This window comes from Accipiter gentilis, chromosome 32 (genome assembly GCF_929443795.1).
Source record: "Accipiter gentilis chromosome 32, bAccGen1.1, whole genome shotgun sequence".
Classification (NCBI taxonomy): domain Eukaryota; kingdom Metazoa; phylum Chordata; class Aves; order Accipitriformes; family Accipitridae; genus Astur; species Astur gentilis.
Window position 1 is genome coordinate 20228084 of NC_064911.1, and position 144179 is coordinate 20372262.

At 40.6% G+C, this 144179-nt stretch overlaps 2 protein-coding genes across 3 annotated transcripts; one reads left to right on the forward strand and one right to left on the reverse strand.

Moving 5' to 3' along the window:
• The first annotated feature begins 1205 nt into the window (after window positions 1-1205).
• Window positions 1206-92059, forward strand: MAP3K15 (mitogen-activated protein kinase kinase kinase 15). The gene is made up of 29 exons (XM_049834834.1): window positions 1206-1509; window positions 24345-24484; window positions 27912-27935; window positions 36243-36436; window positions 38932-39100; window positions 40422-40528; window positions 53707-53877; window positions 54978-55090; window positions 56123-56282; window positions 56907-57057; window positions 57461-57568; window positions 58901-58950; window positions 61974-62069; window positions 63677-63764; window positions 67538-67671; window positions 68281-68408; window positions 70120-70250; window positions 70537-70642; window positions 73967-74124; window positions 77830-78013; window positions 80486-80663; window positions 81416-81590; window positions 85980-86165; window positions 86500-86605; window positions 89284-89494; window positions 90364-90476; window positions 90641-90738; window positions 90859-90935; window positions 91449-92059. The coding sequence occupies exons 1-29, from the start codon at window positions 1206-1208 to the stop codon at window positions 91564-91566; spliced, it is 3978 nt and encodes a 1325-aa protein (XP_049690791.1). The 3' UTR covers window positions 91567-92059.
• Window positions 92060-92103: 44 nt separating this feature from the next.
• Window positions 92104-106523, reverse strand: PDHA1 (pyruvate dehydrogenase E1 subunit alpha 1). Of its 2 annotated transcripts, XM_049834887.1 has the most exons (12): window positions 106314-106523; window positions 105170-105184; window positions 103695-103763; window positions 101954-102127; window positions 101063-101189; window positions 98604-98695; window positions 98135-98227; window positions 96566-96721; window positions 96260-96331; window positions 94842-94909; window positions 93278-93386; window positions 92104-92547 (listed from the first exon to the last, which is right to left on the reverse strand). In XM_049834887.1, exons 1-12 carry the CDS (start codon window positions 106392-106394, stop codon window positions 92383-92385), a joined length of 1221 nt encoding a protein of 406 aa, XP_049690844.1. In that variant the 5' UTR covers window positions 106395-106523; the 3' UTR covers window positions 92104-92382. The 2 variants fall into 2 exon arrangements, with proteins under 2 accessions (XP_049690844.1, XP_049690845.1); XM_049834888.1 differs by lacking the exon at window positions 105170-105184.
• Between the last annotated feature and the right edge of the window lie 37656 nt (window positions 106524-144179).

The window sequence follows — 144179 nt, forward strand, 5'->3', positions numbered from 1 at the left end:
GTGAAAAACGAGATGAAAAACATTTCCAGACAGGTTTACTACTTCACACACAAATTTGCTTGAGGATGGCAGTTTTCCACCGTTCCTTCGCTTGCCCGTAGGCCGCGACTTCTGTGGGGTGCATCGGGGTCCTTTTGACGGCCGGGGTACGAGGCCGAGAGAGAGCGTTATCCAGATGCGGCCTGCCTTTCGCCTTCTCTCGCTGCATAAATCAGCAGCAGCTCACCCAAAAGCGGTGCCAACGCTGGGGCTGCCGCCGTTGGTTCAGCTGATCGGAAAAAGGCGCTGGGTAACGGGATGCTCAGGATTAGTTCTGTTCTTACAAAGAAGCCAGGAGTTGCCACCGAGCTTCTAGAGGCTGATTTTGCCACGACTGCGGGAGATTTTAAAGACGAGAGAAGGGACTAGAGGATGAACCGTTGTCCGAACTTCTGACACGGCTTGTCTGGGGTCGAAGTTGTCTGAACGATAAGGGAAAGAAGAATCGGGGACGGGGGGACGGACAGCTATGATAGAGCAAGCTGAGGGAAGAAAAAGCGGCAGGCACCGCAAGAAACAGAGCGGCTCCATGTCCCCGCCGGCTCCCCCGGGGAAGGGAAGGAGAAGGAAGGGAGCCGGAGCCGAGCCGGCCGCCCTCGGCTGAACGGACGGCGGCGGGGCAGGGGCAGGACCCCGACCCCCCCCCCCCCCCCGGCAGCCCCGTGGTGGGCGAGGGCCGGCCCGCTCGCCTCACGCCAACGGCTTGTAAGCCCGGCGGGATCCGAGCGGGAAAGCCGTGAGGGCAGCGACCCCCGCGGGAGAGCAGCCTGCAAGGGCGGGCAGGGTGAAGCGATCCCCGAGGCGCCATCGCGCCGGCGGGACCGCGGAGGGAAACGGCCGGCTCGTCCCGGGCGGCACAGCTGTGCCGCCGCTGAGGGGAGCCGAGCTCCGCCCCGTCCCGTCCCGTCCGGGGAGGGCGGTACCGACCTCCGCTCCGGCCGCCTTCACTTCGCTTCGCTTCGCCTCGCCTCACCTCACCTCGCGTCGTCGCCGTGCTCGCCCGCGGAGGCGAGACGGGGAGCGGAAGGGCTGCGCGGAGGGACCCGCCTCGCCTCAGGTCGCCTCGCCTCTCCTCACCTCAGCTCGCCCGAGGGTTCGCCATGGGGCGCGGCTCCGCTTGAGCACCTGCCGGCAGCCACCGCCTCCCCTCAGCCCTCGACGCCGCTATGGAGAGCCCCGCGGGCGGCAGCGCGGCGGCGGAGCCGGCGTACCCCTGCGCGGAGCCGGAGCCGCCGGCGGAGGCGGGCGGCGGGGAGGCGGCGGCGGCCGCCCCGCGGCCGCGCTGCCTGCGGGCCGTGTACGTGCTGAACGACCCGCCCAAGGCGGGAGTCGGGGCGCGGAGCCCCGAGGCCGGGGCGCGGCAGTGCCTGCTGCGGGCTTGCGAGGCCGAGGGGGCCCAGCTCGGCACGGTCAACTTCGGGGAGCTGGACTTCGGCGAGACGGCGGTGCTGGACGCCTTCTACGACGCGGGTGAGCAGGGCGGGCCGGGGCGGGGGGCTGGGGCTCGTCCCTGCCCGGTGCCGGCCACCTTCGCGGGTGGGGAGGGGAAGGCCCCGTGAAGGTGTCGCCAGAGGCCGGAGGAGAGGGGGAACGGGGCAGAGGTGAGCAGGAGGTGGGTGCCGGGGGGGGCGAGAGAAGGAGATGGCTGCTAGGGGACCCTCGCGCAATGGGGGCAAGAGCCCGGTCTTCAGGAGCGTCCTGCCCACGGAGGAGGAGGGAGAAAGATTCAGGCCCTTACACTGGCTCTTTCAGTCACCGTGGCGTGCTGCCCCAGCAGGACTGTGGATCCTGCGGTAGCAACTGAGCCCTAAGGAGCAGCAAAACTCCTGCCGGGGTGTTTTGGTGAGAAGCCCCTTCCAGCTCCCAGCCTGGCTGGGAGCTTAGGGCAAGATATAGCATGAAGACAGAGCAGCCAGAAGCCTGGCTTGGCCAGGGGCTTCACGTTCACAGCTCTAACTCCAGATCTGGATGGTGCGAATCGGCTTGCGTGCAGCCAGGAGCAGAGCAATCCAGCATTGCTCCAAACGAGGGTGCGTAGAAAGCACGCCCTGAGGAAGAAGACTTGTCAGTATTGCCCACCCTGTCCAGGCTCCAGCTGGCAACTGGTGTCTGATGCTTCAAAAGAAAGCTGCTGTTCCTTCTCCACTCAAAAAACACCTGGCTGGTTGGGAACTGTGGCAGAGAATTGTGAGCTTTTTGAGTGAGCAGAGGAAGGCCCTGGGTCAATAGGTATTATTAAAACTAATCAAGGTGAGTATGCGGACACGCTGTAGACACACAGACATACTTTTTCTCATACCTGTGTGAGCAGGCGTTAGGAAGCTGGGGGATTCACAGCCTCCAAAGAGGGAAAGTACTGGTACGTCCGTGTTGATGTCTGCCTTTCACAAGAACAACTTTAGTTTGCTCACAAGATGTGTTAAAGAATACTTCTTTAAATTTTAGTCTTATTTTAAATTCTCATATGACGATGAGTCCACTTCATCCCCTGATAAGTCACCCAAATACTGAGGAACCTCACATGCTTTGTAGTTGTTTAACTTCCTAGTCCAGGGATTTTTGTGTATCTCTGCTAGCAAAGTTGACAAGTGTGTAATAAATAATTCTTTGTGTGTCTTAGTACACAACCATGAAGTAGAAGACACGCAACCATGAAGTAGCAATTTCTTTGCATATCTCCAGTATTTTTGTAGCCATTCTGAAGGTAAGCATAAAAGTGTACTCATCAATGCAAAATTTTTTCTCTGTTTCTACTAATAGCCCTATTAATGTATTATGCACACACCTGCTCTGCATTGTGCTGAGAGCTTGAGACAGTCATTTAAAATGTTTTCTTAAGTTGCTGCATTCTGACATGTGTGCCTCTTGTCTGGGAACATGGCCTATCTTCACAGACTTTTGCATTCAAGTCATCTTGTAGGACCAAGATCATTTTCTCAGTGATTAATATCATGTTGTGATAGTAAAGTGCCTTGTTACTGGATACTCCTGCAACACACTTCCATCCAGGTTTAGTCAGCAAATACGTTCTATCATTTTTAGTGTCTATTAAAAACTAATTGAATAGTCCTGAACCAGGAACTGTTCCAAAGGAGACTGTTCAAAATAGTCTTTGTGTGGATTTCTTTCCAGTAGCAACATTTTGAGATCAGGCAGGGGAACAACTTTTTAATCTGTGTAATGTATGCCTTTATTTGGCAAACTTTTTGGTCAAAGCATCCTTTAATGATAAGTTACCTGTATTAAGAGAAACTCAAGTGTGTTAGCATGACTCACCTTTATCAACCAGACCTGCAAGCTGTCAAAAAGCAGAGAGATTTATTTGTCTGTATATATTTTTTTGAAAACGAGGCTGAATGTGTTAGTAGTGTTTTAACAATAATTCATTGTCATGGCATCCCAAATTAACTGCCATTAACTGCAATGTTACCCTGAAAATGCAAGCATCCTTAATTAAAAAAAAAAGTTAAGTATAAACAATCATTTTAACAGGGTATTTATTTTGCTCTTTGTTGTTTTAATATTTTAATAAGTAGCTCTTCTAGCATCAACATTTTTAAGAGTTTTTTTGTTCTTGCATTACTGCAGTTACTGTCTCTTTTTTTTAACTGAACATCTCTGTAGTTCCCTTTTTATCTTTTTTTTTTTAAATAGTCAGGCTGTACTGATATTTGCCCCATCCTTTGGAGTTTTCCCAATTCCTATGGTACGTCTAAAATTTAAACTTACAAAGTTGTGCTGACACATTGAGATGAAGTGTCTTTAACTTAGTACTTGCTGCTTCATTTCCTCCTGCTACGTGCTAGAGATGGGGAAATTTTTGGTTCATTTAACAGTGTCTTAGGGAATATTTGCATCTTGCTTCATTCTGCAAAGGAACAAAAAGTATCCATTGCACTTTTCACTTTATTGTTTCTCTTTTTTTGGGGGGTGGGGGGCTGGGGAGGTAGTATTTTATTTTTTTTCTTTTATCTTTCTGGTATTGGCTAGCAGTGGACATAAATTTCATATTGGGTTTTCACTGCCATGGATTTTTAAAGTGCTGCCTCTTTTTTTTCAGTTCTTATTTTATATACAATGATTGTCATTGTTTCCTGAGAACTTTTGTTACAACCTTCTTGTTTTCTTGCTCTGTGTTGTTTATTGGTGGGTTCTCCCTGCCTCATGTTTTTGAATACATATCAAGCTATTATCTAAAAATGCTGAATCTGAGTGAATTAAGCTAATGTACAGCATGGTAACTAGTGTAGCTGAGCTGGAGGCACATGGTTGTCTTGCTGACTCTGCCACAGGGATTGTAATCTCTGACAGGAGGGCGAGAACGACAGCTGGGGGCAATAACTTCTTAAATCAACTTCGACAAACCTTCCTGCTGCAATTTATCTTTGCCCCTGGGTGTGACAGTGAACAATGGGGAAGGGGTTAGTGCTCTGATGCTTACCTCAGCAGGCAGGGTTTGCTGTTTTTCTGAGAAATACTTAATATTTTTTCTTTCTTTTCCCCTGCAACTAGCTCAATGGCTAGGGGTGTGTTTTCTTTAAATCTCAGAAGATGTATATACCACAGAATACAGAAATGTGAAGAGAAGCAAACCAACCAATTTCAGAATGGGGAGGTGGTGGCTGAGAAGCTTGGTCTGACTAGATTGGATATTGTGCTGCTTTAATACAACAGCAGAGCTGTTGGGACTTGATCTTTTATCTCTGCATGGTACTGGACATCTAGAGTGACTACAGGTGTCTCCTGGTTTAACCCCAGCCAGCAACTAAGCAGCACGCAGCTGCTTGCTCACTTCCCCCCCACCCAGTGGGATGAGGGAGACAATCAGGGTGGCGGGGGGGGGGGGGAGTAAAACTTGTGGGTTGAGATAAGAACAGCTTAATAGGGCAGAAAGGAAGAAACTAATAATGATAATGACAATAATAAAATGTCAATAATAAGAAGAATTGGAATATACAAAACAAGTGATCCACAATGCAATTGCTCACTGCTTGCTGACCAATGCCCAGCCAGTTCCCAAGTAGCAATTATCCCCCTAGGCCAGCTTCCCCCCAGTTTATATACTGGGCATGGCATCAAGTGGTATGGAATACCCCTTTGGCCAGTTTGGGTCAGCTGTCCTGGCTGTGTCCTCTCCCAACTTCTTGTGCCCCTCCAGCCTTCTTGCTGGCTGGGCATGAGAAGCTGAAAAATCCTTGACCTAAGTCTAAACACGCCTTAGCAACAACTGAAAACATCAGTGTGTTATCAACATTCTTCTTATACTGAACCCAAACCACAACACTAGAGCAGCTACTAGAAAGAAAATTAATGCTATCCCAGCTGAAACCAGGACAAGGTATCTGCAGCAAAGTTCTGCATTGTGCCTTGCAACTAAATATTCTGGTAAGAAAACCCTGTAATATACCAGTATTGTAATCCTTTTATATTCAAGTGTGTGAGATGAGTTTTAAATGACAGTAACAAGCCTGATGCAATCCATCAAGTCTATATGTCACTATGTTACGATACAACTCAGGTGCTGTGACACGTGTTACACTGAAGAGGTGTATTTTGCTTTAATGATACTAGTTGGGGTGAATTTCCAACATGAAGTCCTCTTGCAGAAATGATTATTTGCATTCAGAGATTTGCATGCTTTCGCTCAACGGTGAAGAACGTTATTTTCTGTCTGTGACCTGTGAAAAATCTGTATCAACTCTGTTGCTTTTTCTGTGTGTAACCTGAAAGGCTTCACTTCGGTTCAACTTGCATGTATTCTATGAAATAGCTTCTTTAATGTCAGTTGAACAAGCTTAGAAGCATGCAAATAAATAACCATAAGTAGGTTATGTGGAATTCATTAACTTTCCTTTGGCATGTTTCCATGGGCCGAATGCAAGATCAGAGCTGTATTCAGAGAATGATGAAGATGTTAAAAAAAAAGAAATATACCTTGGTTCTCTAATGAAGAGAGATTCTGTTTTATTACTTACCCTTTTGGAACTAAAATCTCTTCTTAGTTGTAATGGGTCATATGGAAAGAAATACTGACAATTCAAAACCAGTATGAGTTCTACCTTTTAATGAAGCTTTGAATGAAGTTGTTTGCATCTCTAAAAATCTGGTACTAACCATGCAAATTTGGACTTCTTCCATTGTTCTAAGGTGAGAATATATACATGTGCATGCACTGCCTGTCTGATGTGACTCACTTCTGTGCCATGACTTTTGGATAAACAACAACAAAAAAAATTAGGAATACACTATCTCTCTTGCCCCGCCCCCCCTTTCTTTCCTCTGCATGAAACTTACTTGCATGAAAACCAATAATGAAACCAAAAAACAACCCAACTTACAACTTTCCATTTTCTCTGGTTGCCTTTTACTCCTCCTGAGCTTAAACATTAAATCTGAGACAGTTTCCCAAGATCTGACTGTGAACCCTCTATCACTGGGTTTTATAGCTGGGAACACTACAGGTGTTTCTAGGTGTTGAATCAGCTGAGAAGGAATCTTTTCCCTAAGCATAATACAAATTGTGTGTGTTTCTGTTTTGTTTTAATTTACTCTGCAAGTTATATTTTTCACTGTATGATTAAAAGTTTTATTGATTCTCACTAAATAGACTTAGATAGAAGCTTTTATGCCCATTACAGCCCTTACAAATGATGTAGAAATCTGAACATTTAGGGTTATTCTGAAGAGATGAATGACTGCATCTATCTTGAGCTACCTTTGATCTGAAGACCAACTGTCACACTTGCAGCCCTTGAAAACACTGCAGTTAGGGCATCTTAATGTTTTGTTTTGTTTTTTAAATATTGCTTAAATGTTTTTTGGGAAAGAAAACATTTCTGGAATTCTTCATATAAGTAATTGTTGTTCTGATTATTGATAGGAGAAGAACAAAGTGGTGACTGTGCATACCAGTCAGTGAATTCTAAAGGTTGCCTCTTGTTGTTGTTGTTGTTTGTTTTGTTTAAGAATGATACACCCGTACAAACATATTTTTCAGTATAGTTCCTAAGTTACTGTGAAGGAATCTGCTGTGCCATTTGACCATGAGGTGTTGGCAAGTAGATTCTGGTTCTACCTTGTTGCATTTCAAGTTGACCCTTAGTGATATCAGGGAGCTCCTGAAAAGAACCTGTATGTGGGGCTGACAGGCTTGAGTTGACCGGGGTGGGCACATGAGGCTGCTTAGGTGGGAGCCTGGTTCTTGGCCACTCATCTCCTTTGTAGTGATTGCATGCTTGTTCAGTCTTGTTATGCTCTGTGTAGCATATTTTTCATAGGTTTAAGAATTGTTTCTGTAAGACCTGAGGTCACAAAATTAAGTTTAAAAAAAAAAAAAGGAAATATTTGCTTATGTGGGTTAATTACATTGCTTTCATTTCCATCTTCATAAAATAGACAAATTATCATAGATTTGTGGTAGCTTATTTTATGTTCTGCAGTCACTTCCTGCTTTTATCAGCATAATCATACGTCGCTTTTTTAATTGTCAAATTACACATGCACATTAACGAATGTTGATGTACTCCCTAGTTAAAAAGTAACTGATGTTCCTGGTGTGCGGACATAGAAGCTTGAGGTAGAGCTCTTCTGACGTGTAAGGAGTTGGTTTAGAACTTGGGTGAGGATTCCAGACTTCTTGTCTTCCTCTGTATTCTGCTTATAAGATGGCCTCAGGTTCAGACTCGCTGGCTCTCTGCCCTGGCTGCAAACCTGCATTCGGTCAATGCTCCGGGCGTTCTGCTGCTTCGACGCCCGTGGTGGAGCATCCCCAGCAGCGGTTGCTTGGCCTAGCTGCTGCCTCGTTTCACGTAGCGGTGATGTTACATGGCTGAAATGAGGCAGTCAAGGTAGATGTAGCGTCGGTCTTAGGGGAACGTCGATGCGATTTGCTACTTGCAGGCAAAATCCCTGAGTGTGGTAGGCGCTGCCTCGCACTTCAGCAGGGATGTGAATTGCTTTAGACTCGGGCTACCTTTGAACAGCAGTGTGGGTGCCTGAGGCTGAGCCAAGAGAGGGAGCACAGCTGCTGCTCGATCCTGCTCCCTGGCACAGGCTTGCTATAAACATCGGTGTGATTCAGCTGGCAGCTGATGGGCCAAATGTTTCCACCAGTATGGCTTCACCTAGCCTGTTGTCTTTCTCTCGGGGGTGCTGCTACTACCTTCCCCTTTTGCTGGGAGGTTGGGGTGGCTACCCAGCCACGCTGGGAGCAAAGGCTGCATCGCTGTAGGCTGCAGGCAGGGACCCAAAGCTGGGGCATGAATTCTGATGCTTAAAAGTGTTGGATCACTGTGTTGTGATAAACTGTGCTTGCTTTTTTTATCCTTTGTAATATGCAGCCTGACAAGGTAAATGATTCTGCTGTGGTGTTCAAGGTGGTAGAACTGAAACTTTTCAGATATTCTCTGGTAAAGCTTCTGAGCTTTTAAACTTCCGTCTAAGTCAGTAGTTCAACAACAGTTATGCCTTGGAGCTCAAAACCAAATGGGATTCACAACTTCAAAAATGTACCCCAGCTTTTTTTACATTGAAAGTACATGATCCCAGCCTTGGTAAGCATGATCCTTCATTGACTGAAACGGGTGGGCTCTGATGACAGGCACAAATCCAAAACAGTAATGACACTGTTAAGACCACGTCCCTAGATTTCTGCTGATCTGGGATGGTATAGCTAAATCCATTATTAAGGGAAGTGCTCTAGTTTATCATAGCTGAACTTGTGCACGTATAGTTGTCTACTGTAGTACATACTGCTTAACTATGTTTAAAAATTCTTCAAAATCTCTTTGAAGTAAGAGACAAAGGGTAATTCTAAATAGAGTCATCCTGAAGTGCTTTTTAACTCTGTTTCACTCGGTATAATCTTTTTTGTTTCATTTTGTATCAAGTTATGGAAGGAAATGTCTAGACTCTCTGCAATTTCTTTTTTCTTCTCCCATTTAAGAAAACATGCCTTCATGCAGAGAACTGTAGCTCAGCCACTGATGGTCATTGGCCTCTCAACAATTTGAGAAGTGTTGTTCACGTAATATCTAAAACTTTTGAAGGCTAAGCCCCAAATGCATTAGTTCTGGAGAACAAACAAACAAACTCCCATGTAAATCAGCATGATAATGAGCTTTCCCTAAAATTCCTCAGGTTCCTACCACTGTCAGCAGTGCTTTCCATGAATTGTGGTACTCCATTGCCTCCAGGCCTGTCAAAAATGGACTTGTAAATTCATGAAACTGACTGTGGGAAAATAACAGGGGAGTTACTTTGTTTACACTTGGGATAGTGACTTATTTGCCACTTGATTGGTATTCCCTCTCCTCCACCCCCTTTAAATTTGTTACAGATATTTAGTAGCTAGCGCAGCCAGAAGAAATTGTATTGCATCAAGTGTCTTTGCCCTAGTGATCACTGAAAGGCTGCGGGTTGGTTTTGTCTAATGCAGAAAAATATCTGTCCATAATAGTTCCATTCAGGTGAGACTAGCTGCATTAACTCTCCTGTTGCTGGCTTTCACTCACAGCAGTTGAAGAAAAAGATTATTTTTTTTTAATTAAATTCTGCTCATTTGTGTGTGTGTTGAGGGGAGAGAATTCTTGTTAGTTTTGCCTTTGCTCTGAGAGTGACAATGTGAAACTGGAGTTGGGAATTGGTAAATGAAAACAGTACAAGGCTGTATTCTGCGTGTTGCTTTCCAACAGTGATAGACCAGTAATCTCTGCTGCTCTGACCTTTGTCGATAATAAAAATTTGCAGGAGAAAAGCTAATGTTTACAATGGCGTTACTGTTTGGCACTAGGCTTTCCTTACTTAACGGAGCTTCTGTGTGCGCAATCCTGTTTAAAAGAGTAACCGTCTGCTTTTATCACCATCGTCTGTCTTTTGTGGAACTGAGTTAAGTGTTTCAGATATTTTCTTTGTAAACAGATCCTTGACATGCTTCTGTCTTTTTAAACCCAGTTTGAGAAAAGAACATGATTACCAAGCTCAAAGCCAGACATTGTGCCTGTTCCTACTACTTGTTCGTGGTCCTTACGATAACTGACAAATTATGGGTTGTCACCAGGTCAAGAAAATATCTGAATTAGAATGAAAGGATGTCTGAACATGGTTGAGGTGGATTTTTTGTTTTCATAGTAATTAAGTTTCAGAGTTGATAAACTTACCTTTTTGTTTATTATAATAACCACAGAACAAAACTAGGTAAGTCTTCATATTGTTTTTGGAAAACCAGAAACTGCCTTGACTTTCTGGCTTGCAATTAAGGCACAAAAAAATGCTTGATTATTTTTTTTAATTATTATATTTTTTTTTACCCTTTAACGCCTCTTCAGGTTCCTTGTTTTGCAGTTATGATTGCCTCTGAGAAGATATAATACAAATTCAGAGAACAATAGCAAGTTAATTTCCTTAACTTTTGGTATTTTGGACAATTTTAAAGATGGATATTCAGAATTTAGGATCTTAAATCTAAACTTTCTTGCATACTCTCACCACGACACATTCATTAGGTACAGATTAGCAATGTATGGTTGATCCTTTTCCTTCAGTATGACTTCAAATGTGAGTTTCCACCTTACAGTCCCTGAAAGTGGTGGCAGTTGCTGTCTATTCTGTCGATTTAATAAATCTGTGGGGTCTCAGATCTAACTATGGTAGTTGCTCAACCTTAACTTTGACTTCTGTTTCATCAAAGCTGATAAAGCTTTAAGGATTCATGAAAAATGAATACTGCAATGTGTTGAATAGATCCCTTCCTCCCTCTGGAGCATATGCTGCTATTCATGAAAATACTCACTGTTGTCATACTTCCTGAACGCTTTTAACAAATCCTTTGAAAAATATGCTGATTTAGTTTTGCCTTGCAAACCTAACACTTAATTCCAGCTAGTGAACAGCAGCCAAACTCTAGTTCCAAAGGCAAAAGCAGTAAATGCCCACGGTCAACAGCACTTGACATCATCTGATAGCCTGGGTGTCTCATAGTCATACTGCAGTCCAGAAGACAGTAAAAAGGATGGTTCTGACAGTGTGAGGGCAGCCTTGTGGCTGGCCTGGCCACTAATAAGAGCTGTGCTGTAAAAGGACAGACCCAGTTTTCTGGCTTGGTCCATAACTACATGACAGTCTGTCAGAATGCTGACTCTGGGTATTCTCCAGCAGAATTCAGTGAATGCGACTAATAATATTCTTTCTTTGGAAGCAGCATAGCGCAGGGAACTGTGTTCTGTGGTCTTTTGTATTTTTGAGGTTGGTCATAGGATAATCATGAGATTTGCTCAGTTACCAAACAGCATCCCAGTGATACTGATTTTTTACATACAGTCTGTCATAGTTAATACCATTGCTGTGATTATAAGAACTTAATCTTTGAATGAAGGCTAGTTTAGTCAAATGAAATCAGACAATATCAGAACTGATGGGAAGATTCTGCTGATTTATGCTGAAGGTACGCAGCCCATGTGCATCAGAACATCTCAGGACTCTGTACAGTGTTTGGATGACCTGATAACACAAACTTCCGAAACATTTTCTTAGAAACTGCTTGCCATCTGAAAACTTCACTGCAATAATTCATGTATTTCTTTTTTCCCTCATTGCATCTGAAACCGTGCTTGTAAAGCCAGCACACAGACTCTAGTGATACAGAAGTCAGTGTTCTTCCTGCTCCATGGCTCAAGCTTTACTTACAGGCATAGGCCTGTACGTTCTTCCAGTTGTTTGCAATTGGCTTTTTCTGCCAGTTTAAAGTTGTAAACTAATTTTCAGAGTGACTGATATGACGAGCATTAGGGGTTTTTTCACTGCTGAATTCTGATCTGTGAATTATAATACACAACACTGTGCTCACAGAGGCAATGCAGAGAAGTGGTCCTAGGGTGAATATGCATGAACTTGGGGTAAAGCAGTCTGTCTTAGTATTATGGCTTGGCACCCATCCTCTCTGCAGAAGGCGCAATACACAAAATTCAGAAATCTTCAAAAGGGAGAAACTTGCACATTAATAAAGATGCTCACTGCTTCTGCAACTTTTTTTTTTAAGTTTTGTTTTTATTGTTCCTTGCTCATCATCCCCAAATCTGACTATGGTCTTTCCCCAAAGTAAGAAGAAAAAGATGCTCCATCAAGAAGTGCCAGAAGCTTCATGAAGTCTGTTTGGGACTTTGGACAATGAAAGTACTTGCAGACTACTGATTTGAACAGCAGTGTAAAAACTTCAGCTATGGATTCATCTGTGTGATAAATAGAACATTACAAGAAATCAGCCTCAAAACAATACTTGTAAAGTTAAATTTACAAGGAAAAACTAATCTATCTTGGGATTTATTAAAACCAGAAAAAAATACACCATCAGATACTTAAACTGAGATATTGTCAGCATCCATGCAGGGATTCATCTTGTGACAACTTTGTATGTATATTTTGAGGTGAACCATCTTACACTACATTCAGTAAATGCTGGAGACCATGTTTAGAGGCTTGTTGTAAAACCACAATTTGATGTGATTCGTTGTGCCTGATGAATCACAGTTTGGACGTACTTATATTCCTCTGACTCTACAGGGATCCTATGATGATTAACTTTGGGTATCGTTCAGTTATAATCTTAGTTGAAGTAGGGAAATCTAGGATGGATCTGCTGTGACAACAAACAAGCTGTGTTCATGCTTAATATTGCCTATCTACATGCTGGAATTAATAATGTGTACTGTATTTATAGGATAGTTAAAGATTAAGTAGATAATGGTTGTGACTTGCTTTGGAAAGGCCAGCTTCTACTGAAATTCTAGATTTTATTGATACTACTTAGTGCCTTGAATTAGATTTTTCTCATTTTTTAATGAATGTTGCCCATTTTTGAAATTACAGTGTTCAGTGGTACATAAGGATTTTTTTCAGTAGTGTGTGCAGTCTTTTAGGCTGGCACATAAAGCTTGTACTCTTTACAGGAAAGGTAAAAATAGCAGATTGAACCCATATCTGCCCAGCATCCAGAATATTAAGTCAAGAACTCTGTATCTATGTGTGAGTGTAAGTCTCTTGGCTCACAGAGGATGCTGTGGCTTTATATAAACTTTATTTTCATTTGCACTTTAATAATACTGCCTTTCCTCGATTAACATTTTCTCTGCATAATTTACTGTGTTTTTACATGGGTCCTAAATGACAGTCTGGGAGTCTGTCAACATAAAGGGGAAATCTGTAATCTAGTTATGAGGTGGGATACCTCAGTTTGGTACGCACAAGTTCCTAGTGCTAATGATAGAGATGTCTCTTGATGTTTGTTTTTAAAAAAATATTTGGGAAAAAGAAGAGATTTATGAGTAGGGAAGTGTCCCTTATTTTTGTATGCTATATTCTTAATTCTTAAAGAGAAGAATAAAAGTCTTGGCTTAACCCAGACTTACAAACTTTAGTGTACTGAAATCTTCTTTCTTTCCATTGTACTGCCTTTTATTTTATTACTTTTATTATCTTTTACATTTCTTTGATCAGAAGATAAAGCTCATCATGATTTTATTTTTTCAAATGTTTTTGATATATGTTGTTGGCCAATGTGTGACCTGTTGGAGATTTGCAGATTTGGCAGTTCCTTTCTGCTTCCCAGCCAAGGTATTCAACATTAAATGATGGGTGACTCTCAAGTGGTTTAGTTTGGATAAATGTCTAAAAGTTTGGAGCTTATCTAAACCTCCTTGGCCTAGAAATTGATTTGCCTGTGGTTGGGGAGGAAGGGACAGCCTTTCTTGTTGAATTCTGTACTCTTCTTAATTTCACTTAGGCCAGATTATCAAAAAAAGTAATCCTTTTTTTGATACTTCATTCCCTTTTATGACCCAGTGTAGGAAGTGCAGAGCTGTAGGAAAAGTTAAATAAAGTTCACCTTTCTCATTCCCCCCCCCGCCCCCCCCCCCGACCTACAGGCAAGGTTCAAATTAGGTTCAGGGTTGGGGTGTTTCTTCTGCATGCTCTCTCAACTGGCTGCCTCAGCTCTTGTAAACGTTGCAGTGGAAATAGCCTCATGTGATGCTTGGCACACTGCTAGTGTGGCAGGCAAGTGTGAAGTGCCTGTTTTTAATTTACTCCGCTGTTTCTTTTCTTCTCTGCTGTTAAATAGGGCAGAGAAATGACAGATTCTGTAGAATTAGTAGGCTCTTTGGCTTGCAGAGAGATTTTAGGAAATAATCTTATCCTTAATGACCTGGCATAGTGAAAAGTATGTATGATGTGAGACATCTACTCATTATGGCTGTTTACTAAGAGAATATAAACAGAGAAAATTATTGAACAGGTATCTTTCTGGGATCATCTGTGATGGGTGGGTATTTTTCTAGTGTCCTGGACATGTAGATTAGGAAGCCTTTTTCAATCAGTGATAATGAATTTGGGAAAAAGTGAGAAGTGGGTGACTTCTAGAATCTTCATTTGCCTAATATCTGTGAATAACAAAAATGGAAACAATTGTCGATTATTTAAATACTCTTTGAGAAGTTTTGAATGCTGCTTCATTAGTATTCATTTGGGTATAAAGATTGAATGAGCACATGGGAAGTGCAAATATCTGTCTTTTCTGAGGTAGTATTCAGGCATATTGATTGCTCTGTCTTAGATGCTTAGCCATTTTGCAGATAAAAGACTGTAGATGCTAAATCAGAGGCTATTTGAGTTGTAACTTATGCCAAGGTACAATTGGATGATAGAAGGGAATAGCTGAGGTAAAATATTAGGAATTTTCTTCTCTCTAAAGAGAGAAGAGGTTTGTTACAAACTACCTTTAAAATGAGGGCTCTGTTTTTCAAAGCCACTTTTCGTGTTCCAGTGGGATATTTTGATATTTTTTTTTTCCCCTCTGAAAATCAGAATCTTAATAACTCTATGGTCACCAAGTCCATCTCTGAAATCTCCGTTTATGTGAGCAGCAGCTGTGGAGTAGAAAGAAGCAGGGGTGGAATTCAGTTTTGCAGGCAAGCATTCAGCTGCTTAAGCCACGATACAGCCCTTTCTCTTCCTGCAATCTTGTCAGCCCCTGTCGTGGTGTGACTGCTCATCTTCTGCAGCCACTGAGGCGGGTGGGCACTGCTTTGTTCACCACATAGCCCACAGTCACTTGTCTGCTATAAGCTATGCTTTTTAAAAAAAGTTTCTTAGAATGTTAAGATTCTTCAGCATATTTTAACAATAATTAGGTAGTGAGTATAGAGTATTTCACACTATATATTGTCTTTTTAAAGGAAGGATTGTTTTTCCTGAAAGTTGCAGTGATTAATAGTTGCTTTTTACATTATACATGGTCAAATGATGGATATCAACCTGTGATAGCAAATTGCTTTAATTTGGGGGTGGTTTTTGTTTTGGTTGTTTTTGTTGTTGTTGTGTTTTACTTCTCTTGGGTGCATGCTTACAAGGTTTAAACAATAGCCACTGTAAATTTAAGTACTCAAGAAATATGATTATAAAACAGTGTGGATGACCATATCTAAGAGGTGTTTGTGTGTGTACTATATCAGGCCAGAGTCTTTTCTACTACTTACAGAATTGGATTTTTTTACTTACAGATGCAAATGTGGTTTATTATATGATATGTAAAAAATGTATTTTCATAAAATTAAGTTTTCAACCTTTATTTCTTTCAATTGTTGTAAAATATAACAGTTTCTTAAAGTACTTTTCCAGGAGGCTAGTGGGAAGCTGGTAGCTGATACCACTCACAGGACTGATTAGCTGCAGTGACAGATCTTCTATCTGCTACTGTGTTAGCACTAAGTTAGGCAAAAATTATCGAGTTAAATATAGGTTGAGGGATAAGGGGAGAATAGAATGGGAAGAGAGAGAATCAGAGACCGTGGGTCACGGGAAGGAGGTAGGAATTGCGGGCAGGCATGAGTATCCATCTACCTGAGCCATGAAACTGCTCAAATGGCTAAGATCCAAGTGATGAGAGATCTCTCAATTTCTAAGCTGAGAGCTTGAAGGCTGTAATTTTACAAAGAAATGCTATAAATATTGATCTCTTGTGCATCTCACAACTTTCAGAATTCATTTATTAGCAGTGTGCAGACCTTGGCAGGACCCATCTGATACAGTTGTGGTTGGTAACTAAAGATCTGTGACTTTGATTGTGGTCCCAGAGTGGGTAAATTTTTTTATAATCCTTCTCATGGAAGAGTGGCTGTGCAAAGGGGTGTGTACTGGGTGAGTTGGTGAGTTTTCAGTGATGGTGTGTGCGGACGTTCTTTTTTTGACTGTGATCTCACACCACTGTGAGGTAGTGCCCTTGGACTTGAGGCTATGTTGTTCTCAGGACCTCACAAGCTATGGTATGAAAGGGAGAAAAAAAAAAAAAAAAAAAAGATAAAGGTCTGTTACTAGCTTTAGTACGAATGTCATTGCCTTACAGGGAAATGTAATGCTTGTATTTGTCTTGAAGGTAATTTTACTGAGAATTTAACTTGCATATAAACTTCATCCATAGGCCAGGAGGTTATAGTCAATGCTTCAATGTAACTCAACGATCAGATTACATGGGTAGCAGAAAAGACTCTGGGCTGAGATAGTACATGCAAACACACCTCTAGGAGAACAGTCATCTGCACAGTTGTATAATCATATTTCAGTGCCAAAGCAAAGAGTGTCATAAGCTGGGATTCACAAATGAGCTCCCAATTTATGGAAAAATCAAGCAAGTAGGTGTTTCAGAGACTCCTTTGGAAATCTTAGCTGAGGGTTTGAATTGTGACAATCCTTCCTTTTCTTTCTCACAGACAGAGAGACTGCAGGTATAGTACTGATGAGAAAGAGCTGTAGTCCTTCTCTGTTGGCCACCAGTTCATTGGTCAGCTGGTGGGAACATCTGCAGGGAAATATCTGCTGAGGTAGTACCGTTCTTCACTGAAATGCCTTGATGGTTAATGAAATTCTTCAAAGCAGAGCTGCGAGGCTCTGTGGAGGGGGTTCATAGCACACTTCGGTGTGGGTGTCTGCAGTTGGCTTTGACTCACTTCATAGTGGAGAGAAATGGGCACGTCTGGGCTGCAGTTCATCTCATCCTAAAGTAGACTTCTGACAGATCAGATGAATGGTGATCTAAAGTGCTTTTCCTCTCTCTGCACTGACAATGGAGGGAGTGAGGACTGGTTCATCTGAGACCAAACATCTCCCTTGTGACTCTGACCAACTGACTGCTGAAATCTTAGCTTTGGAACGAGCAGCGTTTCATGAGGCTAACGAGTACTTCCAGACAGCCTGACTCGTCTGACAAATTTCTGTTTTGGTGCTTGGAAGCACTAAGCCTTCTTAATTTGGCATGAGAGGATGTTTAACATTGGCTAGAAAAATAAGTTCTCCAACACAAATGACTGGGTTGTTTTTAATTAAGTCTTTTATAAAAAAAAAAACCCAACCTGAAGCAAAGACTGGCAAAGTTAAAAAGGACTGAAAGCAAAGTTTTGTCATGGAAAACATTAAGCAACTTCTAAGCTTAGGCATACACAGTTTACAGTGAATTATATATTTCCTAACTTCTGCAATTCATATTGTAAGAAAAGTTCTTTGAGGATTAGTTCTTTGTTTCCTTCTTTCCCTAAACTGCCAACTATACAAAAAATGTTTTCTGCTCTGCTGAATGACAGGTTATTTTCAGGTGTTTCAGTATTCCACTCATACTGTATTTTTCTCCTTCATACTTGTGCAGAAGAATTAAAAATGCATTCTAAGTTTGGATGCCCTATGTATTACATTAACTGCATTACTTTTCTTCCCACACCAGTCCTTGTGGGTGCTGGTTGTGGTTCTGTTTTGACAGAGTCTGAGAGACTATCTTTAAAGATCAGTTAAAGAAGTAATGAGCACAGGCATGCCCTTGACACAATTTTTGCTTTTCTGTATCGGTAGAAATGCTTTCTTACTGTAGTGCCTTGCCTTGTTTGAAACTTACTGTGAATTTAATAAAGCTTTTGCTTTTGGTGTCCAACATTTTTGGAAGGATCCTCGCTTCCATTTAACAAAAAAGTTCCTAATATGCAGTTGCAGGGGAAAGAATTGAAGGCTTCAGTCGGTGTATTTAATGAATAAGGAAACCCCTAAACATAAAAATAAATGAGAACTCAGGTTACAGATCAACTCCTAGAACTGGCAGTGTTGTTCACCTGCTGTAATTTGTTCTGTTCCTTTTAACTAAAGTGCAATTTCTTGGGTGATTTAATTTTTGGAACAGATGGTTATTTTGATATTAAGGAATATGTATCAATTATAAATATGGCACAAATACTTTGTAGTTTAGAAAAATTAATAGTTTTAGATACTAGTTTCTCCTGAGTTGCAATAAATGCCACTGGAGCATGAAAAATATGTTCTAGTGCTATTTTTAATGTGTGTTTGTGTACCAGAGGACAGATGAAAGATGCAGTATCTGAGTACAACTGTAAAGTAACACCACCGTGCTAACATGATGAGTGGCTGTAATGTTTGGGTCTGAATATAACCCTGTTGTGGAGTTCATTGCATGAAATGGGTACTTACACAGAATTATGAAAGTCAGAGATGAGCACTGGCCCCTCAGTCTTGTCCATGCTGTTGTTTTGGATGGTTGTCTGATTTTCAGTTTATCCTGAGGGTTGATTTTGCTGGATGAGAATTGCCAGTGAATGTTATAATGTCGTATGTTACTGAGATAGCCTAACACTAAAACTTTCAAATGTTGTTGCCAAAGGCTGTATTTGAAATCGAAAAGACAGAAGGTTACAGGTGAGAACTATCTCATGAACAAGAAGTTTCTGGTATATGTTTGAAATAAATATGGTTTTTGTATGCCTTACCTATATTAAAAAGCTTTCAGGCTCTGTGTACATGTTGCTGTGCTGGTTGCATTCATTACTGGTTTCACTCCAGCTATGTGTGCCTCTTTCTTCCACACTGGATTATTTTTCTGGCTGCTTCTTTGGACTTCATGTTTCGCCACGTGCAGGTTGGCTATCCAAAAAGTGCTCATTCTGTGCCATTTCAGGCTGCTGGGGGTTCTCCCAGTGGTTTCAATGGAAGCTGTATGAGGCACTTTTGTGATCTATACATGGAAAAATAAGTCTACCAGCTTCCTTATCTCCACTTTCAGAGTGTAATCCAGGCTACAGCTTTGCTTGATAAGTTCTAACCATTCTGGTAGTTTAAAAACTGCTGTCTTTCAGCTTCTTGCCTTGGGAGCCGAGAGGCTTGAGTTTGAGTGCTCCAAACTTTTTAGATGCATAGGAAGGAGGAGATGCCTTGCTGGGCCGCATGAAGAAGACTCTAGCATGCACCCAAATGCTGTAGTGAGAAACAGACTTGGATGTCAACTCTTCCTCCTCCTCCACGTGGGTGTGCCTGCTTTCCAAACAAAGGCAGTGGGTCAGCTGGATCCAGCCTGTGAAGTGCCAGTTGGACCACTTTGCTTAACACAGCTGTTCCCAGATTTGTCTCTGGAGGTGGGACACTGCCGGTTTTAATGTGTTTGTGTGTTAAAGGGAGCAAAGCACTAATTGTTGCAGTTAGTAATGCTGCTGTATAGTGGTAAGGCTTATCTGACAATTAAAGTTTTTCAGTTTCTTTCGTAGCAACGGCAGGGCTCTGCATTTGCCTGGTCATTTCAGGAAAGTTATTTAACAGCCAATTTTCCTTAGCCAAGAATGCTGCTTCTGGTCAGCTAATGCACAGTTGAATTTACCTCTTCAGCACTCACAGTATTCACATTCACAGAGCAGAATGACTTCATGGGGAAGGATGTGAAACCGCTTGCCAGAGCAACATTTGGCACACAAGAAGGAAGAAATGCAAAAGAAAGGTCTGACTTTGCCCCTTGTGTTTGCTGTTCTGATAACGCTGGCTTTTATAAGGGCCCCAATTGTTAGGCTTTTTGCCCTTGCCTTCCATTTTGCTAGGTGAGAGGAGCAGAACTGATACATTTTGGTGTGTGGTGCACCTTTCTCACTAATAGATCATTTTGTAACATAAAACCTGTGGCAGATGAAGGTAAGATTAAAGCCACACCTGAGTAAAAGGCAAATGACAAGCTCAGTCTGAGAACACAAGTTAGAGGTGTGGCCCTGGTTTTGATAAAACAACATGTGCCTGAAATGGCCACTTTACAACAGTCTTTTTGTTTTCCTGAGCAAACAGACAAACGGTGGCCGAGCACATTTCAGAATTTTTGCCATTTGATGCCCAGGTTTTCAGAATTCTGAAAGCACTTAACAAATCCATTAGAGGTGTCAAAAGTGAGATATATCTAAGTTTAGATTTTGCTTCATTTTATAATCAGAGTGGGTGTGGATGGATAATACACCAGAATCAGAATCTAATTTTCTCTGTTGTCTTCCCAAGATAATCATCCTTTAAAAACAGTGAATTAAAAATTATTTGGCCAATATTAAACTTGTCTTCTTTCTCCAATTTGTGATTGGTGTCATTAATAAAATCCCCAAATCCCACTGTTTTTTCTTCAGCACTTACTATAAGTGAACAGAAAGAAATCATCTTTTTTCCCAAATTAATATGAGGATTCATACCTAATTTAATTCTTAAATTTCCTGTCCTTTGAGTTCTCAATTCCTTTGGCCTGTGAACTAAACACTCATTCCAAAGGAGGTGCCCTCACTGTATCAAAAAGTTTCAGGCCTCCAGTGTGCATGCTTGTGTTTCCTTTTCTGAAATAGGAAGTAGGCTGAAGCTTGTAGTCTGACTCCAGCCACAACTGAATTCTTGTGCAAAAGTTGATTGCAGCTTATAAGAACAATCTTCCTTCTTAAAGGTGCTTCATAAGCAATTTCTAAATTGTTACAGTTAATTTTAATTTACTATTTATACAAAAGTGCAGGACTTGGTTTTAGTCTAATGAAAGTTAAGCTTAGTCTGAAATATATGAAATGGTTTTAAAAATGCTATTTAGGGTATATTAAAGTTGAAAGCGTTGTGCTTTTTGTTTAAAATGCAGGGTATGTTAAAGTTGAAAGTATTGTGCCTTTTGTTTTACCTTAAGTGAAAGCTGCAAAGGATTCCTGGTTTTCAAATACACTTCAAATTTTACCATAATTGTTACCCTATAAACACTCTGGCATTCTCTCCTTCAAAGGACCATGCAGTCATGCAGTGCAGAAAAAAAATTGAATGTGCATCCTGAAGTTATGGGTTCTTGAAGATAGTTATGATGATTGATTTTATTTTTTTTTCTTCCTCGTTAGGAGCATTGGTGGTGTTCTGAAGAATAATTTTGAGTTTTCTCCAGTGGATTTCAAGGATAACACATTTGTTTATTTACTAGCTGTGAAGGACACTAATGCAAATTGTCAATAATCTGAAGGAATAGTAATCTGAAAGTTTGTATTTTACCAGGATGCTAGTGAATAAGAAGGGGCAGAATTCTGCATTTTCCTCCAATAAGGTTTCTATTATCATGTTAAATTTGGTATTATTTTTTAATCTATTATGTATAGATAGGTTCCAAATGCTGAAAAATAATGAATACATAATAATGGACTAAGGTTCTTGTTCTCCACGTGGATAAGGCTGGATAGAGGTGAGTCTTAGATTAGGAGTTGATAGCAGTACAGACTTTTTCTGACATTTTCTTCTGTTAGGCCTTCTAGATTCCATTTAACTTTGAGCATTTTTCAGGCTATTTCTTCATTTTGTCTTGTTTACTACTTTTAACTTCTAAATCCCCAAACCCGGTACCAAAATTTTCCTTTTGTTGTTGCTAGCAGTGCCATAAATGATACAACAGTCACATGAAGACTTGTGATTTGCATAGATCATTAAATTAAATGATTCCTTCAGGTGCATTCCAGATGGACATGTAAGTTCTCTGGTTTTAACCCATGTAATAATGTTTTTCCTGTTTAATTATTTATTAGTTTCACAGTCTCCTGTTTTACCACAAGTAATGAGCTCTAATCTCATTTCAGTTGTCATAGTTATTTATCTCTTCCCCTGTCTGGTCTCTTAAGACATGCTAGTGTTAAGATATGTAAACTGTAGTATAAGAAATTATTTATGTGCCATCTGTTGCAACAATGCAGACACCTAATCAAGATTGTACTAGTAATACTGATGAATTACCTTAATGCACTAAAAAATACACACATAGCATAATTGTTTTACAATGGAAACAAAAGCTTAGACGAACTGCAATCAGATACTTAATAAAGTGAGATCAGTTTGGGGGTTTGTGACAAAAGAGAACTATCTTCAGCATGAAAATAGTTTCATACACAACCACGAGAAAACTAAAAGAGTTTAAAAGATCTTTTATGCCTAAGAAGAAATGAGGAAGAACACATTTTTATGGGCATGTTCTTTTAAATGTGAGTTGCTGCTGCAGAAACAAAGCAATGAGTTTAAATGTTCTGTTCCAGAACCATCCAAAGCTGGTCATGTGCAACATTAAGCACATCTCTACCCTCCACATCCTCCAGTGCATGCATTGTAAAGATCGCTGTACTTTACTTGGAAGCCTTCTGTCTTTACAGAGGGGCTGTACCTTCCCCTGCTCTTTCATTCTGAACATAGGAAACCATATCCGTTGGTCTTTTAGACCTATGTGCAATGTTTCGTTACTGCATAAAATTCCTCATTCATGAAAAGATTTGATCAAAGTACATTAGCTCTTGCTTCATGCTTGTCTATAATGGAGGAGGTTGTACCTAAGTTTGGGACCTTACAGTGTGCAGTATACTAAGAAGTTTGCCCATGCTGTAGAGAGCTGGCTAAACACGAACTAGAAAGATTATCAGTAGGTTGTGCAGGATTTGAGGTTCTACAGAAATAAAGGGATTTTCTCATGTTGCAATGATTTTGTGTTGGGGTTTTCTTTTTTGGGGGGAGGGAGGAGGTATGTTTGGATTTTTGCGTTGTTTGTTTGTTTTGTTGGGTTTGGGTTGTTTGTTTTTCTCTTGAATGGTGATGTTTTGGTCTTAAGACAGGTCATTGTCTTTGGATTCCAAAATGTTCCTTTTGCTTTAACAGGGAGTGTGTCAGTAACCAGAGGGACTGGCTGACACCAGTGTGGTGTGCTAGCATAGCCTGATGGAATTGTACAGGAGTGTATATTCATTGCAGGCTTTTCCAAGAGCTTGCATACTAAGTATGGGATATTGATTCTTGTGATGGGTAACCTCAGTGAAGCCCAGGTAAACTGGCTGCTGTGTTTGGATCTTATACATCAGACCCGCTTTTAGATGTCTTGTTTACTAGTAGCTCACCCTTCTCTGTCATTCCCCTTAGGTACAGACACTGTCCGTTACACCTTTGGAAATGTAAGATTTACTGCCCAGCTGCGCTGAGTCTCTGGAATCTGTTTTGAACCTCAGACTCCCCTGTGGTTTCAACGCCAAGGCTCTAGGCTTATGAATACTTTGGATTTAAGTTCATCCATCTATCCCATAGTGGTGAAAGCAGACAGATATATAGATACAGACCTTTAAAAAGCTTTAAAGCCAGATTTTCTTAGGTAGCACAGAGTATATAAGAATCAAGCTAAAAAACTCAGCATTAAATGTCGACTTCTCCAGTGACCTCTTCTCTCTGTACTGGCCTTTAGGATTATATGAGAACCAAATGGTGAACTGAGAATCTTTTGCCTGTATCTCAGCTGTTCTGCATAATATGGGGTATTTCTCTTTAGCTCTCTGTATAGGTAATCTTCCACTGACTTCAATTTTTTTACTTCCATTTCTGACTGGAATACTACCTAAGAGCAGTGAAAGTCTTGCTCTGGCCACTTGTGGTTGAATCCCCTCATTCCTGCACCCCCCATCTTGAATATCTTGCCTGTAGCTTTTGAAGTCAACTTTCACAGTCATTTCTTTTTCTACTGTTTAGGAATTTCCTGTTCTCCAAAGCTCAGACTCTTAAGACAAACTTGGTCTTGCAGTTTTCCCTAATTTTCTGCTACTTTATTGTTCTTGGAGGTTCCACCTGAAGGTTTGGAGCCTTCTATCCTCTTGGGCGTTCAGGCTGTCAGGACTAGTTCAGAGAGAAAATACAGAACTGCTGCTTTACCTGAGGCATTCCTGATGCAGTGATTTCAAAACCTCAAGCAGAATTCATAAACTCTGCCTCCCCGTTATTCTAACACTGTGACAATTTCCCAAGTAGGTTGTTATCTTTTATATGAATGGTAAAATTTACTCGTAGCGTAAAAAAATGATCCTTATTTGAATATATTGATTTTGTCTGTCCAAATATATGTTTAATTTCAGGATTTATTTTAAATCCTGTGTAAGAATAAAATTGGTTTTAAGATGATTATTTTTTTAGCACTTTACACCCTCCCTCTCTCATTTCAGATGTTGCAGTTGTGGACATGAGCGATATTTCCAAGCAGCCATCACTGTTCTACCACCTTGGTGTGCGTGAAAGCTTTGACATGGCCAATAATGTTATACTCTACCATGACACTGATGCTGACACTGCTCAATCTCTCAAAGTAAGGTTCTCGCTTCAAAATCTGCTTCATTTCAGAAGTATCTTTAAATACCTGATCCTGCAAATGCTTGTGTTTTTCTGAAACTTGCATTGCATGTGATTTCCTGATAGCTACATAAAAAAATCATGCTAAGAAAAACAGCTGCTAACAAAAATAGTAATGATTAGAATAGTATAAAAGCTTGTTTATAAGAAAAGATCCATAGTATGGTACTGATTTTGCTTCAGATAGAGTTGGAAGTGAGAGTGCAGGTCTGACTTTTTTCCTTCCTTTCCCTCTTTTAATTAGAGTACATGCAGGAAAATGTTATGGCCTGTATAATAACGATGCTTGAACAAGGGCTGTATTGCAACCTACTCCTGCTATTGAAGTACTTCTGTCAGATGAGGTTTGTATCTCCTAGGTGTGGAGTAGCTAAGACTACAGGAATGTCCTTTTTATTGCTGTTAGAAGATAAAAAAAGAGATCCTCACCAAATCTTTTTATAGGCCTGTTACTCATTTTTATAGTAGGATAATACATGCTATACGCTTAAGTCCTGAAATTGCTGTTCTGGATGCAAGTCATACATTGGGGATGCAAGTCACATATTGTGGATGTTTCTGTCTTTCTCAGTGCTGGTTCTCTTTGGTTTAGATCACATTTGGATTTATCCTCTGTATCATCACCTACTGCTGCTTTTAATATCATCCATTTTCTTGCTACCTTCACTGGGAGCAGTGTTGTTCATACTTTGTGGTTTTGCTCCTTATTTTGAGTTATTGCCCCCTACTACTTTATATTTTTCACACCAACAGTGTCCAAAAATCCTTTTGGAATTCTCCAACCTCTCTTGATCATATAAGAATATTAAGTTTAATCCTAATTTTCTGAGTCTCCTTCTCTTTTCCCAGAAAAGCTCTGTTCTGTCACAGCTTCTTGGTCCTCTTTTCTGATCTCAATGTCACTGATTTTACTGTGATGTGTCTAGTATCCCATACTTCCTTTCTTCAGGTGGTGGTCCACGTACACATTCACATTCTGTGTGACCTAGAGTCACAAGAACTTGGAGCTGGAGCCTCTCACACTTTGCTCAAAGAGATTATCCATATGGATCTGCTCTAAGGCTTACTTGTATGTCCTCCATTCCTCTAGCAAATCTGGGCGGGCAGGGATACAACTTTTCATCCTGCATTGGTAATATACCTGACTGCAAAGAGATCTTTCATTTTTATTTTTCATTAACATATTTTTATCTTTCTTTTATGCTGTCACTCAGATGTTCTGATCAACTTAGTTCTCCCAAGGATGTGCCAAAGTTTGGGAACACAGGCTAGTCATCTTCTATTTGTCTCTGCCTAGTGAGGACCACTGTGGATGGCTTTGATTTGTGTACTTTGTGCTAAGCCCATACACAAGCACCTGCTCCATAACGGGAGTGCTGAATGACCTCCAGGGTTACATCCATCCATCGGCTGGATCTTCAGACTGATTGTTGCCGGAACTTGCAAGTCTTTGCACTGTCAGTTCTGGGACTTTTCTTCTAAGGATGTAAAGCTCAAGGACAAATCTGGGGACCTGGGAACACTGGAGCCTGACTGGGTCACTTCAGGCTAGAAAAGCTATTATCTGCCTTCATCTGTCTTCTCGTAGGAACTCTGTCAGTGTCGCTGATCTCTTCCTCATCTCCCAGTTGTTTGCATAACCTCCTTGCCTATGTAGGCCCCTGCATATCTTACTATGGGATCAGAAGGCTTGATTTCTGTTGCTGGAACCAAGTGGAAGAGATCTTCTGGATCAAGCAGGGCACTGGGATGTAGGTCAGTCCTACCCTGGTGTCCTTTATACCTCTTCTGCAATTAAGCCCCAGTTCAGTGTTGGATACCATTCAAATATGCTAATACACCTTTCTTAGGAATAGTTCAGAAGGTAGATAGGAATTGTTCTTGGTGTCTTTCAGTGAAGAATAGTTCATCACAAATTTCAGGGCATAGGTGCTGGGTAGTTTTCAGAAGAGTTCATTTCTCCCTGCTGAGAAAGATCTTTATCTGCAGTAGATAAAGCTCTACCAGAGATACTCGCTTAGTTAGGTAGACATACTAATTTTCAGATATATGATATTTCAGATGTCTTAGCCTTCCATCACTTTTGTTATGAGGTATTTTATTGGGCTTAAGGAGTTTAAGTTAATTAGTAATTCTGTTGAGGTTTTGGTACCTTAATATGTGCTTCTGACAATCTGCGGGGGTTTTTTTTATTCTTAGGTTTATGGCTAATTTGGTCAGGTTTTTTTTCCCTTCCTTTCAGGAATTTATTACTTTACTTGGACCTAGGTTGCTGTGCATGCATTTTAAGAGTGGCTAGCCTAAGTGTTATAAAGGCAGTATTCATGGCTGCTATTACTGCTACTGGGAAGATCTGTGAAGTTCAGCAGCCTGAGTTTATATAGTTTATTTCTTAAGGCCTGTCCTGAAATTCTCCCAAGAGTTGTCTCTTCAGTTTCACCAGTGTACATTCCGAAGCAACCTAGTTCCAAGCATATCAAAGAATATATAATCCAGATTTCAATATATAATCCAGATTTCAAGAGGGCCATATTTGCAAAACTAAACTCCTTAGATGGCCCCTAATATTTTGTCTGTTGTTGAGGAAAAGAGTGAATGGGCATGATAAGTTCTGTACAGTGGTTGTTCAAGTGGATTTCAGGCTGTCAGATGTGAAGTTGCTTAAGCAGAATCATCTTAGGTTGTCAGAGCACATACAATTAAATTACATCAATAGCTTTGCTTAGAAAAAAGTCTATATCTAACATTTGTAGTGTGATTTACCTGGAGATCTCTTTATTTTCACCAAGCAGTGTTCACTGAACAGGTAAACCATCACTAGAAGGAGGAAGAGGTTACTTACCAGAAACTGGTTTACATGCCCATTAGTTTATCATCTGCCTCATAGTTTCAATGTCTCTCTTTAGATTTTGAGGGGAGAAGAATTAGGGTGTAGGAGGAATGTGTCGGTCTGTGCCCATCCAGGTAGGAAAGCGACCTAGGTATGTTAAGGATACTCTTTCAGAGAAAAAAGATCTCCAGCTTTGAATGATTTTGTCTCACAAATGCCTGGATATGACTGGGTATGGAGAGTGCCCAGCCTGAGAAACTCCAGTTACTGGCAAGTACAACTTTCTTCATCTTATAGGCTCTTCTTTAAATAGGTTTCTTCTTTGAATCATTAATCTTTTCCTAACCTCAACTGCTAAGACTTTTCATGATGTTGTTCTGTCTCTCTACTTGGAATTTTCTGTGGCAGGAAATATGGATTATGCTGTGAAAAACACATCTGTATGTGTGTATATTTATATGTATACCAGTTATTTTTATTGGAAGTAATAATTACCAGTAAAAATGGATAAACATTTTTATTCTCTCTTTTCTTCCTCCCCCTCCCCCCACAGGATATGGTATCTCAGAAAAACACAGTAAGTATTAAATGCATATTCATTTTAAAACACAAAATGAAGATATAACATTTGAAGTGACTCTAATAAGAAAGCTGCCAAGCATATATACGCTCTATATGATTGAAGGAAGTATGTTTTACCTATATACAATTGAAACTAGTGGAAATCTTGTTGACTACCTTTCCAAAGTAAAGCTAGATTTAAAAATTACTTTTCTTTAGAAGTTTCTTTCTAAGTTCTAGAAAAGTGCCAGTAGATATATGTTATATATCTAGGTTGATTCTCAAAATGTAAACTCAGAAATTCCAAGTCTTTCTCTCTACCACTTTCACCCACTTGTGCAAATATATATGTGTGTGTGATGTCTTAATAGGGCTTACTCTTGTATCTCAAACAGCTTTGGCTACTGTATACCCATCCTCTTGCTCACAAATTCACAGATTTTACTTAGGAATGCAAAAGCTTATTTCCCAAGGTAAAAATATTCTTACCCTTAATGCAAGTAAAGCCAAATTGTAAGCAAGCCTGAACCAAGATAAAATTTAGTGGTTATTTTAGGCTTATTGCAATATGCCATGATATCAGACAGTTACATGTTTTGTCATACTTCACATTGTATCAGTGGTTATTTCCATTAAACACTCTACACTGTTATTTTAAGGACTACTGAATTTATAAAAATCTTAAACTTCTATTTATTCCTTTCTGTTTGCTCACATTCACTATATACTTTTATTTTCTTCTGAAGAATATAGAGCAGGACTAAAATAATGAAATGTTCTTAGAGTTTGCTAATAATTTAAAATAGAACTAGAAGAGATAATGCACTAGTCACAGCAGTTTATTTTGAGCTGCTGTTTATACTTGGCCACAGCACTGCATGTAGGCTAAAGATAGATCAGGTTTGAGTGTGTGAGTAAATCCAGGTCATTTTCCTGTCTTGGTGATCTTTGAACTAGTTTCACTTGTGAGATGTGAGCTGCATTTACTGGTCTGTAGCTCAGTGAAGGGGGCCTCGGAATGAGGCAGATTTGCTTGTGAATGCTACTATCCATCACCTGGTAGATGATCAAAATGTCACAGGCATGCATGTGTTTTCCCCTCCAGAGCAAGAGAGGGAATTGTGACTGAGCCATTTTGGTCGTAATTCCAGAAATGCAGTAAGGGCAAAGAGGATGGTGGCAAGTTCAGCCTAGTACAATCAGATTAGCAGCCTTCAATCTTTCCCTTTGGCAGATTCTTTCTCCCACAGAGGTAGGTATTTCCCTTCACGTGGAAGAGAGGATGGATCTGGTGATGTGGTTTCTACAGCAGGGCCTAGTATTAGACCTGTAAACACTATGTGGCTAACGAAAGGTGCAGGGAGGCATCCTGAAACTAGGATCTTCATTCCTCCTTTAAAAAGCACGATTGCCTAACCCACTTTCTTCGAGTGCTTAAATTAAGAAAACAATTGTGAGTAAAATACAGTGAGGAAAAAATAAATTACTTTAAATACCAAGTATGGATTCTTGACCCTTTTGTGTTATTTGAAGTTGTTCATATTCTCTTTTATTACATAAAGGTACTCCCATATTGCAGTCTTTTATCAGTTTTGAAATCAGAAATTACAACAAACTAATTAGCAAGCTGAATAGTTAATAGGTGAAAACTTTATGTTTTTCTAAGTTAGACTTCAAATAGGCAATTGCTTTCCCCTGCTTTCTGATCCAATGAGTTGTTATGAGAGGCATGCAGTTTGCAGGTGCCACTGCTTCACTGCTTGGTTAAATATTTTACAGCTGTATGGGCAATGTCTTGTTTGAAGTTAAATGCTAATGAGGGTTGCTGTGCTAGTTAAGTAGGATCAAAAGTGATGTGAATTTACTGTGTCTAATGAAGTACATAGCTACATAACCATTTCAATTTAAATGCTGAATATTAGATACAATAGTTAATATCCCTGTACTAGGGTTTTATATTTTCCTTTCACTTTTCCTGATTGAAAAGTGGGTATGCCTCTGCCATAGCTGTGGAACAGCAAAAAGAGCTTAAATAGACTCTTCACTAGGGCCTGGAGACATGCTGGAAATAGGATAGATAATTGATCTGCTAAGCCTTCTTCCAACCCAGAAGTAGCTACAGGAATACTATTGCTGGTTTCATGAAGAGAAGTTCCCTCTGCATCGTACAAGCTCTGTGTCCACACATCTGCACTGTGTACAAGGGAAGGGGAACAACTGAGATTGCTACCAGGCACGGCACACCATTTTTCCAGCAGCACAAGTGAAACGCCCTGCGCAGGCTACTGCAGCTGGGAGCTTTCTCTGAGGTTTCCCTGCCCACACCTTTTCTATGTATCCTGCAAATCTCACGTCGTGTACAAAGGTGCAAAAAAAATCAGCATAGAATAGGTGTGGAACCATGTTAAAGATACAGAGAAGATGAATGTCTAGTGCATCCTTTGTGGTGATTTTCTTTTGTGTATTACAAGTAAGCCTTGAAGAAAATCGATATTTTCCCTGTAGGGAAACTGTTGTGCTAATTCAGCATCAAGGAGGAGCCAAGAGTGAGGAAACTGGACATATGGCTGAAAACAATGCATAGAAAAAAGGTCAGCAATTCATTTGGGCTTTGGCCTGAGTACAGCTGATCTAACAGTGAAAATTATACAGCAGCATGCTGTGGTGGTGTGAGTCTCAGAGATTTAATAGCTTACCATCTGAAAAAAGAGCATAAGAGTAGGAGAACTTCCTTCCTTCCTTCCTTCTAGCATCCAGGAATGAAGTTTTCAGGGATAAGATAAGATGGGGAATGTAATTCAGTTCTACTTGACTCCCCCAAACAAGCAATTAAAATTCTATATTGATAACTTATTGCATACTTGGATACAAAAGGAAGGAATTATTGGCTGTGGAAGTTCAGTTCCCAAGAAAGAATTGCCCTGACATGAAATTCAAGGTCAAGATTCTGTGTCCGATCAGTTAGGTTTCCTTCTGTAGAGCTCCTCTGAGCTTTGAGGACTATCTTCTCCTAATTTACCTAGGGTATATGCACAGCTTCGTAGTTTCTGTCAAAATTATCATTGATAAAATAAATTGCAAACATGCAGTCTTCCAGAACAGTTTGTTTCCTCTGTCATTCTGGAAAAATCAATGTTTGAGAGCACAGTGGATGCTACTGGACTGTAGGGTAGAGGAAAATAGATTTATGTGTGGAAAATGGGCTTGTGCTTTGGAGTTTCTTTAGATGTCAGATAAACATTGCTTTACTGGAGAAATGAAATTTCAAGGATTTTTGAAAGCAAAAAATGCTGAAAAAAAAAATCTTCCCCCAAACCAATGTAATAGACAAAATCCATAGGAAAGTTGTTCTGTTTTGATGCAACATTTTGTTGCTATCCTTGATTTTATTTATTTTTTTTATTTATTGGGGAAAATTTCTCTCCCTTTCCTCTCCCTCTACAGAATTCTAAGCAGTGGTGCATAAAAAAAGTCCCAGATTTGGTGAAGCAAAGAGTGCACAAGGGGCTTTTTAAAAAGTGCTGGAGTCAGGAAGCAAAATGTGCAGTCCTTCTGGCAATAGTTCTAGCATTAGTTGCACATAGTTTGAGATACATGCTTTGATCCATTCAGTTTGTTTGAATGTGGCACTGAGAATACAAACTAGAACTTCACACTCTGGAAGAATAATTATGGCGAGTATCGAATATAAGGAGGCAGACTTAATAGTTATTTTTCTTTAGTTGATGGTATGCCTGAAGAAATTTGAATAACCCTGTTAATTGCTTTCGGGGAAAGTATTTAAAGAAAAGTCAGCTGGCTATTAAACCAAAAGGTTTATTATAGTATACTTAGGCCTCTGGGCCTGATGAAGTATTTTCAGACATTTAAATGTTTTTTGTTTTGTTTTGTTTTTTCATTAAATCCTGTAGCAGCTCAGAGTAAGCAGAGAATAATGTCTGGGCCATGGAGGAGTCATTAGCAAAAATTCTCCTCAATCTAAAGGGAGCAGGATTGCAATTTATTCTTGCCACAAGGAATTTTTATGTTGAAAAAACACTTTTTATTGTAATTGGCAGAAAGCCTCTTCAGAGTTTCAGTAGCTGTATAAATTAGACTGTATCTACTGTTTCAGGGCAATGAACATTTAAGAAAACTAAATGGAAAGACTTTGGCACTTGGACTCATATTCTCCATTTTAGTAGCCCCAATGGATTGAATTGAGAGCCAAGACTCTAAAGTATGATTACATTATATGAATTTAATAATCTGAAGAAGTAGTATGCAGTGTAGCTTTCTATTTTTTCTTTTCTGATTATTTTTACAATATATAAAAGTTTATATGATACGGTCATTTAATGATATATTTCTAAAAAAGCCTGAGGCAGCAGAAGTATTAAAAGAGTTTGCAAAAGGGCACAGAAAGAAAGAGGAGTAGGAACATCTTAAATACAGACAATAATTCTTCCTTTTGAGGGGAGAATAGTACAAAGGCAATGGATAACCCAATAAATATTACTTTTAATGTTTTCAATCATGAAATATGCCACCATTAGTATTGATATAATGAAAAATAGGACTTTTAAAATTTATTTATGGAAGTTAGTTTTTATGGAAATGTTACTAACTCAAGAGATGCATATTTGCAGTGGTTGAATTACAGTTAACTAAGCAGGTAATGAATTTGTTAGGTTCATAAAAATAAGACTTGAAAGCATTTTAATGATGACAGATGTATAGACAAATAAATAACGTAAATAGCGAAATCTTACATTCTGGGTGGCAAAGTATTGCACTGGCTTCTTGGCCTTGTAAATATGGGCTTGCTATAAATATCTATATTCATTTTCTGTTGTTTCTTTCTTTAATAATTTCTCTATTCATGTGTCATGTCTGTCTTTTTGATTCATATGCTGTTTTGTGGTGGTGTTTTCCTCTTTGTTGTTTTATTTCAATTTGGAGTAGGTTGACAACCACAAAGCTTTTCTTCGGGTTCAAGTACCTCCTGAATATCACAGTGGTAATCTGATAGGCAAAGTATGTATCTCTTTAAATCTGCTTTCTATTGGATGGATACGCCATCTTATTACTATGTTTCTAGGCATTTAAAGATGTATAAGGATACTTTAAGAATAGTGTTTGTCAGGGTCTTCCCTTCAAAGTGATTGTAATCTTGGAGTACTCATTCCTTGCAAGCTAGATCCTGAGCATTTAGAATGCTTGTCTTGTGATAATCTCTCTTCAGTCTGTACATAAAAATACTGCATATATTCAACTTTAGAAGAGGAAGTATTTTTTTAGAGTTCGTAGTATCCTAGTCACCTGTAGCGCAAGATGGATAGGAATGTGATATCACAGAAAAATACCGTGAAAACCTTAATTCTTAAGACAACAGTGGATTTAACTCCCTGAACAGTCAAAAGTTAGTGAATTCTTTGAGTGAATGCAGTTCATTTTATGTTATCCTATGTGTTTTCCTTCTAACTGCTTTGTAAGGTAGGGTAAGCACTCCTAATACTCTTGGTGCTCGAGTAAGTGGCAAAATGAACTGCATGGCTTGAATGAAATAATTAGGCTATTAGCTGTGCAGGCATAATTCCCTCTCTAAAAATGCAGAGATTTTACTCAACACTATTTATTTGGAAAAAAAAAAAAAAAAGCTCTTTAATTCTAGTGTAACATCTCTGTCACAAAGTGACAGTTGCACTGGAATAACTAGCAATACAGGCTTTTTTAATAAGCCTGTTTACATTATTAAGGTCAAGAGTTTACTCTTAATGGCATTAGCAAAATGTTTAGAGGAGTATTTTAAGCCAAAAAGCACTCAACATTTGGCTTGTCTTGCCTAGAGCCTAAAAATGGCCTATGTAGGCCTAACTATTTCAAGCCTTCAGCAAAGGCATGGCTCTGTGCTTAATTCCTTTAACCATTTTCCTCTGAAGAACAGGTCCCTCTCTCAACTTACTTGCAGTTATTTCCTTTTTTTTATGTTCCTAAACTTTTGGCTCTTTTTGTGGTAGATTTTAAAGTGTTGTGATTGAATACAAAAGTTACATTGATAGCATATTGGGCATACATTAGTTGCTGGAAGATTAGCTATTGAGAGCTGCTTTTTTTTTTTTCCATCTGCTCAGTTTTTTGTATTTTTTAACTTAAAAATATCTCAAAATAAGACAATAAAAATGGCTTAACTACTAATCCTGAAATAAACCAACTCAGCATACAGTCTTTATAAACTATGAAGTTATAATTCTATTACAATTAAATGAGTCATGATTTTTAGATTATATATATTTGCAACTAGAATTGCTATATATGTTACTTCGTACATACCTGTGCCATTTATTCATTATCTTAAAATGCAGTAGTTGGTGTATGACAGGACAGTAATTTTCATAATTATTAGCTTTTGGTGTCAGAGACCAGCATCCTGAGTAGACAATCTGAAGAAGCAAGGATGGTATTTTTAGGCATTTTTAGCCCTTGATAGTGTAAGAAAAGTAGATGGACAGAACTGGGTTTTGATGTAACAAAGATATGACAGACTCGCTTAGAAAGGCCACACACTCTGCAGGAAGGGGCTTTATAATTTATTGCATGTAAATATTGGACAGAAGAATATGTGTGACTTCTGCACACAAAAATGTGTCTGTCATGGCTAAAAATGTAGTTTTAATTGCATGGATTTCACTATCCAAAAAGAGGCAAGAAATCGAAGTCAAATAGATGAGAAGTCAGCTGAATAAATATAGTGTTTCATATGTGTCATTTAATATTTTTCTGAAAATTGCTTTGCTTTTTTAGTAGATAACTGCAGGTCTCTTTGCGTCACAAGATACATCATACTTGCAAATTGGATTTTTTTTTTTTTCCATTGCAGGAAGAGCTAATTCACTTTTACAGTATTAAGAATAGAGTTTATACACAAGAAGCTTTTGCATTGCACTGAACTCAGTGTTTATTTCAATGAACCTGAGACTAAGTTGTTTTAATGTACTGGTAGTTTGGGTTGCAAGTTTTCTGATTTTTTTAGTAGGAAGTAAACATAAATTTGCAACAGATAATGATATTTTTACAACATAGATACTGTACTGTAGGTGTTATGAGGAAGGAATGTGGCTTGATCTTTATCTGTTAGAAATCATTTAAAATTCTAAATCCTTACAGACTTAGATCAGCAACAGGATGTCACTGATACAGGTTCTTTTTCCATCTGTATTTTTAGTAACTGCATGCCCTGTGTTACTTCCTGTGAACAGTTTATTTCTCTTGTCTAGTTTATTAATGCATATAAAAATCTGCCATCTTCATATCCATTCTTTCCATCATCTTAGCACTCTCCCATTGTTCAAGGTGACTTTAAGTGGCTTTACTGCAGGCTTAGATGATATGAAAAAATTAAAGGTATGATTTTGCTCTACGTGTTTGATGCCTTGATATCCCCAATGTGGTGGGTGCAGGGTATTTAGTGGTAGTTGATTGTGTTAGATCTATCATGCTGACCCATGCTTTAGTGCTTCTACCTAGTTATTCTGAAATGCAAAGTTTACTTTTCTTTTAAGCAGCAGAGAATTGTCATAGCTCAAAATGAGATACCGGTGCTTCTAGTAGCTGTGGAAAACTTTGCATTTGTTTTTTTGGGGTCTTGCTCAGGAGTTGAAGACTCTGAACTTGCTGGTCTTGGGCTCTGAAGGGCATGTCCTGTTTCCTCTCCCCTTTCAGCACCTTGATCATGTTTAAACACACACTATGTGGCATAATAAGGATTTTTGGTTTATACTTATAGAATTTTATGTTAAAAATCTTACATATATTACAAAACATTTCAAAGGTTGGTTGGTTGGCTGGGTTGGTGTTTGATGGCTGCATGCAGCAGATGTTTTGTAGGCTCCTATGGATTAATATCTCCATAAAGACCTTCCAGTGCCTGTGTTTCTGTATTTATCTCTCTGTTTGTGGGGAGCTCTGCATCATATCCTTCCTAGCACAGAGTGATCCTAGAGAATGCAAGTATGTCTCTGACCCCCCAAAATTTGGGAGCAGAAGGTTAGCTCGTAACTGTCAGAGCCTATTAGGGTTTGTGCATCACATTAAAAAATTTAACAGTTTCATTGTATTGCTGCTTAACAGATCTGGACCCTTATTCATCACCCTTGTTAATATTTATAACTCTTCTACAGAAAATTCCTTGAATTTAATGCTTGCAAATCTTGTGTTAAACAGTGCACTAAAGCTTCATAGTGCACCAGCCCTAATCTATCTGTTTTTTCTGACAGATTCTGTGTATACGCCAGCATATTTCCACTTTCTTTTGTTTTCTAAACTGTGCTTGTTTTTCTTTTAGGCCTCCAGTGGCAATTATTATTTTATTCCATACATCATCACACCTTCTGCTGACTACTTTTGTTGTGAAAGTGATGCCCAACGAAGAGCTTCTGAGTATATGCAACCCAGCTGGGACAGTATCCTGGGGCCACTTTGTGTCCCACTGGTGGACAAGTTTATCAGCCTTCTCAAGGATGTTCATGTTACATCATGGTAATTTTACAACACATATACCTCCAGAACCTTTGATATTCTCTTTTTAATGTTATGAAAAAAGATGCAGAATCTCTAGTAGCATTGATTTTTTTATTTTTTATTTTTCACTGCACTTAATATAGCGTTAAAAGAAGCTACTAACTTTACTGCTTTCTGTATTGATGTCCTGCAGCTGTTGCAGTTAACTAACCACGTTATGCTAGAAATTGATTTATGGTTACTTTCTGAAATATCAGTAAGCAAAGGCAGTCCATGGGTAAGATGAAGTGCTTAAGTATGAATTACAGTGCATAAGGTTGTAATAGGAGATGAGATCACAGCCTCTTCATAGAGCTCCAAGCCAAAGACTGTCCTTTTCTGTCACCAAATAAGCATATATATATACGGCAGCAATGGGCAATCAAATATAACTTCTGTGGTTTGGTTGTTGTTGTTTGTTTTGTTTAATATTAGCCTTCTGAGATTACCAAATAAACATGATGCTGTTCAGCCACTTCTACAAGGGACTGTTGGAATTTTGAGGACTGGGGCTGGAGGTGGAAGTCTCTCTTTCCCAGTTGCTCACCCTGTACTCTGCAGCTAGTTTGGTTTTGTTTGTATTTCTGGAAAACACTGGGAGAGATATGCTTCTAGGTTTTCTTTTTCCTGGTGTCTGAAGCATGAGGTAGCGCCGAAGGCCCTCGGATTTCTTTCTCTTTCCCCACTGCCATCCCACCCAAGTGAAAGGCTCACCTGAAAAACTCCTTTTCTCACGTGGTCCCATCCTTACGATCCCATAGATGACCCTGCTGACACAGACCTTGTCTCTTACACCTCCCTGCATGGCAGGTCTGCTCTTCTTTGGCACCTTGCTGGGCAGCAGCTGGAATATTGCTGGCCTGAAGAAGCACAGGCTGCCTCTGGCCTCTCCAAAACAGTGCTAGAGGGGAGGCTACATGCAGGCAACACAGGCAAGCTTTGAGGAAAGGGACAATAGGAGCAGCAGAAGCTCCGTGAAGCTGGTCGGCATACGGGAGAGATGTGGTCAGTGGTGTGGACTCGTGAAACTGGTAGCACAGTTGGTCGTGGTAGTAGTAAATTTTTGTACTGCTTAGCATTTGTGTCATTGTGAAAAGGTGCTCTGGGCGCCAGCTGTCCAAAGCTACCCGTACACTGTGTCTCTGACATTTATGACCAGGGTTGTGGGTGATTTTGGTTTGGTAATTGTGTTGTGAAGTCCTGCAGTAAAGCTTCATTTCTCTCACCCATTTTCAGGCTGAAGTGCCTGAAAGAGGCTTTTGTACAGCTGCAGAATTGGGCACTATTGTGGTAGATTCCTGTGAAGAGGAAGATGTAGCTAGATGATCCCTCATTCCTGCCAAAAGCTTGAATAAGTTTGAAGGGGTTAAGTGCTGGGTCATTCTTGGAAGCGACACTCCCATTCCTAAATCATTTGGATACTTTTGAAATACATTACCTAGTATCCCCCTGTGGTTTGGTTAGCACAGGAAGGACTAATTATCATTAGCCTGGTTGAAGCCAATGCTGGATAGAAACCTGAGATTGGAAATCCATGGTGAATTAGGCCTAACCTCCACTGACATCAGAACAGCTATTATAAGCTTTCCAATAGCGCTTACTGTGACCTTGCTGCTTTGCATTATAAACATCTTACACATTATTTGTAAGATATAACATGTATTAGACAGAGAACTTAGGGGGTTTTGCTATGTGTAGGGCTTATGCTAAGCAAAGTTGAATACTTTGCAATACCAATTTGTAAACAAAAAAAGCATTGTAGGCACTTGAGGATCTGTCAGGTGACATCTGCTAACTTCCAAACTATAGACTCCACAAGCTGCTCCACATAGTTATCTCTACGTAGCCTGTCCAGGTCATTTATAACTGTCGTACTGATAATGTGTATGTGATTTTGTATTCTACAAAAGCTCTGGTGTTGTGTTGTGCACTGATTTTAGTGTAAATAAGATGCTCTTTCTGGGGGCTTTTATATAGATCCTGCCCACATTATGTATTATGTTCACCAAACAGAAAGCAACAGCTTTTGGTGGCTTGTGTTTGGTTTAGTTTCTTTTTTTTGAAAGCCTCTTTCCTCCTTTTGTGATAAAATCATGTACTTCCTCTTTACATCACAGTGGTCTTTCCTCTCTGTGTTGCTGTTATCCAGGTTGCTGCTTTCTTTAGGATACAAATTACCACATCTGTCTTGGTCAGTAATGCGGCAAAGAAATGCCTCAGTTTTACTGCGTTGAGAAAGTTATCTCACAATCCTGGTTATAAACGTATCGATACATAGCCCCACAGTCTGAGGTGGGGCAAGGTATAATATTTATAATGAGTTAATGAAAAATGTGGAACCATTTGATGTGCACCTCACTCTGAGGAAATGATACTTTTTATTAGAAATTAAGCTTTTTATTAGAAATATAACCATGCTTCATAAGAAATATCTAACAGTCTTCTTCCCATATGTCTATCTTCTACTACTTTAGTGCCTATTACAAAGAAACACTGCTAAATGATATTAGAAAAGCTAGAGAGAAGTATCAAGGAGATGAACTGGCTAAGGAGCTGGCCAGGATTAAGCTTCGTATGGATAATACTGAAGTGCTGACTTCTGACATTGTCATAAACCTGCTTCTTTCTTACAGAGATATTCAGGTATGTTCCTAAAGACTAAGGAAGATTATTTTACCATGATATTTTGGCTCTTGTTTGTTCTTCTATACTTCATTGTTTGTTAAACAGTGATTCAAAGCTGACACCAAGTTGTTACATTGGTTAATAGTTTGACTTGTCTGTTGGGTCACGTAAGGGGCTTTAGGCTCTTATTTATTTTGCCTCTGAACAAGAGACACTGATTAGGTGGCTATCTGAGGTCTCTTCCTTTGTTTTTAGTCATCTTTAACCTCCTTAAAAAAAAAAAAAAAAAAGAAAAAATTTCCTACTGAAGCAAGATGTTTGCTTTTCCCTTCCTTCCCTCCCTTTCCTCCCTCACCCCCAAAGTCAGATATATTTAGAAATGAAGAAAATGCAATTGTTGTGACCATTGTATTGGCCAGAGGTCCCCAAGTTAAGAACTATCATTCAAAAAAAATCAATTTGTTTTTTAAAATATAACTGCACCTTTTTCGTTTGATTTTATTTTTTAAATGAGTTCTGCTTTTGCTAAAACACAGCCTGCTTACTGTATTTCCAACCTGACAGTCTGTGTGCTTGACATCCCTTTTAAAATATATTTTCAACAATTCTATGGAAATTTTTTTCCATCAGGAGCTAAGTTGGTTATTTCATAAGTATAAATGGGTTGTGAGAGCAGTGGGTGACCACATCATCCTGCAGTACCCAACTTTCTATTCTGAGATGTGTATTTTCCTGCACCACTTTATCCAACTTGATTTTGATTGGCTCTGGTGATCATTTGCATTCTTCTGAAAGGTCTTCTCGCTTGAGAAATGTAATCATCTCAAAACATGTTTTGAACAAACCAATTAAGTAATGTGAGGCCATTTGTGGTGTCAGTAAACCAACCTCTTCAGCAATGTATATGTGGGTTACCCCTGAGAAACCAAAATGAATGCACAACCAGCTGATATACTGCAGAATGAACTGTGCTCAAGTCTGCAATGACCTGATGAAGTGTCATTCATCAGAGGTCCTTAATGAGGCCTGAAAGAACCAGACTCATCAACTCTTCTTCCTGGTGCTGGGAGTGTGATCTATCAAACTGGCCAGAGGGGTTCAGTAATTTGGGCAGTTGCATTGATGTGAGGAAGAGGCAAGTACTGACATGGATAGACAAAATCCCCGTTTAATTCCTTATGTGGAGTTTGTGGCTTTTTCACTGATTCTTCTAGGAACAGTCACCTGAGATACTCTCTAGCAGTCATGATACATTTTAGTTTAGTGATGCTTTCCTCTGCTTTCAGTTTCTTTATTTTCTTTCTCTTTTCTTTTTTTTTTTTTAAAAAAATCTTACTAGGACTATGATGCTATGGTGAAGCTGGTAGAAACACTAGAAATGCTTCCTACCTGTGATCTGGCTGATCAACACAACATTAAATTTCATTATGCTTTTGCATTGAATCGGTAAGAATGATTGATTAAGGTCGTCCTATTTTATTGCTGTTCCATACGGGCTTATATATGAATTTATGGTGCAGATAATGTCAGATTCTTTTCCCTTTCTGCATGCACTGATATTCACCACAGTCATCTTTCCTTAATCCCATACTTCCTGTGCATGGGGGCAGCTTGTAACTTTTGAAATGGTTGTTTTCCAACAACCATCATTTTGTCAACGACCTGATGAGGGTGGATCTGTTCCAAAGGCCATCCGAGTAATTGCAAAAGAGTCCAATAATACCAATGGGTTCTTGGTCCAGCTGAGATTGTTTATGCTGAGTCACTGATTATTCTGAATGTCTTAAGGTTTAGCATAATAGAGTTATGGGTGAGTTATTAAAGTAACAGGTAACAAGCACTGCTTGATCCATGAATACACATTCGTGATACAGCTTCTTTGAAAGGCTGAAAGGTGATCTGGACCTACAGGCACATTACTAGTTTAGTAAGCACAGAAATTTTATTGAACTCTTCTAGTTTGCTACAGATTTCTGTAGTGCCTATGTATAATAGTAACTTCGTTTCTAAATAATTTATATTAAGATTGTATTGTAGAAAATAGATCTTATGCAAATGAAATCACATGTAATAATAAATGTAACTGGTTAGATGCAATCACGTGCTATTAAAAATTGCCACCTGCAATCTAACTAAAAACTAGCACAGGGCAGCGTCAGGATGGCATACATCAAAGGGATTAAGAACTTAATAATAGATCTAGAAAAACAGTTCCTTTGGCATTTTATGGAAAGTGGTAATAAGTTTGGTGCCATTTGACAGTTTCATCAGACTTAGGAGTAAATGCAAAATCATTGCTCAGAAAAATGTTGGATATCACTGTGTCAGTTCTGTGTCAAAGAACAGTCTTCTCACAGCATTTTAGACTGTGATCAATACAGAAAAAAAAATTCTCATGCAACCATGTACAAGTTCATAAATATAGGAACAAAGAATGCAGTATACACCAACAGGAAAGTTCTTAGAAAACAGTGATTTTTGAAAAGGATCTGGTGTTTTGTTAATAGGCTGAGTGATCATCTGAGTAATGCAGTGGCAAGTAGCATGAAGTGATCTTTGAAAGAATGTAGTAGTGAGTAATATAGAGTATACAGTATAAGTGTGACTGATACCATGCATAATTCTAATGTCCATGCTTTTATGAACAGCTAGCTATAGTGATGTTTTTGGAAGGCTGGATTTAAACCTATTTAAAATGCCTCGGAGTTCTGAGAAGTGAATTGATTACAATGAGAATTACTTCTGTGGGAAAAAATGTACCAGGTGCCCAAATGTCTCACAGAAAAAGATAACTAGAGCCATATTTAGAATCTTAACCCAAATTTAGATCATGACAAAGCCTTTTCAATAATAATAAGGATAAATTATTAATATTTAGATCTTGATACCAAATATATGAATATGGTTCCTACATATAATTCAGCTTATGTAGGGTTTTTGTTTTTAAGATTGGAAGTGAAGAGTGGGTATCTTGATTCTCCACTCCTGATGTCACAGACCATTAAATCTTAGCTGATTAACCATCTACTGAGTCTGTTGTTTCACTGAAGTGTATCTTTCAAAAGACCAAAATTTTGATCTGAATATATGAAGACAGAGAGAATCCATTTACATAACTTTCAGTTTGCTCTGGTATTTATCACACCCAGGGAAAGACAATTTTCTCATTAGGCTGCTTAAAAATAAAAGGAAAAAATGCACTTTCAGTATAAATTTTTTAATGTACCACACAAGGCAATATTTTAAAGTAGAAGCCAGAGTTTTGACATTTCTTTAATTAAATTATGTAAATTCTAAACCATGTTCTTGGCTCCATAATTATTATTGTTATTATTGAATATTATTGTTACTATTGAATGATACATTTTTCCACCTTTTTTCCCCAAACCCCTAAAAATTGCAGGCTTGATCTTATAAAGCTTCTGAAATTCAAGTGTCCTTAAGATATCATACTGAGAAGTGGTTTCAACAAAAAGGATTTGGCCCTATTTTTCAGAATTTTGTCCAACTTTTTATTATTTCAGGAATTTAACTCAAGATGGCTAGATTTGCCAGTAAGAATAATACTAGGGTCATGCCCTGTCCTTAGGAAAATACCCTTCTACGATGAGTTTTTAAAACTTTTTCATTTAGATGTGCATAATAAAATTGGCAAGCTCATTTACTCTTTCTGTCTTCAAATTCTTTGTATGTTGAGTAGCAGGTGAACCTCATGCCGTTAAATCTTCTGTTTCGGCAATGCCAATAGTGCCCTGGTAAGACAAGACAAAATGAATGGCTCATGAACTTTCTTTCCCCATTAACAGGCTTCGTTAAATTGATCAGCAGTATGACTATCCTTGTGTTATTGTGGGAACAATTTAAACATTCTTATGGAAAATTTTTTTCAGAAATAAATGACCGCTTTTCCATCAGTAAGAATGCAGATTTTAGCTTCTACAGGTGTTTTTTCCTTCAAGAAACAAAATGATGAAAAGAAAGTCAAAAGCTAAGACTTGAACATTTTCAGAACAAGTCCACTTAGTTTAAAATGACCACTAAAGTGTTGCTGTTAGCATCCTACTTCCATGGGATTTTTTAATCACTTATTTTTTTCTATTTTAAAAACAAATTCTTTTTAGCAAGTTTTATCAGAATCTGTTTATAAAAAATTATTTTCACTTAATATGCTATTAATTTCAGCATACCGAACAGTATTAACGTTGCTCAGTACAACTGATAGAGCCTACCAGGAAGAAAATACATCATAAGCAAAACAGAATTAGCAGCTGTAAGAATATCTGACCCTGCAGAAGTTAATGTTTGCTTAATCACGTTACGAAAGTGTACCAGAACTGTAATCGTAATCAACAGAAAAAGTTTTTCACTTATTTCCTCTTGGACTCTGTAACTGGGTTCTGCTGTCAATTAATTTCCCGTAGCATTTTCAGGTTGGTGTTATTGGAGTGCTGCACAGAGCTAGCGACGTGGCAGGCGAGTGGCAGAGGATGGCTTCTGGGGGCTTTGCTGGTGCGTCAGGTGGACACAAACCCAGTCTGAACTGCAGTTGTGTGCGGTTCTGCGTCCAAGTTAACCAGCTGTGCTAAGGAAAGGGATGGCGATGTTTTACTTCGGACTCGGCTCTGTTCCAGCCTAGCTGCATGTCTTCTGGGTCAGAGCCAGCTGGGGTCTGACCTCACTTGGATCATGAGCAAAGCAAGCCCGGGCCTGCCTGCGGAGTACTGTGCAGAAGTGTGCTAAAACAATTCCTATTATCGTACACAGGGGAGGCAGGCATTTTCATGCTGATTTCTGGTACCCTGATTCACATAGCAGGTTTTTAAGCACAGCCCCTCTCCAAGATCCTGTTTTCCTCCCTGGTTTCCATTTCAGAGCAGACCATTGAGAGAATCTTAGATCTGTCATGTCTTACGTCTAATAACGGAGGCTAATAATGGATGTTTGCAGGCTTGTGCTTATCTCCAGGCCTGGGCTATCTCAATAGGTCACCCTCCTGGCTGCTTGTTTAGAAGTCTTGGGGAGCAAAAGGCCATTCCTCTACCAGTGTCTTAAGCTAATTAATTTTGACTCCACACACAAGCAGAGCAGAGAGTGCTCTCTTCTATACAGATGCGGGTGGTAAGAAGTTGTTCCTTGTTGCCTCCCAGCTGAGATTTAGGTCTAATTGTATCTTAATTTAGGCATAGAATGGACCACATTTTTAGGTATAAGTTCAGCCCAAATGTGCAACATGAATGTTTGCAATATTTGTATTTATGGGTTTGGTTTGAAGTAAGATGCTGTGTAATTGAGGGCTGGGTGTTGGAGATGTGGATGGCTGTTTGCTTCAGTTCGTGGGTATACCTAGCCTGGGAGGCAAGCACTGTCTAAGGAGAAGATGAGGTATAGGAGCTGCCATGAAAGGATGTTCTTAAAGTTCCAGATTCTTGAAAGCTAAGAAATTTCTCAATTAAGATTGCCATTTTATTTCCTCTGTTTTAAATGCGTGTCTAACTGAAGGCTGTCTGATTTTTTCCTCGAGAGTTTTGCCTGGTGCGGTGCACTGGTATAGCTGGAGGTCTCAATATTTTGTGTTGATCTGCTTGTTAAAGACATAATAGTTCCATCTGATAAATAAATACACATTTATTATATGGCACAGCCCTCCACCCCACACATGAAGTATCATTAGTTCCTTATGGGTTCTTTCATGTTTATTGTTGCAATACCCGAGTAATATATCACCATATCATGGAGAAATAGAACAATGGTGCTTACTTACATTTACAGGTGTGGAACTAACACACAGATACATGAAGTCCACTAATTAAAGGTTCTTAGCTTGAGGTGTCTACAGTGTGGTTTTTTTCTTTTGAAGTGTAAAGCATAATGAAATGTATTTAAAAATCCCATTGTCTTCAGCAATAAATGGAAATGCACCTTTATTAATTAGCCTTCGGGCTCTCAAGCTAGCGCTCCTATGAAATGAGGACTGCATGTTTCCATGGCAAGTCTTTGGGTTGAAGGGACCTGCGTAAAGCTAGAAGACAGTCATGCAGGATGGCCTCCAGCTGTCTCAGGTGTATGGTTGTCCCTTCTTCTGTAACTCCCAGCCTTGACTCTTCCGGCATCCCAGCTCCCCAGGCAAGGGCCTCAACACCAACGGCGAATGCCAGTCCATGGCAGAACATCACACTAAAACCAGCTCTTGTACGAGATGACCAGTAGCTGTCTTTCCTTTAAACAAAAAAACCAACCAAACCAAACAAAAAACACTTAACACCCTCCCCCCACCCTTGATCACACAGTTTAATTTTACATTGGCAAGTACACGAGGCCTGAATTTCTGTTAAATTTTGAGGGTTTTGCAGTTTTAAAGAGTGTTCCTGTGTGTTGTGCCATGTTTTGCATGTCACTATGTTTGTTACTTTTGTCCACTCTGCTTTCCTGTGTGAGTTATGGCTATAGTTCATGGGACTGACTTAGGTTAATGCTGCTGGCCTTAGGACCTGGCTCTTGCCAGGTGAGCTCTTTCACGTGATGCTCTTATAGCTGAGGTCTGCCAAGTGTTTTTATTGATGAATTTCTAGATTCACACACAGAGGAGCTGGTCAATGATCCTTTTTTTGTGGAAGCTTTCACCCTGGGATTTGATGTTTTACAGAATCTGAATGTATGAACACATCCAGCTACGCCTCCAACAAGTAATTTTCCTGAATATCTAGTGCAGTGGCTGTCTTCGTTAATGAAACAAAGGTAGAAATCCTACCTGCATATATGGCATGGTGTTAAAACTGGTTCTCTAGTATTACAGCTTTTTTTCTTCCCCTCCCCGCCCCCCTTTTTTTTTTAATTTAAGACCCCCAAGATTCTTCTTAAGTGAGATGGACGAATAAAGTGATTTAATATGCTTTATTAATGTATTACATATGCATATATTCATACCTTTTGTGTTTGGAATCGCAGTATTTCGATGTTTTAAAGTACATGTGGATTAATTATAAGCAACAGTTAAATTTTTGATCCATCTGGAAAAAAAGCCAAACCGAACAAACAGTAAAAGAAGATCCTAAGGGTTTTTTTTTTTTTAAAACCTACTATTGTTTTCAACCAAGTCTTTTGCAGAAAACAATAACTGTCATATTGCATTTTTTAAAAAGGTTTCTAGGATGTCTTCTCTTATTTAATAATTTTAGAATAGAATGAACTGTTTCCTATTCTGTGTTTTGTATTGCCTCAAATAATCTAAAAGTATTGAGCAAGTCACGTGAGCAATATAAGTCAAGATCAAAGCCAATGGGACAGGAAAGTTTTGCAATCCATTTCTTTGATTTTTACTTGCTTGTAATCAGGTTAAGAGAGTAATAAAAAGGGATGTTGGTTTATTCTTTATTGCTTTGTTTCCTGTTGCTGTAGTATATATATAGTAGATAACTATAAATACCTGTACTTTATCTAATTCAATTGCTGAGTGTGCTTGTCAGCTGGCTGTTTGCTTAGGACCTACTTCACTAATTTAGGGCTGCATAGCAAAGTTTTTGATGATGTGCAGTATGCTTATGTTTGAGTATTTTCCAATTGGCCTTATTTACTAGGGCTGGAGACACCAAGTTCTGGAAGCTTGCAGATGCCAGAGTGTATGCCAAATTCTGTTCAAAACAGAGTAGACTTTAAAACCAAACTCAGCCCTGGCACGAGGCCAGAGCTGTGAAGACTTCAGTCTTTTTCTAAGGCAGTTCTATCTTCACTTATATTAAAGATGAGGGCAGAGGCAGTCACTATTATTTAACTCAGCATGCTGTATTTTAACAAGCAACATATTCCAATACAATAATAAAAAAAGGCAATTAGCAAGTGAAGGGCGTAACAGGGTGCAAGTAGAAAATCACTAGTAATTGTGAATAATAGTAGCCATAGGAAATTATTCCCATTGAAAAACACTGGGTTATTTAAAATGTTCTGTTCTGCGATTACTCAGATTTAGTAAAAAACACATCATGGGGTTCCTCATTTTATATGAGTGGCTTGCATGAAGCACCTGAAGTGTATATGAGAGGAAAAATAAAATCTGGTTTTTTTCATTGTCATATCTAACTGGAGACTTCCAAATTTAGTTCGTCTCAAGGCCCAATTTAGGGTCTTGTTTTCCTCATTCACTCTTTCAAGTTTCGAAGGTTCTACAATCAAACTGCATCCTTAGTGAAATGTGTCTTAACTCACAAATTAGTTTATTTTTTTAAGTGAGAGTGCAAGTGTAACAACTAATTCAAATTAGCTGTTGTATTCCTTAATAATTAAGAATTTTTTAAAAATCTTTTTTGCTGTAGATTTCTGTACCGTTAGTAGCAATTCAGATCACCTGCTATGGAGTCTTTAAGGCATACTTAACTAACAGTGTCCTATTTTTATATAAGGAAATTCAAAATACATATTTTATTAATTGCATATCATCACTGGAAGCAAAGGTATTGTACGTGATAATAAATGAACAAAGTATTGTATATGAAGACCAGTTATTTTATGAAAGGTAGTATTTACACTAACCAATTAAGTTGTCTCACTGACATTTCCTCTGCAATGTGACAGTGAGATCAGTTGTTTTTTTTAATCATGATATGTGCAGTAAACTATTGATAGCTGCTTCAAGGCTGAAACTGGAAGAGAAACAATATTCATATAGGAACAGAGTGGAAAAAATCAGGTTACTCTTTTTGAATGGACTATTCTACGGGGAAACACTTTCAGAATTGTTTGTTATGGTTTGATTTATTCCCTAAGCATTGCTCTTCAAGAAATCTGTTTGCTTATAGAGACCTTAAAATAATAAGAGAGGATCAAATCAATGAGTCCACATGAAATATAAAGGAAGCCAAAGGTGGATTCCCTTGAGTGAATTACTTCTCGCAGATATATGCTTTTCTATAGTATATAGTCTTCTCCAGCTAGACAGATGGAAACAAGCCATACAGGGGAAGATGTGAACAAAAAAAAGTGAAAAAAATAATTGTATCAGCTGTTACTTATGGAGCAAGCTAATTCTTGTCCCAGTGAAATCCATGCTGTTCCTTTTAACATTGTTGGACAAAGGCTTGGTTCACTGAGTGTTGTTCTGGCTCCTTAACCATGCCGATGCTTTAAAGCTGGTAAAACCAACCTGTGAAGCAGGAAGAATTTTTGGTTTAGGGGTATTTAAAACTAGGACTTCTTATAATGACTGCAGTGGAGAGAAGGATTCAGGGAAGAGAATGGATTTGAGGGGGAAGAAAGAAGATATGAAATCAAAAAGAGAGGGGAAAAAAAAGAATTTGTTTTTTTCTGTAAGGCAGTGTTTTTCCAGGTGAGAGGCTGTGATATGGATATGATTTCTGGATGATGTTTGAGAGCTGGGGAAGAGAGAAACAGCATAAGGATGGACGTATTGGCTCAGGGCATAGTTTCTTCTGGCCTAGATCTCTGACGGTGGTCAATAGCATATACCCAGGGAACAGTCTGAAGATAGGAAAATGCATAGCAATAAATCTCCCTAAGTAATCCCACTGCTTCCACCAATTTGTGGCTCAGGGACTTCATGAGACAGTGGTGGTAATTTGTGTGTTTGTCAAGTAACTTTGGGAAGGGAAAAGAAGGATAGATTTGTAAAGAGTTTCTGCTTTCTGCAAACGATGATTGATTTCTGTTTCAGTGACCTCTCTCCACTAGTACAAACTCAGAGAGAACTTGAACAAACTGAAGCAAACCTCAACATATTATTCTTGCGCTTCAGAGGGGGAGAGGCCCAGAGACCTGTGGGGGTGGTGAATGGGACAGGACTGATCTGTGGAGAGAGCGTTTCTGGTGCCATTAGCAGTTTACGAATTTTTAATCTGAGAGTGTCCCAGATCCCTTAAATATCAATAGCCATGGAGGATGCTGGGAGTACACACAAGGAAAGAGCACGAGTGCATCCGTTAGGACTTACTGCTTGTGGTGTAGCTGTTCCCCCATGGAAACAACCAAACGTGTCTCAGCAGCACATGGAGTACCTCTGGGCTTCCCAATCCAGGCCACAGTTCCGGTGACTGAAGTTGCCAAGTTACAGAACAGCAGCTTCTTTCTGAGAGGGAGAGGAAAGTGTGGAGAAGGGGGGATGGAGCAGGGAGAGACAGAAAAAATCCTGTCACAGCTTAGTAGTAGGAAGTTTTTAACTGTATCATGCTTTTTGGAAGAAGCAGTATTGCTTCATTTTGCAACTTATCCCTTGGCTTCAGGGGACAGTGTTTGAGTTGAATACCTCTTGTTATGTATAAGGATGTCTGACTCCAACCCTAGGTTAAGACAAAATATGACAGCAGGATGGGTTGGAGAGCAACAAATTAGAACGTGTGATACAAAACTGAAGTTGCACCGTAACTTAATCATGCCTCAATTCTGCTCTGTTCACTATATGCATTTCTATGCACGTGCTTAAAAATTTATTTTTATTATGTGCTAAGCTGTTTTCATCAGGTTTGTAGCCTTACAGAGTGATTCAGACAGGTAAAGGAGGCGTGGATAGTTGGGCAGGATGGGGAGACATATGAAAGAGGCTTGTGTAGGCAGGGAAGCAAGAAGACTGCTTCTGTGATTAAAGAAACATGGTAGAGAAATCATGTGGCAATGCTGCAATGAGCAAATCAGCAAATTGGCAAGTGAATCAGTGAGCAGTTTCTGGAGGAGGCAAACTGTCAGGCAAAACTAAACTGGGAGCAGAACATTGAGACTAATTTAGAGGAATTGATTAGAGGTTATAAAGGTGTCCTGCAAGACAACATTATTTTTCAGGAAAAAAACCCTCTATGTAGTCACTTCTGTCTGAAAAGCCTTAGTTTATTGAAGTTTTCTTCATAGAGAAACCATTCCATATCATTGATTGTTCTTCTCTCCATTTGATCCCCCCCCCAAATCCTAATAGTTTAGTTTCTTTTTCAAATACAACCTAGAACTATACACAGTACTGAAGATTAGTGTGCTGGCTATTTGTAAAAAGGCATCATGTTTTTAATTTTTACTCTCTGTCCATTTCCTTTTAATTCCTAGCATTTTGCTTGGCAGGGGGTAGGGGGTGGATTTGGCAGTGTTTTATTGAGCTTTAGGGTATTTTCATAATTGCCCTAGTATTTAGAAGTAACTTTAAGATCTCTTTCCTCACTAGCAGTAGCTTTTGCAGTTATTGTGTTCACATAATTTAGACTAATTTTCTCTGTTTGGTTTCCATGCAAGTTTTTGCAAGGCAAGGTTTGTAGAGAGAGAACTGAAATGTGCTAACAAAGAAACTAGTGGGGAAGAAATAGTATTATTATCAACTCTCCCAGGGCATGTGCTTTGTTTTAATATAGTTTCTAAAGAAATTGTAGTATTCTTTTTTTCTAGCTCATTTACCATTTAAAATACCTTTTGTAAAGGTAAAACTGTATTTTGAAAGAATTTTCAGGTTGTGATTAGTGATTTTAAGAACTGCTCCCCCCAAACCCAGACAAACCATGAAGAATAACTCATATTTTCACTGCACGTGTATGCAGACTTGTTTAAGGTAGGATGCATCATATCCCAGACATGGAGAGGCTAATGGATTCTATGTTGAAGAGCGCCAATGAAAAAATGCCTATTTCAAAACTGTATTTTGTTCCCAAAGTGAGTAGTTTGTGTGATACCACGAGGAACATGCGTATTTCAGTGCAAGCTGGCCTGTAACCAAGGAGCAGTAAAATAAACTAGTAGGGTCCTTTCTGTGGTAGCCTGTTGTGATTCTGCTCTAGCTTACAAAACGTCATATTCAGGGGATTTGCTTTGCAGAATCAGTCTCACCGGGAGCACCAATTTTCTCCATAAAGAGAACATTTTCTGCCTTCCTTCTCATGACTGTACATCATAACATACAGTGCTTTAGCTTTCCATCCTCAGAGAGGCTGTGGCATCTCCATCCTTGGAGGTTTAATAGATTCAGCTTTTCAGGCAAAGTCAAGGCTGCCATGGTCTAGTGTCAGGAGATGGTCCTGCTCTGAGAAGAAGATTCTTTTAGATGACCTCCAGAAGTCCCTTCCAACCCACATTTTTGTGATTCGCTCTGCTATGGCTTTAAATGGGGCTTGGGAAGGTGTGGAAGCCAATATATTTGATTTTGGGTAAGAAAAATAGAAGTCAGTGCTACAGTCCTGACGGTTTAAGGTAATATCCTTTACTCTATTAATAACACCACAGACCTCTTTCAAGACACCTTGAAACAAATTATAATTTGTCAGACATGCAGATCTGACAAAGTGTGGGGTATGAAGTAAGAGACAAAACCCTGTTTTGGTCCAGCGTAACAGGTTCTGCACATTTTCCAACAGTATATTTTCATCTTGACTTAGAGAAGTTGCTTGTAGCCCAAGTTATGTGATTTTTCTGTTGTTTTTTTCTTGGTTAGCCCTCTGGTTTTGGGATTGCTTTAGAAGGTGATAAATGTTCCCAGATTTGTAGATTATTGTAATTGATATGTTGGATTTGTATTGCCCAATGAGCATCAGATTCTCCTGCTGTGAAAAACAGAGTTTAATATAAAGGTATCTGAACTGATTTTTGTTTAATAATATCCTAGATTAGTGTATACTTGTCATTTGCTGCATTTTGTTTATTTTAATACATTTTTACTGATGATTTTTTCCTTATAACAGATAGAAGCCTTTAATTTTATTTTGAGTCCTGTAGTAGTACACTGTTTATTTAGGGCTTGGTCCTTTGAAATGCTCCTGGTATTGTATTGGTTCATCCTTTGATGTCCAGTAGTATTAATCTGCACAGTGTCTTATTTTAAGCAGGGTCTTGCTTTATGCATTGTATTTTTTCTTTAAAGTTAATCAATCAGTACATAACAACTCTCTGTATGATCATTAATATTTACCCTGTTTTCATACAAAGAAGAGTTGAGTCAAAGTTTGTCTTGTCTGGAAAGGAGTGATTTTTTTTTAAATTTTCATCTTCCATGCAAAAGTGCTGTAAGTTAGGATCTAGTTGTGTATTTCTTGTGTTTTCAGCAAGAGCTTGAACACGGGCCAACTTCTGTGACCACGTTACACGTGACCGGGGACCAGCTGGACTTAGCATTTTACGGCCAAATTTTGTTCTAAGCTCCATTTACTCAACTTTCTTTGTGTTCCTATTAACAGCAGGGAAACTTGGGTACTATTCCTGAGAGAATCTGGTTAGTTCAGAATGGGTTTGGTTAGAGCATGCTGACCTATGCAATGGATTTACCCCCACACTTTTAAACTTCTATTTATTTCTTGTAAAACTGAAGAAAGGTACTAACTTTCTCTCTTGTATGCTTATTAGAGAAGACCAATATTAATACCAGAACAACAGTCAATCTGAAGAAAAAAATGCTTTAAAAAATATTCAAGTACTTGCTGTGAAAGTTTACATTCTGCCAGTGACATCAAAGGCAGGATACAGCCTGCACAACTAGCTACAAATATGTTTAATCTTATTAGATGTTTTCCATCATCTAACGTGCACAGAAGCCTGAATTTTGCTATAGATGTCTTGTTATTGGTTTTCTTGCATCAGCTGGTTACCTAAGGAACTGAGCTGCTTTACAGTAAATATTAATCCTTTCAGAGCATGCAAATAATAAATTTACCAGAAACCATCATCTGCTACTGGTATTGCTGACAAAGTAATTGTAGGACTTGTAAGCCTGTTCCTGCATACCTAGGTGGGGATCAGAAAATTGTAAACAGTTCTGAAAAGGGGTGGGTAAATATTTTAAATCTCTCTGGTGATTAAAAAATGACTTGAAGAGGCTATTAAACTTTTAAGCTGTGTTTGCATTACTCTTGCAAATAGACTTTTTTTTTTCTAAGCGACTTTTTGCAGTAAACAGTGAATTCTAAACTTACAAAACCAGCAAGGTAAAGGGAGGCAAAAATTCTGATGTGTTTAATAATAATAATGAGTGGAAATGTTATTTAATCACTGATTTCTTACCAATATGATTGTTAAATATTTGTGAAAAGAAGCTGTATGACAGCTGTTTGTTCTCCAAATTTTTCTCTAATTTGAAGAATTTTAATTAAGAAAGAAATACAGTTCAGTTCTGCCCTTTTATTCTTGTTGTAGTTCAAAGGCCCCATATTGAGCTCCATCATTCTTTTGCCTAAATAGGATTGACCTGGCTTCTCCTGTACTTAGTCAGTATTGCTTGGTATTGGCTCTGGATCCTCTGGATTCAAGATTACAAATCTTGGGCATAGCTGAATGAGCTGTCAGCTCGAATGCTGAAAATAGCCAGTTTTGTTCAGTGTTGTCGGGAATGAACACTGAACAAGCACTTGTTTCTCATTGCAGGATGTGCAGAGTCTGTCTGCTTACACAGGGAGAAATCAAGTCAGATGGCAGATTTTTTCATAGAGGAGTTCTGGGCTTAAATCAGTTCTTCTGTGAGCTAGAAGTAGAGTCCCATGATAGGAGAATACATTTGGTTTTTATCAATCAACCAACAATCATACATTAGTCTAAATAAAGTCAAGTCCGTATGTAGTAATGATGGATGGGTTGTGGGATAGATGGGGGATAATGTTATTCCACTACCTTGCAGTAACTGTTTCAGATCTGAACTCATTTAATTTATTCTCTGTATGTGATTTCAGAAGAAATAATGCAGGTGACAGAGAGAAGGCACTACAAGTTATGCTTCAAGTCCTGCAGACATGTGATCACCCTGCTCCAGATATGTTTTGCTTATGTGGGAGGATCTACAAGGATATGTTTCTTGATTCTGACTGTAAAGATACCAACAGTCGCGATCATGCCATTGAATGGTAACAGAAGAAAACCAAAAATACCTATTTAAAAATGTTTTCAGACTTTTACTTCTGGTTATGAAAAGCAGGGCTGTACGAATTGGATCAATTGTTCTACTTGCCTCTTTTTTCAGGGTCCTGTTTGAGTAATTGGTTTACTGAGCACCAGATCTTTGGATATGTGTTTCCTTGCTTCTCTTTATAGACTATCATGAATATAGAATATTACACTTAGTTTGTTGGGGAGGGGACAATGATTCACCCATGTGTTTGTAGAGAAAATACACGATCTGCTTCAAGGCCAAAATGATGTGCAAGTGAGATCATGGGACTTATGTTGGTCATCTGTGCAAGGATGGTTTCCACACTGGATCCCCAGGAAATGCAGTGATCTACTCTATATATGGAAAAATATTGATAAACTGCACTATGAATTTTCTTAAGACAGTAAGGCATGCATGTGCGCACAGGCTGTCACTGACATACTGTTCACATAGGTATGTTTGTATAATCATATAAATACTGCTGAGTACAATAATGTTAGCAATATTGGTTTGTACTGTACCTGTGAAATACTCCTCTCTCTCTCTCTTTTCCCCCTAAATCACCTCAACATGGTTAGTGCAACACTGATAGGTAGTAGTGAACTCACAAGCTTCAGATGGATCTCTTCATCCTGCACCAGCTAGTGGTGTGCATTCAGCCTTTATCAGCTGTGTCTCAGTTGCCTTTAATGAATGTGAAGCTCTAAAAGAAAGGTCCTGGAGCCTTTTTTTAAAACTTGCACTGAAGACTAGTATTTTTGTTGCTTTTCCCATATGAATAATATAATAAAATTAGGTTCTGTTGGATTTAAGAGTTTTGTAGTAACCAGTGTGCAGTAACCAGTAACCAAAACTACACAAGGTGGCAGGACATAAAACTAAGCAGTTTTTCTTTCTCACCATAAGACAAAAAGCTACTTTTTTTTTTCAAGTGCTTTTTGCAAGGGGTGCCATTGGTCCCAACTAGCCATATAGTCCTTACAGTAAATTAATAGCTTAAAATACTTAGCAAAACTTTGCAGTATTTCAGTTTGCCTATACAGTGAGATGTGAGCTCTTGACTCTTCTCTGCAGGTATCGCAAAGGATTTGAACTCCAGTCAACTCTGTATTCTGGAATTAACCTTGCAGTTTTGCTACTTGTTGCAGGACAGCAGTTTGAAAGCTCAATGGAACTGAGAAAAATAGGTAAATATCCACACACAGTGCCACAGACAAGTTTTCTGCCTCTCCCCCGTGAAGAAAACAAAAGGCTTAGTGATGGGTTGCATAGACAGAAACGTGGTTCAGGCTTTTTAGTAGCGGGTCCTGGATGGCAGTCTAAACCACAGGGATCTTGAAGGACCCTTTTTCTCCTTGTTGCCTTGGAGTAGCTTTCTAGTAACTTGGCCCATCTAAAGGGTCCCAGAGATGGGAGAGGAACGAGGAAGGACCAACTTCAGCACCATCTGTAAACTGCCTTTACTTCATCACGGAGATTATCCTATTGCATAGCAACAGGTGACAAAGACAGGGTGTGACACTGTGTGGCCCAGCTCCCCTCAGGGATGCCAGGGAAGGATCTAGAGGGTTTCTGTTGTCCCTGAACTGAGGGATCCACAGGAAGTATCACCTGGAAGGATCTACTAGCACAGTAACTTGTTGCCTACCTAGATTCACATCTTCCATGTAGGTGCTAACTAAAATGACCACTATACATCTATAAGGAAATCATATGATAGAAACAGGTACACAGTTCTTCCTAGAAAGACAAGAGTTGAAAATTGTATTTGGAATCAGATCCTGTCTGAAACGCATACTTGAACCTTAAAGGGGGAGAATGCAAAGGTGGCTTTAAATCATTCCCCTGATCTTGCTCTGGGGTGGACTTGTGTAAGCCTCTAGCCATGGATCTCTTGCAGTAGATGCAGATCTCGAGGACACAGAGATGCACAGCTTACACTGAGAATCAGGAGGCCGATAGCCCAGACAGGTAGCACAAGAGGTTTTTCATCACCCTGTGTGGTAGGAGTTCTGACTGTCTGAACTGTATTGGGGATGTTATTTGCAGACCCAGCCTCTGTGTTGGGAATGTTTTATTTCTGAAGAAAACTTGCTCCGCTTTATCACTAATGCTTAATCAAGTCTTATTAGTCTTTTACTGATAGACCATCACTAAAAACCCCCACTTATTAGTGTTTCATTGATAGAAAAATATGTTTTTTAATTGAAATTTTACAGGTGTACGGTTAAACAGTTTATTGGGAAGAAAAGGAAGCCTAGAAAAAATGAACAACTACTGGGATGTGGGACAGTTCTTCAGCGTGAGCATGCTGGCTAATGATGTTGCTAAAGCAGTACAAGCAGCAGAGAAACTTTTTAAGCTGAAACCTCCAGTGTGGTATGTGGTAGAAGGCTGTAGCTCAAGTACCCAACTATGGGGAGAGACACAAATTAAAAACATCTTGTAGTCACTTGGATAACTTAGCTGGATTTTTGCATCTCGGATTGTTTGTAACTCTGACTTTATACTCTTTTATTTTGGGAAGGAAGGGGGAAGGTAAGAAATTAAGTTGCCCATCGTTGTTGGGTTTATACCCCATTGAAGTACATCTTTTATAAGAAATCATTTGGAAATTAGTGATGATTCCTTGTGAAACAATCATGAAAAGACTGGGAAACCATTCTTTTCAGAGTTTAGCTAGCTGCTGCTTCCCTCCCCCACCATCTTCTAGCTCATAATATCCTGTCTAATCACTATGTAACTACTCACGTAACTATAGCCTTTTGCAAAAAGATATTGTTCATAAACATCCATGTGAGCTTATGACTTAAGGTTTTGACTAAACTTGCTATTCTTTCCAGAAATCTGTAAAAATCAACACCATAATTTCCATTATGGTAGCTTTTAAAGTACATTTCATTTTGCAGTTAATTTTTTGGATGTATAGGTTAGTTACGTGGTTTTAGAATCTGGTCAAATTTTGTTTTCTCTCTGTTAACTCACTAATTCAATACATTCTAGGTACTTGAAATCATTAGTTCAGAATCTGATGTTAATCCAGCGTTTCAAGAAACTCACCATAGAACATTCTCCTAGACAAGAAAAATTGACTTTCTGGCTAGATATAATTTTTGAGGCAACGAAAGAAACAACTAATGGACTGAGATTTCCAGTAAGACTTTATGTCCAAACAAGTTTTGTATGTCTTATGTTTCTGGATAGGATATAACAAGAACTGGAAGACTCCAAATGCAATACTTACATACTTAACTGCCTGTTATTTCATTGCATGAGCCAAACCCCTGTATTCTGCTAATCTTTACTAAAAACATTTAACCCACCATCCTAAAAGCGTTCTAAGAAATACTTTTAAGTCTCCTACAACAAATTGTGGTGATACTGTTTTGTTGTGCATAGGAACACAGCCTCTTCCTGCCTTGTCTTGCCCTTCTCTCTCCCCCTGGAAATTTTTTAGGCCCTACTTTGAGATTACCCATTGTCTATATCAGAGCATCTGAAGATACTGTTGTGTATTAGCTGCTGGTTCATTAAGGAAAAACGTTCTCTCTCTTCAGGTTTTGGTGATAGAACCAACTAAAGTCTACCAGCCTGCATATGTTTCAATCAACAATGAAGCAGATGAAAGATCTCTCTCTTTGTGGCATGTCTCTCCCACTGAAATGGTAAAACTACCAGCAGATGTGTTTCACGTATTCTGATTCATTGTGCTTAAAGTCACTTTTTTTACATGTAGATTTTGGAATGCTTTACAATTATTTAAGGTTTGCTACATTTCTGTGAAGCACAAGCCTCAATATCTCTTTTGTGCAGATATGACAGTTGACTTTTTACAGAGAAATAAAAGGAGGTATTACGATTAGAACTCAAGTGGTTTTGACCTCTAGTTAAGATTTCTCTTATCTTGACCAAGTTTCTTAGAAGTGCTTGGATTCTTTGCTCTCCTAATAATATTTCTCATTAGAATTGCATGATTTTTATTAAGATGCAGCTCAAAGCTAGATAAAAAGTAACGATAGAGCCCAGTATTGTGTTTAACGTTTTAGAAATTTTAAAGTTTTACAGTTATAAGATTAGAAACTAGAAAAAATGGCAGCCTGCGACAAATAAGTGTCAAAAGGTGTCTTGGATTATTGGATAAGGCACAGGAGATTAGGGAGTAGGCACAGTTATGGATAGTGTAATCTTTTGTAAGTGAGAAATAATTTCAGTTTTGCATTGAAAGACCTGAAATCTGAAATGTATTTCACCACCCCTTTTTAATATCAGAACAATGTAGGTGGAGAAGAGACTAAAAATGTAGAGAGGCAAAGCATAGAAAAGTAGTATGTTAGAGCAAGAGAAGAGAATTACCTGGATCTGTTGTGAACTTCTTTTCCAGTACACTGTTCTACTTCACTGCTTCAAGTGAATGTGTCTGACATAACTTTGCTTCATGGATCAAGTTCTTGGTGCATATCTGGCAGTGCAAATTAAGATCCAGCTATTAGCTAGAGATCTATGGAGGGCTACAGTCCTAGGCACAGGCTGTCCTTCCTCTGTTTTGCCTCCAGTGTTCTTCCTCCCTGGGCCAAAGCTGTTGGCTCAATACCTCTTAGGGAGATGTATGAAGTTTCCTTTTCCTTCAAGCCTACATAAGAGTAGGGCATAGTATGCTCCATGTTTAATATGAAATGTTGATGTATTGAGTCAAAAGATAATGTTTGGTAAGTTATACTTCAAGATTTATTCTTCAAATTTAACTTTACATGAGGAAATGTAGCCTTTACTTCCACTCTGTGCCATTTATATTCATTTTTCCTGAAGTGAGTAAAACAGCAATGTATGGCCTTTCTTTACCTATACATCAATCTTATTTGAAATTTGGGGGGCAAGAAAGAAAGAAAGGAGGAGAGACATGTTGAAAAAACTTTATTTTGTTTACCATGCTGTGACTTTGTTTTCAATAGTAAGTCAAGGTTAAACTGTGGTTGATTACAGCTCTTTGTTCTTTACAGAAACAGATTCACGAATGGAATTTTACAGCCACTTCCATTAGGGGAATAAGGTTGGTATGTCAGAAAACAGTTAAGTGTTTTTTTTTGTTTATTTTTTATTTTTCCATTCAGTGGGAAACCTGGATTCTGCCTTAAATCTCTGCTTTGCATTGCCAATTATAAAAGCTTGTTCTGTCAAACCTGCCTTGAAATGTCAACACAGAAGAGTTTGCCTTTCCATGCATGGGCAGAGCTGTACATTTCTCATAGGAACTCTCATGTAAGGGAGGTGTGTGTGTGGGTGTATTCTCTGGTAGACTTCCCTGTTTTCAATTGTGTACCTGCTTTTTATATATTTTTTCAGTGAATTTATTGCCATCTCTGCATTTAAAAACACAGAGAACAGAAGGAAAGAAGAGCCCTTACCTCTTCTTGCTTCCTTCCATAACTAAAAGAACAGTTTGTCTGTTTTCTTTTAAGAAAAGGAAACCATGGTATTTATTTTCTGTTTGGGATTCAGAAATGCTTCTGATATGGCTCTATATAAAACCTACTAGCTAAAACTTGGATTATTAGAGAAATGTTAAATAAGGCATGGACATAGCTTGTGCTAAGGAAAGAATTCTTGAGCTGGAAGGAGACTGCTAGTTGAGTTTCTCAAGGGCTAGCCTTTAAATAGTTAAAGTAGTTCCATTTGTGATGTCTAGGTTAATGGCAACTCTAGTCACCAAGTAAATGGGTCCAAATACTAGTACAAAAGAAGATCAGAATATTGTACAGAAGGAACAGGATTGTTCTGAGAACTGAAAGGATAGAAAAGAATCACATTTGGTATTAACAACTGCAAAATACATTACTACATTTAGAAGCTAGCTTTTATGTCTTAAGTTGGGCTACTTTGCTGCCAGAGAGGTGAGAGACAGAGCACCAGGAGAGAAAACAAAATGCGACCTATCTGTACAGCCTGGCAGCGTGTCTGTGGCATTCTTGCTCTCTGTCTGCATTATGCAGGCTGCAGCTGAGACCCAGAGGAGCTGTAAGCACATGGAATGTGAGGTGGGCTTTTGCCTTCTTCCAGAGTTCATGAGTCACTGCGTTGGTGGGTCAGACCTTTCTAGGGATGTAAATGGCTTTTGGCTGGGGCCACTTGTGTGAGTGCATAAACTTAAGGGCTTGAAAAGCTTTGATTCCACTACAGGCATAAATTCAGATACCTATTGAGTTCTGTAGTTCTCAAACAGAGGGTTTCTGGGCTGTGATTTTGACTATAAGCACCTAAGTTTTAGGTCCTAAGTTTGTCTTCTCTGAACTTGTATAATTTGCTTACCCAAATAAGCTCAATGAAAAAACATTTCTCTGAATAAAGTGAGTGATGATTGCTATGAAAGCCTATGGTTGTGGATTTGGACATAGATTCTACCATAACTTCAGTATTTTCTTCTAAAACAAGCAGGTTTTTGTTTAAATGAATTCAATGTGATGTTTTATGTTACTACTCTAATGGAATGTGAGTGGATGTGAAGTTGTCACTACTGAAGTCTGTGCAGCTGATTGAGCATAACTCAGCATAATGTTTCTGAAACATATTAATTACCTTCAGTCAACACATTGCATAGAAATTAATCTTTGAGAAAGATAAGTTTTAATTAAGTAGAAGCAAGCAGTTCATTTGCTTTGATTCTTAATCACTGCTGGGGATTACAAAGCTCAAAGAGGCAATGTTTTGAAACTTAGTGGAATTAGATGTTTGCTTTGTATCTGACAAATTACAATTCCTAAGCTTTTGAAATTGCATTAGCATCAGTAAAAAAAAAAAATAAAAAATAAAATAGTGGTCTCAGTTAACTTATACTCTGTCAAAACCCCTAAATTGTATTTATGCTAACCAGTTCATCTTGTATACCATAGGTATTACACTGTTTATAATACAGTATTGTTATTTAGATACTGTCTTGTCTATCCTATATTTGCCCTTGGAAGAATCATCTTGCTTTGAGTTCTCATGTCAGGTTAATCTGCCTTGCTACACTAGAAATCACTATATCAGAACCAAGCTACAGATTGGCATAGTGTATTTTCACATATTTCTGAAAAAATCTTCTGGCAAAATTCTAATGTTTTGGAACATTTGTCCATGTAGCCCTTAATGATGCTACAGCAAGTTGATCTTATAACATTCTGCAACTTTACTATAGTCTACTGTCATGTATTTAATTAACTGGCTCAACAGAGGTTAAGCAAAATCTGAGAGTTTGACTCAGCAGGTCAGGCAAGAATCTAATCAATTTTCTTATGCACAAAAATAATGACAGTACCTTAACAAGCATAACAACTTGGCATTTATGTAGAATAATACTAAAGTACAAGTGTTTGGAATGATAAGACTTTAATTCCTAGGTTTACTTTCACATTGATACTATTTTTTTATGGCTTCTTCACTTTTCACTTCAGTGCATTTAGATAGGATATATATGACACTGGCATGACACAATATGCAATAATTAATCACTTTGTCAGAATTATTGCTGCAGTTTGGAGTAAGCATTGGTCATCCCAAAACTTGTTTATCAGTGTTGAGGCCATAAAAAGTATATACTGTGAAGGATCTGCTACACTGTAGGTATTTCCCAGTTCAGTTTTACTGTAAGAGTAATGGAAATGTAAAAACAGAAGTACTTGTCAGGCTTAAAAGAAAGGCTTTCCTGATAGCTAGATTAGTGTCAAAGCAATTCACTTTCCACTGAGGTGTTATCAAATACCCAGAAATCTGATGGAACTGTGTAAAAATGGAGGGGGAGGTGAACAGCAAACAAACCTCAAACCGCTTCAGATAAATGAGTATTTTACCAAAATAAGCAGTAGCTTAATCATTTATCAAATTGAGATAGGAGATGGGATTATAGAATATATAAATAAACTCAAAGCTTCTAGTTGTAAGGAAAATAAATATAATTGCATACTGCCTCTCTGAGGTAATTAACTGTGGAAAAGATGTTTGCTAAGTGTTCGTAATTCAAAGAAATTAACTCCTTCTTGCTCTATTTCTTCTAATAGTTACTTCCAAAATAATCTTTCCTTAATGTGAATTTCACAGCATTTCCAAGTTTGATGAACGATGTTGCTTTCTTTATGTCCATGACAATTCTGACGACTTTCAAATTTACTTTTCTACAGAAAACCAATGCAGTAGGTGAGTTCAGTTTTTGTGGGTATTGCATGTGAGATCTATGTCCCAAATACAATTGATTTAGTAAACATTGAAAGCTGACATTTTTGTTTGAGAAATAAATTATTTCTTCACTTCTTTCTTGATGAAGAAGCAATGAGCTAAACTTGGTGATATTTAAGGTGATGAGAGCAACGTCCCATTACACTTGTTGGCTCATTCTAATCAGTTTACCTACAACTCATTAGTTTTGAGAAAAGGCTTACGTAACTTATTCTGATTTATAACTATTATCTTCTTTTTTTTTTGTATCTTGGCTGTGCCATGTAAGGTACTATATTGGTTTAGATTCCCTTATGTACCTGTTCAGTGTGATTTAAATAAGAGCAACTAGACATAATAGGGATTTCTAGCTTATATTGTGTCACAGATACCTGTTACTGTCTGCGCCTGTATTCAGATATTTCCTGATGACATGTTGTCTCTAAACAGTAAACATGCTAACTGAATTTCAGGCCTAAATCGTTACAGACCAAATTCTTCCCGGGGACTGCTATTTGGCATGTAAACCTTCTGAATGAAGTAGGAGAGATTTATTAATACACTTAAGGTTTGGGGTTGGATGGTGTTATTTCTTTTTCTTGCAATAATTATTATTTATGTATTATATGGAATAAACTCAGGTTAAAGACAATTATTAGATCTGCAGAGTGCAATGTGTAAAACATAGGAAACACCAAAATTATTGTTACCTGCTCAGCCTTAATTTGGCATCACAATTTGTGTTATGAAACACAGTCATGTTTTTTATGCCTTATTCAGTGCAGAGAGCAGTCTATTCCAGAGATGTGTCTCTATTAGTCAGTGAAAGATGTGAATATTTTGTAATAATTTTTAATGATTTTTAACCATTTGTTATTGAATTTGGAAAAAAGTGAGTGGCTCAGGCAGGAGACTACAGGAAAAGGTGGTCCTGTACTGAAGGATCTCTGTCCCAGAGAACTAGATGAAATTAGTCAAAACTGTTCTTCAAAACATGTTACTACTTTTATATTCTTGGCTTTCTGGATGCCTGACTAGAAACCACAAAATCTGGTTTTCAGAAATACTGAGTAATCACACTTGCAAACAAAGTCCATAGGAACATTTAAATTAAACTGAAGGTAATAAAATTCTCATCACTACACATAATGAGAACCACCTAATATGATGTCACAAATTTAGCACTACTGAACTGAATAATTGAAAACCAATACTTAATTTTTTAATATCTCAACTTTAATTATATTTGTAAAGACAAGGCCATACTAAGTACTTCCTATCAAAGTGTACAGCAAAAATATTTGAGTTTGATCTACCAAGATTTTACTATGAAATTACAATAACAAGCAAGTATTGGGTTCTGCTACAGCAAATAAAATAATTTTATAAATAACTAGGCTTTTCCATATGTGTTTGATGTTCTTCCTCATTTAAAATAGGATAAATATGGAGAAAGCAAGTAATGAAAGAAACCTATGAACATGCTAGTCTGTTATCTTGAAAGCAAAGCCCACCTTGTGAAGAATCTGTTTAATCTCCTTCTACAAGGATATTTTTCTTTGATCCACTGCTATTTATTGCTTTTTTAGATTCTGTGGGTTGGTGAAAGAAATTTTGTCTGATGCAGTTGGCAGTACTTTGGAACTAGAAGGAGAAATAGATGGAGACACATTGGAGGTATGTCAAGGAAAAAAGATCCAAGAACTCTGAAACTTATTCTTCATCTTCCCTGCACTTTCATATCAGTGTACTAGAAAGATTATAAATAGCATTTAAACTCCATAATTGCATATGAAATTTCAACTCTTGCAAAACTATTTGTACAGAAGATTTGTATTCCTTTGAAAAAACACAGTTTTAATGAAGTGAGCCTGTTACTGCTGTGAACTGCATAAATCCTTAATGAAAGGTGTTAATGATCTTGTATTTATCTTGCAAACGTTCTACAGATGAGAATCATCTAGTATCAGCTGTCTTAAGTGGATGAAAAAGATATTTAATAAATTCTAGGAAAAAGCCATTTAGCAAAGGTACTTCAGTTTTTCTAGCTGGTATCTGATGCTGTTCTACTCCAGGTAATTTCAATTGACAGGCTTTTTCTGTCACAGAGATTTGCAGATATTTAGGATCAGATTAATCCATTGTGGTTTTGACTTATCACTGAAACATCCGTGTTAGGAACCTAGTAGCTGTAGGCTTTCTTTATAGTCAGTACAGAGGGAAAAAAACCCAAACTTGGAAAGGGTTATTCACATTTTATGTGGACTAGGCTAGGTGAACCCATGTCTTCCTAAGACACTGCCTCATATCAAATGTCCAGATTTGTAGCACTAAGTACATATCCTGTACTTCTGTTTATTTCTTTTGAAATCTGAAAAGCTATCATAAAATGTAGGTTATCACTTTTATTTGTGGTCAAGCAAATTCAGTCAATCAGGTTAATGAGTGTAAAAAACATTACTGTGGTTTGTTTGAGCTGGGTATCTTTCTGACTGTGTCTCATTCCAGCAATTCTCTTAGGCTTATGGTTCAGAGCAGCTGTTTATGATAGTGAATCTTCTGTAGTACCTGAGGCTTCAGAATAGGATTAAGAAAGTGTAAGACCCCCTACTGCACTGTTGAATGTAACTGCATATGGTGGGGAAGATGAGTTTTTGCACTGAAGTTTGTGCATCGTGCCCACAGAATTCTCTCGTCAAGTGAAAAGGACAAGATAGACACATCTGTTAAGCCCAGCTTAATACATATACCTGTGGTTTCGGTATAGGATCAGGGCTGTACCTTGGCAAAGACAGGGTATTACCTATAGCTGCAGATCTTACATTGCAGACTTACGTACTTAGCTAATAGCAGGACAGTCTTCAAACAACACAGACTATAATAGTATAATAGTCTCTCAGAGGATGGCTTGAGCCTTTTAAAAACTGAACTGGAAGAACTGCTTGAGAATGCACAGCAGGAAACAATCCTGCATGAATCAATGATGTATGGAGAAATGACCAAAGAACTTAATTTTAAATCTTTAAGCTATATCATTCTGTATATCTTGAAGTTTTCACAATTATCACCTTGTACTTACTGTCTTAGGTCAGGACATTAAAACAGAAATCAAGACACAGAAGGGGAGGTTTAATTTGTTTAGCTTATAAATGAGCTAAGACACTTAATGTCTTTCTGCAGCCTGAGATCTTACATTTAAGAAGAGACAACATGGAAAATGCAGCTTTGTATGGTCTTCATCGGCTTGACAAGCACAGAGAAAGCAGAAGTTCCTACCATTAGTAAAACAACTGTTTATATTTGGAAAAGAGGAAGAAATAACCTTGTACACTGTTTGGGGGAATAAAATATTTCAGTCAGAATTTTTATGAGAATATTGTCCCAAGGGGTTGTACGTTTTGGATTGCAGTATTATTTGGAAGCAACTACAGTTTAGTTCAACAACTGACTAGGATTTGGAAGGACAGTGAGTGTGGCAGTCCTTTCTACCTTAGGGTATTTCCTTCTGGATTTTGATGTTGAGGAAGTTCCAATCACTTTAAGAGTACCTGCTGTATCCCAGATAGGATATCCCAGAGATCAGACTCTGCCCTACCACGTTCCTACAGAAGGTCAGCTATGAACACTTGTTTACTCATACCTAATGGTTGAATTGCACATCCAGTGGATCACATATTCAGAGTTTTGGCAACCAGCAGTGATTTATTCAATTTTTGTATCTGTTGGAATGAGGAGGCAAATGTGAAGTGGCATCAAGTATATACAAGTCTATTAAACTGTCTACTAACTAGCAGTGAACTATAAATCTCAATGATTTTTGTGTATCATAGGACCCAGACTAGAGAACATAGGTTTTTCCACAGTAATTATAGAGTTGGCTTAGGAGCAGTCTGTTGCAGATTGGGTTGCTGTCAATCTTAAATTCTGCAATGTGACTTCTGTCCTTTTTCTGCACGGTTTTATGTCATATGATAGCTGTGAAAGCTGGATACGCTCCTACCAAAGAACCTGATAAGTTTTACATATGGCGTTTTGGGTCAGTTATGCCTATCGTATAACAAGATTATGCTATGAACCGTGAAGTACTGAAACATGGAAGATGAAACTGTACTCAAGCTGTGCTTATTCAAGTTTAGTTCCACTGAGCAGAATATGCTGTTAGGATAAACGACAGGCGTTTTTTCTTTAGCACCTTCCATACAGCGGCATGAAACTTCCCATCTTTGCTGAGGTGAAGAGTGGGAATGTCAGTGACACATGGACATTGCAATACCAGGGCTGCAATATGAACTGGGAAGACACTTTGAAGAAATAGATCTTAAGGCTGCATTCTGTGGGAGACAGTCTTACCGGGTGAAGCAGAAAAAGTGATTATTGACGGAAATGTCAATAGTTATGGCCGTTGTAAACAGGTTTGGGGTTTTTTTAATGGAGAATTCATATGAAGCCACAGAGAATACCCTGCAGTTTTCCCATATAGGATGTCCTCTTGGATTTGGGAAGATGCTAGGGGAGGTCCGTGTACTCCTGCTAATATCTGAGGCTATGAAACTGTCTAATTCCTTTCTTAACTCTTTGTAAAAGTGCTTTTTCAATATCCTTTGTCAGTTCCCTGATTTGAATCAGGGGTGTGCTGCTTAACTTCCGTTAGAAATTTGGTTTCATTTAGTGTCTGGGATGTACTTTCATTAAGCATCATTCATTAATAGGCTTTTTCACTGACTTTTATAGCAAGGAGAACTCTGTGATAAGGTCACCATATGGGACAAGACCATGAGGTGGTGTAAACTAGTGTAGCTTTACTGAAGTCAGTGAACCCCAAGTGACTTACTCAGCTGGCAAGATGACCCAGCCCGTTTCAGCAGCAGTGGAGCCACCACTTCATATATTTCATTATCCTTGGAGAAGATAAGCATTTTTTTTTCACCTTTTGGAAAAGCTCAGAATGAGGGGAATATGTCAGAAATGAATTTTGCTGTGGCTAGGCTCAAATGAGAGTTTCGGGTCTTAAAACAGTGTCCACCCACTGTAATGAGAGGGTCATTTTTATCTATTTATTAAACCATTGGTTTCAAAACTATAAGTTAAGTTGCCTACTTTTATGTTTTCTGAAGGCTGTCAGCAATTCTTAGAGATGATATCTGAATGTGTTCATTTGACAGCACTGTTTCATTGAATTTGGTTTAATACTCTGTTCCTTGTTTGGATTGAATGGATTTCAAAGTTGGTTAGGGAAGGCTGTTTTGTAAAGCAAATAACATGGAAATTTTACAAGCTGTCTAATGCCGCCAGCTGGTGAGTAGCCTACCGTGCTACAGCTGTACTGCAGAAGCTACTCAATGCTGTACTAACTCAGTATAGTACATTACTGTTGTTAAAGGTCTCTCTGTAATGTCAAATTTTGGTGATAACAATTTCTGTGCTGCTTTGTTTATCTCTTCTGCTTGCAGTATGAATATGATTATGATGAGAATGGTGACAGGGTAGTTCTAGGGAAAGGTACTTACGGGATAGTTTATGCTGGAAGAGACCTTAGCAATCAGGTCCGAATAGCCATCAAAGAAATACCCGAGAGAGACAGCAGGTAAGACCTAGTTTATTGTTATATATACATTGCTAATGAAACTGCAGTTGTTTGTTGAAAACTTTGCTGCTCTTAGCATGTATTTCTATGTGGTTAGTTTATGAAATCCCCATATACTACAATTCAATTATTATTTCCTCCTAGTATTCAACAGTACCCTTTAGAGAAAAAGGACTTTTTATTTTTTTAAAAAAGATACGATATATATAATAAGTAATACAGTTTGATAATACAGATGTATATCATCAATTCTAGGATAAGACATATTTGGGGGTTTAAGTTGCAGTTGTATCTCATTTGTATTCTTTTGGGGGATGGGGGAATAGCATAAAAGGAGTTTCAGAGGCAAAGACAGTACTGTGTAACGATACAGAAGAAAGCCATCTGTAAATTTTTTGAGGGCATGTTTCTCCTTCAGGGTTCCTCCGAGATCTGCCTCTGTACTTTTTCTGAATAGGCAGCCAGTCACACTGCATTTTGAAGGTCATGGACAAGATGTTTCCTGAGAATTGGATCAGTATCCCTAAAACCTGTTCTGTTTGCAAATAAGCATTTAAGTGGCCTAGAACCTTTTCCTGCATGACCTCGATCCTTTTTTTTTTTTAATAGGTATTCTCAACCTCTTCATGAAGAGATAGCACTGCATAAATATTTAAAGCATCGGAACATTGTCCAGTATCTTGGATCCGTTTCAGAAGATGGATACATTAAGATTTTTATGGAGCAGGTGCCAGGAGGTTTGTATCATTCTGAGCTTAGTCTCTCAGAGGAATCAAAAGCAGTTGGGACTCTAAACTTAGTGAAAGCCAATAGATGTGCACTTAAAATGTTTGTGCACTGTATATGGCTTTTCTGTTGAGACATTAGCTACGGGTGGCATTCTTCTCAAATAAAGAATAGATTTGAAGTGTACAGGACCCAGTCCCCTCTCTCCTTTTGGTAATAATTATAAACCGAGAGAAAAGTCGTAGAAGTATTTGGTGTCAAATACTCATGTGTTATAAAATAGTGGAGAGGTGTGTATTCCATTTAGCTTAAGCATCTTAATAATACTGGAGCTTTTAAGATAAGTATCTGTTAAGCATATACATGTTATATACAAAGCACTGCTATTTCCTAGGTAGATTAGAGATAAAAGTTATATGCTTCCCTTGCTCCTAATTTTCAGTTTTGCTCCTCTAGCCTTCTCTACATTTTAAGATGTAAAGTCCCTTTATATCCTCTCTAGGTTATATTTCCATCTCCCTTTTGCTGTTTGCTCTTCAGTGTCAAGGATGTGTCAGAACGAATGTTAAATTCATGTATGAATATAATTTGCCAAATAAAAACAGAAATAAGAAAACCAGGAAAAAAAGTTCAGGTTTTCTAGGGAAGGTCCAGACACAAACATTTAAATGTAATTGAGTCATTCAACATAGGGAAGTTGTTTAATTTTTGAATTCCTGTGACCTTCTCACCTGAAAGCTGAGACACACTGACATGTATGATACATGTAGATGTGATGAGTTTATACCAACTCTTCCACTTGTTTTCCTGCACTTGTTAAAAGTATCAGCTGGTGTTACATACCTTTTTTTTCCTGCTCATATATGCGCTGTAGAGTGTGCTGGGATTAGTTGCTAATGTCAAGATATTATTGAACCAATTCAGATATTTTAAACTCTGCAGCCAGTCTTAAAAAGGAACCAGCTGTTTAGATTATGCAAGAGTCTTTGGGGAAACTTCACTTTAGAAAGCTGTTGGTGTGGACTGAGAATCCCTTTAGCTGAATTTGTCTGGCATTAGGTAGACCCACTGCACTTAGTTTATTACAAGCAGGAAAAGCAAACCTGTCTTTATTTTGCTTCATGATTAAAATATTAGTCTTATTTAAAAAAAGATTAGATTTATTACAAGTAGGGGAAGTGTGGATGACCTATCTCCTACCCTGAACATCCATCAATTGGTTTCTTTCAGGAGCTTGCTTTCCTCTGTCTCTGAATATTTCCAGAAGTTAATCCCATATTTGCAAAGAAAAGACTCTTTCCTTTTTTCTTCTCTCCTCCCCGCCTCAAGTAAATCAGCTTCTCTTTGTTACATACATGTGGTTCATGAAGTATAGTATATAACGTCATACAGTGTTACCTTTTGCCTTCATTTCATTAAGGGCTGAATGGTTGCTAGTCCTAGTCTCAACAGTTAGACTGAAGTGAGGAAGGTGCATCCAGCCCTGTCGTAACATTTATTCCTGCCACGGAGGTGGAAGCTGAGCTGGCAAGGAGGAAATAACCAGCCAAAAGCAGCAGCAAATGATTTGCTTTGAGGTATCTAGGAACAATTTGGCTTAATTACAAGTACTGCATTTCTCTTGCATTAGGATATTGAGCAAAGGCTGAATCCAGACTTAAATGTTTCATGTTAATTTGGGAGTTTTGCTATCTTGATACATTTTCTTCTTAACTCTTGTAGGCAGCCTCTCAGCTCTCCTAAGATCTAAGTGGGGCCCAATGAAAGAACCTACAATTAAATTTTACACCAAGCAGATTCTGGAAGGCCTTAAGTATCTCCATGAGAACCAGATTGTACACAGAGATATAAAGGTAATTTTTCCTTTAGTGTGTCTTGTGTGATTGCTTTTTATCTTATTTACTTCAGTTAGTTTTACTCTAACCTGAAGTAGAATTTTTAATAGGATTTCATGGAAGCTTAAAACAAAAGGAAAGACTAAAACAACTCCTCCCTGGTGCTCCAGGAAAATTCCTTTGTAGAAAGGTATATTACAAAGTTAACTGCAAACTTGAAGGAGTATTGAGATTGGGATTTGGAATCTGTACTCATCTGTCTCTCCTCCCTACTCCCCCTCTCTCTCTGACATCCAAACCACAGGGGGATAACGTTTTGGTGAACACCTATAGTGGTGTAGTAAAGATATCTGACTTTGGTACTTCCAAACGGCTGGCAGGAATCAACCCATGTACTGAAACATTTACAGGTAAGACTCATTTAGTAGTTTATAAGGACTTTGGTGACTGATTTAGAGTTAGAGCCAAGAGGCTCTTTGGATTCGTGATGAAAAGATGATTAAGTCTGTATTTTTAGGGAAGAGTGAATGGGAGTGTGATCACCATAAACACAAGCTTGCTATCTTTCTTTTCTTTTTTTTTTTAAGGTAACTTTCTTCCATTTTATTTTGTATTAAAATCTTCTTAAATGTGATGGGATAATAGTTTTTCTTCATAGTGTTTTTCATTAAGTAGCAATTGATTTGTTGCCACTACATCTGGAAACACTTGAATACAGCAACTTTTTAATTTAGTAATCTTGGTATTAGTAACTCATGCATACTTTCTTGAAGTATGTTTAAAAGTGCAGAAAACCAAACACAAGCTTATAAATACTTTCAGTTTTGAGGCATTCATTATAAAACCCAACCAACTGGCTAACTTAGTGTTATCAGCAGTGAAAAGAACAGTTTACATGAAAATACTAGGCTGGTATGTTACAGAAAAGCTTTCATATACAAGGTAGCAAAAACTTGCAATATTCAGGGAAAACAAAACTGGCTGAATAGCAGCTGAAACTCCACATAGAAAAATGAATATATTGTCACATAATTACTCAGTTCTTTTATCAGTGCAGATATAGCTAACATGATGTTTTCACTTGTTATGGGGCCATGTGCATAGGCTGATAGCACAAATCCCAAGCCTCATACTGGCCTGCAGTTTAAGTAGATGGTACACAGACATAGACGTCAGTCGTATGGAAGACAGAAGACAACAACCTCTATTTAAGTGATAATCAAGGCTTTCCATTACCTGTCTGGTGGGGAGTCTGCAGTTCCTCCAGCTTTCTTAGAAAGGAGCCTTGAAAATAAATTATTAGTTCTGAAATGCCTTACCTTTCCAAGCTTTTAATTTTTTCACTCATTATTAGCAAAGCTTGTGAATTGAAACTGGGCCTATATTACATCATGATCTGAACACAGCATATGATGTCTGCATCAATAGCTCATGAGATCATCTCATCAGGTGCAGGCATTTGAAACAAATCTATTTCCTGCAAAGCTGTAAAGATTTTAGTTAGAATCAAATTAAGTTAAGTTAGGAGTCCTTTAAAGGGAAGAAAAAAATATTTGTCCAGTTTGGAATCGTAAATGCAGCATTTGAATGTTTTGTTAAGAATGAAGCACTACAAGAAGCAGGTTTGTAGTTCGGTTTATAGATGTAATTCAGTTTATAGATGCTACAACAGATAGATACATAAATGACAGTATGTCTGAACAGAGAGCTGGTTAAATGTTGGCTTCTGAAGCATTCCTTTAAGGCATTTAACCATTTTTTCCCAAACAAATTAGTCAACAAATAATTTTCTCATGAATCATCTTGCTTATGCAACTGGATGGATAATTTTCAAATACATACAGGTCTCTTGTGGTATCTGGAAAAGAATATTTTCAGGTTTTGCCTGCAATGTTTGTCCTTGCCATTTTTGTTAGACTGGTTCAATACAGTTACATTCCATGGGAAAGAGATGCACTACCCTTCCACATGGTGTGATGTATAGCTATACTGTGCCTCTCATTGCTACAGGATATTCTGAAAACTTTAAGTCTATAAAGGGGTTCCGTAAGGTAAAAGTTGAAGTCATGGTCCAAAATTTAATTTTAGCCCAGGAAGCCACTGGCTGACTGCTATTATGGTTGGAGCAGATACTAGAGGAAAATCATTCTGTCTGCCTGTGTTTTATGTACTCCTTAGTGGCTTTTTAGCAACTGGTTGTTATTAAAGATGATATAGGGAGAAATGGTACCTGAAGAAAAATCACCATACTGTAATAAAAGGAGGTAAATCTTTCCTTGTGCCCTTTGTTCTCTTGCACGTTTACAGCCCTGTTTGTGCCTCAGAGATGTAACTGAACACAAGAATAAAGGTTTTACTTAAGTTCTCATTCCAGATTTAAAATCAGTATGCAGGTAGCTATAGCCCAGAGGGTCTTAAAAAGTCTCTTCCAATTTGTTTTGTTCCTTAACTCAGTACCTAAACTCTGTGGATTTTAGGCATTATGTAACACAATCACATGACAGAACAATCAGTCTTCTAGTGCTTTAAACGCTATATCCCTCCATTCAAGACACACAGCCTGAGGGCAAAGCTATGGCTTGAACTTTTGTTCTACAGCAGTCACATTTAATGAACATAGTAATATCCAATCCCTTTTATCTTCACCAGATGCCCTTTACTTAATAGTTCGCAGCTTTACCACAGTGTAATTTTATTGTATTCTTAAGAAGAACAATAATTTAATTTAAAGATGTTGTAACAGAGCTGGTGGGAATTCATGTGGAGAAAGCGCTGTAGTGTTTGGAACACTCAGAATATTTATAGATTTCTGTTGTTGGTGTGGACTATCTTCCCATAAAGACCTCTTGTTAGCTGTGTTAATATATGATTGAATATCAGTGATTCCAAATTGACCATCTTTTATTTCATTTTTACTGTTCTTTTCATTTATCAGTATTATAACTGGTATTACAGTCAGATTGTCTACAGGCAAACTTTAGAGACATTCAGATTCATCTGTCAAGAGGCAACTATAGGCTTAGGTAGGATCTTATTTTGCCACCATGTATACCTTTAGAAGTTTCAATAGATTTATTTCTCTCTCTCTTATTTTTATTTTTTTTTGCTAACCTTGGATGTCAGAAATCCCAAGCACATCCAAAAGACTTCCTGGAATTGCAATTTATGATGGGTTCCCTTATTTTTTTTTAGTTACTGTGTAATTGATTTACCTTGATTACAACCTTGATTGTTTTTGTGTGAAACATGAGATTTTTTTAAAAACATTTTTATCTTTATTATGTTTACAAAAATATCTTCTTTTCAAACTAACTTTTTGAAATTCCCTTTCACTAGTATTCTCATTATAGGGGTAAACATATGAAAAACTATTCTCGTGAAGACTATCTGTCACTTTGCAAGTTTTCATCGCCTCTTACGTGCATAATCTTTACAATTTAATGTCTGCAAAAGTTGTTTGATATAATTTCATGTTCTGAGGAAGTATTTGGATTATGTAGTGAATATACTTCCAACAGTTTGAAGTCTTGTATTAGAAAGGGGTGAAGAAGATAGTTTATAGAAAAGATGTTAAAACATAAGTTTCTGTCTAGTTTTCAGTGGTGATATGGGAAATCAAATATTTTGGTTATACAGGTTACATCTGACAATTTTTGGCTTGCTTAGCGGTGTATTAATTTTCTCTAATAAGAATGATGACTGTAACACTTGACAATTCTTTTTGTCCTGACTAGGAACCTTGCAGTACATGGCTCCAGAAATCATCGATAAAGGACCACGAGGATACGGTGCACCAGCTGATATCTGGTCACTAGGTTGTACCATTATTGAAATGGCAACAGGCAAACCTCCATTTCATGAACTAGGAGAGCCTCAAGCAGCAATGTTTAAAGTAAGTACAGCTTTTTTGCTACAGAGCTTATGAATTTTCAAATACTAACTTAATTTTTTAACATTAATTTAATTGGTAGTAATCTTTCGTTATATGGGTTGTTTTGTACAAAGCCACAGTCTGACCTGTGTTCTTAAGTCTCACTGAGTAATCTTTTAAGTAAACTTTTTTGCTCTAAGCTGTATTGCTCTAGGGGGTAATAATTTATTTTTGTGCTGGAAATAGGTCATGACTCAGAGCAGCAACCTGAAAAATGAGTGAAGGCTTATAAAGACTAGTATTCTCTACCTTCTTAGTTCTATCATCTCCTGCTCTTGGTTTATGATTTCCTTCTTGGCAACCAGTCTCTCCAATAATGACAACCAAGTTACTTGTGTCCTTTAAGTCTTTATAAGCCTCCCTCCCAGAGTATCTGTTTGCCTTGCCTTGTCTTTCAAAGGCTCAGTCTCTGCAATGTGGTAGGAAGCTATGGTGGAAGGGGGGTAACTTCCCAGGATTTCTGGTATGTACTGAAGGAGTAAAATACTCTATTTTAAGTCTGAAATCCTTTGGATCAAAGCTACCTCCTTGGTAAACTATTTCATCTAGTACTCTCTCTTAGTGTATCTGTTTTCAAATGCACAAATTAACACTTGAGAAGAGAATGCTTCAGATAGTTTTGATAATAAATGTATTTGAAAAAAGTTACTTGTTCTAACTCTGAAAATGACAGTAGTGTAAAAGCTATGATGTGATAATGTGTCAAATATGCAGACTGAAAATTTTTGGTTCTTCCACTGACTTACAGTAGACCTTTAGAAATGTACTTAAGTTTTCACTTATGCTTCAGGGTCCTCATTCTTATAATGGGGAAAATGTCACATCCATAACTCAGCAAACTGCTTTAAATTATCAATATTCTTAATTCTTTTGGTATGTTGTTGAAAGTCACTGTGTGAGCATTAGTATAACTATTAATGGAACCACAGTAGCAAAATCAGATCTTTATCAGTAAGTATAGTAAGCTGGGCTGCAATTCAGCATGGCATGTAATGCCATGTGTTGTCCTAGGCCTGCGAGTTGTCCCATGCACCACACCTAAAAGGCAAAGAAAGGGATGGTTATGGGTTTTGATGTAGTTATTTCAACGGTATCATATGTCACCTTGGTGCTGTCAACTTACGACTCTACCTCAAAAGAAGCTGCCTGGGTGAACATGGTTTGGTTCACTAAAGCTTTCCTGAGGGAGCTGCGGAAAGAGACTTTTTCCCACATCGCTGTAAATGTCAGATACGGTTCTGCTGGCAGATGCCTTTTCATCTTGTATGTCTGGCACGTAGTTGAACCATTGTGAGTTACATGTCTTATTTTTCAGCACGGTGCGTTGAACGGTCAGGAAGTGCTGGTTCAGTCCCAGGTGGTCGATGAGCTCTGGCAGGGCTGTGCATGGCCCTGCATCCTGCCCGTAAGCGCTTCCCGACCACAGGGCTGTTTTCTGAAGTCTCAGAATACATTTCTTCACCTTTTTTCTTCAAGGATGTGGCAGTTTTTAGCGTTGTTATTGCAGACTGTGTCAATGTCCTACAGTCAGGCACTCAGTTCTGTTTTCTGTTTCTTGGCTCTGCTGGCACCTGCTTGGAACTGCCTCTTGCTGGGCACCATAAATTGCAAACTGTGGTTTGTTTTTGCTGTGTAATAAAGGTAAGCAAGCTGGAAGCTAGGTTGGAAGCCAGAAATGAAGCAGGCTGGCTGGGCAGGCATGTAAAAAGAACAGAAGCCTGAAAAACTTGGGATATCAAACTTGTGACATCCCCATCTCCACACGTGCATGCTCTGTTGTGCAGAGGGCAGGCAAGGAGAGAGAAGGTCTAAGTCTGGCTGTGCAGTCACTATAGAAACTGCAAATGGCCAAAGAGTTGGACAAAGTAGAGAAAAGGGGCCGGGGTGAACTGAGAACTGGAAATAATTCCTGGCTGAGTGTACGTTGTGTGGTATTTCATCTATGAGCATAGCAGGTGTGTATCTGGTTCCATGTGAAAGGAGTGCAAACAAATGGCATTCAGTGGAGATCAAGTAAACTAACGTCGCCACGGCATTTCTGGGTGCTTGCGACAAAACTTATTCCCCTTGAGCCACAGAGATTAAGATAGGATCAGAGATGTGCATTCAAATCTCCTGGTCCTGTTCTGGACTGTCCTGGGTTTTGTTTAGTGCGTAAGGGAATAACCTGGCACCAGAGTGCTCAGTCGTGATGCTGCCCCAGCTGAAGCTGGCCTGGGAGCCCGTTCCCCAGACCGCACAAGGAGGAGTGGGCTGGCCGCGGAGACAGACATGGTGAGAGCAGTTGTCAGAGCACAGCAAGCAGGTGGCTGTCTCCTCTCTCTGCTCCAGAGCAAAAATTTCAAGTAGTGAAACTATATACCCCATTTGTAAAGCTCTGTCCACAATGCATGTGGGGTTTTACAAATCAGATAAAGATGCTCCATCAGACAAAGTAAACGTATAGATGTTGTAGCCTGCTGACAGGACATAACATCAGTTTACTTATTTATTCCATTTCTTTATTAAATATGTCAATTTAATTGTAGAGGTTAGCAAGTTGCATATATTGAAAACACTATGTGAGGGAAATACTGAGTCTTGAATGTGCTTAGAGTCATGGTTTGGAGGGCTTTAATGCATTATTAGCATTTTATATTCTGCACTGTCGTTCAAACATAAGCACGGCTGCTCAGCATTTTTTGCTTCAGCTTGCGTTGAAGCTGAACCACTATTGTGAGTGCCTAATGGTGCCACAGCATGTTAATGCAGCTGTATAATGAGATTATTTAAAAGCAGCTGGCACTTGTTTAACTGCTGGGCTGCTATCTCCCTTGTGGCCACTATCTTTCTGCTTGTTCTCCAGAGCCTGTTTTATGTAAAGATGCTGAGACTACAAGCCATAATCTTGCCAGATACGTGCCGTACAGTGCACATGTGTTACACAGCTCTCGCTTCAAAACATTTATGCCAGATTGGCGTTGGAGAATAAGGCAGCAGTGAAGGAGCTGGAAAAATGACTAGGGAGCAACCTGTAGAAGCACGTTTTTCATTACTTAAAAAGTGGGGGGTCTTGTTAAACCTTTGGACATCATGTGATTTTCGGTTAAATAACACCGAAAGGCTGGGGAAGACATCTGGCCCGAGTGCCGGGGGCGGTGACAAGGTCTGGCAAGGTCATCGTGAGCATTCGCACAAGGAAATTTGGCAGCAGTGGGAGCAGAACAGGTGCAGCCCCCAGGCCGTCGGTGCTGGAGGAAGAAGTTATTCCTGTTCCTGGGCACGAATGTGCTGGAGGAGTCAGCAGCTGAGACACACAGTACTGGGCAGGGGTGATGGGAAGTGTATGCAATAGCTGGAGGGATTTGTGGCTTAGTAGGATGAGCAGCATTTGAAGCACTTGGTGTGGGTAATGCCCAGATCCCGAGATTGCCTGAAGGTAGATGGTTGGATACATCCATAGCTTGACATTTGCGTAATACCACATCGATATTCATTCCGTGTTTGCAATGAAGTAAAAAACAGGATTAAACCTTGTTGCACTTCACTGCTTTGTGTGGGTACCTGGATGGTTCCTTTTCCATGAGTCAGCGAGAGCGTGAGAGATCATACTGTAAGAAAGCTTTGGCCCATGATCTCCTTGCAGTTGTTTAGTATAAATAATTTGTATTTTTGTTTTACTTGCAGGTTGGGATGTTTAAGATTCATCCTGAAATTCCAGAATCCCTGTCTGCTGAAACGAGGGCCTTTATTTTGCTCTGTTTCGAACCTGATCCTAGTAAACGTGTTACAGCATCTGATTTGCTCAGAGATTCCTTCCTGAAACAAGTAAACAAGGGCAAGAAAAGCAGAATTGCATTCAAGCCTTCAGGTAAGGAATTCTTAGCCAAATCCAAGTCAACATCATCATTAAGTTTATATAAAAGATTGGAATCATTAAGCACTCTCTTTTACAAAGGACATTTCTTGTGCCAGGAAAGCAGCAGGAACTCAACTGTTGAAAGTGCCTGTGATTTGTAATTAGACATATTTAAATTTAATAATTCCCACAAAATATGGTGTCTTGCTTATTTTGCGTTTTGCTTGGTGAAACCTCCCAACCCCATTTTGCCTTTCCCCAGAAGTAAACGCCTCATAGTAAATTAAAGTTAGAAAAACAACATTTGGTGAAGACTTTCCAAAGCAATTCTGCATTTTAGAGTCACAATTACATACACTTCAGAGATATGTGTTTATTTATAGAGTAGGTGTTTGGCACCTGAAAATGTGGGTCTATTAGGTGTTCCGGTCTACATGGGTCAGCATTTTCAGACTTGAAAGGTAACTTGGAAATTTGCCACATGGGTGCTGAAGTAACTGTTTAGTGGGTCGTTTTGTTTTATCTGCCTAGTGTATTCCTCCCCCTCCCCCTGCAACATATCAGCCACTTTCTCAGTGATAAGATAATAAACCTTAATACAGACCTGCCAAATAAATCGTTAGTGTTTGAAGGGACTGTCCATTGAAAAACAGGCAAAGCCATTGGTCTTGCTGCTTCTTTCCCCAGCCAGCGCATGCACATGCACACGCTCCCAGTGCACATCGAATTGCTTCCCTTTTTGAGCTTTTTCCCCTCAGCAAGGAACATTTGAAAGAATGGAATTCTAAGGGGAAAAAACTAGCCAAGAATTTATAATGCCTGGCTGCCTTGGTTTCGGCAAGCAAACGGGCATCCTCTCTCGTCCTGAGGGGCACTGAGGACTGCCACCCCTGCGTGATGGGACCGCTCGCCCTGCTCAGCCCGGGCGCAGCGTCAGGAGCTGTGGGCAGGCTGTGGCCTTCTGCCCTGCTGCAACGACCTTTTGTCGGCTTTTCAGCCCTTGCCTGAGGACATGTTCTGCAAAACCTGCCTGGCATTAGAAAGGGAGGAGCTTGGCTCGTTAGCTGCCCTGGGAGCGATGGGCTCCTTCTCAAATACCAGGGGAGCCGCAGCTGTCTTCTGCACCCCCTCCCTCCTCCTGCCTTCCTCCTTTCTCCTCTTCTTCCGCACGTTGCTGGGGTTATGGAGCTCCTTCAGATGGGTTAAGCACCGGGCTGCAGCGAGAGGCAAGCTCCATGATGGCCGCAGACACGAGCAGAGCGGGTGAATGTACAAGAACTGTCTGTTGGGTGAGGGACGGAAGGGCAACGCGGCTGCAGCCGAGCGTGTGCCGGGGCTGGGGACAGCTGTGCTGGCTGCTGCAGCCATCTCCAAGGGGGTTTGGGGGCCAAAGGCAGGTCCTGGCCCAGCAGGTGCCATGATTTTGGCCACGGCAGTTCACTCCGTCTCCTCCCTCTGCCCCTTCCTTCGGTGCTGGTTTCCTCAGCTTTGCCTCCATCTTTCCATCCTGTCTCTACCCCTTTTTTCTTTCCGATAATGAAGGCAGCCCAGAGCAAATCTTGGCCCTTACTCTCAGGACAGCAACTTTCAATTTTCTGTACTGCCAAGATGCCTTGAACCAGTTCTCACGAGGTGACATATATTGTTTCCTTTCTGTGACTGTTTAACCTCAGCCATCTGAACATCAGTCATGTACCATGGAGTATGTCAGAGCTTTCCAAAAAACTTCTGACTTCTGGCTCTCTTCCTCCTCCACCTCCACATAATTTGTAGTGACAAGCATCAAAAACTTTTGTGATATTTTGGCTTCACAGATGGGTGCACTCTGAGTGCACACCTGAGTGCATACCTTTCCTACCCCGCAGCTGCAAACTGGCAATCAGGATTATATCAAGCTCTCAATAGCTGTTATTGTTTTGTTTATTTCTTCTTTCTTTCAAGATGAATTGGAAAGGGACAAGAGATTTCCTTCAGGCTAGTGTTAAGAGAGAGAGTCCTTACTGAGGGCAAGGGGACATGTGAGCGAGGCAGATGCCTCGGGTATCGGAGAGGGAGCAAATATATGTCCATTAACATAGGCAGAAGTGAGGAGAGCGGGTAGCAGAGTGCTCTCTGCTTAGAGATGTGTATGGCTGGTGGAGCAGCCAACGGTAACCTATGGGTTGGATTCAGGCTCTTTAAACAGCTGTATATCTAGTTGTACCAGCACCAAGGGGGAGTGTGTGTGTATGCAAGAAAGGGTAACAAAATGGCATTTCATACGAGTATCTAGCTGCTTTGCTATCTTTAGGTTCAGCAGTTAGCTCGTTCATACCTTTTATTGCGTTTTGAGTTGTATTGCTGCTTTCTATCAACAAGGTTAGCTCTCTTTCAGCCATTTTGCAAAATGAGGTCTTGATATCACTGAAGATGATAGTGGCTGTTTTAAGCACATTGCCCTTTCCTGCCTAGTGCTCTTACATGCTTTACAATGTCTGTTCCAAGATCACAATCGTAATATGTCCCTCCCGCTGCCGATCCATGGAGAACAGGCTGGCAGTAGCAGCAGTGAGCATGGCTCCGTTTCGCCAGACTCTGATGTACAGCATGACGTGTTTTTTGAAAGGCCAAAGAGATCCATTTCAGAGATTCAGACAAAGCATCCCATTTCCCATTTACTAAGGTAAAGCATTTGCTTTTTGCTTGATACCCATGAGGGATTATGTGGATTTAATTCACATTATATTTTATCTCAGGGCAATTTTTTCACATAATGACTAGATAAGCAGGTGTGTTAAACAGCAAGCAAGTCGCATAGGCCAGTTTCCAGTTAATTTAAATATTGTCTATATTTAATTAATGAAAAATGATTCTTTCTCCTTAAGGTTTCCATGTATTTATATACTTTTCCCTGCCTGGTGAATAAATGTCAGTCGTCTTATTGACTGAGTGGATATGGATTCTGGAGTTAGTGGAAGAGTTGACCCTTCCATGTACTCATTAAAAAAATGTGGCAAAAGAAGGGCAGCAGAAAGATAGTTCTGCTGATCAGAGAGCACAAAGCTCTCTGAAAGTATATTTGGATATACTTCCAAATGAGTATGTTACAGTATGGTGCCAGAAAAAGTGAATAGTTATCTCAGTCCAGGGTTTTCAGCTTTCCTCCCCAAAACTGAACCGGTGCTGGCTGACATTAATGCCAGCTTCTCAGCGGGATGAAATCAGCCTTGTGCTTTTGGCTTCAGTAAGGTTTACACCAGCTGTGGATCTGAGCCACCTTCTGTCTCAGAATTAGGGTTCAATAGTCTGATCAATCCGCTGCTGCAGTTTAACTCACTTTTTAACCTCTGAAGTATCCCTACTCACTTCTGACAGTACTGCCGTGTTGCTAATACTGAGGTCTCTCTTGCGTGCGGGGCCTGGCTGCTGACGCAGTGTGCCTGATGAGGGCTTGGCCTCGGAGGACAGGAGCACCTCTCCTTCCCTTGAAGACAAGGATTCCGGTCTGTTTCTGCTGCGGAAGGACAGTGAACGGCGGGCGATCCTATATAAAATCCTTAAGGAAGAACAGAACAAAGTTGCTTCCAATTTGCAGGACTGTATTGCACAGGTAATTTCAGTTCAGCTTTCCTTTTCCCCTGTTAAAAGGAGAATGACAGGCAAGGCAGTAGTATGCCTTATCTGAAAACTAATAAACGAAAGTGCTTGGATTGTTCCTTCTGAACATCTTTAATCTCGGAGACCTGTAACTGTGTGAGCCCTTTGCTGTTGCCTGAACGGACAGCAAACACCACCTTTTGCCCGCTGCTGGGCTCTTGGGTTTTTTGGAGCAGGAAGTTTGGGGCATTTGGTGTGGGGTTGGGGGGGGCTGAGGTTGGTGGTTTGGGGGGGGTATGTGGTTTGGTTTGGGTTTTAGAGACATGGAAATGGAACACCAGGTGGTAGTAATATGTACGATTTGCTTTAAGGACAGAGAACCGATTAATGATTTTTAATTCAAAATATATGTAAACTAGATGCTAAGAACACAGTACACGAATCTTAAAGCCACGGTAGACTTCTGTAGAGGGAAGGGTTGAGTGGGAAGGTTTAGTGACTGTAAAGAGGAGCATGAAAAGAAAAATCATGTGTTCAGTTAACCTGTAGCCAAGCAATGCCACACACCAGTAAGAGTTGATTGTTCAGCCTCTTCTTCTTCATGTCTGCTTCTGATGTGCCACTGACATTACCTGTTCTTATCAAGCTGTGGTTTTTCACTTGGACTTCAGGTCCGTAAAGGGGAGCCTGCTGACTCTTGTTGTGGGATCCTGGTCCGCCGTCAGTCTCGGAGCAAAGGGAGGTGCAGCACCGTGGCCGGGGCCCTGCTGCTCCCAGGGCAGCTCCATCCGAGCCCGGTGTGGGCAGCTGGCTCCACGCAGCACAGGGGTTTGCTTCTCCCCATCACTCGCTCCCCTCCAAACCGCCTCATGGTGCAGATCAGCTTGCCCCAGACCTCGGGGGGGCTCCCGGAGCTCTACAGGCCCCAGAGAAAGGCCCACAAAGTCCAGCTGGGGAATTTATGGTAATTTATGAATTACCATAAATTGGGGTAAATTTATGCTCTGAGCTTGAACTGCAAAATAGCCTTACGGAGGACTAAAATTCACAGCCAAGATCTCAGTCAGAGATAACCAGGGCTCCAAATATTTGCCAGGATAAAGTAGGATTATTTAGTAACAGCAAGTCCTACCTCAGTGTATTGGTTTTGTTTGGCAAGTTTTTGGTAGCGGGGGGGGGTTACAGGGGTGGCTTCTGTAAGAAACTGCTGGAAGCTTCCCCTGTGTTCAAGAGAGAGCGAGCCCATATTAGCCGGCTCTGAGACGGACCCGCCGCCGGCCAAGGCCGAGCCAATCAGTGATAGTGGTAACGCCTCTGTGATAACATTTTTAAGAAGGAAAAAGTTGGGACGGAGAAAACTGCCGCCGGAGTGAGGAGTGAGAACATGTAAGAGAAACAAGCCTGCGGACACCAAGGTCAGTGAAGAAGGAGGGGGAGGAGATGCTCCAGGCGCCGGAGCGAAGATTCCCCTGCAGCCCGTGGTGAAGACCCTGGTGAGGCAGGCTGTCCCCCTGCAGTCCAGGGAGGTCCACGGTGGAGCAGATATCCACCTGTAGCCCGTGGAGGACCCCACGCCGGAGCAGGTGGGTTCCCGAAGGAGGCTGTGACCCCGTGGGAACCCCGCGCTGGAGCAGGCTCCTGGCAGGACCTGCGGATCTGTGGAGAGAGGAGCCCACGGAGCAGGCTTTCTGGCAGGACTTGTGACCCCGTGGGGGACCCGCGCTGGAGCAGTGTGCTCCTGAAGGACTGCACACCGTGGAATGGACCCATGCTGGAGCAGTTCGTGAAGAACTGCAGCCCATGGGAATGGCCCACGTTGGAGGAGTTCGTGGAGGACTGTCTCCCGTGGGTGGGACCCCACGCTGGAGCAGGGGAAGAGTGTGATCAGCCCTCGTCCTGAGGAGGTGAAGCGGCAGAAAATAACGTGTGATGACCATAAACCCCATCCCTGTCCCCTTTGTGCCGCTGGGGGGGCTTGGTGGTGAAATCCGGGAGGGTAGTTGTGCCCGGGAAGAACGGAGGGGTGGTGGGAAGGTGTTCTGAGATTTCGTTTTACTTCTCATTACCTTGCTCTGGTTGATTTGTAATAAATTGAGTATGTTTTGCAAATTGAGTCTGTTTTGCCCGTGACGGTAATAGTGAATGATCTCTCCTGTCCTTATCTCGACCCGCGAGCCTTTTGTTATATTTTCTCTCCCCTGTCCAGCTGAGGATGGGGGAGTGATAGAATGGCTTTGGTGGGCACCTGGTGTTCAGCCAGGGTCAACCCATCACAGTCTTTTTGGTGGAGAATGCGGGCAATGTGAGGAATTTGAGATAAGGATAGTAACTGAGAGAGGTAACGGGCAAAACATGGACTGAACGCAGCTAGAGAGTTAAGAGCTGCTTGATGAGTGGGGAATCTTTATTGTTGTAATTGTGGTGAAGGGATGAAGGGGTGGATTGTGTGTGTAAATTGTCCACTTTTGTCAGTTTTGTGATGATATTATTTTGATTTTGGTGTGGGGAATTATTTTTGTGATGTGAGTGAAGACTTTGTGTGATGAATGTGGATTTTAATGATAGTTCTTAAAAATGTGATGCACAGAGGCGAGGGGTGGAATGTATTGGTTTTGTTTGGCAAGGTTTTGGTAGCGGGGGGGGGTTACAGGGGTGGCTTCTGTAAGAAACTGCTGGAAGCTTCCCCTGTGTTCAAGAGAGAGCGAGCCCATATTAGCCGGCTCTGAGACGGACCCGCCGCCGGCCAAGGCCGAGCCAATCAGTGATAGTGGTAACGCCTCTGTGATAACATTTTTAAGAAGGAAAAAGTTGGGACGGAGAAAACTGCCGCCGGAGTGAGGAGTGAGAACATGTAAGAGAAACAAGCCTGCGGACACCAAGGTCAGTGAAGAAGGAGGGGGAGGAGATGCTCCAGGCGCCGGAGCGAAGATTCCCCTGCAGCCCGTGGTGAAGACCCTGGTGAGGCAGGCTGTCCCCCTGCAGTCCAGGGAGGTCCACGGTGGAGCAGATATCCACCTGTAGCCCGTGGAGGACCCCACGCCGGAGCAGGTGGGTTCCCGAAGGAGGCTGTGACCCCGTGGGAACCCCGCGCTGGAGCAGGCTCCTGGCAGGACCTGCGGATCTGTGGAGAGAGGAGCCCACGGAGCAGGCTTTCTGGCAGGACTTGTGACCCCGTGGGGGACCCGCGCTGGAGCAGTGTGCTCCTGAAGGACTGCACACCGTGGAATGGACCCATGCTGGAGCAGTTCGTGAAGAACTGCAGCCCATGGGAATGGCCCACGTTGGAGGAGTTCGTGGAGGACTGTCTCCCGTGGGTGGGACCCCACGCTGGAGCAGGGGAAGAGTGTGATCAGCCCTCGTCCTGAGGAGGTGAAGCGGCAGAAAATAACGTGTGATGACCATAAACCCCATCCCTGTCCCCTTTGTGCCGCTGGGGGGGCTTGGTGGTGAAATCCGGGAGGGTAGTTGTGCCCGGGAAGAACGGAGGGGTGGTGGGAAGGTGTTCTGAGATTTCGTTTTACTTCTCATTACCTTGCTCTGGTTGATTTGTAATAAATTGAGTATGTTTTGCAAATTGAGTCTGTTTTGCCCGTGACGGTAATAGTGAATGATCTCTCCTGTCCTTATCTCGACCCGCGAGCCTTTTGTTATATTTTCTCTCCCCTGTCCAGCTGAGGATGGGGGAGTGATAGAATGGCTTTGGTGGGCACCTGGTGTTCAGCCAGGGTCAACCCATCACACTCAGTCTCCAGCTGTTTTGCAGCACTGCTGTAACCATCTCTTCTCCATAATTTCTGGAATACATCTCCCTTTACCTTCAATTATACAGGTCGTTGTTCTCACTGGCACTTGGATGGCTTTAACTGCAGGGGTTATGGATGGCAAATCGTAGAGTGAACACTTGAGTCCTACCACTGTGTAATCTTAGACCTTTTTCTGACTTATGTTAAATGCATCTATAAATATTTTTTTGCCTAAGGAAATCAAATGTCTGCATAACTGGGTACAAGTCCAGATTCAGCTTATTGAAAGGATAGCATCCAAAGAATTTGGGTCTCTCATCAATTCACTCTGCAGTTTTTATGGAGGAGAGCTGCCCTCTGCAGTATATTGCAGACATGTATAGGTATTATCTGGACGCTCTTCTCTTTGTGACTGCCACAGTAGCATTAGACTTAATTTATTTTTTGGAAAATAGGAATTACTATTAAAAAAACTGTAGTTAGAAAAAGGTAGAAAATAAAGGCTTTGCAGAAACAAAAGTTCTGTGATTTCTGTGCATCAGTGTGAAATATACATGGGCAAAACTATAAATTGTAACCCTAAAAAATATTAATGCTACTAACTAGATGTTTAATGACTCTGGGATTTACTTGATATCTATTCATTATCTATTCTCCAGAGCTCTGAAGAACTGCAACTTTCAGTGGCCCACATCAAGCAAATTATTGGGATTTTAAGGGACTTCATACGCTCTCCTGAGCAGAGAGTGATGGCTTCTACCATATCCAAGTTGAAAATGGATTTGGATTTTGACAGCACTTCCATCAATCAGATTCATCTGGTGCTGTTTGGATTTCAGGATGCGGTGAGTTCCTTGCCTAGCATGAGGGGGAGAGGAATTCTTCCTGGACAGAGCTCACCCCAGTGGTTTGCAGCTTCCCTGCTCTTCCTCACTCCTCTTCCTCCTTGTACTGTAGAGGGGCTTGACTGACGCAGCCTGGGTATGGTCTGAAAGCTCTAACTATTTTTTAGGGTTACAAATGTGGTGTTTACTTTCAAAGGTGGGAGGGGTTTAGTGACTGATGCAGTTGTTTGTTACTTTATAAAACTTCATCTGACTATTGAAAAACAAGATTCTCTTTCCTGAGGTGTAAGCAAATGTTCGTTGCTGCTACCTTAACTTGCTTATTTATTTATAGGTGAACAAAGTGTTAAGAAACCACTTAATAAGGCCCCACTGGATGTTTGCAATGGATAACATAATTCGCCGTGCAGTCCAAGCAGCAGTCACTATTCTTATTCCAGGTAAATCAAAGCTGCTGAAAATAAGCTTTTAAAAAAAAAAAAAAGTGGGTGTTTGCATATCAAAGTGATAGCAAATGGAACAGTTTAGATGTTTAATCTGTCAGCATGTGATTAACTGCATCCCATGTGCCACTACATCAAAGGCACAGGGTCAGAATGTTGTACAGAAAGAAGTGTTGATCTGCAAGATTAATGCTGTACTCACAGTACAGAAGCACATAATTAGGAGATAACAGTGGTTCTGTACCACCAGTGTGGTCCAACCATGACAAAAAAAGGCAAATTAAATTCAGTCCAAGCTGGAGTTTTTCTAGTAAGAAAGACAATGACTGTAGAACATTTTAATGACATCCAAGGTGACTAACACTGCACAGGTCTGGTTCTGTGTTCTGAAAAATGATTACGGAGCTGTGGAACAGATGCAGAGAAGGGAGTGCATTAATATGAGGTGGGGTATGACTTTGGCCTACAGATGGATAGTAGGAAAAATCACCACCACAGAGAAGGAGGAGGATAAATGACTAAGAACTGTCTAGGAATAAATCTAAGTTAGAAATATGCAAGTAGTTTTGTAACTCTTTGAAGTGCTGAGCACCCTTCCAGGGTGAGAATGTGCTGAGAGCACTTAGTGATGGTGAGTCCTTTCAGTCCAAAGTTGCTTTGACTTTCAAGCCCAACTGGCCAAATTTTTTAGGACTTTGGTTGTAGGAGAAAAATGCTAGCTATTCTTTGGTAGGAAGGGTGGCCACCTGCAGCAAGTTCTGAGAGACCTGGGGTTAGAAATGCTACCTGGAAAAGAGGAAGGCTTTGTAAACTCTTCGGTCAAGGGCATTAGAGGAAAAGCACTTGGTCTTTTTTTAAAAAAAAGCAAGCTTTCAAAGGTTTCTCATTAATACATTTATTATCTATCTAACTTATTATCCATTTAATCACAAATGTATTTATTCCCTCTACAGCTGTAATTTACAGCTACCTACCTCTACTGGTACTCTACAGCTGAGCTATTACAGTGCCACTCATATTTACTTTAGAGTTGATGCCAGAGAATCTGCGGTCCAGCTCACGCAAGGCTTTGCTACTCCCCTGCTCAGTATTGCAATAAAGCACACTGTGCAAACAGTCCACGTCCTCTGCTGAAGCTCCCCCACCCACAGCAATAACAAACAAACTGCACTACCCCTAAAGACAGACTTGTCCAAAAAAAATTGCATTCTGTTGTATTCTATTCTAAAATATTCTTTTCTACTCTGTTCTGTTCTATAATTATATTCTCTTCTACATTATCCTACCTTATTGTAGTCATTCTACCCTATCCTAATCTATTGCTTTCTATTCCATTCCATTCATTATATACTAGCTGATCCTATTCTATTCGAATCTGTCAATCTAATAAAATCTGTCAATATGTCAAAAATCTGTCAAAATCTAATAAAATCTGTCAGAATCTAATAAAAACTAATAGAATCTGTCAGACTCTAAGAGAATCTGTCAGAATCTAATAAAAACTAATAGAATCCAATAAAATCTAATAGATTCTGTCAGAATATGTCAGAATCTAATAAAATCTAAGAGAATCTGTCCGAATCTAAGAGAATCTAATAAAAACTAATAGAACCTAATGGAATCTAATAAAAATATGTTAAATGTAAAAATCTAAGAGAATCTGTCAGAATCTAATAGAATCTGTCAGAATCTAATAGAATCTGTCAGAATCTAATAGAATCTGTCAGAATCATCTGTCTAATAAAATCTGTCAAAAATCTGTCAAAATCTAATAAGAATCTGCCAGAATCTAATAAAATCTAATAAAATCTGTCAGAATCTAAGAGAATCTGTCAATGTCAGAATCTAATAAAATCTAAGAGATTCTGTCAGAATCTAATAGAATCTGTCAGAAACTAAGCACCACTCAGCCTCTCACTCACTCCCCCCCACCCAGTGTGATGGGGGAGAAAATCAGGAAAAAAGAAGTAAAACTCGTGGGCTGAGATAAGAACAGTTTAATAGAACAGAAAAGAAGAAACTAATAATGATAACACTAATAAAATGACAACAGCAATAATAATAAAAGGATTGAAATGTACAAATTACGCACAGTGCAATTGCTCAGCACCCACCGATCAACACCCCGTTAGTCCCCGAGAGGCGATCCCCCGCCCCTGCTGCCCCCAGTTTCTACACTAGATGTGCCGTCCCATGGTATGGCATACCCCGTTGGCCAGTCTGGGGCAGCTGCCCTGGCTCTGTCCTGTGCCAACTTCTTGTGCCCCTCCAGCTTTCTCGCTGGCTGGGCTTGAGAAGCTGAAAAAATCCTTGATTTTAGACTAAACACTACTTAGCAACAACTTGAAAACATCAGTGTTATCAACATTCTTCACATACTGAACTCAAAACGTAGCACTGTACCAGCTACTAGGAAGACAGTTAACTCTATCCCAGCTGAAACCAGGACACCTATCCTATTCTATTCCATTCTTTTCTTTTCCATTCCATAATATTCTATTACATTCTATTCTATTACATTACATTCTATTCTGTTCCATTCCATCCTACCCTATTCTATTGTATCCTATCCTATTCTATTGCATTCTTTCCCATTCTATTCTGCTCAATCCTAGCCTATCCTATTCTATCCTATTCCATACTTCTCTTATGCTTACACTGTTTCCTCTTACCAGAGCTTCAAGCTCACTTTGAGCCCGCATCAGAAACTGAAGGTGGGGACAAGGATGGTGATGAAGTGGAGGACAGTTTCCAGCCCGCTGAACAAAACAGGGCCGAGGATCCTGCTGTCCCATCAGGCATCAGCACCCTTAGTTCTGTGGTGTCACATGAGGCTCAGCGGCAGCTTAGCCTGGAGTTGGGCAGACTTAAACAAGAGACCTTAAGGTAACCCTCCTATGACGACTGTGGATTTGTTTTCAGGCAGTCTTTGAAAAGCTCTCAGATGTTGCTTTCTACAATGACATGTACATACATAACATGAATACTGCTCACCCACTGTGACTGATTGCCTCATGATAAAGCAGACCTCCCAGGAACATAAATGGATTCAGAATATGCTAGCATGACATGGTATGACAACTCAACAGCCTTTCAGCAGAACCTTTGTTTCAGTGTAATGAATTTTTTAGTTGCAGAATGTCATGTTGCATTTCTACTGTTAAGTAATTAGGCTTGTGCAACGGTGCCCCTTTCCTTCCTACTTCCTTGACTCCGTGGATGCCACCTGACCCAGTGGCAGCACCCTCAAAGCTGTTTCTGCAAGAAAAGACCAGAGCAGCTCTGTCCTGGCCCACTGGACAGGCTGCCCACTAATTACCACAAGCAGAGCTCAGCAGAGCCCCTCTCCTGTTTCTCATGGGTTACGTTTGTAGGCTGGTGCCAGTGTGTTAACAGCAGAATGTCCCATTCTTCTTTATGGAGGTGATGTAAATCTGTCATCAAGTCCCTGTTAAAACAGTGTTCTACTGTTCAGCAGTAAATTACAGGATAAAGGCAGCAACTCTGCCCAGGGAGGCTGCAAAACAGTAACAGAATTTACAAGCTATTTACTAAATTCTGTAAAGATGAAAACCTTAAAGTGCCACCACTAAGCTGAGTCTTAGACAACCAAAATGAAGTCTGTAAACCGTAAAACATATTACTTAAGACAGCATCTCTCAAGCATCTCTGTCCTTTGGTAGTCATTAAAAATGGTAAGACTTTTTCAGCTAGACTCAGTATGGTTACTTTTGATATCTCTCATACACCAACAGGCTTTTGGAAAACCTCATTCAGAAGGAGAAAGAGTATCAGACCCTCTTACGGCAATCTTTGGAGCAAAAAACTCAGGAATTACACTTGCTTCAATTAAAACTTAAACCCAAAGGTATGATGAGATACTGCATACTTTGACAGTTACACACAAATATATTGGATTGTGTGTTTGTTTAAAGGATAAAAGACTGTATTTTAAGCTTCAGTAGTCTGGAAACCACCACTTTTGCCCTAGTTTTGAGGTGTAGTAACCTATATGTTTGTTTTCTGTTAAAGATTCCCAATGGTCTGCAGCAACTTTTAGAGAGAATGTAGACCCTGAGCTCATGAACTGGCTCAAACAACAAGGAGCAGACTTGGATGCCATTAAGAGGGTAAAAAACCCAAAACCAAAACACCTAAAACAAAAAATTACCTTTTAAGTCACTGTAGTCATAATTAGCAGTGTGGTTTCAAAGAAGGAATATTAATTTAGGAATAAATTTGCCTTTTAGTTTGCTGAAGAAGATTATACACTAAGTGCTGTCCTTAATGACATCACTAAAGATGATTTGCGGTATCTTCAACTGCGGTAAGGAAGTACTTATTAGTTCACTGTTAAGAGCTTTAAGTCGTTTGTAAAAATACTCTTTTAGAAGTTAGGTTATTCAAATAGGTCAGTGATAGTTCAGTGGCAACTGCTGTGTATTTCTGCTCTGATTTTCTGTTAAAGTTTTTTGCATCTTAACTGCTGCAGCTTAACAACTATACCTAGGGTGCTTCAAGCCATCAAGTTTTGGCATTTATCAAAGTTGGGAGCCATTTCTGCACCCTTCAGGATGATGTAATCATATGGAAAAAGAGGCATAAAGAACCTACTTATTTTTCCTACCCATCAATTCAAGTCCTTTCTTCATCATTCTGTTAAGCCCTGGCTGACATGGAAGAAGTTGTTTTAGCTATAACCTTAAAGAAGTAGTGTAGTGTTTTCTACATACTTGTAACTGGTATGCCCTCAGAATTTCTAGGTTTTACTTCTTGCTCACTTCAGAGTAATGGAGATGAGGGAGTTTTCCCTAACTGTTCTCTATTCTTCTCCATCCAGGGGTGGTCTTGCCTGCAGAATTTGGAATGCAATATTAAATCACCGACAAACATCTGGCAAGACCTCAGTGCAGAAGGTTAATGCTTCAGCAGAATGTGAAATGGGAATAAAAAAATGAAAGATACATTCCTAACACTTAAATTATTAGCTGTATATATTTATGTACAGTGGCCTTGCAGGTTTTGCACAGTTATATAGGTTGTTTGACCATCAGTGTAATACACAGTGAATAGTAACAGCTTTTAAGTCAGGGTCAATGCACTTAAATTATTACAGAGTAACACAGAAGGCAAATGCCTATCAATGTAATACACAGCATTAGTGAGAAAAAACCTTTTCTGCAAAACAGGTACCCACACCTGGATTAGCTTTAGCATTGTGAAAGCTATGATGACCTTAAAACATGTTATAGTTCTGCTGGCTGATGGTTTGAGCAGGGAGGGGATATGCTAGAGCACATGTCACCTCTTCAAAGATGAATGTATGTAACTTTTTATATTAAAGCTACTCTCACTGAACTACTAAAAAAGGCCTGGTGTGATGTTTTCATTTAGTAACTTTTCTGCAGCAAAACCATAGCATCTAAATCACTTTTTTGCTGGGTTTTGGGGGAAGTGGTTCATCAAGAAACAAAGCAAACAGCACCCTAGATAAATGTTGTTAAAGTTAAATTTTTATTTTTTTTTTTTTACACTGTACATAATACATACAGCAATCCAAAGAAAAGTCAGTAAAGCAAATATGTAGCAATTTAAATAAACTGCTGCTTTCTTTTAATTAGCTCCTTCTGAAACAACATTCAGCATGTTTAAGGAAATCCATACTGAGATGGATTTCCCTACGTATTTCCTCTTTTGAAAGAACCTTTAAATAAGCTTAGGGTTTTTTTCTGAGTCATTATAGTTCCTGTAAATGCATGCCAACAAAAAGGCCCTTAACTGACAGACTTGTACCTTATCCACTGGTTTGGGCCACGCACTTCAAAGGGTGGCTCATTGAAGTAGATGTGGTTACCCAGTTCTTCCAGTGGTGGCTCTGGGTCAGTGGTAGCAAACTGAGCAGCTTCCTCGATCTCCTTCCTTACTGCCACATCAATTTCCTAAACACAAAACAGATGCTTATTAGACAGCTCAGAAAAAGCATCACAATTTTTAAATTTAAACACAATGATTATTAAGCACTGGTCAGAATTAGCATTAACACTATCTAGAACATAAATTGAAAGCCTGTGAAAACTCCCTCCCTACTAAACTGCAGCATTTTTCCCTTTTCAATAGGACCAGTAACTTACTGCCAGAAGAATGTGACACACACACCCCCCCCCCCCCCCCCCCCGAGCCTCTACATTTTCAATTCTGATCCTGCAAAACACTGAAAGTGTCAGTGTCAAATTTTTTTTAAAAAGAGTTGATGGAAGTATTTACAACATTTGCTTAGAGGATTCCTGGCTCCTTCACTAGGATTTTTCACTATTGATAATTTTCCTTTCAGAGACTTACCCTTTCCTAGGCAGTTGAGAAAGCCTCAGTAATTTTGATTTCTACATGTTAGTAGATGACAAGAGCTGTATTTGAAACACTAACACCCATACACACAGCCTCACACCCCAACTTACACTCAGCACCCAAAAGCAAAATGCCTTTCTGGCAGAGTACAACTTCATTAGCTGGGCTGCAACAAAACTTCAACTTCACCAATAAAAGCGATGCTAAAACAAACTTTAAAGACCTTCAAAGAACAAGTGACACGCTGCCCTATGATGTGCTGTTCAGAGATGATTAGTGTGTGAACACTCAAGAGCTTGCTTAAATAGCAACTAAAAGCCATACCTTTAATTCTTCAATGCTAGCAAGGTTATTGTTGACCATTCTGTCCTTCAGCAAAGTAATGGGATCACTTTTGCTTCTCACTTCTTGAATTTCTTCTCTAGTACGATAGCTAGGAGCAAGACAAGCAAAGACATGAACTTCTTCAGTGGTATCCTTGAACAGAGGTGAGGTTCTGGACAGAGCTCACTTTCAGAAAAAGGTGTGACCAAAGAATTGTCAGGAATGCAATGAAAAATGCAGCAACATTTATCACTCAAAAGGTGACACAGCTACATCTAAAACAGCTTTTAGATCTGTAAGCAGCAACCAAGCTTAAGTAGCTCCAGACTCGAGTATAACATAGGCAGGGAAAGGGGAGCAACCCCAGCCTGAGACAGTTACAACAAGGGGGCCTCATTTCCTCCTTCCCACCTCCCCTACAGTGGGGCTAGATGACTTGCTGCATGCGTCCAGTTCACTAAAAGTTTCCAGTGAAGCCCTGGGATACACCTCTACTTCATGTAGATCAATTCAGATCTGTCAGCTGGCACAATGCCCGAGTCTTTTTGGCACCTATACATTTGTATTTTCAAGAAGTGTTCCACTTGACTGGACAGTCCAAACTGTCATGGTTTAACCCCAGCCAGCAACTAAGCACCACGGAGCTGCTCACTCACTTCCCCCTATCCAGTGAGATTGGGGAGAAAATCAGGAAAAAGTAGTAAAACTCATGGGTTGAGATAAGAACGGTTTAATAGAACAGAAAAGAAGAAACTAATAATGATAATAAAACTAATAAAATGATAACAGTAGTAATAAAAGGATTGGAACGTACAAATTACGCATAGTGCAATTGCTCACCACCCACTGATCAACACCCAGCTAGTCCCTGAGTGGTGATTCCACCCCCACTGCCCCCAGTTCCTATACTAGATGGGACATCCCATGGTATGGAATACACCATTGGCCAGTTTGGGTCAGGTGCCCTGGCTGTGTCCCCTCCCAACTTCTTGTGCCCCTCCAGCTTTCTCACTGGCTGGGCATGAGAAGCTGAAAAATCCTTGACTATAGTCTAAACACTACTGTGCAACAACTGAAAACATCAGTGTTATCAACATTCTTCACATACTGAACTCAAAACGTAGCACTGTACCAGCTACTAGGAAGACAGTTAACTCTATCCCAGCTGAAACCAGGACACTGTTCCAGTAATTGTAGCTTACAGGATTTGAAATAACTCTAAAAGCCTTAGAAAAACATGCTGCTTCGCACTCAAAGCTTAATTGGAACACACCATAAAGTCACACTGAAAGTAGAATTCATTAGTAGAAAGTACAGAAGTTTAACTGACACTGTGCTTGTTCTAAGACTAGATCTCTTAATACTGCAAGTAAAACAGGTATGTTACATGGCCATGGATTATCAACTGAGCAATGAGATGAGTGATCAGACTGCTCATAGCAATTTCATCATAACCTTTATATGCACTTCACAATGGATTTAAACATTGAATCCAAGAGTTTCAGGATTTTGACCATCAATACTTATTGTTTTCAATGAATGCCAAGAGAGAGTGTCACAGTACCTTATTCCAGGGTCACTCATACTGTGGCCATGATAACGGTATGTCTGTAACTCCATCAGAATAGGACCCTTAAAAAGAAAAAAAAAAGACAGAGGGTGTTACCACCTTGAGTGACCAATTTGTTGTTTCAGCAGCAAGTATTTGCCATAGGTGAATTGCACCAGTGATGAATAATTTTAATTCAATGGTTTTTCTCAATTTACATAACATTGTTACAACTAGTAAAATGAAACTTGGCTCTTTTCAAATGAAAGCCTGTGTTGATATTGTGAGCATTTATTCTCATATTCTTATTGAGCAGCATTATACAATTTCTTCCCTTCCAACGTCATTCCACTGTTACTCAGACTATTTCAAGTTGTTGTTTCACTGTGAGATGGTAGCTCGCAGAATGTTACTCTTCTGTACTGACTTTCTTCTTTTTCTGTTCACAGCACAAACATTATTTCACCAAATATTAAAAATCTTCAAAACCAATGTATCACACTTGGGTGACAGACACTAATGCCGACTGACAAAACTTTTACTTCACTTTCTATGTGTTGTAAATATAGAATCATTACTACTTTCCTTGATGCTTCCCCTAATTAATCTCTTCACAAAGAGCACAACTGCCTGACAGAACAACTTTCACAACAGAATTTAACAGGGATAGAAATGGGGGGGAAAAAAAAAAAGACAGAGTATCAGGAGATAGATCTATATATAGATAGATGTATGTATTTTTTTAAATGCTTGGTGTCTTGGTTTCAGCTGGGATAGAGTTAATTTTCTTTCTAGTAGCTGGTATAGTGTTATGTTTTGGATTTAGGATGAGAAGGATGTTGATAACACTGGCCAAAGGGGTATTCCATACCATGTGATGCAATGCCCAGTATATAAACTGGGGGGAGTTGGCCTGGGGGGGGGGGGGGGGGGAATCACTGCTTGGGAACTAACTGGGCATCAGTCAGTGAGTGGTGAGCAATTGCATTGTGCATTACTTATACATTCCAATCCTTTTATTACTACTGTTGTCATTTTATTAGTGTTACCATTATCATTATTAGTTTCTTCTTTTCTGTTCTATTAAACCGTTCTTATCTCAACCCATGAGTTTTACTTTTTCCCCTGCAATTCTCTCCCCCATCCCACTGGGTGGGGGGGGAAGTGAGTGAGCAGCTGCATGGTGCTTAGTTGCTTGCTGGGGTTAAACCACAACACTCAGCTAATACCAACTGCAAGTTAATAAATTCTAACAAAATTAAAGAACAACTCAATTGCTTACAGGTTCAATATTGTGGAGAAAAAAGGAAATAAAGGTCAAATAAAGTTCCAGCAGTGACTGGAGAAAATGAGGTAGATTAGGAACTTTTTATGCAGCAATAATGTGGCTAAGAATGTCACCTATTGAAAGGGAATGACAATTGCAGACTTACTTTTCCAGCTCTACAGTAATCAGCTGCAAACTTCGCTGCTTCTCGAACACAGAGAACATCCATGCCATCCACCTGATAAACAGAAACTACAAGTTGAGGCAAAAAAATGCCAAACCCCAAACTTCCAATTTTAGTACTTCCACAAGTGCAACAGGAATTCAATTTCAAATTTTTCTATGTTTAAAAAATACTTCTAAATACATTTATAAATAAAAGAAATGCATACACATGTATGTATTGTGCAGGTCTGTGCAAGCACATCGCCCCACTTCCACCCCCCTCAAAAAAAGCTGGGGTTGTGCTCACCCTGAGCCCTGGAATGAAGTCTCCTCTTTTGTAGTAGTCAGTACTGGCTGCAGCTCTTTCAACTGAAGTTCCCATTCCATACCGATTGTTCTCACAGATAAAAATACAAGGCAACTTCCATAAGGCGGCCATATTGTATGTTTCAAATATCTGTCCCTGAAAGAAAAAGAGCAAGTTGCATCTAGACAGGGAGCTCAGCCTTCAAGCATTAGGCTCTACTGAAAATTGTTCAGTTGCACAGGTCTAGCTAGGAAAAAATTTAATACTAAAAGTGATCTGAAACCTGTCACTTGCTGCAGGTCAGCAGGAATAAAAGAGAAGCTACACTGTATGAGGTGACTTTCATCTCAACTAACAGTTTATAGAACTTATTTTTTAAACCTCTATCAGTATCTGTGTTAGGGTAGCACAAAACCTTCAACTCTAACTGAGGTTTTTCAGCAACAGTCATAAAAAAACTTCACAATTTTCTCATCTGGCAGGATGCTGCTACAGCAAAGTAAAAGGTTTGACCACAGTGACTGCATCAGCCTTCCTACTTTAAGTCAAAAACAGGGAAAACAAGAACTGAGATCTCCACCAGCATTCTGAAAGTGGGAAACTGTATCAATGGTACACTCTAAACCATCAATTTCTTATCTGGCCTAACGTCTCTGCTGATAACATGAAAAGACTGTCCAGAATGTCAATAGTAAGTGGCTCTGCAAGATGCTCCGTCCTCTCTTCTGTCTTCAGAAATGTAAGTTACATGTTTCTCCCTATTCAGCAGCACTGTCATCTTCACTGCTGTCATTCAGAGCTCTCCTTACAGCACAGAGGCTTCAGGGTGTCACACTTAAGTGAGCCATGCACAACTGGAAAGAGGATAACAAGAGTAACTGGAAGCCCCTCCTCTGTCACCCCTGCAGTGTGCACATAATTAACCATTAGCTCCACTTGCCCCCTGAGTATCTGGGGCACTCTGGAAGGGAAGGAGCTGAGCAGCTATCCCTCCACTCCAGCAACAAGGGCAGAGTCTAAAATGGGGGCAGGGAAGGACAGGCATTTACACAGGTCCAAAACGTGATAAAAAATGCAAGCACATGCTACATTCCCGATACATAAAGAACATCTAGCAATTAACTTCACTGTTCATCTGAATCACCCCCTGAGGACTATAGAGCTCTTGAAACACACTCCTATTCCAATACCTAAGACAACACAAATAGGAGGTGCTAGTGTCCCAAATTTGCAAGATGCCCAGCCACCTACATGAAGTTTGTCTCAGTTAACAGCACTTCATGACAAAAGCCCTAAGAAAAACTGACTGTAGGACGGAAAGTGTACATTGCCTTCTCTCTCCAGGACTGCTTTTTCAGCATCAGTGGTCTCCTTTAATAAAGCATCCTTGCAGCAGAAAGCCCAACACACAAATCTCAGCCTAAGTTCCAAGTCAGACATTGCCTGGGTTGCAGGTACTACACTGACAGGGTGAAAGGTGCTCTCCCACTGCTCAGTGGAAAGGCAGTGCGCACAGTTCACAGAGGGAAAACTGATTACCCACAGCCACACTAGACAAAGCTCCTTTACCTGGTTGGCTGCACCATCCCCATATAACGTCAGACAGATTTCGTTTTTACCAAAGTATTTACAGGCCAGCGCAATCCCAGCTCCAAGAGGAACCTATCACAGAGTACAGGACAAACCAAAATTTTAGAACAGCGTTGAGAGGAGTGGGAGACAGGCAGCTTGTGAATCATATAGAGACATCTACATTGTTTGAAATCTGCTCAACAAACAAGTCGTTAACAACCCACTTCCATTTGTTCCAATCTGCATTACACCCAAAATACAGACATTAACTATATTCTCAATTAGATTCATTTTTGCTATAGTTTACAAAACAGTGAGCAAACCAGAATAAAGACATAACGGACTTAATAGCCAGAGAGCAATGGTATCTGCATACAGGCTCACACCACAAAAACTGAGAGGAAACACTGGTACAGGACATGAGCCAAATTCAACTTGTGCTTTAAAGTAGAAGTCACATATATACCTGAGCACCAACAATACCATTGCCACCATAGAAATTTTTGGTATACATATGCATTGATCCTCCTTTCCCCTTCACACATCCTCCTTTTCGACCTGAAACATGAATAACAAGCAATTTATTTTTTCGGAGGAAAAATACTATGCAAATGGGAACATCTAATTCAATCCCTAAAGGTAATAACACTAAGACCACGTTGTTGCCATTAGATCTATATGGAGTTAAGACACAATGGCCTCTCCCCAAAGAGTTTACAGTTAAATATAAAACAAAACAAATAAGAGAATGGAGAGAAAGAGAATGGTGATGAAAACATAATTCAGGAAATACAGAATGAGATTAAGAAGAAATTTTAACACCAACCAAGAAGTTTCAGTGCCCTACAAAAGCACTTTCTGATAAATATGTTTTAGTCTGGGGTTGGTTTTTTTTTTCATAGCCAACATGGTCTGTATTTCTCATATATGTAATCTGTAAGAAGTATATACAGTCCTTATTACTTTTGGCTTCTGCAAGAAAGGTATGAACATTGTTCCAAACTGGCTGCAACAATCTATACTTGTCTTTCCTGTGACAATAACCAGAAGCAAAAGTTACAGACAGGACATGGTGGGGGGCGGGGGGGAAGAGACCAGGATAAATATCAAAAAGTCACCTAGCCCAGCTTTATTCAAGCTGTAGTTTGAAGATAACTAGTGGTCCATGAAGCATTACAACAAACCCTACTTAAATGAGCTTATCCAAGAACACAGAATTTCTCATCAGCCCACCCCATTTCTTATTCTAATCTGTCCTGTTACTAGCTGCAGAGGCTTGTGTTTTCTTTCTAATAAGCACAGCTTGTTTGATTAGGTTTTTTCGCCTTAGCCTCGGTGTTTATTTTAGAAGTTGAATGCTGGATCTCCTTCTGGAATTTGTACTTCTCTTTAATAGTGGATAATTTTTATTATTGTTCTCCTTCATGCCTTTCATATGCTTATGAATTGGTTTCACATAAGCTTTTATGGATTCTGCCAGCTAGACCCAAAGGAAAAAAAAATTGTCTAATTTTAATCAGAAAACTATTTTTTAAGTGTAATTTAACTTCAGCAATCTCCCTCCACTTTTTGTACAATCCTTTCTTGTTTTTTAGAAAGTATTTAAGAACTCCCAACTGACCGATGTCACTTTCTGCTATACTTTCTACTTAGAACACAAAACGATTGCTCTGGGAATCATCAATTCAGAAAAGTCCTTTTCTATAGTTTTTTTCCTGTAGGATCTTACCTACTAGTCTTACTTTGGGTGACTCTGCTTCCTGCTCCTTGAAAGACTTTTTAATTCTATCATTTCCTGGTCATTGTAACTCAGGCTGTCTTTCAGTTTGGCATTTTCAGTCAAGATCTTTGTTTGCTAGAATCAGCTCCAGCAGCGCTCTAGAAACTTGCCCCAAGCATCATTTCTTGGAACAACAGTCTCTGTACTGCAGCTGCTCTTTCCCTGTTAAAAGAACCCCACTAAAACCAAGCATAGTGCTATAGAAGATGATGCATGTCATGAGAAGAAATAAAGAAAAAACCCACATCATTGATATTTGTAGTTTCAGGGCCAATAGTAGACTTCAGTCATGACAATCTCTTACTTTCCCTCTTATCAGTATCCAGTGACACCTGGCAAGTCGATCATCCACTAGATTCTGGGCTTTCGTGCACATTATTAATGTGTATTCTTAACACACACATACATTCTTAGTATATATGAAACCATACCTCTTCTCTACCTCTGAAACATGCTTTCCTGTATTAACATTTCAAGCGTGCAAATTCTCAGATCAAGTCTTTTGTTATACCAATGATTCATAAAGGCCTTCAAACTCCTTGTTCATTTTTCACTTCTGGCATCCATTCACAGATTTCTAAGCATTCAGCAGGCTGACCCTCTTCTCTTCCCTGCTCCACCTACAACCCTATTGTGAATAACCATCTCTCCTTTCTGCAAGATCTTAGATCTGTCTAGGTTGCCATTTAATATTCTTGGTACAGTCAAATTTTCCCAAACCATTCAGTTTATTGTTACAGACAGTGTTTACCAGTCTTCCTAAGAATTCAGCAGCTTAATTCTGAAAATATAAGTCTGTCTCCTAGGGAGGGTAACGCCCAGTCCTATTGACAACAGATGCCTAGCACCAGCGAGTTCCATTTAAACAAGCAGCTGCAGCACAACAAATACAGCTTATGGTATCAGGAAAAATTTTCTGAACTTGTGCTTTATAAGTACCAGCACTTAAATACTCCTTATGACTTACGTTTTATAGTAAAAAGTGGTTGCATCATAAAATTATAAAATTGATTTGTTCTGCTACGTCACTAAACTGCTTCTGAAGCCCCAGTATACTTTGTGCATCAACATCATTTTGAATTTGAATAAAAACATTCTGACACAAGTACAGTAGCATGCAAATCCTCATTTTACTTAGCACAAACCTGTAAGTTCAGCAAGAATTTCTCGAACAGGCACTCCTCGTGCATAGGTAAAGCCATGAGCTCTGTAAGCTGTTATCACATGGTCTGTAGGCTTTATGGCAACTTCAAGCCCTACGCAGCAAGCCTCCTGTTACAAAGGAAAAGCAACTCAGCAATGAAGAAAAGAACACAACTTCCACAGTCAGCAGTGTAGCAAGGGCTACCTATGATCCCCCCATGTATCAAATATCAGCAGAAAACAAAGAGCCCAGATACAGGAGAATGCCTTAAAACCCAAGGGGTGGCAGGCCTGGAGCTACAACAGCTTTGGGCTCTAAATTCCAACCTGACTGTGACTAACAAAGCAGACAGGAGGGGAACTGGAAGCTGCAAAAATCTGAGGACTTCTTTGCATCTAAAAAACTGCAATTGCATCTAAATGAATTGCATCTAAACAAATGCAATTCAATAATGGGGGGAGGGGGAATGGACAGACAGCAAAGTTTCACTGTTCTTGATGTTCCTTCTCCTGGCTGTTGCTTTCTAGTGGGCACATGATCCAAGAGACACTGGAATAAAAGACATGAATGAAGCTTGGAGGAGGAGAATGTGGACCTCCAAATGCGTTGAATTTAATATGCTGCAGTTGCTCATTCCTCACACTCAGCTGATCTTCAGCTACACCTTACTTCTCTCTCTCTTCCTATTGCTATCCCAAGATCTCAGGGATTCCCTTGCATGCTAAGACTTTTTTTAAAAAGAAATAATGAACTAAATCATGGATCCAGCTACAACTTCAGACATTGTACACAGATACTCAGTTCTAGGTTTATTGTCCACTCTATTCAAATCCCTAAATTAAGTAAGGTAAGACAATATAAAACCTCTTGGGGGGGGGGGTGGGAATCTTACCTGACCATCATATAAGTGGCAGAAGCCACGAATAATCTTCTGCTTGTACAACTGGTCAGACTTCAGCTCCATGCGTCGTATGGTCTGCATTGTCTTGTAGTAATGGAGTCCCTCCTCTCGAGTCATCACTGCTGTGGTACTAGGGCCTTCTTCCAGGCGATGGAGGTCACATTTCTGCAAATTTGACAAAGTAGTCATTTCTTGAAAGTAATTAATCCTATTTATCAATATCACTTAGGGTTTTTTTTTTTATGATGTGCCATTTTCAAATTCAGATTTTAGTATCTTTTAAAACAGAAAGCCAGCAAAACCTAAATTTATAGATCAAAATAACTGTAAAGTTTGCACACTATTTCCAAATTAAGGGCAATAAAAACTTTACTTTTAATGAAGACAGGTTTCTACTAATGAAATGAAGCCTTGTAGTTTCTACTAGCAATAGATGAACCAAGTCCTCACAAAATACTGGAAAAGCACATTTCCACAGTTGTTGCATGCCAAATGCTTGGCAACAGTTAGAGGCCTTAGTGAAGAGATAAAGGAGAGACAGAGTTTGCTTGTCAAACAATCTGTAAGATATGGTCCTAAGACTGGCCTTCACCTCTTCTACCACCACTTCTAACAAGCAGTAATAAACCACTGCTGCACCAGCCACCCTGCCAGTCAAACCACCATGTGTACAGTACAACTTCGTCCCCGAACCACGGACTAATAGAGTTGCACAAAGGGCTGATTTTAGGTGCCCCTACAAAACAAAAATTAAAAAAAATACTATTAGTGAAGTTCAGTGGAACAGACCAAACAGATTACTCTGTCAGTGCAGGTGAAATGGCCAAAATACTGCTACACAAATTGAAGACAGCCTACATTAAAGCAAAGTCTCTCCAGAGCAAATCCACTGACACCTAGATGAATTTGATATAATACATGTGCACACTACTCTTAAGACAGCTCTGCTTCAGAGTTCACCTAACAATAGGAACTTTGGAGTCTTGTAATCAACACAGGACCAAATGTTAAACCTTGTATCTACTCAGAAAAGACTTTTCATACAAACATATTTTCCCTCCCTTCTGCTTGGGAAACAATTTCACTGCTTACAGGCATGGACAAACAGGGAACAGGTAAAAGGAAAATGAAATAATTTCTTTCAGAGTTTCTTTTATCAATTCCTGAATGAAAAGCCAGCACAAAAGCTACTGCCAATGGAAGCATCACTTCTTCCTAAGACCTAGTCACTGTGGAAAGCTGACAGAATGTAAAGCACATTTTTTGAGCAGCACCAAGTCAAGTGTGAAAAAGGATGCCTTATTTTTTCCTCCAAAGCATACACACCTCAATCAGCTGCACATCTGGGATACAGCACCCATGACTCCATAAACAAAAGGGAGATGGAAAGAAGGGTAGGCAGCAAACACCAGCTGTTTTAAAAGCATTAATACTCTTGCCCTCAGAAAAGAAAAGGCTCTTTAGCTCCTTTGTAACTCCATTCCCACAGCTGTGTTGCAGTATCACAGCTGCAAAGAATCACAACTTCACATTCTTAAGAAACAAGTAACATTACTACATTCTGCCAAGCACAGTACTTCCACCTGCCTTTAGAAATCAGCCCAGATAGTGAGGGGTTTGGTTCTGGAAATTCCAACAGTATTTTGCTAATTGAAAAGGTAAGGAGGCAAGTCCATCATGTCAGGATCTACAACAAGCACTTACACAGAACACCAGCGTTCAGCTGCTTTACCTTAATCTCAAATGTAGCTTCACTTGCAAAGTCTGCATAGTTACGCGATGCTACCACCACTCGAGATGCCTTAAAAAAAGAGACAAAACCAAAACATGAGCAACATTTAAATATAACTATCAAGCAAAAGTAGGTGAATTCTCAAACAATTTCTAACAGTACTCCCAAATTGAAATAATTTGTGAGTGAAACTTCAGTGGCATATCCCTATTAATACTAGAGAGATTTTAATTTGTACATACGTGCTAGGAGTTCTTTAAGACACAGTATTTAAAATTAAGCTTAGAAAAAGAGAATAGAATTTTACATTTGCAATACCCTTGATTATCCAAAATAAAACCAACAAGCTTCAAAAGACTGAAGAGCATAAAAATCACAGAAATAAGTACTTTTCCCTTCACATGCCTGATTGCCTATATGAGTAGAAACACAGCCAACACAGATTTTGATGGCTGGCTGTGCTGACTGGAATGTCACCTTGATAGACCAAAAAATTCCTTTGATAAAACCAACCAAACAAAAAACCCAGCAGATTTCTGGAATATGAACTACTCCCACTCTTTCCTTTCAGTAGGAAGAGAAGCTGGAGGAATGCAAGGCAATAACAATGAAGAAAGAGAGTACCATTTAAGTGGGTAACAGCAGGACCACTACTTAAAAATGATATGGAAACACAAAAGGTGACATACCTAAGGATACCTGAAATGCAGGGCAACAGAAAGGGTGGCAAGGTAGGAGGCAAGAAGTATGTTTAAAAATACACTACTATTCCATCTTAAAGAACGTGCACAAGCTATTAACTCATGAACAACTGGTATTTTTACATAACTTCACTAAGTTTCACTGCAGCATCAGATACAATGCTCATCTGTCCATGCACGCATTGTGCCCACAGCATAAGGAATGCACTACATCCTTAGTGGCAAAACTGTGTTGCTGATTAAGTTACACATAAACTTCAGTAGCTCATTCAACCATGGCATTCGTGTACATGTAGCTGAAGAAGGTTCATTCTTTCAAACTTTTGAGAATATCCAGGTCAATGTCTGCAAAATAAAAGGTCTGACTGATGGGTATAAAGCTTGGAAAAAAGCCAAGAGAAATTTCTCAATCCATCTTGGTTACCTACTCTGTTCCATATTTGATTTAGCAATCATGATCCCCCCTCCCCATTATCAGATTAAATATTTAGAGTTTTTAATTTAAACCAATTTTCTACACTGTTTACCACAACACATCAGTATTACTGGTGAGGAAAAGCTATTTTACTTCGGGAGCTGGAAGTAAATCAAGAGTTTGAGGTTCACAGAATCACAGAATGGCCGAGGTTGGAAGGAACCTCTGTAGGCCACCTGGTCAAACCCCCTGCCCTGAATACAACATCAAAGCAAGACTGAGGAGTCTGTACAAAATTCTAATACATGGCCAGTACATGTATCAAAAACAAACCTTGACAAGACTGATTCAGGCCTTACCTCACTAACGGCTCCCTAGGTTAGCAGCATTTGGAAGGGAAAAAAAAAAGGGGGGGGGAGGAGGAGAAAAAAAACAGAGTAAGTAACCATAACAAACAAGTAGAGGAAGAGAATTCAGCAAATTATTAGCCAACTAGAACACTGTAAGAGGTAGTCTCCTTACAGGTAAGCTCTGTGTCATGGAAATCCATCTATACGCTTTGCAATGTGCTCAAAGCATATATAAAGTATTGCTTTATGGATTAAGACCGCTTCTATTCAGTAATTTATACCTTCACTACAAATGCACAGGAAAAATTCAAGACAAATGTTTATGTATTTGGTAATCACTAGGATCCAAAAAATCTATATTAAGACATCCAAACCAGATCTAGGTCAGAATTCCAGGAGAACACAATGTGTCAGGAACAGGCCAAGTACTCACAGTAAGGGACTAATTTTAGACACCCATATCTGAAAGTTTTGATATAGGTATTTTACTCATAAATTAGGAAATACTTTTAGATACATAGCCCCAAGACACACGGTAAGTTCTTCTGGTAAAACTGCTCTCTCGCGTCATTCTCACACATCCAGCCGCCCGCCTGCTTTTTCCAGCGGACACGAACGCTCAGGTAAGCCAGCTGCTTCGGGGTGGAGGCGCGGCGACAGGCTTGCTCTCAAAGGCAAACAGGCAGCCGACTTCCAATTACCAAAAAGCAGCCTTTAACGCTGGCTTGACCTCGCCAACGACTCCCCCCCCCCCCCCACCCCGCAGGGTTAATTTTTCCCGCACGACCACAGCCGTTGTCGACGGAATAAGGGCGGACGAAAAGGCAGTTTCTCAGACTTTTGGCACAAAAGAGGCGAAACGCGACGGCAGGCGGCCGCTGTCTGAGGAGAGAAAGGCGAAGCAGCTGCGACGGGCGCCGGCGGCTGACTGGGAACGGAGCGGGAAGGGACCTAGCCCCTGCCGCCACCCAAAAATAAACACGTACATATACATATATGCGCGTGTGTGACTAAAAACCGCGAACGCGGAGGGCCCTGCGTGCGCGCCCGTGTCCCCCCGAGTCCTCCCCGCGGGTTTCAAGGCCAAGCGGCCGGCCGCACCACACACACCCCGCCCGGACCCGCCGCTCCCCCGGGTCCCGGCCGCACTCACCGTCCTCCCGGCGGCAGCGGCGGCGGCAGCAGCCGGCCCCTGCAGCACCCGTGAGAGCGCGGCCAGCAGCATCCTGCGCATGGAGCGGGCCCGTCCCCGAGTCTCCTTCAACGGCAGCACAAACCGCCCCGACCGCCACCGCCAACCGGGCCGAGCGGGGCCTTATCTGCGGCCTGCCCGGGCGGCGCGCATGCGCGGCGGGGGGCGGTGCCGGGAGGAGGGAGGGGCGGGGCGGCAGAAGGGCCCCGCCCCGCTGCTTCTCCGCCACCGCCCCCTCCCTCCTCCCGACCCCGCCCCCTCCCTCCTCCCGACCCCGCCCCCTCCCTCCTCCCGACACCGCCCCTCCCTCCTCCCGGCCCCGACCCCTCCCTCCTCCCGGCCCCGCCCCTCCCTCCTCCCGGCCCCGCCCCCCCTCCTTCCTCCCGGCCCCGCCCCGGGACTGACCGGCCCGTCGTGAAGCGGCAAAAAAAGGTGTAATTCGGTCAAAAAGCCGTGGAGGCTGGCAAGCGGACCCCGGCGCCGTGCTGGTCTTGTCCCGCCCGGCTGTCGTAGTGGGAGGGGAGGTGCGCTGCGCCTCAGCGCAGGCTGAGGTGTGCGAACGAAGCAATATAAAGGTACCGCTTTTCACATCCCAGAGAGGAAAGCCTCGAAAAATCTGAAAATAACGTCACCCTTGCACTCACGAAACCCACCCGTGAGTAGGCAGGCAGTGCTGTTCTCAGCTGTCACCAGGGTCAAGGCAGCGCTGGCGAACACACGGGCAAGGCAAGACTACGCAGGGGCTTCTTGTGGAGTCATTTTTGGCATGCAACTTGTAGGAAATTTGGATTTTGCAAGCCAGCTCTGCGCAACTAAGCAGCTGTAGGTGTCATTTGTGGAGTAACAAGAGCAACAACAGCAGCTGGCCTCCCAGAGAACAAAAAGCAGGGTGAAGAGGCTGATATCAAAGTCGCTTCAGAAGGCATTTTCCCTAGAGTATCTTTAATCTGGAGCACTTGCCCGTGCAGAAAGCAAGCACGGACTTGCTGGAGACGTTGTCCTCCAGGCAGGGAGCGGCTCCCCAGCTAGAGAAAGTGTTATCCCGAAGGTCCATGCGGGGCTTTCCCCGGGGCTGCCAAGGCACCGCAATGGCCGGAGAGGTCCCAGCCCGCTCCTGGATGGTGTAGCCACCTCTCCCTGCGAGCTGGCAACCTGCGCTTTCGTCAGTCAGTGTCGCACACTCCTGGAGAGGTTCCTGAGGGATTCACGCGCACCGACGGTGTCCACGCGCATGCCAGTTGTATCGGTGCGACTCGTGAAACATGAATACTTCCAGTCTCCTCCTGGCCCAGCCGGGTTTATAGCAAGGCCACACGGCACCCGGGATGGGGTCTCTGCAGGTGGCAAGATTTCCTTCGCAGCCCGTGTCACCAACCTGCCGGGGACACGGTCAGGAGATGGGTAGGGGGGAGCTGAGGTTGGAGGCGACCCTGCTCCGGCTGGCTGGTGACAACAGCTTCCTGACACCCCCGACAGGAGAGGCTACATTTTGGGAGAGATACGCAGAAAAAAAGGTCTATGCGAAGACCGCAAAAGTGCCAAAATCGCCCAGCAGCACCAGCAGTGCCTCTCTTCTTTCCCTGGTGCTTTCCTGTGCAGAGGGAACAGTGACCAACCGGGAGAAGGAGCGCCTCTGAGCATGGTGCTTCGTGCGTACGGCTGAACCTTCCTGCTGCTCGCCCCCTCTCTTGTCCCTGGGCCTTGTTCAGTGTCCTCATGTATTATCTTCGCCCTGTTGAGAGCAGGACTCTGCTTCCTCTCCTCGCGGCTCCCAGTGCTGTTTCTTCCCTCTCTGTCATTTTGAACAAGCTGTTCCTTGTCCTGTCTTTTCCATCGCACTAACTCTGTGTAACATTTTCACCCCTCCTACCAGGTCCTTCATACCCAGCTTTTATTCTTATTAATCCATATTTTTTTAGCACCTCTCATTTGGAAAACAAGCGTAGGTAGCTTGCACTGGGGAGGATGGTGAGGCTGTCAGAATTTCCTGCAATACATGGCAGAACAAGGATTCACCGCTTTTTTCTGTAGTTTTAGCATTCCGTAGATCAGGTTCATCTGCTTTAGCTCAAGAGAATGAAGCGTACTGCTATCTGTACATGAAACAGAAAGCTTGCGGTAAACTCACGTGCTACTTCTTCACTAAGCAGCACTATGAAGTAGAGGTTTCAAGAGATCTAGGAACAATTGTGGACATGGTCCTGCTCAAAGGAAAAATTATATTATTATTACAAAAGAAAGCAGTCAAGCTTATCTCAAGTTCAGTGTCATCTCCCTGTTCCTTCTCCACATGAAAGAAAAAAGCAGAGCAATTTTTATAATTACACATTTATAGACTGATACATTATTAGCGCTTCTGGTAGTCATAGGAAATAGTTATTTTTTTATAGGAAAGGTTCCATTTTTGTCCTCCCTGGGAATGTAGTAAAGCATTGATTTACAATACCTCTGCAACTTTTTAACTTTTCATGGTATTTCATTAATATTCATATGTTTTCTCCATTAAAAACTGCTAAAACATCCTGCAATGATTAAATCGTCCCACAGAAAGCTAATGCAGAAAGCTAATTCAAGAATGAGGCAAACAATGAAAAGGAAAACATAATAAAATCATAAGCGGAGAATGACACTAGAAAATAATTTAATGAAAGGTGATTATGTAATATTTCGTCATGGAGCACCTTGCCATGTGTGACTCTACTATTACCACATCAAGGGTGTGTTGCGTGGCGGTCAGCCAAAACCCATTGTCTTCTATTGTTCTGGGTGTGATCCTGAAATGTTAGCATTTTTCGGGTTGCAGCTGCCGTTACAAATGTCTGCCATTGGGTTAAAGACGGAGGGGAGCATCCAGCGTTTGGGACTCACCCCAGCTCACCGTCTGTCTGCATCCAGGTGAAGGCAATCCTCGCCCCATTTCAGGAGTCAGGAGATTGCTGCCTGATTTTTCTTCTTCCCGTGCCACCGTAGATCTGACAGAAGGCAGCAGTCTGGGGGACTGACCTACGGCTGCCAGGACGGCTCCTGCCCAACAGCTTGTGGTCACATCGCTTCAGCCTCATTGCCTCTGGGGGGGCATCCACACCGTGGCACGCTTGCCCAGGTCTCCTGCGTGGCACCGTATGGTGGCCCCTTAAATCGTAATAACTATGCTTCATGTTTATTTAGTTCAAAATGCTTGAAGTAAACTGAGGCCGTGTAGCAGCCCTTCTGAGTGGCATCTGGACGGCACTGTGCAGCGGGGCTGAGCTGCGTGCTCGGTGGCGTGGGAATCTGCATGGTGGGATGGTGCGCTGGCTCCGTTTTGGAGGACCGGCTGGAAAGGATGGTGGCACAGCCTTATCCATGCTGGTCACAGTTGGCAGCCTCCAGGACTCTGCCCTGGCTTCTTCCTAGGGGGAAGTGGTCAGTGAGCTCCAAACGGGAGAACAAAAGCGGGTGGATGTACTCAGATATGAGTGACTGGGGACCAGGTCCTGGGACTGAACCAAAGAATTAAGTTATCAAACAGAACAGATGCAGCCTTGCTTCCTTTTCCATCTTTAAAACCTGAATCCCCAGCTTCACTCCAGATGCGTCCTCTGGTTCTAAATATACTACAGTCTGTTTGAAACTGCTCAGCAGGAAAATCCTTTTTCTCTCATTAGTCCTTCTTTTGAGTTTTCATTTGTTTTATCTCCTCCCATTTTTCTTCCTGTCCTCCCCAACCTCCTCTGATTTTCTTGCCCAGACGTTTCTTTTGTCAATATTCCTCTCTTCCTTTTCTCAGGCCCCCATTGCTCCTCTACATCTGTCATAAAAAATGTCTCTATTTTGCCTTTTTGCCTCCCACCCCTTCTGACTAATTCCCATTCTGTCCTACATTTTCTAGTAGTTCCTGCTTTAGACAGCAACACTGCTCCCAACACACTTTTAATACTGAGACACATGCAGTCAACATCAATGGCAGAATTAGAACAATTAATTACACTGTCAGAATCCTTCAGATGATTTGTTTCCTTTGGAGTCGTCGGAGTTTGGAAGAGAAGTAGTTTTCTAGGATCTTCCAGATGTTTTACTTCGAGCAGTGACAGAGAAATGGATTAAGAAAGTTTCATTTCTGTTTGTCATTCGGACTGCTTTCCTGCATTGTTATTTGGAAAACACTGAAGGAGCAAGATGCCAGTGAAGTTATAATGTCATTTTTCATGCTTGAATTATTTATCCTTCTATGCCATTCCTCTCTGTGCTTCCCATTATGTTACTTTCCTTTTATTAGTCCCAGGAGTAATTAGTATTACAACACACAGAGAAGCACTGCTGTAGGAAAGGTTGTATTCATTTACATAGTAAACTCCCAGGGGAAAAGAGATGTTATTTTACTCTCCTGGGTAAGCCCAACTACCATAGAGTTATTTGCACCTAACATTGATCGGTTTGAAAACTGGGGAAAAAAGAAAAAAAAAGATGTATTTCCTGTTGTTGCTGGATCTCGTTGGTATGAAACCCAAAATGTCTGGGACCCAGCTCAGTTCATCTGCATTTTGAGATCATCTATGTCTCTCAGGTATATACAAAGGTATAGTTTTATCCAAAATCAAGGTCTCAGACTTTGTGTCTGCATGGCTCAAGCAAATGCTCCAAACAAACATTTTGTGAAACCTCTGTGTACATAGAAAGCTTTTCAAAGAAACCAACCCTTTGTACGCTATGCTTTTTACACAGGCATCCTTATTCTGCTGCGTTCTATTTCACAGCACCTTACAGACAACATTCCCACTGATGGAACACTTGCCGTTTTCACAGCAGCTGAATGTTTTTGAACAACACTGACTCGTGAGCCCCTACGATTCCAAATTCTTGTCTGCGGGATCATTGCCAGCCCCGTTGCTCCCTGCCCACCTTTCCTTTGCTGGGTTCTGCTCCCTGCTTCCAGGTAGAAACCACTGATTTACATCCTGTCTTTCAGACCACTCTTCCAATTTTACAAAAACCCTCGGAGTTCTAATCCTCTGCCCCTCCCCGTTCTATGTCTCCCCAGAACTAAATGGGAGATTCCTGTGTATCCCTGCTAACAGGAAAATTGAGTAGTACAGGCACAAGGAAAGACTTTGCCAGAACGATGCTACCAGCAGGATCGCAGATAACCAGTCTTTGATTATGGGCTTTTTTGGAGTCTTGGGGGGAAAAGGAGAGCTCTGTGGAAGAAGTGCCGTGGGGCGGCAGTGCAGCCCAGGGATGGAAGGGCTCCGGCGGCCGTAGCGAGCCCAGCACTACCCGGGGTCCCAGCAGTGACTCAGGCTTTTTGCAGTAGGATACTGGAGGTTGCTTAGTTACTTGAGAAATAACATGCGGGTAATATTAAGGGAACAGGCTGAAAATAAACTGGTTACTCTAGAAAGGGTGGGACTGCTTGCTTTCGCTTCCCCGGTCGTTATCTGTGGTGTTTATTTCCTTGCCCTGAGCACAAGAAGGGGATGTTTTAGTCCCCCATCCGCTGCCATTGCCCCCAGCCCCCTGGCTCCCTCGGGGGAAGGAGTGCCCAGTTTAGATTTGTCCTTCAATAATTTTGATGTTTATCTGGTTTTAATGAAGCTCATAAATTTGAATGGAGTCAAATTTGTACAACCCTCCTCCCCACACTCCCCACACCAAAGAAACACAACTGTACTGGTTGCAAAGCTTTTTTTAACCTCTGCAAAACCCAAGCCAGTCCTATGGTATACAGTAAGGGTCATATATCACCCCCAGGTATGTGTCACGACCATTCAATACTAGACTCCTATGAGCTGGAGCCATTTTGCCCTAAGCCATGTTGCCTCTGACAACCCTTAGCGGATTCTGATTCATCCCTTGCTCACTCTAGTTTTGTGATGATATGATGCCACTTGCTTTAGCACACGTGCATCTGGATCCGCGTGCAGAAAACCTGCAAATAATTATAGGAGAGAGCACTACGCTTATGAAAGCAGATCAAACAAATAACAGAATTAAGGATGTTCTTTCATTTGGCTTCCTGAGCTTTGATACTAAAATACAGTCTAGCCCCTTTGTGGAGGACTCAGGAATAAAACTCATCTCTCTAACCTTCACACTTTCAGAAATTCTTTTCTTCTGCCATGATTAACGGCATTCAAAATTACCTTCGATCGTGCAACTAAGACTGCTCTAAGTGCCTACAGAGTGGGGAGTGGGGAGTGAATTAAGTAAGAAAACAGACTTCTGTTTTTCAGAGAGGTGAAGAGTAGTCCTGCCAGGCTGACAATTTTTTCTGTTGGGGTTTTTTCTTTTCTTGAGGATGGTTGAAAATGCAAGAATTTGTTAAGGGAACTCGGCTAACTTTCACCAAACTGCTGAATCTCTTCTGCTAATCTGCATGTGACTTCCTGCATGAGTAGAATGTACCCTGTATTACTACTTTGTTCCTAGGCTTTAAAATTAAGTACAGCTTTGTAAGAGCTGGATTCAGTGTCACCTGGTCCTGAGCATTACAAGGCAATGGCGACACAGTGTTTTCTAAATGTTATTTTCTCGGTAACATTAAACGGGATCTTCCATACAGTTTTGGCCCCAAACCTCAGAATATTTTGACTGTATTATTGGTTTACATTTGGATATTAGATTTTTGCTTGCATTACTATCAGTCAGGCAAGTCCCGAACAAGTGGCCAAAGGCAGCGCCAGCCCAAGGCTTCTCAGCAGTTTTGGGGAGGCTGAGTCGGCTAAGCAAAACTGGGAGCCGTGCCCTGGGCCAGGGGCAGAAAGGGGTGGAGAGAGCTGTGAAACTGTCCGGAGAGCTGTCTGGAGCCGGGCTGGTGGCTCCTGAGGTCTGGGTGGAGATGGGGAGCACGGAGAGCATGGCCTGCCTGAGCAGCACTGCTGCCCCGTGGAATTCTCTGGCAGCAGCAGCAACCAGCATCGCTTTCCAGGGCCCTGGGCAGGAGCAAAACAAGCAGTAGGTTCATGATAATTTTGTTACCTCTGGCAGTCAGCTGTCCTCGGCAGATCCCGGCTTTGCCCATGCTTCTAGCTGACCCCACACAAAGATGATGCTTTATTCCAGCTGCATATCTCCTTGACGTGTTTCCCGTGCTTACAAACCCTGGGAGTCTTTCCCTGAAGGGCCAATGTGTGCTGCAAACATAGACTTGCTTGCAAAGATATTTGCTAAAGAGTAATTCTCTGTAAAGCCACAGAGGAGGGAGGAAGAGGGGAATGTCTCTGCAGAAAGCAGCTGGTGGAGGCTAGGAAGGGTTGCCTGTGTACCTACCATCTTGATGAGAACAAGATTTATCGTACTGGTCTTCTCCAGATGCAGTCAAAATCAGTGAGAAGCTTCCTATTGATTTCTCTGTGTTTTCAGTTAAACCCGTTGTGTATCAATATGTGTGTACCTGCAGTCAAACATACAAGCATATAACACTCCGACATAAAATAGGCAAATCATTAAAAGATTTTAAGATTGTGTGTCCTATGTTCAGAGTCCAGAAGCACACAATTAACTTCAGCTGTACTTAAACAATGAGTAAACACAAAGAAGAGTTCGTGTTTGAATGCCAACTAATTTTAAGTGTTTGTTACTTTTACAGCGTCTGCCAAATAAGGCAGAGTTTGCGTATTTTTTCTGACTAACTTCAACAGCTTTAGAGTCCCATAAACTTTATACAACAACTATGCCTTAGATTGTTTTACTATACGGTTACCGCATCCCTTTGCTCTACTTTTTCTTCAAGCATCTGTCTCCTATTTCGTACGACAAGCAGTGGTCTCCCAGATCCTTTGCCAGCTAGACTCCAGTATTCGCTTGCTGGTGCCATATAATGCAGCTGATGGCAGATTTTCTTTCCCATTAGAAACGTCAACAGTCACTCACTTGTTTTAAATTATGTTTGTTGGAACATTTCCCATTTTTTTGCAGGTGGTTATTTTTTTTCCTCAAAGAAAGCTAATACTTCAAGTGAGTCAACTATTTTGATTTACATATTAGCCAAATAAAAAAAACTTGTAAAATTCTGCTTGCCCATTTACCTGAAGCAAGTACATTTTGGTGAGGAAAGGAGCTATGTGAGTTGGATGGAGTGGGTAGGGGCAAGGAAAATTCGTGTGTTACATTTTTCTACAGCAGCATGACAGTAATTTTGAGCAAGGCTTATAGCAATTTGTTTTAGTCTCCTGTGAAATGGGTTCATTTTTTTTCCATTAATTTTTCATCAATTTTTCAGTCAGAGTAGACAAGCAGACTGAGCATCTGGTTTCCACAAAGAGTAGAATACACATTTTTAAGATTTGCGGTGTGGCTGGATAAATATATCTTGCTTGTTTTTTATATGCGTTTTATATGGTGGGTTTTTTTCCTCCAGAATTTAACTCCTAAAAACATTTTAAGCCATTCTAATTGCAACATATAGTCTGCTATTCAGATATTCAGCTCAATCAATGCTTTAAAGAATCTGAAGATTTACGTTGGAAGAAAGAGTTGGGTAAGCCCATTTCAGAACACATTATGACTGCACATCAATTTCCAATACTAACGTTCATCCTGAGAGAGTTCTAATAGGGAAAACTCAGTGATGGTATTCATGGCTGTCTGTGAGGAATAGGCAGCAGCGAAACCAAGGGATGCACAATATTAGAATATTATTTTTACCTATTTTTCACTTGGGCAGGTTGTTGAAATGGAGGAAGACAAGTCTACTGCACAAATTTGGTATATGGGGTCATGACAGTGTGGCCACCAACCGCTTGAAAAGCTAGTAAGGGAAGTTGGGCAAACAGAATTTGTGAGACAACATTTCTCAATAGCTGGAAAAGCGTTTGAGACAAGTGATCCAGCTGGCTGGCCCACAGCGGTGTAAATGTTGTAGATTTCCAGTGTGGATTTTTTTATAGCTCTTCTAGGAGAAGTTTAGCTGAAAGAGCGGATCAGAAAACAGAAGCAAAGGAAACCTGAGCCAGTGTGAGTTTTCCTGTTATTTTTCCAAATTTTTTGAACACGTACATTTGGTCAGCTGTAAGAGCTCCCTCATTTGTCCTGCACCCTTCTTTCCACTTGTACAGCAGAAGAAAGGCCAGAGGTGCAAATATAAAATGGTGGTGCTTCAGGGTGTTCAACTGATTTTCCTTCTGGTTTGCCTTAATCTGATGCTCATTTTAGTAATTAGATTCTGCACTTGGCCTACCTATAACTGAAATATTTATAAAGACTCATGTAGTCTGAAGCTTGCTTGTTAGCTATATGTTAAAGAATGTTCAAGAGCATAAATCATTCCAGGAAGGGAATGGAATAAAATACTCAACAATTTGCCTCTGGACTGACTTTTCCTGGACAGTAGATAGGAATAACTTCTTCATTTCTCCCAGCGCATGAAGTTTTGATTCAGCCATGCCCCTGTTGCAGATTGCCCATGCCAGCAAAAAGACGTATCACTAGGATGACCAAAACATGTTGCAGAGAACTATATGCCTTGAATCAGCCTAAATGTTTGACACTAAAGGTGCCGTCCTGCCCTCATGAGTGTAATTAATTTTCTTCTTAATATGTTAGAATTAATGTAAGCCCCACAATGACACTAAAATGAGCACTTGAGGCTATTACTGCAGCTTTGTATATTAAAGACAGCTTTTTTCTTTTTTTTTTTTTTTAAATAAACTGTCAGCCCCATGAGAGCCAGACACTGTCACCCTCTGAGACTCATTACCACTTAGATCAGGGCTACTTAACAGTTTAGTGGGACAGATGCCAGTTTGGGGCACATCTGCTGTCCATTTGCGCTGCTTTCTCAACTCACTTAGATGGAATTATTGCTCATCAAAGGGCCCAAGCATGTGCAATCACGATAAGTCTGAACTGTTAGAGGCTGAGTAAAATCACCCCACGAGCTGCCAGCTGCCTTCTCTGATCCAGACTGTTCCTCTCCGGTATTATTTCTTACCAGACCTCGGTTTTGTAAGGCTGTTATTCCTTCCATAGCTGGAAAACTGCTGTAACTCAGCGGATAAGCACTTAACGGAGAAGAGATTTTTGTTAACAAGACTATCATTCAGCATCAAGAAAGTCACAGTGAAGTGTAACCCTTTGTAATACCAGACAACCAATCTAAGAATATAATGAGTCTATGAGAAATTGAAACACAAGGACCTCAAAACGAGAGTTTCTGACAATACTTCTTTTCAAGCCATTGTTACAAGGACATTAGTTCTGAAAACAAAGGCTGCGTCCTCTTCTTGCATGTACAAAGCTACATTGTTATCAGTGGGATGCTTATATGCAAGAAAAGCTGTGGATCTGTCTGCCTGCCCTGAAGGCTCCTTGAAAAATCTCTCAGCAGCCAGCTGATGAGGTTCTTAATGATCTGAACATTTGATGTTGTCAAACTGAAGTTTGACATGATTAAAAGCAATATAAAAGTAGCCAGGCTTGTTTCAGAAACCCATAGTCATGTAGTAATTCGTGTGCAAAAAGTCCCTTTGTAATTAAGGACTTAATGATACTGATTTGACTAGTCCTGTAAGAAATGGTCACTTGGGTGAGTAAAAGCAGCAGACCTGAATCCGTATATTTCAGAGAGTGGCGAAAAACTCAGATCATACTGAAAACTGATTTTGAGATTACTGCCTTTTTTTTGATGTTCTTTGTCTTAGCAGTTTCACATCTGTCAAACTTCGCTCATATCAGGGACTCATATTGGGACTTTCAGTGGTGGGAGTAAGTCTTACAAAATTGCATGCAGGTAATGCTGGCATGTCTTGATTTATATTGCTCCCTCAAATGGAGATCCATTAAGAATAATTTTGAAAAATCCATGTTTTGAATAGATTTTTTAAAAAGATCTTCTTCTGTCACGGAAAAGCAACATCCTATAGAGATACTATCGAAAAAATCAAGTAATCTGTGTGTCAGAAGAAATTCAGATGTGCTAACACGGTCCCCTATCTTGCTAATTTGGGCTAGCCTGGGCATTTTTGCATAGTACCTATGCTTTATTTGTGTGTGCATGTTTGCATACATAAAATGGTACACAAACAGTATAGATCTCCCTCTGAGAAATTAAGTTTGAAGGTGGCATTATTTATGTTCTCAATTGAATAATGAGAGCTTTCTGCCTTTTGTAAGCAAACTTTCTCAAAGAATCCAATGCACACAAAAACAGAAGAAGGAGGCAAGAACAGGGTGCCATCCACATAGAGCATTGTGATGGGTTGACCCTGGCTGAACGCCAGGTGCCCACCAAAGCCGTTCTATCACTCCCCCATCCTCAGCTGGACAGGGGAGAGAAAAATATAACAAAAAGCTTGCAGGTTGAGATAAGGACAGGAGAGATCATTCACTAATTACCGTCACGGGCAAAAAGACTCAATTTGGGAAAATTAACTCAATTTATTACAAATCACCAGAGGAAGGTAATGAGAAATAAAACGAAATCTCAGAACACCTTCCCGCCACCCCTCCCTTCTTCCCAGGCACAACTTCACTCCCGGATTTCTCCACCAAGCCCTCCCAGCGGCACAGGGGGACAGGGATGGGGTTTACGGTCATCACATGTTATTTTCTGCTGGTTCACCTCCTCAGGGCAAGGGCTCATCACACTCTTCCCCTGCTCCAGCGTGGGGTCCCACCCACGGGAGACAGTCCTCCACGAACTCCTCCAATGTGGGCCATTCCCATGGGCTGCAGTTCTTCACGAACTGCTCCAGCGTGGGTCCTTTCCATGGTGTGCAGTCCTTCAGGAGCTCACTGCTCCAGCGTGGGTCCCCCACGGGGTCACAATTCCTGCCAGAAAACCTGCTCCGTGGGCTCCTCTCTCCACAGATCTGCAGGTCCTGCCAGGAGCCTGCTCCAGCGCGGGGTTCCCACGGGGTCACAGCCTCCTTCGGGAATCCACCTGCTCCGGCGTGGGGTCCTCCGCGGGCTGCAGGTGGAGATCTGCTCCCCCGAGGACCTCCATGGGCTGCAGGGGGACAGCCTGCCTCACCAGGGTCTTCCCCACGGGCTGCAGGGGAATCTCCGCTCCGGCGCCAGGAGCATCTCCTCCCCTCCTTCTGCACTGACCTGGGGGTCTGCAGGGCTGTTTCTCTTACATGTTCTCACTCCTCTCTCTGGCGGCTGTTTCTCCCCGTTCCCACTTTTTTTCCCTTCTTAAAAATGTTATCACAGAGGCGTTACCACTATCACTGATGGGCTCGGCCTTGGCCGGCAGCGGGTCCGTCTTAGAGCCGGCTGGTATGGGCTCGCTCTCTCTCGAACACAGGGGAAGCTTCCAGCAGCTTCTTACAGAAGCCACCCCTGCAACCCTCCCTTCCCCCCCGCTACCAAAACCTTGCCACACAAAACCAATACAAGCATAAAGTCAGAGCAAAGGCACAGAGAAAACAGGTTTCCAGTAAATGTCTGTCATGCAAAACAGAAAGAATGCCAGTATTAGGAACACAAACAAAATGTGCCTCAAAGCAAACATGTACATGAAGATGTTGCATTGGCAGACTGAAGAGTACAGGGAGTACAGTGCATGAAATTGGAGAACACGGCTAAGGCCAAAAGGTGAACAGCAGTGGTGTGGTTTTTTCTTGGGGGTTGTTCTGTGTCAATAGCCATCCACTGTGGACAATAAAAGCCTGTGATGTCATGCAAAAGTTCATACTAGAAATAGGATTTAAATGGGAGTGAAATATAAAATAAATTCAAAATTACTTAGGGACAACAATTTAACAAAAATGCAAATAAGAAATCAGAACCATAAGGGCAAATGAAAGGATTCACAGGTTTACCTGAAAAATGGTGGGGTCATCTTAAATGGTTTCATAGACGTAGAAGTGAGGCATACTGTCTGAGCTCATTATTTAGACTTTACGGTCATTGAAGAGAGGTAAACAATGCTACAGAATGGTTCACTTTACCCTAAAGTATTACCAGTAAAATAAATGGCCCTCTGGAAGAGATTGGTTTAGAATATGTACTTCATTTCAAATGGCCATATGTAGGTAAGAAGAATGACATGTAACATGATCACAATAGAAAAGAAAGGCAGGAGTTAAACATTAGTTGGTACTAAGTAGAATAAACCAAAAAATGTTAAAGGGACCCTCTCAACCATGAAAACAAATATGTTGGCTTCAGTGTCACAACTTCAAAGCAATGCATGCTTACTATGCATCTAGGGTCAGATGCAAGCTCAGAGCAAAGAAAGGTTAGTAGGTGGGTTTCATAGAAGCATAGAACGGTTTGGGTTGGAAGGGAGCTTAAAGATCATGTAGTTCCAAGACCCTGCCATGGGCAGGGACACCTTCCACTAGCCCAGGCTGCTCAAAGCCCCATCCAACCTGGCCTGGACCACTGCCAGGGATGGAACTTCTCTGGGCAACATGTTCCAGTGCCTCACCACCCTCATTTCATCGGTGCATTTGTACTCATTAAAATAACAGAGGATATTACACGTTTTGCTGCCATTAATTTTTTTTTTTTTTTTTTTCATTTAAGGAGAAGCAGAAGCACAAAAAACCCTCAGGATTTTGGTGATACTCATCTTTTGCCTCCTCCAACAGTTTCTGAAAGAGCATTTTCATTTCCTTTTTCACAGCTCCTCTTAAACAAGCAAAACACACAATAACTTTTTAACTGCACTCCCAGTGGATTTCAGAGATTTTTTTTCTTTGGTGTGGCCAGTGCTGAAATAATGCAGATACGTTTAGTGTATTTTTTTTAAGCACACTATAAAAGAAGAGGAATTTTACCATCTCTTCATGCTCTGACCCTGCCAAATGCTACATGCGCTGAAATTTGCAGAGGAGTTTGGCTTAGTCTTAGAATTTGGCTTAGAGGCTGTGGATGCCCCCTCCCTGGAAGTGTTCAAGGCCAGGTTGGATGGGGCTTTGAGCAGCCTGGCCTGGTGGAAGGTCTAGTAAACAAGAGATAGGGATATATCTGATTCATAGCTTTCCAATGACGAAGCTGTACGACCGGCATTTTTTAACTGAGGATTACACCGTTTCTAAAACCCTTTAAATTTCCAGCCTCTGGTAGTTAATAACTATAATGGAAATCAGAGTGACATTCTCTAGCTTGCCAAATTAGCCCCAATCCTGCAAATACTTTTTCAGAGGCTTAACTTTACAACCAGCAAAGCAGACCCCAATACAGGTCTGCTCATTTTAGTAAAATAAAGCATATGTCTAGTGATTGCACAGTTGCAGGGAAGGAGAGAGGCAGGATGAAAGGAAATCCTAAATTGGTTCAGTCCCCTTCATTGTGTAATTTACAAATTGGATTGGAGGGAGCTTTCATGTGCCATGTGGTCTAATTTGCAACAGGATGAATTTCATCAACACCTATAAGAAGTCCTGTTTCTTCTACATATGTGAATTGGCACAAGATAACATTCTCTAAGGAACTCCTAATCCTTGGCCTTCTTACCTGAAAAAAAAAAAGTTATGTACAACTGGAGAGCTCACATCTAGTTATGATTTATTGTTCCGTTTCAGGACACAGCTGATACACAGAAGAGCCAACTGTCCTTTTGAACACAGAACATCCTGCCTTTTCTAAGAGAAAATTAAGAAACTGGTACAGAATGGACTTGAGCATCACCTCGGATTACTTTGAGCAGAACTGTGAGAATACCTAGTATTTGGTAGTTTGTCAAAAGCTTTGAGTCCAGACTTTTTAACCACTTCCTAGAAGCAAAGCAATGTGGAAGATTAATGTCAAGATTCAGAAGTACTGTTAATATTATGTTACAAAATTGTGACTCTTGCAAATTTTGGACTTCAGGCAGTAACCTGGAAGGCTTGGGAAAGGTTTCACTCATCGCTGTGGAAATACAGATAATTATTAAGAAATACTTATTATAATCCATGCTTGAATAAAATGGGAAGTAGTGTGAAGAATCAGGAAAATTATTTTATCTTTGTTTATAGTGCTGATACTGGAATACTGTGTACTGTTCTGAAAGCCCTATGCAGAAAGAAAGTGAAAAAACAAGTAACTCAAAATGGTTATAATGCTTTACAGTGATAAATTTAAAGAGCACAACCTGTTTATATACACAAAATAAGCTTTTCATACATAAAATATCACCCTTGATAGTTTTACCATGGACAATCTAGTAGAGAAAAACATAACAAGAATCAATGGCCAGAAAACTTGAGCTACTAGGAAAAAAAGCACATATGTTTAATAGCGGTGATAATGACACCCAAATAAATTACCAAGAGATGTTTGGGGTTCTGCATCCTCAAACTGAAATTGTTTGAAATGCTTTCCAGAGCTGAGCACAAGTTATTAGACTCAATATATGAGTCACTGGATGCCCTTCCATGAATGACATTATGCAGGAAATCAGGCTGGTGGTGTAACAACTTTACGAATTTATGAATATACTAATCAGATTTTATTGGCCAAACTTTGCTATTCCTGTGGACTTTCTTGCAGATTTTAATACCATTATTAATATTTAACAAAGCAATAGAGATAAATTACAAATTATTTTCTACTCTTTAGCCTTATGTATTGTCTCCATATGTTGCAACAGAGAAGGCAAAGTCATTATTTCATTTTCTGAGGAAGTGTTCTACCCGAGAGCGTGGATGAATCATAGTTTGTTAGGGTGGCCCCTGCAAGTCTGCTTGAAAATATTCATGACATTACTGTGGTTGCAATTTGCCCATTAGTGGTAGGATAAAAATAAGCTTCACAGCTGTCAGGATTTATAGGGTCATATGTGAAACTATAATTTGGGGGGGGTCAGAAAATGAGATCAAAAAGTTACTTTAAACTGAGAACAAAAATAATATATTTACTGACCAATTTATTTCTAACTTGATATCTCACATAAGCCTTTCATTAAGCCTTCCCTAAGTTTGACTGTTAAGGGACCAAATGTATTTTGTCATCTGGTTTTATTTTCAGGAAATTATGGCTCAATTTTAAGACATTTATAATAAATGACTTAAAGGAAAGTTTGAGGGAAAGTAACATTAAATCATATTCCAAACAGCAATTCCAAGACAAAGTCATTGTTAAAATTCTGATTATTAATGTGTTGTATGTATTAAGACAAATGTGACGTTACATTTGAGTTTACCAGCCCGTGGTTGGAGTTGTAGATCTATTTTTTAATGCAGATGACATAATATCTGTGATGAAAAGTGAGCTCTCATTCTGTTCTCAGAAAAAAACCATCCAAAGTAGCTCTGACTGCACAGAGAATTACACTGCTGCAAAAATAGTCTACCCTAAGGTTTCATCTGGTTGCTGATTTACGAACCTGGGCAATACAATGTTGCTTTAAAATAGAAATCTAAAATTCATGCAACTCCTTCCACAGACTGGTAACCTCAAATGCATCTTATTAAATGCCCTGTGTTAATAATTTACTTAATTTTAATAATTACTGTGATTTGCTGTTTGGGATACAATTTGATTTTACTTTTCCTCAGATTTGCCTCTATAATGCCTTAAAACTGAGTCATAACTCTCCCCCCAAAATCACATGACAAAATATATTTGATTCTTCACTAATCAATGTCTAAAGTTTTTCATACAACATGAGCTGGAGCAGTTTGGCCAGTGAAAAGTTTTGGCCTTCTACCTCAGCACCAGTGTAATTCCCAGTGCGGTAAGAATTTCTGCAGACTGATGCTGGTTTTATAAAGGCAGAATGAGACTCACTTTACACAGTAGGTATTACTCCATTGCACATATCAGTGAACTTCAACTTTTTTTTGAGTTGTGGATCTTTCATAGTTTTCCAAGGTAAATACAGATCCCTGGATAGTGATTTTAAATTATAATACCAGTAGTCTTGGGTTTTAAAGTCCCATTTTGAAGACCTTTCAAAAGCAGTCAACAAATCCCCAGGGGTCTGTGGGACATGGTGTGAAAACCACTGCTCCAAAGGCTACTCTTAGAGGAAAAAATTGCCAGCCTGTGACCGATAGAGATCTCTCTCTCTGTTCTGCAGGGCACAAAGCAACCTCAGCTTGAGATCCCTCCTTCCCCTTGCTGCAGTCATACTGGAAGAGCAGAAGTCCTGATCCATTACAAAGCAAGCATAACTAAAGTACTTATAACTATCATACATGGAAGAGGGAGAAATCTGACTCCAGACAATTTCTTATTTCCAGTCTCTGAGCAGAACACACCATTTTAGAGCCTATTTCCAAAACAGTGTGCTTCCTCTTCAGCACAGGCGTTGACTCACGCTAAGGAATGTATTCCATTACAGGCTTGCTGGCTTGCACCCTAACTTCATGTAGAACCAGTTAGTTGCTGTGGTGACAGCGACCAACAAACAGAAAAAAATCATGAACTCTTTCAGGACTGGTCAGAGCAGTTTAATGGCAGCATCCATGCTTAAAACTTTAAAACTTCCTTGTTTTGCTCTCTTTTAAAAGGAGACCCAACGTGTAATATTGTCCTAAGGCCACTTACTTCTCCTCCTGAGATATTGTTTCACACATCTTGTAAATTATTGCAGCTATAGAGACTGTAATCTATAGCCATTATTTCACGCAAATCTGGAGTTTATCTGCCTAATAACAAATCGAACCACAGTTAAACTTGGTGAAACCCCATGGTCTTTTGGAGAGGTACGTGAAGACAGAATCTAAGCTTGTTGGTGCAGATAATGTTCATCTAGTGCTGAAGTCAGTACAATACCTTTGTAGCCTGAAATCAACTATAACATTCAGTAGGGATGTTTGTACAATAAGGTTCAATAAACATAACGTTGTATTGTTTTAAGAGAGAGGTACAAACTCCCTGAAAACTCTCAACAAATAAAGGTCATAACTATCTTCATTATTGCTTTCATTTTCTAATTTCTTAACAATTTCAAGAGAGACATAGTGTGGGATGCAGCCTATGAAAAGGTGAAGATTTCTCATTTTAGAGAGGAAAAAATGTTTTACAAGTCCCTTATTCAGTCTCAAGCTTGGTAATGTTTAGCTCTGCAGATGCAATCCAGTGACAATGAGACGAGTGTAGACTGTGGTTCAGGTTACTGCAAGGATGCTGAGTTTTTATCTGCTCTGTGCTGAAGGAGATGGAGGGTTGGGGAAAAGGAGGTTACTTAGGGTTCATATAGAAAGGAGGAGATTCATATATCAGGAGGAGATTATTGTGTTCTCTTTGCTCAGATTATTTTGTTCAGTTTGAGCAATAAAGAACCAAGGGAAAGATCTCACTACAGGCAAGTTTGGTCTTTCTTGTTCAATCCCTCCACTGTTTATAGTGGCTGCTAAAAACTGTGATTACAGTTGTGTCCGTTGCACAGCTGTAAAAGAACTGAGTTTCTCTTCTTCTCTCAATACATTTTGTTTTAGAAGAGTGTTGTAGTTATGGTTGATCGTGAAAAAATTTCTAGCTATGAAGCTCATGGACCTCCTGAAGTGTCAGGAAAACCCAAGCAGAAGTTATACATATGCATATATGTGCCTGTAAGTACATATATTTGTATGCATGTGTGTGTGTCTGTATATTTCATTAATATATGCTGTATTACTATTATTATAGTTAGGTAATTGTCCTCCCATTACTTTTATTGCTATATTTGTTAATTTACCATGTATCCTCAAGAGACTTTATTAACATTGGCAGGATAAGCCTAACGGCTGTTGTGGTGTCTAGACAAAAGGAATTAAAGACACAGCAGAAATACTTACTCAAGATTTCGCTTCTTTGGGAAGTTTCTCTCTCACTCTTACAAGCTTTTTAATGTAACTTTATTAAGGATTTAAGGTAATAACCGATGCATGCTGTAATGGAGTATGTGTAAGCATTTTACATGTATTTACAGTTAGCTGGGCAGACTCTCCCTGCCTAATATCAAAGCCGATTTAATGTTGTGGGTTTGAAATTAAACCAGGAATGTTAAAACTCTAGGACTGTCACTGCAAATGAAAAACAATCACATCAGTTAGACTGGTATGATGGAAATCCTGCACTATTTTGAAAAGAGAAGGTAAACCCACTCTTAGAACAGCAGCAGGAAAAAAGGAAAAACTTGGGGTATCTCTGTGTGGGAAACACAATCCAGGGAAGATCCAGATCTGCATAGATTCTAGGTCAGAGGTAAAAATCTTGTTGGAGTTCCTACCAAACCACCAGACAAAACATCCAGCTGCATCCTCCTGTTACAATTGCTGCAACAAGAGAATTAATGGGAGGAGGTGCTGACAGTTTTGTTCCCAAACTTACATCTTGATTTTAATTCTCTCACATCTTCCAAGTTACTGACATTAAGGTGTCTTCTACAAAGAGGACCTGAGATTTGTAAGTGAAAGCCAGATAAGTCAGAAGATTGTCATAAGAAAAGGTCAGGAGAAAAGAGAAGTGGAAGATAAAAGGGCAGCTCAGACAGAAGAGGAAGGATCTGATAGAGTGAGGAGGTCCAGAAGAATGTGAGATGGGAAAGGGGTACATCAGAAGATAAAAAGGTTTTGAACAATTTCCATACGTATGAAGATCGAGCTGAGTGAAACTGGTCTGAGCCTCCAACAAATAACTTTGTCAAAATATTCACTGTTGGTCCAGACTAACTAGTCTCTTCTCCCTGGGGCTGTGCAGGAGGTGTTTTGGTAGAACAGCTTCATTGAAATTGAAGACAAAACCCAAGAAAAGACCCACACATTTCCAGCAAGCTTTGTTCCCTGCTATTGCCATCCTTTCCCTTCTTTCTGGAGGGAAGCCACCTGCTTCATCTCTCTCCTTTCACCATCCATTCCGCTTGGAAGATCCCACATCGCATTGTGGGAGGCTTCAGTCTCTGCTGTGTCACGGCCTGGCTCCGTGCTTACACGCTGACGGGTTTTTTGGCAATGTCCTGCTGCTTCCACCCCACAGCTTCCTCTGCACTAACGCCACGGGCAGACGGCCTCGCCTGTTACTCTAACTGCTGCGCCTTCCTCCGGTGATTAATTACATATCTTAAAATGTGAGGACACTGAAGGAAAAAGACGTGTCGCTTGGCTTTGGAGATCCACTCATTTCTCTCTTTTCCAACAGAGAAAAGAATGTAGTCAAAACCAGAAAGAGGGGGAATTTAGGTGACTAAATACCGGAGTTTTATTGTCCAGATCTTTTGATATAGGAAAACATAAACTAAAAGAGTGATCTATAACTAATGAAAACAAACATGGAAGAAAAGAGTGAAACAGAGTGGGTAGCTTAGAGAAAGATATCTGGTTTACATATGCTGTACTGTTAAAAAGTTTAAAGATGCAATTTGTTCCGAAAGCTAGGAATACTCTTCTCAAAAAGATAAAACTCCACCATGACCCAGATTATGAAAAGGCTATCCCCTGGCCTTACTAGAAAAGACAGTCGATAGCGGTTTGGAGGCTGTTTGACAGCCTGGAGCATGTGGCCTAAAATGATCTATTTTTTCTGGACTTGGTTTTGAAGTTAGAGGCTACATTGTTATGTCAGCAAACGGCAGAACACATGTAATCCAAAACAAAGCCACTAACCAATTTACAAATGCAGCTAAATACAGGATTGTTCACAATGCCTCTGTATACTGGGGTAAACTGTACGCAAAGTCTTTATCAAAGACACTAAATTCTCCAAGATTTCCATGTAAATTCTCAAAACACATGCACGTGTCAATATATATTTGTTCGTTACACACACGTTTTTTAAACCCCTGAAATGAGGAAAAGAATAGAAAAGTAAATAGAGATACCTGAATGTTTTCATAGCCAATTAATTTAAATTTAATTACCACATTTCCTGCCTGATTCTTGCACCAGTGTTGAAAACTGACGTAATGGCAACACTGTGTTAAATTTTGAGAGCCTGAGATGGTAACGTGGATAAAATCTTCCACTAACTATTTCTCATGTGGTCATCTTATAGTACAGGTACATTTTTCAGAGGAATTGTTTCAAGATATCAGCAGAGTCAAGAAGGCAAAATATAATTTAGTTGATTGGAGGTACTATTTTCATGATGGTAAACAATAAATATACCTAATTTTGTAAAGGTGTCTACTTGGGTCATTACACGAGCAACTACCTCCATGGAGCACTTTTCATATAAAATCAACTGTGAAAGTGCAGACTCTTGGGGGGACTAGAAAGAAAAGGTTTGATTCTTGAGAACAATTTTGAGTAAATAATTTTATTCTTGAGTGATAAGTTAGTAGGTCTCTCCCTCTGCCCTATAAAAAGGTAACAAAATCAACCAAAAATATAGCTTTATAACACGTTACATCGTTCATAACTAGAACAAGTTCACTGTGTTCTTAGTATTTACGTAAGTGCTCTAGAAAAGCAGTGTGGTCTTTGCATCATTCTTGGATGGTGCCCAAATGAAAAAAGTAGGTGAACCTAAAAACTGAAAATAACCGTTATATTCTTCAGACAAACACTGGCCAGAGGCACCTGTGTATAGCTGTCCTTTGCCCTGTTCTCTGGGAAAATCAGTCCGACTTTCCCTAGTCTCTGAACACTTCAGTTTTTGCCTACTAACATACTTCTGCTTTACAGACTGGTTTTCCTCTTGGCTTTCTTAGCCAAAGTGAAGTCTGGAATTTTCCTGGACTGCTCTAATCTTGAAAAAGTGCTATTAAAAGATTTAGTACAGTTAAGGGACAAATAAGTTAGTGTTAAATATGTAGTGAAGTCAGCTAAAACTCTGGTAACATTTCCTACAAGTCTTAAGTAACATTTAAGAATCTTTTCTCTCTGCTTTTGAATTTAAGTTCCCAAGGCAACTCCCTGCTGTAATACCGAGGGTATGCAAAAGACGATTCTTCCAACAGTCTAGCTGACTCTGCAGGAAACAAGCTCAGTATCCATTTCCAGGGGTATTCTGGGAAATCAGCAGTGTGTATAGGATTGAGATAAATATTTCTGGTTAGATTCTATGTAAAGCACTGTAATACTTGAAACTTTAAAAGTAATAAAACCCACTGTTTTCTATTGACTGATTCAGTGTCTCGGCAGGTACAGGGGTTCGTGGCATCTTGTCTCTGTTTTCCTGGAAAGCAGAACGGAAGGACCCTCTCCAATGTGGTGTTCACACATAACTCAGAGTCAGGTTGCCTGGCAGAGATTTGCTTCACTCAGTATCTGTGGGAACTGATGACCACTCTGTTATCAGCACTGTTCAACACAATAGCTGCCTCCTAGGAAAGCTTCAGTAATCTGCCTTTTTCTGTTCTGAGACAACAATACTGAAAGTAATTAGCAATGTTTATGTAAGACAAAATTTTGAATTCAGATGAGGAAGTTCAATTTGTCTCTGTTCAACCAGTGCAATTCAGAACTGCTGTCTGACCAGCAGGTCTCCCCAAAGATACCCATGTTCCTGTTGCTGGTACATGTGTTCCTCTGATGGTAGCACCTACCAGCTCAGCCTGCAAGTGGCTGTGGTCCCTCTTAGACTTCAGGAGCAGCAGCAGCTCCATGCTTCTTACCAGCTGCACTTTTGGGACATGAAGAAGTTGCCTACGACTCCCTAGCTTGTATGTAGCATGACTACCTGTGATGGTACAGCTGCTGTTCACAACCGTTTTTCCATCAGAGGGGGCTTGCTTTGTTTTATCTGTCTTCTAAACACCAGGCAGTCCCACTAAGTATGACATCAGCCTCTGATTGTGCTCTATTACAGAGTCCGGCAAATAACTCAAACTTCACTCCCTTTTCCCCCAAACACTACACATAACACTCTGTAACCCGTGGGCACAGAGGTTATTTTATCAATCACAAGTGTCTGGATTGAAATTGAACATAAAACTGATAGAAAATTGGTGCTGTATGGCACATTAGACAAGTTATGTGGCGTATGCCCTGTCAGGGCCATACACCATATTGAACATCAGTTCTCAGTTGAACTAGTTTTCTAAAGCTGACAGCATATGCTTTCTTGGTATCATTCTGTCATTTAATAGTGCTAAGTATGCATCAGTGTCCTGAGCTCCTTTACCTGATTCCTCCCTTTTTTGACATACCAGAAGCTGTTCACAATGTCACTGCTCAGATGAAACCTAACATACAGATATATGGATATAAATATATATATGTACGCATAGAATTGACCGTTCTTAGCTATTCTTTTTTCCTGAAACACAGCTGTGGATGTTTTAATATTGCAGCAATCACTTATCACCACCGTGGTGCTTTTAAATGGGATTCCAGCTAGCACTGACTCTTCTGTCTCTGTCTGACAGGGGGTCTATGAAGATGCTGTACTAGCTTCTGGTTCTGTGAATGTGCTGTGATACTGGCTCTTCTGTCTCACCCTCAGCAGTAGCTCTGGCACTCACACTCTACATTTCCTGGGGCAAGGCTTTTTTTCATTGCTGGCTTTTTAAAACTGATTACCAGGTGTCATATAGTCAAGGTCCAAATTCTGCTTTATTCTATGTTTATCAATGCCCTGAAAGGTGTTTCTATAAACTCCAGTTTTCTAACACTAATACTGTGCTCAGTTTACAGACATTTGTAATTGAAAAAAAAAAAAAAATCAAAAAAATATCTGTCACTATGGGTTACAGAGACTGTGTTTATTTGTCAGGGGAGAAAGGTGCGTGAGGTTGAGGTTTTCAACTCTGTGACATGCATTTTATGTGCATGACATCCACTAGCATTCCATAAGTAATATGTAAAATTTTGTATGCATTAATTATGTTTCAAGTTCTATGTTCTTGTATAAACCACTGGTATTCATTATTACAGTTTCTCTCATATCATCTATCAACTTTAGCGAGGCCCTCAGTTTCTCAAACACATTTAGATTATACGTAGCCTTTATGTAGTAGTCATTGTTGCATACTAGTACTTCCAAGCTGCTTGTTCAGGTAGTTTATAGGCAAATATTTCCCTATAAACAGTGAATTCCATTACAAAAGATCATCTATTTATCTTCTCTTCAAGCTGCTTTCTGATTTTATTTTAAAATAAAATTATTCAAATAAAAGGATGTCAAGTGTTGGGGCTTTCAGATATTAAATAATTGTGAAAGTTGGCAATGCTGTGGAATAAGAAGTTTGTAGTACATCATGCTTCTATATTCCCTAACCTGTGATTTCAGATGTTTCTGTTTTAGTCTTTACCAACTCCTTGATTCTGTAGGGAAGTGAAAAATTGCCTTACAAATTTTGTTTTTCTGAAAGCAAACTGTTGCTATAGCAATATCTGATGTCTCAAATTTAACTACAGTGGAGGCTAAAGGAGAGCAAGATATTTTAGAACATAAATCATCCCCGTAAAATCATTGAACATGCTGTTTAATGAACAAAAGAGACTGGAATTATATTTAATTGGAAACTTTCCTGTTACTGAAAATTCTCTTTCTTTAGTGAAATCTACCAGCTCATGTTTTCTATTTTAAAATATTTGCATCTCTCTTCCAGGGGCAAAATGTGTCTATTATCTTTAACTGTGTGTTACATATGTGTAACTTGGCAGATGAGGTTGGCCTTGGAGTACACAAGGAAGCCACTGGCCTGGGTTTGTCTTGCCTAGATCATTTCTCCTGGGTACTCTGGGACAGCTGCCCCACACGGGAAGGCTAATGGAAGGGAAAGCAACGTGTTAAGTCTGAAGGTGGCACTCGGTTCCCGGCTGGTGGCTGGGCACTCCTGCTCAGACAGCGGTTCCCATTGTCCCATAACCCTGATAGAAAGTCCCGGGGTATCAGTGCGATGCTGGGGGAGAGGGAGGGATTGGCCAGTACGTGTGACTTAGTTGTTTTACCCTCCGCAAAGACATTTGACCAGGTGAAAAGAAATCCGTTTGCAGAAAAAACATTATTTCTTTTGTGACTGGATATAGCATTGCAAATATTTGCCTTCATCTGGTATCCCAGCCTACAGCTGCCCCCTGGCCTGATGGGAGCCTCCCAAGTCCATCTCCCAACCTGCTGGCTAAGTCACAGTGGCACTGGATTGAAATATTCACAACATTTAAGAACATCCACACACAGGTCTTTATAAACTATGTAATGGAGGATGGCCGTTGGACATCCTCAGGCTAGCAGCAACCCAGTCAGCTTTAGGACCAAAGGCAGTGTTGTGTCAGTGTGGACTCTGCTTAGGTTAATCAGCTGTGCTAAGAAGTAGGGCTAATTTAGCTCAGGGGCAGCGTTGCAAGCTACAGAGCTTTATGGAGCACGTGATGCCACACAGCTACATTAGAACTGCTGAGAGCTAGTTCAGAGTTTTTAGCTCCACACTATGTGGCACAGTGTAGACATTACCCTTCAGTCTCAAAGACGGTGTAGTGATTTGCAGCAATACCATGAAGTAATGGGCCAAGCCATCTGTACACCTTCACCTCCCTCAATCTCAGAGCTGGATTTTGTAACCATTATATTAAATGTTAGTCCACAAAAAAGCACTGTCTGTGCCAGGAGCAAGGTGTTGTTACTCAGCATCGTGGCAGACTGTAGTCAAGGGTGAACTGTTATTTGCCTCACTTTTCATTCCCAAAAAAGAAATCAAGGAGACTGCAGGCAGCCTCCATCTTACACAGGAGCTGGCAGAAGCCTGCGCTGGTCCAGCTGACTAGGGCAGTGTATCCATAAGAAGGAGTCTAAGGAAATTTCTAGATTGAAGAATTAGACATCAAATTCAAAACAAACTGTACTTTCAGTTTTCATAGTCCCAATACTAATATAATGAACAACAACAATTAAAACACTTTTCTTCAACTGGTAGCCTAACTTAGGTATAGACTACCATTGAAAATAAATGACTACTTCCCACATTTGTATAGCACGGGAAATAACTGAAGCTGCTATAAAGGTGCCACACAGTCATAAGGATGACACTGTGAATTAAGTCCTTGCTTTAATGGCAACAACTGTAAATATTTATCTAACTATAAAAGACAAAGTCATGAACATCTTGACTATTTGGGAAGTAAAAGTTCTCTTCTTTTTAAATATAGGGCCTCAAATATGACCCCTTTTTTCAACGGGTAGCTGAAAATGTCTTTTATAACATCTAAGGGCTGCCTACTTTACATATTTAAAACACAAAACAAGTTATACCTAGCCTGTCAGCAACATAGAGTCACTAACCAACCCAGGAATATATTTCATGAAATTCTTGTAATGAAATGGCTAAACATATTTGACCAGAGCAAAACACATTTCAGTAGAAAATAAACAGCTTTTGCAAAGTATTCTCCTTTTGCTAAGACCCATCAACCACTGAACTCTTGTCACTTGAGCATTGTTCTGCTGTCAGCTTGTGTGCCCCGTAGAGAGACCAAGACTAGACGGCACTGTTGTGGTCCATCCTCCTCTCCCAGGACAGGGTCAGCTATTCTTAAATTATTTCTAAGGGACTACTTTGAATATATTTGTTAATAAAGGAGATTTTTACACGCCATGTAATAGGGCTTCCTATGTAGTTCTTAGTTCCAGTCCCATTCTTAGTTTACCAAATAATTTTTTCCACAAGTTCATACTATTCTGTGTGTTTTTCACATAAATAGAGTTAAAACAGAGTTGCTAAGGAAGCAAGTAATAACCATAGTTAAAACAGCTTGAAGTGCTTATTAGTGTTCAACTCAGGTGCTGGAGTGGGCAAAGCCTTGCTCAGGAGAATTTTATTTGCCTGAATCCCAAACTGGATTGCTTAAATGCAGCTGTTCCCGTGGCATGCCAGAAATGGTGGCTGCCCTTGTGGAATCTCACACCAAATTGTGTGGATCCAGATGGATAATACTAAATAGAGCTCATATGGTTAAAAGAAGATATTGTTTGAATAAGCCCCACCATTTTGATTAATGTGCTCAAGCACGTTCACAAAAATTGGAAAAATTAATGAGTTCCTTGGAAACATCTGTGATTTCTTACAAACTGGAAACTTGTAATACATACCAATATTTTGAAGATATCTGGCGAAACACTTCATGTGTCTTTATATTTTATAAAATTAGTTATTGTTTTTAATATGCTGTTATTTTTTATGTTTTTTTCTTCTAAAACTATCCTAAGGAGTACAATCAGACACTAGCAACAGCACAACACAATTCAAATGACCTTCTTAAAACACTGAAGGCAATTAATAACGAAGGAAAATGGCTTACAAAAAGCCTTCAGTCTCAAGATGGGTGTGCCCAGACTCTGAGGTAGCCATATTGTCATGCAAGGGGATCAGTTCACAAGGAATCCTCTCTGAAGATGGAGTCCCAATATTATATCTATATGGTGATGCTCAGGTATTACTGCCTGCCCTTCGCTAGTCCCTCACTGCTGCCTCAGAGCTGGCGTCACGTGTCTCAGCCGTGCCGCCATGTCGAAGCAGAGCCTCCCCAGGGACACGGGGCTGGGGCCGAGGCCGCAGCGTGGGGAGGGAGGCCAAAACGGGCCGGCGTGGAAGAATCCCTTGCTGCCCTGCTCCCCAGGAGGCACGGGGTGGAGGTTGGGGTATCCCAGCAATTGGGAGGCCCCCCCAGCTTGTCCCCAGCAGGAGCTGCTGAGGGAGGCAGGATCTGGCCTGGCAGCAGGGCAGGGTGGGCTGATGGCCATTTTAGGTGATGGCTGGCTGTGCCTTGGCGCTGGCCAGGAAACCACCTTCATCCTCTGCAGTGCCCTCATACTCAGGAGCAACATTTTTTAACTTTTGTTCCACCAAGCACAGGTCATTCCCTTCTTCTCTGTCAGAAGATAGGAAAAAATAGACCTAAATAAAGGAGTCGCTGTTGTTGGCTGCCACTTCACCCTAGAGTTTTCTGTAGGATTGCTCAAAGGGGACCTTCATTTTCCTTTGCAGTTGTAGGGAAACCTGCATTCTGCTGCCACATTTAGTCCTCTTTACTCCAAGACCCTGGCCATTTTACTCGTTAGAGTGTTTCTTAGTATTCACGGTATTGAATTTCAGCTGTCCCATACTAAGCTGACCTTCCTCTCCATTCCCACTGCCAAGGGAAGGCGGTTTCCCAGGGGATTGCTGCACAGTTGCTCCTCTTCCCAAGACTGAACATTTGCACTCGCTTAGAGGAAGGGCAGATTATTTTTTTCCGTGTCCTGCTTTGCTTTAACCTAGCTAACAAGAGGTAGGTGCCTGCCAGAGGCACAGCTGCAGCATGGAAGCTGTGCTGGCTGGCTGCCATTTTGTGCCAGGCGGCCGCGCTCTGGCTTTTCCTGCCACCGTCTCCCCAGCGGGGCGGCAGGGGCGAGGGTCACTTGCAAGGCATCTTTGTGTCCGAGTGTAAAATTAACTACTGTCTCCGCGTGCTCAGGGCTCGCTTCAAAGCCCTTTGAAATTGGTGGGGATTTTGCTACCTGCTGCAAAGGGCCCTGGCTCATGAACATACAGCGCAGGGCGCACCAGTTAATTTTTAAACTCCCATTACCTGAAAGCTTCTTGTGAAGTGTACCAGAGCATAGGGCTGGGGACGAGCTTGCCGAAACACTTGACAAGGCACAGCTGAACAGCTGGGATTAAGACTTTCTTTCATTACTATTTCTCCTTTTACACCACGCACATGTCTTTTAATCATTCACCTGTGTTTTCTACCACCCTGCATAGTTAGTGCTTGGCCATTCCCCACGCAACAGCCCGCCCAGCGATGTGCAGGACCCACCCAGATTGCGAAGCACACAAGACCCCCAAGCTGACCTTGCATTTCTGAGCAGCCTGGAGGTTTAAACCCCCTGCTGCGTTCAATCAAGTCCAGCCCATAGCACCGCTGGAAGCTGCTGCCGCCAAGGGTGGCCTGCAGGCATCGTGCTCTCTCGAGCGGGTGCAGGGCAGCCATCCCTCCCTGCCTCCTCTGGACCACGGCCCCCAAGCTCTCTCCTCCGCCGCAGCTTGGGATGCCTACCGTCACAGGATGGTTACCAGTTGCAAGATGAGGAGAAGTTAGTCAACAGTGTGTAAAGCCTGCTATTATATTTGGCTCTGGTTTGTGGGGTGTATAAAGATGTGGTGTGAGATTTAAAAAGCAACGACAACAACAAAAGAACAAAAAAACCCCAAAGAAAACACATTCCCTTTATTTACTTTCCCAGGAGAACGTCATGTCTTTGTTTCATCCAAAGTCCTCTCCATCCCTCACGTTACAACCCAGCTCCAAGAGTAATAAAATAAATAAAAAACCCAACAATTTGGAAAGTGGCTTTTAAAGTAGTGAAGGTAAGCAAAGAAATTTTTATTTAGAGAGCAAGGAATAAATAAATATACCTCTGCACTGAATTGTAGAGTAGTCTCCCAAAGGAAATAGTGGAAATCAAATTGCTTGAATAATTTAAAACTAGACTGGACAAAGCACTTAATAATATATGGCAGAAAAGAAGCCTGCCTTGGCAGGAGATGGAGTGAATGACTTCATAGGTCTTTTCCCTCTCTAGCCTCTATTATTTTATGGTCTATTAATGTAGATGACTCAATGCTAACAATGCTTAGTTTATTTTCTTACAACTGCTTGCCACAGGACAGTGTATGTCCATGTCATTATACCTTATTAATTATCCCCAGTTACCAGAAAGGCACCGGAGGTGCTAAGCAGTGCTTATGCATGAAATATTGTGTGAGTGTCTCTGTTTTAGGCCTGCATATGTGAGAAGAACGGCAAAGCCATCCATCAACTCCATAGATCATCCTAAAAAGGCTGATATATGTCACACATCACTGTCATGCTTTTTGCATCACCATAAATTACAGCAAAATTCTTTGGGGTGACTTTTCAAAAGCATTGACATTGGTTTTGTTCCACTAAACATAAAGCTCACTTTGCTTTAATTACCACAGTGTAATGTTGCAGAGCTCTGAGACAGGGGAAAATACAGTCTGCATTGTTTCTAAAGTGGGCCCTAGACAAAATACTATATTCACTTTAGAAGTGCTTATAAATGACATTAAAAGCAACTGGCACCTGCTGTTTTATCTTATTTGGCCATAAGGGGACTTCACACCTCCTTACATGAAACACACCGATACTCCAGTACAGAGTGGCAGAGATACTCCATTACAGGTTTGGGAAGCGTGTGTTGGACATTGCATAAGTCAGAAGATAAATTACTGGGGAAAGACTGGACATAAACCAAGAACTATACAACTATGACTACACTCATCAAGAAATCTGTATTAAGAGGACAGACAAACACTGATCAGATAAACACAAATTACTTAAATATAGAAGACCCTTCCTTGGTTCAGGGGCTGGACTAGCTGAATTCTAAGAGACTTAGGGAGAAGAGAAAAAGACTCAGTTTAGAGAGGAGGAGATACAATATAAAAATCTCTATAGAAAAGAAAAATTTTATAGCATCTTCCACATGTTTCTTCTATGTAAAAGCAACAGACTTGCAGAAAGGGAAGCATAAGTTAAACACATGGAGAATGTTTCTAATAGTAAGGATACTGATAAACTGGAATATTTTGCTTGGATAGTATGAAATTCTTCAACGGATGTCAGACAAATATCCGTTTAGAATGATTTAGGTGCATTTGATATTACTTCAGGCTAAAGTACACCAGATGATTTCTTTATGTTCCTTTCAGCCCTGCTGTTTATGAATTTGTGAATCAAAGGAGAAGGCATGTGCAGAAAGCAAAATCCCAAGAGGATACTGCCAAAGGGGCTTATGAGACTAGCATGGAAAAGACATGCATGCAATTATTTATAATACTGTTTAATTTGTACATTTGTCATGCTCTCTAAAACAGACAGAAATTGGCATTTTGGAACCATTACAAAATTTTTCAGTTGTCATGATGGCATTGTAAACCAGAGTACCTACAAGACAGGAGTGCCAGAAATGTGCATTTACAGAGATACTGAGAAGTCTGTGGTAGTCCTTGCCTGAGAATCCAAATGCTCCTGGAGTGTGTAATTTAATTTCTGTAAAGGGGTTACAGACAGTGCTGTGCTTAGCAGAGGAATGAAGATGCCAGCAAAGAAGAGGTGTTGTTACCTTGCCAGTTCCATGTCTGTTGAAAAGAATACTTTCCCAAAATTTCAAAAGCTCCCTTCTTTGCAACACCAGCAAAAGTTTTTGAGCATGTTAATGTATATTGGCCTGTGGCAGTGGGCACATTCCACATAGAAATCGTTTAAACCATTCCATTTTAATATCTGGGTTACCACAGAGAAAAGTCCTCTTAGCCTCTCAGTTATTTCTGCTCCATAAACCTTGAATACAGCTTTAGGCTATTTGAGTTTCACATCTACAAATGCCTGAAATAGCCTGAAAAGAATCAGTACCAGATATGTCATGGATCTCTCTCTCATTCATCCATATTTTCAGAAGATCCAAATGGAAATGTAATACCACCTATGACAGAGAAGCAAAATACTAGCTATATCTACAGATGATAAATCTGATTTTGCCATTACTAAAAGCTGGTTGGAGTTTCTTTTTAAAGTTTATATCCCACTTTGATAATAATCAACATAAAGTGCTATATGTTGTGGTAAGAACACAGGATTTGGGGGTTTGTTTTTTACTCCTTCCTTAAGTACTGAAAAATTTGCCTTCCCCCCCTCCCCTTACATGGGATTAATATCTTCCCTCGCTTTATTGCTCTCCTTTTAGTTCCCTGTGTTCTCTCACTGGAAAGCATATCGTAAATAACTGAACACAAGCTATTCCCTCATCAGAGCTGCCACCATTTACCAGTATCAACAAGCATTATTTCCATAGTGATGAACTCCATAAAACGAAGCAGAAAACACCCCCCCAGAATGCCATCCATTCTCCTCTGTGCCAAAAGTCTCTAGGTCATTGTTCCCCACAGCTCTGCTAGTATTTTTTTGACAACTGCTTTTACTATCCAAGGGTGAGATATTTGGAGAGTTCCTTGGGCAAAATAAAACAGTTGGTGGCACAAACAACTTGAATGGTGTCACTCTTATTTTCCAGATCTCTTATTTTTCCCCGACACCCACTGAAGCCATTGCAATACTAACCTCTCCTTAAAGATGCACTCTGCAAAATAACTTGGCTGTTCATGTTCCAGTCCCATGGGTCTCAGAGCCTATTAGTAGCAGCAAATTTAACTGGGTTTTTCTGGAGTTACATGTTCACATCCACCCTTTTGTTTTGGTTTGGTTTATTGTATTTTTTTTCTTTGTAAGAAAATAAACTGTACCAATGTTTTTGAGATCTGCAAAGTAGATCTCCAGAGATGATCAGAGTGCTCCTCTGATGTTGCAGAGGAGAGTAGGTGGTAGAAGAAGTGAAACTCATCAGAAGCAGGTGACCTCCTTAGCTATACATCAGAAATCCTCCCATGGCCAAAGACTGCATGCACTGCAGAAACTTGAGGGGAAAGGAGGTTTTGATCATGAGTCACAAGCAGAAGTTGCCCATGGCTCCTGGGAATGGCAGCGACCCAGGGTGAGTGGGTGCGTGCTGGGGGCAGAGTGCCACTGGGGCATGGATGGAAGACCAGGGATAACACCCCACAGCCCCTGGTGGTTTTCTCCCAGAGCTGGGGTTTGGATAACTTGGTGCTAACACAATAAGGTGACATAGGCATTACCTGTGGTCTGCATCTCAGCTGCTTGCAACAGGTTGATGACATCTGATTTACACTGCAACAAGCCTCTGATCTCCTCTTTTAGACCTAAGGTAACAGGAGGGGCTTAACACCAAAAATTGCCTGTGCTGTACATTTTCATTTACGAGTTTGAACAATTCACTTTGGCTGCTCTGATTTTGATGACAGTAAGGAACACCCAAACATAGCTTCTTTAAAAAACAAGAAAACAACCAATCCATGATTCAAAACAAAATAAATCATATCAGAACAGGGCTAAGGCAGAAACCGGATAATTCTTAAAGTTGGCAGGCACATGCTACTGACTGAAAAGGGTGTGCATCACTTGGCTTCAGGGTGAAAAAAAACCCTCCACAACATTTAAATAACATTTAAAGTACAAATTATAAGAGGCTGAAAAATCATTTCCAGGCTTGCTGCAGGGCATGTGCTAAGATTTCTAGCAGAGGCTACTGGAAATGCACCCCTTGTTATCACACATGGTGATGATATGGAAGAGACTTGGAGAGATGCTATTGCAACTATTGGCCTTTTGCTGAAGCAATTAGTATAAGGGAGACAGTAATTCTCTGATTGGAAGCAACAACCAAATTATTAGCAAAAAACCTCAAGAAACAGAACACTCAGCAGTCCTCCCTGTAATTCGAGGGGAGAAGAGGTGAAAACAGAGAGATGAAACAAGGACAAAGGATTGACACAGAAAGGGAGACTTAAAAACACCTTAAAATTGCAGGTCTGGGAATTTAAATTCAAAACTCTGCCTGACAGTAAAAGTTTTGAACTCAAGACACATAGTTATTTTATAATTATAATTCTGCTCAATTCTCCCGTAGTTAAGCTTCCCATATTTGAGATGCAAGGAGTACCTGTCTCCAACTGCATCAATGACCACCTCTGTGCACTGGCCCAGGGATGTTTCTCAGTTGGTAGTTCTGAAGGTGTGCCAGATCCACATAAAAGCTCTGTATCACTGTGAGCTGTGGGACTACACCTGTGCTTCCCTCTCGAGGGACCTTGGTGTCCACACAGAGAAATCCCAGTATGTATATCGGAGGAGAGCAATTGCGCCACATCTTCTTCAGTATGGATAATTTGAGCAATTCAGGTGTATTGCTGCGGCTGAGGACCACATTGTCATGGTTTCAGCCCAGCCAGTAACAAAGCACCACCCAGCTGCTTGCTCACTGACACCCCCCCACTCCCCCCAGCCATGGTGGGATGAGGAGAAAATATAAAGGCAGGCTTGTGGGTCAAGACAAGGACAGGGAGGGATCACTGCCCACTTGTGGGCATGGGCAAAAGACAGGCTCAACTTGGGGAAGAAGCAAAACCAATTTAATTTACTACCGATTAAATCAAAACAAGGATATTAAGAAGTAAAACCAAACCTGAGAACACCTTCCCCCCACCCCTCCCTCCTTCCTAGTTCTCTCCACCTCCTCCCCCTAACAGCGCAGGGGAACAGAGGACGGAGACTGGGGTCAGTCCGTCATACCTGGTCTCTGCCGCTCCTTCCTCCTCAGGGGGAGGAGGACTCCTCCTCACTTGTCCCCTGCTCCACCATGGGGTCCCTCCTGCAGGAGACAGCCCTTCACAAACTTCTCCAGCATGGGTCCTTCCCATGGGCTGCAGTTCCTCACAAACTTCCCCAGCGTGGGCCCTTCCCACGGGCTGCAGTCCTTCAGCCACAGCCTGCTCCACTGCAGGCTTTCCCACAGAGTCACGGCCATCCTGGGGGGATCCCCTCCTCCAGCACACCTCCTCCCCTCCTTCCTCACTGACCTCAGTACCCACAGAAGGGTTCTTCTCACATTCCAGTCCCCCACTCCCTGCAGGTTTCCCCTCTTAAATCTGCTCTCCCACAGGTGTTACCACTGTCAGTGACGGGCTTGGCCTGGGACAGAGGTGGGTCCGGCTTGGAGCCGAGGAAGCTTCCAGCAGCTTCTCACAGGAGCCGGCCCTGCAGCCCCTTCCCCTGCTACCAAAAAAAATCCATGCCACACAAACCCATAACACACATAATCCTTTTTTTTGGGCTAACATTCCTCTCCAGCTCCACAGGTACCAGCCACCTTCTTAAACAAGTTAAACTTGTACCAAACCTTGAAGTTACTTGCTCTTTCAGGGTGGAAGAAAGGCTGGTATGGCCACAAGCATGCACTTTTCCCCAAGTATCTCTGTTAGTCTCACAAAAAATACGACTTCTCCCTCCAAAACTTGCCTCAAAACCTTTCTATTTTCATCAGCAAGTTAAGGGTACATTTTCATTGAAGTTTCAGCTGTCTCAACACAAAGTGTTGCCACATACCGGACACACAGAAATGCAAAGGTGTGCAGTAAGACAGTGAGATGAAATGCAAAAAACCTCAGTGATTTTATTTGTAAAGATTAGGGTCCCAGAGCTTTGAAATATTGTAATTCCAGTATTGTGTTCACTCTTGTAAGCCTGTCTTCCCTTCCAGTTAAGCTAAGATTTTAACTTTGGCTAGATCATGCTTTCTTAATAAGGATACAAGGTACCTACTTCCAGTACTTTCTGCCTCGCACAAAGGCTGGCCACAATCTTGGCCTTCTGTGCAGCAAGCATTTGTACAGGAGTTTAACATTGTGCTCTCCAGTTACATTTCACTCCTAGTCTTTTTGCTGTATAAGAAATGCTGTATAATACCATCTCCTAGAAAGATATGATATGTACAGCTAATATTCCTTTGGAAACTTTTAAATTACTATCTTTAGACATAAATTTATACATGTTTCTTTTATTTAGAAGCATGTGTGAAAGAGAGGTGCCAGGGCAAAAATGTCCGTAATATAATAAATATTTCTCCAAGTGTTATATAGTGATCAAGCTTTCCAGGAATATAGGATGGATCTATCTTCACTTTACATCATCACCACATACTTGCATCTTCCAAAGGATACTAAATGAATATTGGAAATAGGAATTCTTTTCCAACTTTTTATATCCTAGATATGAAATATTTAATCACAATTAATTTTGGAATATAGGTCCATTTATTTCTTGTTAACTAGAAGGCACCAGCCCTGACATTTGAGCAGATGCAATGTATTATTTCAGATAAAACACTTTACTTGGGTTTTAATTAATTAATTAATTACAAGAAAGACACAGATTGTTCCAGATAAACCAATGCTGATACTTTTACGTCCAACATTGTTGTAAGTGGTTTAGCACTGAATGCCTTGGTAGCTTACTCTGATGTCTGTGGGGCCATTTTAGACTTGGTTTTGTGGATGGTGCTATGTTCATCCACAAGCTACAGAAACGATTGCTTATTGGGAGATCTCTCCCTAGTTGCTGTGGTGAGGATTTAATACAAAACCTAAAATGAGCAAGTGCTCTGTGCTAAAATAATCACTGGTGCTGCCTGAAGGAAGACAATCACATTTCACAGTGATGTTTCAAAATGTGGTTTGGTTTTGTGAGCATGTGTGTTCACTGAAATAAAACCAAAACCTTTCAAAATTTTTTGAGAAATTACAACAGCATCAAAATAATTGTTTTGAAATGAAGAGCAAAGATATTTCTGCAGAGGTGGCTGCTGGAAATCCTACTTGAAAAGCAGTGTTCTGCTTGCTTTGGAGCAGACTTCCTATGGTGACTCTGAGCATTATGTCAAAACAAGGTATGTCTCTGTGAAACATTTCATTTTTAGCAAAGCAACATGTTAAAACAAAATTTCATAAAAAATATTCTGACTGAGCCTATTTTCCATATGCTGCAGCACTTGGAAGAAACTGGTGCCTGCCTGAACCATTATATTTGATCTGTGTGACGGACCATCAACGGCAACACTTCTAGCTAAATAATGAGGCTCATCTTGCATCTCTTTTTATGCTCTTTTATGCCGACCTGTTGAGGATTTCTTGGCTGGGCGAGGGCATGTGAGCAATCCAGCCTTTAGCTGGGAACGAAGCATAAGTTTACAAAGTGCTGAAGTGGATAAGGACGCTGTGTCCTTGTATGCTGGGAAAAGGAAGATAAGAAGAGCCTGACAAACAACTCCTGGATGCCGAAGAATGAGATAAGTAACCGCTGGACACCTCACGAAGAAGCTTTAGCAGCCAATAGAGGATAAGATAGCGCTGCGTGAAATGGGGTATTGTACCAATTAGAGTATTGTATAAGGAGCGTGCATAAGCGCATAAGGTATATAACTGTGCTAAAAGTTGAAGTAAATGGGCTTCACTTGATCACATTGGTCTGTGTGTGATGCCCCCTGTGGATCCTCCGCCGCACCTACCAACATACATTATTGAATTTCATCTGTGAATAGGGATGTTACTCAACTTCCTAAAATTCTAAGAAACATCTCTGAACAATTTATTTCTTCCTCTACCTAGAATATGCAAAGATCTGTTCCAGGAAACACCCTTGGATAGTAGATCTGGCATTCCAGTCTTTCATAGGTTGTTAGCTAAATAATTATGTAGTCTATAAAAGCATTCCATAATTCAGTTTTGCTGCTTTTATCAAGTATTTCAGGTATGGCGTATCTATTTTGAAACCATGGAATCATAGAGTCATAGAATCACTTAGGTTAGAAAAGACCTTTAAGGTCATTGAGTCCAACCATAAACCTAACACTGCCAAGTCCACCACTAAACCATGTCCCTAAGCACCAGGTCTACACATCTTTTAAATATCTCCAGGGATGATGACTCAACCACTTCCCTGGGCAGCCTGTTCCAATGCTTCATAACCCTTTTAGTGACAAAATTTTTCCTAATATCCAATCTAAACCTACCCTGGTACAACTTGAGGCCATTTTCTCTCACTCTATCACTTCTTACTTGGGAGAAGAAACTGACCCCCACCTCGCTACAACCTCCTTTCAGGTAGTTGTAGAGAGCGATAAGGTCTCCCCTCAGCCTCCTTTTCTCCAGGCTAAACAACCCCTCACTTTCTTGTAGTGAGGGGCCCAACACTGAACACAGGACTCGAGGTGCAGCCTCACCAGTGCCAAGTACAGGGGAACGATCACTGCCCTGCTCCTGCTGGCCGCGCTATTTATGATACAGGCCAGGATGTCGTTGGCCTTCTTGGCCACCTGGGCACACTGCCAGCTCACATTCAGCCGGCTGTCGACCAGCACCCCCAGGTCCTTTTCCACTGGACATCTTTCCAGCCACTCTTCCCCAAGCCTGTAGCGCTGCGTGGGGTTGTTGTGACCCAAGTGCAGGACACGGCACTGAGCCTTGTTGAACTTCATACAATTGGCCTTGGCTCATCAATCCAGCCTGTCCAGATCCGTCTGTAGAGCCTTCCTACCCTCAAGCAGATCAACACTCCTGCCCAACTTGGTGTCATCTGCAAACTTACTCGATCCCCTCATCCAGAGAGTTGATAAAGTTATTAAACAGAACTG

What these genes read in the sequence shown, in the direction of transcription:
- MAP3K15 (XM_049834834.1), top strand. Translation starts at nt 1,206, where the DNA reads ATGGAGAGCCCCGCGGGCGGCAGCGCGGCGGCGGAGCCGGCGTACCCC. An exon ending in ATGTCTCTCCCACTGAAATG is followed by an intron (nt 57,569 to 58,900) that starts GTAAAACTACCA and finishes TGTTCTTTACAG; the next exon opens with AAACAGATTCACGAATGGAA. An exon ending in TGCAGGACTGTATTGCACAG is followed by an intron (nt 81,591 to 85,979) that starts GTAATTTCAGTT and finishes TCTATTCTCCAG; the next exon opens with AGCTCTGAAGAACTGCAACT.
- PDHA1 (XM_049834887.1), bottom strand. Translation starts at nt 106,394, where the DNA reads ATGCGCAGGATGCTGCTGGCCGCGCTCTCACGGGTGCTGCAGGGGCCG. An exon ending in AAGCTACATTTGAGATTAAG is followed by an intron (nt 102,128 to 103,694) that starts GTAAAGCAGCTG and finishes TCAAATTTGCAG; the next exon opens with AAATGTGACCTCCATCGCCT. An exon ending in ATGGTATTGTTGGTGCTCAG is followed by an intron (nt 98,228 to 98,603) that starts GTATATATGTGA and finishes ACTCTGTGATAG; the next exon opens with GTTCCTCTTGGAGCTGGGAT.